We start from the raw sequence: 144,179 nt of genomic DNA on the forward strand, positions 1-144,179 counted from the left end.
GGAAAATGGGGAGAGAGGTTCTTTTTCAAGGTGTTTTCTCCAAGTGGGAGCTCTCATCTTCGCTAGAGAGTTGAAATCCAGCACATTTGGAGGGTACCAAATAAACAAAGCACGCAGTTAAGCAAACTGAGGATTAGCATATCATTTCTATATCTCATTCATAGAATTTACCCTCCTGTGTTTTCCCATCAATTCTTCCATCTTGTTTTTTTTTCTTTGTAGAAAAATGCCCATCAGAGATGAAAAGAGGAAGCAGAAGAAACCTTCTGATTAGCAAGGAAAGGAAACTGGCATGGAGAAATAGCCACCGTCCTGCTGAACTCATTTCTGCTTCTCTTCCAGACCCAGCTCAAAGTGCTGGTGCTGATCACCATGTGTCTCCTCTGTCACTGGGCCTGCCCTCTGGAACAGGATGCCCTGGAGATCTGGGTGGCTTCTGGAGGCTTTTAAAGTTCTGGATGTTCCCACAGACATTTCGACCGGGAGGTTAAACAAGCCCTGTTGTGTGGTTTGGTGTTATTTTAGTGCAGGGTTCCTCAACCTTGGTGACTTGAAGATGCGTGGACTTCAACTCCCAGAATTCCCCAGCCAGCCATGCTGGCTGGGGAATTCTGGGAGTTGAAGTCCACGCATCTTCAAGCTGCCAAGGTTAAGGAACCCTGTTTTAGTGATTGATGTGAATTTCTCAACCTCAGGCATGTGATGTAGGGTCTTCAAAAAAAAAACAAAAGATTTATTTTATGATTTATGAGGGGGGACCGTGGTATACTCCAGTGAGATTGGTGGCTATTTATATTATTGAAATAAATAAAATTATACAGGTAGTCCTCAGGTTACGACCCTAATTGGGACCGGAATGTCTGTCACTAAGCAAAGCGGTTGTTAAGTAAAACATCACTTGACTGCACCACTTAGCAACAGCAATTCCAGCAGTCCAGTTGTAGTTGTTAGGTGAGGACTGCACCAGCATTAGGTGAGGGCTAACTGCCTCCGCTTCAACTCTCTCCATTGCCTCTCTCCCCCATCTCTGCCCCTTTGGCTGCCCCGCACAGCATGGCCGAGATGAAGAGGCCGCTGTATTACACCACCACCTCTCTGCTGCCCCCCACACATTCAGTACCCCCCACTGCCACCCCCAACTGACCTTCATTGTCTTCTTTGCCTCGCCCTTCTCCACTGGGCTTGCCAATGCCGGCCGGCCTCAAGCCCCACCTCTGTCACCGCTTCTGATGCCTCCTCCCTGGTCCCCGGGCTCCTGGGGGCCTGCCCCACTTCAGCAGTCTCAGCCCACTGTTGGCAGGGAGGGCTCTCCACGCTCCGTGCATTCCTGCCCCACCCAAAGAAGTTCTACCACCACCGCCACCCCACACAAAGGAAGGAGCCATATGTAGTGCGCTGCCCCAGGCCCCACCACTTCTCTGGGAAGGGAAAGGGCCAGGACTGCGAGTCCTCCATGCCATGTGCCACAGCCGACCATGGCGATCCTCTCACCAGGCAGCGAGGTAGAGACGTTTCCACAGCAGTCTGAGACTGCCGAAGCATGGCAGACCCACCAGGAGTCTGGCAGCTGGGGAGGCAGCGGTGAGGGGCAGGGGCACCCTCCACAACATGGCCAACAGAGCCCCCGCAGCAGGAGGCTTGAGGTTGGCCAACACTGGTGAGTCCAGCAGAGGGAGTCGAGGCAAAGAAGATGACAAAGGTCAGCTGGGGCGGCAGCGACGGGGGGCGGCTGTGGAGAGGCGGTGGTGGAATACAGTGGCCTCTTCATCTTGGCCGTGCTATGCAGCGCGGCCAAAAGGGCAGAGATGGGGGGGACATAGGCGGGTGTGGGGAGTTGAAGTGGAGGCAGTTCACACAGGGTAGGAGAACATGACCGCGTGATGCTGCAACAGTTGTAAGTGTGGATTGGTTGCCAAGCGCACAAATGTTGATCGTGTGACCCAGGGATACTGCGATGGTCAGAAGTGCAAGGACAGTCATAAGTCCATTTTTTCAGCGCTGTTTTAATTTTGAACAGTCACTGAACGAATGGATGTAACCCAAGGACTACCTGTAACCTGCTGGCTAGGATGGGCAACCTGCAGCTCCAAGTTCCCTTTTGACGGCCTTTTGATCTGATTGCTCATAACCAAAAGTCATTTTCTACCATTTTGAGGTGGGAAACCAGGGAACACTATAGTGTAAGTCCTAAAATAGGTATATTACACTCAAAACACAAAGACAACATCTCAAATTCCCTGCCCAAAATGTGTCTTCTTACCCAGAGGTGTGACAGAGTTCCACCCTCTATGTAGGCTTCATCCTCTCCAAAATGCTCAGTGTTATCCTTGGACATCAAAAGATTGCCTGTTCCTGCTATATAGTGTCAGATCTTCTTACCTGCACTCTCCTCTAAACTCTCTGATCCTCTCCATTGGATCCTCCCACTTTCAAGCTGAGGAGGGTGATGACCAGGTTAGTGACTTTTCATTGGCAATACCTCATCTTTTGATGTCTGCTGAAGATGACTCTTTGATTTTCCCAGGGCTTTTAGATGATTCTGATTCCTTCTGTCTTGCTTCCTCTGGCGCACTATAAAAAGGCTGTCACCTTCCTGTCCCAATGTGTAAGCTTCCTGGTCATCTTGTTGGCCACTGGTTGATGAAGAATACAGGACTGGCTCATCTTTCAACCTGACCTGGCTTTTTTTATCCTGTAAAGACAATGCTACAAATGCTTTATATATAGGTCCCAGGCAAAGACTGGATTTCATCTCTGTCTCCTATCGGAAGGTCTACAAAGCATCAAACAGTGATTTGATACACATACGTCCACATGCTGCTTAAGGAAGAGTAAATCAGAGTGGAACACATGAATAAGTTCTACTTGTATGCATAAAGATAGGCACATCCAGGGTACATGCAAAATTCTCTACATGCATGATGTCCTGGGAGTTGGGAGTGAAAGACTGCCTACCAAGGAAGGTCAAGATGACCTCACTGCGTCCTTCCAACTTGGCCATTCTTAACAGCTAAGGATTTGGGTGAGTGCAGTTCTCATTGTGTCTGCCCAGAGATACAATGGCCTCATAAGTCCTGGTACAGGAGCCATCAAGTCAGCTCTGACCATGTTTCAAAGAAGGCTTTTCTAAGACTCCAAGAAGACCAGGAGGCAGAATGATCGTTTGAACACACATACACACACACATACACACACTTTTCTTGCTACACCCTACATTCATGTATTTTTCCCCCCATCCTCTTTTATCCATTGAAATCAATGGCCCATTAATTGGGATGCTGCCTTGGATGAAAACATTCTTCCATTTGATCATTTCAAAGACTGAATTCATCTTGGGATGTGGTGCTTCGGGGGTTTGGCCCTGGAGCAATGCAAGCAAGGTCAAGAGCTTCTTAACATTTCCTTTCTACAGGGAAAGTGGCAGCAGAAACTCATCAAGCTCTGCATTTTATGTGCCTCATCTGGATGGTCACATGGGAGAGATCAGGGAAAGGGGAGGGGGGGAAAGTGAGGGCTCCCAGAGCTAGATTCAGGGTCAAAGTCTAAAAAACCTCAACTGTCTACTAAGGAGATGGGTTCGTTCACACATGTGGATTCCAAAACCTGGGTTAACCAAACACAATTGCTGTGTTCAGAACATCAGCACCCAAACAGACAGACCATCTTTATGGCTTAATATGATGGCTGGTTCATGCCACATGCTGCCAGCCAGGTCAAGAAACAAATACCACAATCCCGGAACTCTACTTTTTTGTTGTAGGGTATAATAGCAGAATCTTGAAACCCTGCCAGAGTTTCCCTCTGCCCCTTCTTATTCCAAAGAAAATCAAGGTGGGGTTATCTTGAGTCTCTTTCTAATGCATTCTTCCTTCCCAGGGCTAGGTAGAAGTTTACCTCACAGTTCTTTGTTCCTTCTTCAGAGTTAGCTGATACTTAGATGCTAAGACAAGAGCCAGGTTCCTGCATCCCACTGGCCCACAAACTATTTAATCCCGGTTTAACCTAATCTCCTACATTGTGGAAATGCAACCAGAACATGCTAGGTGGGAGCACCAGAGGCCTACGGATAGCCTAAAAGTTCAGAATGAAGGCAACCACAATTTGAGGAGATACCACAATTTAGAGGGAGGACACAGAGCAGGCTTGTTGAAGGTCCCCAATTCCCAGCCAGCAGGGCAGCAGAGAAAAAGATCTAGCATCAGATCCTGGCTTTCCTAACTCAGGTGGCGCTGTTCATTTTTTAAATCATTCTTCATGATTTTGAAATAATTACAGGCACTTGATTTAGGTATTTATTTGATTATCTATTTTAAAATAGCTCATTCTTTTCTACAGCACCACCATGCTTGCCCCTGTGTAGTATACAGAACCACCCAAAGAAAATTCACTCTAAGTTTTTTGGTTTGGTTCGGTTTTAAAGATACTTAAAGAATGAGAACAGAAAAGGAAAAGAATTAGAAAGAAGTAAAGGGAGAACCAAAAAGATTATGTTAAAGATCTACACAATATAAATATTACATAGGAATGTATCAGGTATGAAAAGAAAAGGGAAAAACAATCCACTATTATTCTTACCAATCACATTAGATTGGTACAGGTATAATCATACAATAGTCTAGCACTTGAAGAACTAATGTTAGAGTCAGGGCAGAGACTGGCATAAGAGTCAAAACAATAAATTTGTTTTAAAAAAATGACAAGAGTTTCTAACCACAGTGATACCTTGGGATACGAACGCCTCTGCTTGCGAATTTTTCGGGTTACGACCAGCTCTGGCCCCAAAATTTTACCTCGGTTTGCGAACTCCGCCTCGGGGTACGAGCCATTTTCCGCCCGTGCCACGTGGTCCGCGGCTGTTTTTCAGGCCCTGCCGCGTGGTCCGCGGCCGTTTTCGCGCCGCGCCGCGCTGCACCCGGCCATTTTCGCGCCGCACCACGCCGCGCCCGGCCGCTTTCCGTGTGGTCCGTGGACGCCAGAACGGATTAACGGTAATTACATTGAACCTTATGGGAAATTGCCTCAGGTTGCGACCAAATTCGGGCGGAGGGCGGAACGGATTAACCGGATTTACACTGAACCCTATGGGGAAATTTGCCTCGGGGTGCGACCAAATTCAGAGGGCGGAACGGATTAACCGGATTTACATTGAACCCTATGGGGAAATTTCCTTCGGGTTACGACCAACTCGGGATACGCCCAGAGTCACGGAACAGATTAAGTTCGTATCCCGAGGTACCACTGTAATCTGAAAAAGTCCATCCTTATCTTTATGGCCAGTCAAATAGAATCTACTGTTTTAAACTTCATGGTGAAAGAAACTCAAACTTCAGGTGTGGCAAAAAACTATATGCAGAATTATGTCCCATAAATGGTTTTCAAATTAAGCCAAAATGAATTCCAGACTTATTTTTTCGGATTTGAATTTATTTTTGACATTGTAAGTACTCCCAAAGCTCAATAGGCCAATCCCCTAATTAAGGAATTAAATGCAATTTCTAATGAGAAACCTAGAGTATGTGGACAAGGGTTACTACATAGAAAAGCCAACTCTGCATACTTTGTAGGAATAGACGGCTTGATTGAATATAAGAATTCAGTATGCACTGCATTGATTATAGAAAGGTCTTCAGTCATGTCAAGCTGTGGAATGTCCTTCAGAAAATGGGAAGCCCAGAACATCTCACAGTCCTCATGAGAAACCTACATACAGGACAGGAAGCCTCAGTCCAGAGAGAAGGTAGAATTACAGATTGGCTCCAGGTCAGCAAATTCACCTTCTGCAGTGTGACATCTGCTCAGATTTATCCACTTAGGCTTCTGTTCTCAAGACTGCTCAGTTAAAGTGGTGACAGGTGCACCATTAGAAGACTTGAAGGACCAGGTTAGGGACAGATCATCATGGAAAAAATCTATTTAGGTGGTCACTAAGAATTGACTCTGACTTCATGGCACATAATCAATCAATCAATCAATCAATCAATCAGTCTCAAGATCTGAAGATGCCCAGCTCTTGCAGTCGCTCTTCACAAATCTTATTGTTACTTCCATAATCATCTTTCTCTTCTTCTGAAAGTGTAAATTTTGAACAGCATTCCCCCCACCTCTTCATCTAAGTCATTCATTCAAATTTAAAACCATCCTCTCTTTTCTGTCTGTCTTTTGAAGAATGAACTCTAGGTGTCACCAGTAGCTAACTTTGCATTCTCAAAAAAAGAAATCAGTTTTCTGAAATAGTTCTTTTTTGCCCTAGATCAGATTCCCAGTACTTAGTCTCACAAAGCAAGATATGCAGAGCTGGGCGAAGCTTTAAGATGCAGTGGCTGAGATGGCTTTCTGATGCATCAGACTTTAACTCTGTAAAACTCCACCCAGGATGTTTTCTAATTCAAAGTTTGCATGGGGAGATCCTTCTGGTGCCAGTCTCTTGAACAAACAAGCAAACGAAAGCAATGTTCCAAATCAAATGTTTGGTAAATCACATTTAAGCAGTCTGCTGACCATAATTAGGTAAAACATTTCTAATAGCTTTGGTTTGACTTGTCATCAACCCAAAGCTATTAGGAATGTTTTACCTTCAAAACTTTAGTAGAAGTGTCTATTCTAGGTACTGCACACTTTTTATTTTATTTTATTTTGCTTTACTCCTATCAAAGAAAGCTGTTGAGGCACAAACAATCATTTGTAAAAGACTGGAACTCTGTTTAATGTATTTCAAGCTACTTGTTATGGCATCGCCCTGACGTAGTTTACAAAATGAAAATTCTTAAAATTCCACAACAAAATTACAATTAATTAGAAGCAGCTACTACAAAATATTAATACAGGTAGTCCTCACTTGACAACCACAACTGGGACCGGAATTTAAGTCGCTAAGCGATGCGGTCGTTAAGCAAATTATCATGTGACCACTTCGCTTAGCAACCGCAATCCTGGCAGCCCCAGTTGTTGTCATTAAGGGAATGCCCCAGTAGTTTGGCAAGGCAACTTCATGCCAGCGCCCCATGATCAGCTTCAGTGGGGAAGCTGGCAGGAAGTTGCAAACCCCAGGCGCTGCCAGGTGGGGGAGGGAGTGAGGGGGGGTGTGGGGTCAGGGAGGGTGCACAGGGGCACAGTGTGGGTCAGGTGTGCAAGAGCCTTAGAACCACTTGGATTTTCAGCCCCAGAGTCAAGAAGCTTCTGAAGCCTCTCCCCTCCGGGGCTGAAAATCCTGCTTGGATTTTGGCATGGTGCTTCTTCAGCCAGCCCCCAGCAATGAGAGGGAGTGCTGCAAAGAAGGGAGGGGGAGGCTGTTTTTGGCTCTCTTTTCCCATTCTTCGCAGCATGAAGCCAGCCCCATAGGGCCCAGCAGCCAGGTCGGGCACGCCTCATCAGCAACAGGAGCAAGAAGACAGCTGTGAAGGCCAGTTGGGGCAACAGAATGCAGGACGGCATGGGGCCAAAAGGGCAGAGATGGGGGGAGATAGGCAGGTAGGGGAAATTCAAGCGCCCCTGCGGTCATAAGTGCAGGCGGGCTGCCAAGTGCCTGAATTTTCATCATGTGACCACAGGGGCGCTGCAATGGTCATGATTTCAGGCACAGGTCATAAGTCCACTTCTTCAGCACCGTCGTAATTTCAAACGGTCACTGAAAGAATGGTCACTAAGTGAGGACAACCTGTAAGGCAAAAAATGTATTCAAAAGTGGATGGAAAGGAGGAGAAATAGGAGAACTACTCCATTAAAGAAAAACTCAACATTCATATGTAACATTCAGAGAGGGGAAGCCTGAGTGAAGACATAGATCTTTTATAGTAGTTAGATTGTCTGAGTAGGATGGGACAGATCCGGGTTCAAGTCCTCATGCAGCCACACAGCCTATTACTCTATCTCAAAGGTTGCCGTGAGAATAGAATGGGAGATCTCATGTATGGCTGACTTCTTCCGAAGTCAAAAGTTACAGAAGCAAAACAGGATGAGTAATTTTCTCCTTGGGAGTTCCTTGATTAGGCTGCTGTTTACTGTTTGTTTGTCTGGTGTTAATCAGCCTAATCAAGGAACTACCAAGGAGAAAACCACACCCCCTCCAACACTGGCAGGGCAAGCTACTGTACATAAACAGAGAGCAAACCCCACTCCCTTTTAGCACTGAAGATCTTACCTAGTCAGGTAACAAAATGTCTGCAAGAAAACGGTCAAGCTCAGAGAGCACCAAGGACTCCACAATTCAACCCTAAGCTACATATGTTCTCTTCTATTGATTAAATATTATTTATTTATAAATGTATAATACATTAAAATAATATAAAACATATCCATTTTAAAAAGGGTGGGGGGGAGAGGAGAGGAGAGGAGAGGAGAGGAGAGGAGAGGAGAGGAGAGGAGAGGAGAGGAGAGGAGAGGAGAGGAGAGGAGAGGAAAGGAAAGGAAAGGAAAGGAAAGGAAAGGAAAGGAAAGGAAAGGAAAGGAAAGGAAAGGAAAGGAAAGGAAAGGAAAGGAAAGGAAAGGAAAGGAAAGGAAAGGAAAGGAAAGGAAAGGAAAGGAAAGGAAAGGAAAGGAAAGGAAACCATTCGTTCATTATAGTCACCCAGGGTGAAGAAAGAGGGGTCTCCAACAAGTGCCAAAAGGACATAAGAGGAGGTACCTTGCAGATTTCAGGAGAGAGAATGTTCTGCAGAAAGGTGCCACCATGAACAAGGCCTACCTGCAAGGAACCTCAACCCACAACAGGATCACCTGTAGAGTCAAATGATCATCCCGAGTGATCTGTCCAGCAACCCATTCTGTTGTTTAAGGTTGCTGGACATTCTGTTGTTTAAGGAGCAAAACCGGCCACCTAATTTGGGCACCAGGGTGGGCAAACAAAATGCAACATAGGTGTGTTAAGCTTTGCAGAAACTTGATACACCTCTTTTGAACTTCTTTGGTGCAAGAAAAATGGCAAATTGCATCTTGGTTGAAGGACTGGGGCTGCTGTCAGGCAGGCAAAATGGGGGTGGGTGCACACAGCTTACAAACTAGAGGTTGCTCACCACTGATTTAGTTGACAACTGTTCTGGGCAACTTTTGTCCAATCTCCATCCTTCCCTTTCTTGAGAAGATTGTTGAGAAGATGGTGAGGGGCAGCTTCAGAGAGCCCCGGAGAAGGCAGATACTCTGGATTATCTCCAGTGGGTTTCAGGCCAGGACACAGTACTTGCTGATGACCTCTGGTGGGCTCAGGATGGGGGTGGTGCATCCACACTGGCCCTCCTTGATTTTTCAGTGGCTTTTGATACTATCAATCATGGTATGCTCCTGGGTCAGTTTAGGGGACTGGGAGTGGGAGACACTGTTCTTCAGTGGTTCTCCTCCTTTTTCTAGAGTTGGTTCCAGTTGATATTGACAGGGAGGGAGAAGTTGAGCTTTTGGCCCCTTACTTGTGAGGTGCCTCAGTGCTGGACATTCTCTCCTTTCCTGTTTAACCCCTACATGAAAGCATTGGGTGAGGGCATCTGCTGTCACGGTGCCTGGGGTATATCTCCACCCCAGATCAACCGAATGGTTTCCAGATCATGTCTCAGTGCCTGGAGGCTGTGAAGGTCTCGATGGGAAGGAGCAGGCTGAAACTCAACCCTGACAAGATGGAATAGCTATGGGGTTAGGGTTTGGTTCTCCCAGTATTAGGGATCTGCTATCTTTAGCTCTGGATGGGTTGCATCTCCCCAGATGGAATCAATGAACACTTTGGGGGATCCTCCTGAATTCTCAGATTGGGTTGAGAAACAGAGTGGTAGGTTAAATGCTACCCAGTGAGTTTATACAGAGGAGACGGGACCTGAACTCACGTCTCCCTGTTTCTAGTCCAACATCACCACTACACCACATTGGCTCCTTAATACCTTTTCTCCACCGGATTGTTTCCATTGAATGCTGATGTCCAGCTGTGCCACAGGGCTCCAGAAGAAGGCACTTTTTAAAGAGCAGCTCTTCCTCGTGCTTCTATTTTTCTACCAAGCCTTTTGCAAGGTATCTCAGGCTTATGGAGAGGCCAACTTGTTTATATCTAGCCTCTGCAGCACCTCCAAGAGTGTGCTGCAGTAAACAGACTCTCTCCAGGGAACCATGAACCATCTCAACTGGTGGCAGGCCATGCTCCGGTCCAGGGATGACGTCAGTCCAGCGTCCCAGGGGCTCAGCAGAGGAAGACCCAGCTGCTTGCTAATCTATCTTCCCATCCGGTGCTTTCTTGGGATAACCCACCCGAAGAATTCAGAGGAGGCCTTTAAATAAACCCTGGGTAATCTATACTGTGAGAAGTTTTTTTTTATGAACTCTGCCTGTGCCAGCATGCAGACATTCAATACCATTCAGAGGCTTAAGAAACTCCTCAGAGTCAGAAGTTAATCCAGTTATAGAATGGTGGGATTGGAAGGGATCCCAAGGATCATCTAATCCAACTCTCTGCAGGGTGTGCAGAAAAACCAGTTAAACCATCCTTGAGAAGTGGCTGTCCAGCCTCCTCTTAAAAACCTCCATAGATGGAGAACCCACAATCTCCATAGATAGACTTTCTACCGAGTTATCAATCTCACTTTTGTTTTTCCTTATAATTACATGAAATCTAGGTAGTTGCAATCTCCACCTGTTATTTCTGGTCTCTAGTTTCTGTGGCAATGGAACAGAGCTCCTGAGCATCTTCCCCCAGCACTCTTTTATGTTGATCTTGCTGTTCGTCACCGAAGACAAATTCCTTGTGTATATTTTATACTTGATCATTAAAGTATTTGATGATCTTACATATATACATAATACATATTGTATTATGACCCTGAACCCTGACACCTTATCTCCCCTGAGTCTTCTGTTCTTCAGACTGAACATCCCAAGTTTCTTCAGTCTGTCCTCTCAGGGCAAGTCCTCAGGTCTCTGAGTGATCTTCATTATGGTGCCCAAAATCATGCCCAACACTCCAACTGGGGGGTCACCAGTCAAAGTAGAGGGGAATAAGAACTTCATGTGCCTTTGATATGCTACTTTGTCTAATGCCACCCAGAATTGCTTCAGCCTTTCTAGCAGCTGTTCCCATTATTGGCTCATGTTCAGCTTCTTCTCAAGGATCACATCCAAGTCTCTCTCCATTATAACACTTCCAAGCCACGAATCCTCCATTTTGTATGCCTACCCTATATTATTCTTCCCTAACTGTAATACCTTACATTTCTCCCTCTTGAAGGACATCTTGTTCTTTTCAGTCCAGTCCTCCAGACTCTCCAGATTAGATTGCAATCTTGTTCTGTCTTCCTGCTGATTGGCCAGACCTCCCAATTTTGTTATCTGCCACGATTACTGAATACAGTTCAAAAGCTGCAATCTTAAACTGATATATCAAGAAACAAGGCCTAAAAAACTACAAACATGGTTCTTTCAAGTAAACAAGACTGGTAACACATACAGGATCATCCAGATATGGGAAAGCATTTTTTGCAAAACCCAATAATTGTCCAAGTATTTTAATAACAGGATCTGGGATGCAGAATGAAGCTGCAGAGATTGGCCCTGCCTCTGCTTAAAAATCACTCCCAAAATGTAAGGCGGCTTTGTCAAATCTGGCAGTTAGGAAAGTTCTCCTAGTGTTGACTTCAAATTTGCTTCCGTGCCATTTCCAAACACTGATCAGAGTTCTGCCTTCTGGAGGAAAAGAGATGGGAACAGAACCTACATCAGCCTTCTTCAGTGTGATGCTCTTCAGATGGGCAAAGATTCAGTTCCCAGAATTCCCTAGCACATATGCTCTTTCAGCCCAATGAAGAGCCAAGGCAGGTCCCCGGAGAACTGAAGACCATCTTTCCCTTTACAGAGTCTTCTCTTTCCCAGTCAAGTTTTATTCTCTTCTTTCAGATATTCTGGAAGATGTAGAATCAGATCTCACCCATTTATGGTTCCTGGCCTCTGGATTCATTCCAGCTTATATGCATCCTTCTTTAAAAATGGTGCTTCAGACCTGACATAGAACTCCAGTCTTATTATGACACCCGTTGTTCACATTGTCATCATCCAAAAAAGTCTACACTGTAATAAAAGTTGTCCTCTTAAACACAAGCTCCTTGGTTATTGTGTTCTTACCAGAGCAGACAAACATGGCAGTTCTCTGGAAATGAGGACTGCAGTTCTAACCTGGTTAGCAAAGTAGGGAGGAACTGTTATTAGTGTTACCAGATCTGGCCTGGAAAAATTCAGATGACCACTAGATCAAAGCAAAATGTTCTTTTTGCAGCCACATAGCGCTTATCTGGATTTTTCCAGCCTAAACATCATAACTCTATTATATATTGTTACTGAAAATCCCAAATACAGATTTAACTTTTCTATTGAAATGAAAATTCATCTTTAAATGACTTGGATGGGAGACAACCAAGAAGCCCCACTAGATAGACTCTCTCCAGAGCTCAGCTCAAGACGGTTTTTACCAGGGTCCAGCTAGATGACAGCAGCTAACCAACCTTTGTTGATTTTGAGTAACTAAACAGGGCTGTGGACCAGATTAATGATTGGATGGAAGACCACCAGGACATCTTGGTTGTAAGCTAGACAGAGAAGTTGAAAAACATCCTAGAGAAAAGCAGCACAAACCACCTGAGAGCCAGTTTGGTGTAGGGGTTAAAAGCATTGGGCTAGAAACTTGGAGACATTCGTTCTAGTCCCACCTTAGGCACAAAGCCAGCTAGGTGACTTTGGGCCAGTCCTTCTCTCTCAGCCCTAGAAAGGAGGCAGCAACAGCCAACAACATCCAAGAAATGTTGCCAAGAAAACTGCAGGGACTTTTCCAAGCAGTCGCCAGGAGTGAAGACTGACTGGAAGAGACGTGCACACCCCAACCACATCTATATGGCTGACAGGAAAATTGTAGGAATGTGTCCATGTCATCACCAGGATTCACCCTCAACTGAAGAGTGTTTTCCTTTCTGTAATTTGTTTCAACTGTGTGACCATTTGATCCCTCCAGCCCACGCAGACCGACTGGAGTCCCTCAAGTGTGTGGGGGGGGGAGGGGAACACAGGCCTTTTCTCAAACTTGGTATGCTTTGCAAGAGTAGCTGGGAACACAAACATGGAATAAGACATCTGAGCCCACATACGCTCAAGCGCAGCTCACTCACATTGGGGGCAGGGCCCTCTTGCTCTCATTTATTCTGAAAGTGAGGCTTTTAAGCTGAACTATCGATTTCGGGGCTTAGATCAATAGAAAAGCAGCCAATGAAGGGAAGATAAATGTGTTGGGATCAGCCTCTCTGACAAAATAGCAGATAGGTATCTTGCCTGTGAATGAAAATTAAGAGGCAGACACAGGAGCAGCACAAACTGGCAATCAGGGTTGCCAACTAACTAGGAAAAGTAAGGTTGGTCTGATAAAATGCTTTGATGAGATGCTTTGGATTCAAACATCAGCGGGCAAAGCTTTCCATCTCCTGATACATCTGCACCAAACTTCTGTGATAAGAATAGTTACAGTGACGCATTAAAAATTGGCAATCCTGGTCCAAGATTCAGTCTTACTGGCATGGTATAAAGGCTCTCTAGATTTCTGTTTCAAGCAGCGAATGATATTTTAAATCTTTGCAATGCTGATAATCTTTTTTTAAATGCTTTAACTGTTCCCAGCAAAGTCAGCAGTAATGATGTGTTTTCCAAGCCTCGTAAATGCCTCCTATTTGTTCCCAACTTTATTGCATACAAAACTAGAAAACCCAAAGGCATTAGTTAACAGAAACTGCCATTATTCATTTATTTGCTAGATATATATACTGTCTTTTCTTCAGATGGAAGGGAAGAGGAGGATGACCAGCAGCACTTGGCATGGACTTAATTACAGCTGTGATGGGTGCACCATTGGAAGACCTGAAGGACCAAGTCGGGGTCAGATCATCCTGGAGAAAATCTGTGGATGTGGTCACTAAGAGTCAACATCAACTTGATGGCACATACATCAATCATCAATTTCCTTCAGAAGCTCACAGTGGCATATAGTGTTCCCTCCTCATATTATTCCCCACAACAACTGTCAGGTACATTGGGTTGGGAAAGGGGCCCAGGGATCCCCAGGAAGTTTTTGTGGCTGAAGGGGGATTAGAATCTGGGTCTCCCTGCTCCTAGTCCAATACCTCCACCACGGCCCCATCTTGGCTCCTGGGCTGAGAGAGGGGGACTGTCCTAAAGTCAACCCTTGTGCTTCTATGGCTAAGGGAACACTTGAACCTGGATCTCCCACTACCTTCACCATGAAACCATACTCCTCAGGGATCTTCCATGGCTGAAGGTAGATGTAAATGTGAGTCTCCCTGCTCCTAGTCCAATACCTTCACCACTGGACCATTCTGGCTCTTGGGCTGAGAGCAGGACCAGCCCAAAGGCTCCCAGGAAGCTTCTGTGGTTGAGGAGGAACCAGAACTTGGATCTTTCCACTTCCTAGTCCAGCATTTTCACCAACACATCACTCTGGTTCTTGGGCTAAGAGAGAAGGAACTGGCCAAAAGTCCCCCAGGTAGCTTTGGTGGTTGAACCAGGACCAGAAACTGAGTCTCCCTGCTCGTAGTCCATCACTTTTCCCAGTACATTACAGTGACTCTCTACTTCAGTGCATACAACTCCATGATATAGATGTGATGAGAAGCAGGCCCCACTCCTCTATGGAATGAGCATTAAACAATATTCCCTAGCGAACTTGTCAATCACTGAGTAATCTGGGAATTGATGACCACCCATCTGGGCAGGGTCTAAACTAAGGAAGGCTGCTTAGATTGCAAACCCAAGTGCATAGGCTGACATCATGTAACTCTAGCATAAGATAGTTTGACATGGTATCTAGACTCAGCAGACCAGGGCTTAACTCTGTGTGAATCCAGTCACAGACCAACTTTCTGAGGGAGGCTTTTTACTCAGTGGGGGAATGAACAAGTTTTAAATAAATAAATAATTAAAATGCCTTGGACCTAGAAGCCAAACGCGTGAACTGCCATTGTTTGAGATGATCTGTCAATGCTCAAGCCCAAGGACTTTTGTTGACAGATGCAAGAAGGGGGCAACTAGAGAGGGCTTTTTTAAAAGCACTGCCCCATTAATGGGACCTCCCCTGGATGGGCGCACCTATAGTAAATTCCTGGTTACCCTGAGTGTGTGTCATTACATGCCAGGAACCTCTGAGTTGCGGGGGCGGGGGGGGGGGTGCAGACAACAGAACATTCATTTGCAAGGGCATCTCCAGATTAGAGATTCTAGTTTGCACACAAAGCAGAAACACGGTTGAGATAAAACTGGTCTTTGCTTTTATCTATAAAGGTGCCTTTTGAGGGGCTGTCCCTGTGCCCTGGAACAATCTCGCCCCACTATACGACAGGCCCCAACTCTCCTTTTAGGAAAACTGTTAAGATCTGGTTTCCCCCCCAAGCATTTGGTCCAGTTGAGCTGAGTCCCTTCTGATTGTTTTAATTGTCTGGTCACCATGTTATATATTGTACTTTGCATTTTATATATTGTGTATTTTTTAATGTGATGTGGTTCTTTGGTTTATTGCTTGTTTTTCTGTGGTACGCCGCCCAAAGTCACACTCTTTGAGCTGGGTGGACCTATAAATCCAGCAAATAAATAAATATGCTGGTTGATTTATCATTCGTTTTACAGACCACCCAACTCCATCGCAACTCTGCTCTTGGAACACCCTGACAAAGTGTTCCCCAACTCTCTTGCCAGTTAGTTAGTTAGTTAGTTAGTTAGTTGGAAATATTGTGCATGTCACAGATATTAAAGGTGGTAACAGAGTCCACACCTCTTCCATCTCAATTGAGTGAAGCTATGCTAAGTGGCGTGTGCTCATCTGGTGACTGACATGGGATGAGAAAGGTTACACCTTAGAGCAACAAAAGAGAAAACATGAATTAATGAATGAAACGAAAGAAGAAATATAGCTCTCTCGTATCTGTGAAACTAAGAGAAAAGCAAGGCTGTATTAGAGATGAATGAAAGCAACCTGATCCTATAGTTTATTTATTTATAGTATTTGTAGATCGATCCAATCGGAAGAGTCTTGTCAGTATAGGAAAAGGCCAGAATGCAAACAGGGACTTGAAGGTATAGGTTTAATTATGAATGAAAGTGTCAGCCCTTTGAGGTAGGCTGGGTCAGGAAACAGAAACCATAAGAAATACTGAAACTCTATTGATCTATGTCAGTATTTTTCAACCTTGGCAACTTGAAAATGTGTGGACTTCAACTCCCAGAATTCCCCAGCCAGCATAGCTGGCTGGGGAATTCTGGGAATTGAAGTCCACACATCTTTAAGTCGCCAAGGTTGAAAAACACTGACCTAGGTTATAACAACAGAATTTTGAACGCATTTTCCTTCCCTCCCTTTTATATCAAAGAGAGTCAAGGCAGGACAACCTTGAGCTTCTTTTTCACACTTTCCTTCTTCCCAGATTAAGATCACATTTTGCTAACAACAGCCTCATTTTTTCTTCAAGGCTATCTTTCTAACTCTCTACACAAACGGCTTCAATGTACGTCAGAAAGTATGAACTGATCTCTAGGTTGTTGTGGTGTGTGTGAGAGTAGGAATCTGTAGGTTGGGGACAATTGTATGTTACACCCAGCTTATTTATTTATTTTTCAATTCTATCCTGCCACAATCATAAAGGGACTTGTAACAACCAACACATACTAATAAAAAACACAAAAACATAGAACCGCAAATAGCATCTGGCATCAACCCTCAATGTCCTCTGGAAAAGCTTAATTTCCAGCTGCGTCTAGAAGGTAACTAACATGGGGCCAATCAAACCTTCCACAGGAAGCTGTTACAGGAAAACAATACCTCTCAGCTTCAACCCCGTGATCTTCCAAAAATGGGGACCAACAGCTGCATATCTTGGCATGATCAAATTGGTCAGGCTGACTCCAGGGGAGAGATGTGGTCCTGTAAGCATGACACTGGAAGAACCAGATATGTGTTTTCAGAAAAACGATGCCACATTCTGAATGAATGTGTCCCATGGGGAAATCACAATCACCATCACCATCGTCATCATCACCTTCTTCTTCTACTTCTCCTTAACATGAATAGATTGGGGGGAATGAGTACAGAAAAAGTATTTGGAAACCCAAGAACCAATTTCTGAACATCTGCTTAGAGAAAGGCTTGTTTTAAGAGTGTGGTTTAAATATAAGTCTATTCCTACCATTCTGGAAGACCCACAGAAACATGACCAGCAACAGAAGAAGAATCAGTAGAAGTTCTAACCAAGTTATGCCAGGAAACCTGGAGAACAACACAGTGGCCAACTGATGGGGAGAGGTCAGTCTACGTTCCAATTTCGCATGCTAGCAAAATAATGCTTAGGATCATCCAACACAGATTAAACCCCTGCATGGAAAAAGAGATGCCAGATGTTCAAGCTGGGTTTAGAAAAGGCCAAGGAACATGAGGCATTATTGCTGATGCATGCTGGATAGAGAAAGCCAAAGAATGCCCCAAAAAAAGTCAGCATACGCTTCCTTGATTATAGAAAGGCCTTTGATTGTGTTGATCATGTCAAGCTGTGGAATGTGCTCAGAATGGGAATCCCAAAACATCACATTGTCCTCCTGAGAAACTTATATACAGGTCAGGAAGCCTCAGTCTGGACAGAACATGGTGAAACAGACTGGCTCCAGGTTGGCAAAAGAGTGTGACAAGGCTGCATACTCTCCCCTTATTTATTCAACCTATATGTGGAATATATATGAAAGGAAGCTGGAAGATGAGCATGTTTTAAAGTTCAAGAAAAAAGCATCAATAACCTGTGCGATGCTGATGACATTTTTATAGCTAAACATGCAAAAGATCTGCAAGTCCTAGTAATAAAAGTCAAGGAGCACAGGGAAAAAAATGGGAGTAAAATTAAATATAAAGAAGACCAAACTAATGACCACAAGTAGAACAACCAGCCTTAGAAGTGACAATGAAGATACCGAAGTGGTAGAGAGCTTCTGCCTTTTAGGATCAGCTATCAACAGGAAAGGAACCAGCAGTCAAGAAATACACTGCAGACTAGCACTTGGTAGGACAGGCATGAAGAACTTGGAAAAGATATTCAAATGACGTGATGTGTCTATATCTACAAAGATCAGAACTGTGGAAGCCATGTTATTCCCTGTGGAACTCTAAGGAAGTGAAAGTTGGACTTTAAAGAAGCAGTACAGGAAGAGTATTGACACCTCTGAACTCTGGTGTTGGAGAAGACTCCTGAGAAGACCATGGACAGTCAAGAAAACAAACTAATGGATCATCAAACAAATCAACCCAGAGTTATCACTCGAAGCACAAATGACCAGGCTCAAATTATCATATTCTGGACACATGATACAAAGACCCAGCTCTCAAGAGAAGGCTGTGATGCTGGGAAAGGTGGAAGGAAAGAGGAGGACCAGCAGCAAGGTGGGTGGACTCAGTTACAGTGGTGATGGGTGAACTGTCGGAAGACCAAAAGGACTAGGTTGGGGACAGATCATCCTGGAGAAAATCTATCTATGCAGTCACCAACAGTTGACACTGATTTGATGGCACATAATCAATCAAATAAAGTCCTACTCTTCCAAGCGATGGAAGAAAATTTCAGTCTATGAGCACACTTGATAAGCTCATTTACCATATGAATTGTGAGAATGAGTGAAGGATACAAGTAGTCTTTGGGTTATGATAGCAATTGGACCAGGATTGCCATCACTAAGTGATGTGGTTGTAAAGCATGACATCACATGACCACATTGCTTAATGACAATCCTGGCAGTCCCTGTTGCCATCATAATCCCAAGATGTGTGGGTCGCTAAGTGGGAAGTGGTGGGTGTTCCAGGTAAGGAGCATAGGGGTGCCGAGGGGTGCCACAGGTGGGTGGAGGAGGCCCTAGGAAGCCGGCATAGGCCATATGAGTGCAGAAAAACTGGGGAGACTTATCAGAGCGACTTGCGACCTTCCCTGCTGGCTTCCCCATTGATTTTGCTTGTGAGAAGCTGGCAGGGAAGGTCACAAACAGTGATCACATAACCGTGGGGCACTGCAACCATGGTTAAGTGCGAGCTGGTTGCCAAGCGCCCAGATCACGATCGCGTGACTGTGGGGACGCTGCGACGGCCAGAACTTCGAGGACTGGTCATAAGTACCACTTGTTCAGTGCATCGTATCTTTGAACAGTCACTGAATGAGTGGTCAGTAAGCGAGGACTACCTGTGGATACAAGAGCATGAGAAGTTTTGATCCTGGGCAGATCACACGTTGGCAAAGTCAAAAGTTGATCTTGGGGGGAAAAATTACGTAGAAGGAAAAAGAACGGAAAGAAACATGAGGAAAAGACCAGAACGACGGCAAGAAGGGACTACGGGGAGCGTCTGGTGGCGTAAAAATCAGGATTTTTTTTGGTTACTAAGCCGCTCTTTCGAGAGCTGCGGCAAAGGAGGTCGCCGTTTCTCCTCCCAAAGGGGGGAAAGCAAAACGTCCTCACGCGCCTCCATCTTTCCTTACTTTCGGGGGGACGTCCGGGGCTTGCACGCGAAGGCCGCTTCACCAAGGCCGGGCACGACCCTCACGCGTCGCCCGCGGCAGCCTGCCCCGGCGCCCGGCGAGGACGCCCACGCGGGAGTCGGCCTGCGCCCGCGCCCGCGCCCGGCCCGGCCCGGCCGTCCCTCCCTGCACGCTCGCGGCGGGGAGACGCAGCCGAGGCTCCCGGGCCGGAGGGGAGCGCGAGCGCCCGGCTGGCTGGCTGTCGGAGCCCCCGCGCAGGCCGCCCCACGTGACCACCGGGAGCCCGGCCCGCCGGCGGCGAGGAGGAGGGGGCGTGGCCCGGGTCGCCGCGGCCGCGGCCGCGAGCTCAGGGCGGGGCCAAGTCCGGAGCAGGGCGCAGGGGAGGGCGCGCTCCGATTGGCCGCCTCGCTCGCTCGCTCCGGCGCGCGCCGCGGTGGAGCGCCTGCACGCGCGCGCGCGCTCCTTCCTCTCTTCCCCCCCCCGCCCGGGCTTGCACGCGGGAGGCGCGAGGCTGCGCTGCTCCGGACCAGCAAAGCAGGTAAGGCGGGGGCGAAGGCGGGGGCGGGGGGGTCTCGCCGCAGCAGCCCCCCCCCGAGCGTGGGCGGGCTGGCGAGCCTCGGGAGACGCGCGCGGGGCGCTGGCCTGGGCTGCTGCAAGGCGGGGGCGCCGCTTCCTTGCGAGGCACGTGCAATGCGAAGCCGGGGCGCAGCGGGGAGGAGGCGCAGGAAGGGCGTCGCTGGCGGGGCTCGGGCACGGAGGCCGCACGGGGCCCCCTCGGCCTCGCCCTCCCCTCGCGGGGCCCGGGGCGGCTGCAGAAGGCGCCGGGTCCCCCCCGGCAGGCGTCGAGCGCGCGGCGGCCGAGCTCGGCCGGGCGGCCAAGCCGGATTTGCAGCCTCTGCACCGCGCACGTGGCGCAGAGCTTGCGCCCGAGCCTTGGAAAGAGCCCGGATCCGGAGCCGCGCGGCCGCCGCAGACCGAGCGGGCTCAGCGCGCATCCGCCGCGTTCAGACAAGACGCGACACTGGGACGGACGGAGCCGTGCATCGTGATGGAGTGGACCCCCGAACGCTCCTGCACGCTCCGCTCAGCAGGGCGCGCCACGAAACGACCCAGCACCTTCCCGCCCGGCGTGTTGGCTGAATGCACGCAACTTGGTGCGAACCTTCCCCAAACCAGGAACAATGACCGGGCTGCAGATAAAGCGGTTAAGCACGCTGGCCTTCCTTAATGGGGGTGCAGCGCGTGGTTGGAAAAGAAGTTGCTTGGAGTTTCCTGGTTCTCCAGGCGGCGTTGGGAGGGAGCAGAACATGGAAGGATATATTTATTTAACAGCTCAGGTGTGGCCCAGAACTATGAACAGCGGCTCTGAGTAGCTGCAGTTTTCCTCTAAACCAGTGTTTTTCAACCTTGGCAGCTTTAAGGTGGGTGGACTCCACCTCCCAGAATCCCCCAGCCAGCATCGCAGCGATGCTGGCTGGGGGATTCTGGGAGGTGGAGTCCACCCACCTTAAAGCTGCCAAGGTTGAAAAACACCGCTCTAAACCATCTTTCCCCACACCGTGCAGTGCCACCAGACTGCAAAAGGCTGCAAAGCCTGGCTTGAAATTAAGTTTCCAACTTTCTGCTTGGAGCTCTCCTAAGTCCCGCTCCTTTCGCCTACTTCCCCTGGGGCTGTATTGATAACTTGATTAAGTTTGGTGCCCACTGTTGCGCCACAGACAGCGTGGCACCTTCCTTGACAGTCTGGCCTACGTATGATGCACAGCAAACAGAGCGGCGTCAGTCGTTGCAAAATCGGCCCGTGCTTATTACATACGTTTCCCATCATTGTCTGCGGCCTTTGACAGGCAGGGAATTGAATGTGCCACGTACCTTTTAAAAAAGAAAGAAAAGGAATGAATGAATGAACGCACCGAACATTCTTTGCAAACCTGTACGGAATGAGTAAAACGTACTTGGAGTTTTGCTCTTTGGGGGGTTTTAGTCTTTAAAACGGTTTTAGGACAGCCGCACTGCAGGATCAAAGGTGGAAAATAGCTTTGTCTGCATCTTTTCCTGGGATCGACCATCTGTTCCACACCTGCAGCATTATTCTGGGAAAAGACATGTTTGGCTGAAGGTGGTGCAGACAGGTGGCATGTTTACATCTGTGTACTCCAAAACACCTTTTTATCTTTAAAACTGTGCCGTACTATTTAAAGCCCTTCCAGGGAACTCAGGTGATGGGGCAGATTAAAAGTAATCAGTCAAACCCCTTTTTCTTGCATCTGCTTGACCTCGATAGGTTTTTAGGGATCCATTTTGGGTCTCTGACGTCGGTAGAATAAATTAGCCCCTTGGGTTGCTTTGGGCCTTAATGTTTGCAAAACCTGGTCAGGAAGGTGATCAGGGTGTATAAAATTTTTACAGTAGGTAGCATTTAGCCCTACTCTGAATTAGAGCAGGACATACCTAAGTAAGGAACATGTATTAATCCGCAAGGTTCTTGATCTCACCATATTGAACAGGAAGGTCCATCATGGGCTTCAGCTTGTAGTTGCAGACCGTGAGCAGAAACCTATATGAGCAGGAAACAGGGCCCTGATTTAGCAGGATTCCTAATCATGATAGGTGTTACGTGCAGATCCCATGCCTGCTTTTGGTTGAGGCCACGGTTGGTTTCAGGATGCTTACTTGGGTAAACCTCACAACACACAAGGCCAAATGTGAGCAAACCATATACAGGTAGTCCTTGTTTAGCAACTGCCTCATTTAATGACCATTTGTAGTTATGACTGTGGGGAAAAAAGTAACTTTGCGACCAGTCCTCGCGTTTATGACCTTCACAGGTCTGTGAAGCAAAGGAAAGCTGAAGTAAGATCATAAGCACACTCACGGTTTCACTTAGCAACCACTTTGCTTAACAACTGAGTGGCCGGTCCCAATTGTGGTTGCTAAATGAGGACAACCTGTACTGGCTTAGTTCTGTGTATGAGCTGAACAACATTCAAGCGAATATAAGTCAAAACTCAGGGCAGGCTTCCCATCCTTAATATTGGGAATTGGGGTACATTGGAGGCAGGGTCAGTGCAGACAGATGTTCCTTCTTATTTGGATTAGGAGATCCTACTTAAAGCTAAGACTCAGCTGAGTGGGTGGCTTCTAATGGCTTCATAGCATCGTCCAACCACTGCTGAAGTGATACAAAGACTGTCCTTGTTACTCTTACTTTGGCCCAACAGTTGTGCGTCTCTAGAAGGTGCTACTCCATTGCTAATGGAGAAATGATCTTGGTGTGATGACCTCAAAGGAAGTTTCTTCTAAAATGTGTAATTTGTATTGAAAATGGAATTTGAGATTGTTTTAGGAGACTAAACGCTGCCATTGTGCTTGGAGACGCTCTGAGTTGCATTCCCAACATAATCTGGAAGACATTAAGTATTCAGAAACTGAATTGATTTAATAAGCTTATTTGTGTCTTTGGCTTGATCTTGAGCAGGAGTGGTGAGCTAAAAGAAACTTGGGGCAGTGATCTGGTTCACCTACTGTGGTAAGCTGTGGTTTGTTTAATCACAGTTTACTGAATAAACTTCAGTTGGCACAGACATTACTAAGCTATAAACTGTGGTTCACAAACTGTTAGATCTTAACATGTGTAGCCCCAGCTTAAGTTCAGGCATTTATAGACCATGCTGGTTTATCTTGAAAGAATTCCTCTCTCTGCTCAGCTTGTTTCACATGCTTCTGTTCAGCATAAAATGATGACACAGACCAGCAGTGTTCCCACAAAATAGCTGACCTATTTTTCAAGTTGGCACAGTACACTGAAATATAGACTAAGTAGGTAGGCTAGACTCACATAACATGTTAAGCTGCCCCTAAGGCCGTTATGTACCCTTCCATGGGCTCCTTAAAAGAATGACAAGATAGAAACACAATCAGTGAATAACCCAATGAATGTGACATTTCAGAAGTTGGTCTTACAATGTGTGAGAACAATGGGATGCTTCTTCAGGACATCCACTACTTTCAGTTTGGTAATTATAACGTGCAGTTGTTTTCTCAGTGTTACACAGATGGTTGTTGTTATTTTCAGGACTTCTGTTTCTGTGTAAGGCCCTGGGTACTGAAACTGAGTAACAAGATCTTGAGTCTGTGACAAATAGGGTTCACCTTCTGGAACTTGTGGCTGTCCTCTTTCCCCCAGAAACATTTCTGGATGGCTGCACAACATCCCTGTATTTGCCCTCCTCTTCCTCAGTTGAGGTGGAACTTGCCGGACACAAATGCCTCTCGTGGTATTTGTCAATGGTATCCCTGGATGCTCTGCTGTTCACAGACCACTTGTGGATTGTTCTGGTCCCTGCAGGTGGGTCTTCGGGGAGCACCAGTATCCAGCCACTCAGTGAAGAGGCTTTTCTATTGAGGTTAGGAAAGAACCATGTGGAAGGGAGTAGCCTATTTGTAGGAGACTTCATCCATCTTGGCTGAGCAAATCTCTCTAAAAAGGAGGAAGCTGTTACAAGGAGGGTATGTAGAGTCTCATGGCTGAGCTGACCCAGCAAGGTCCGCTGCGGCCAAAGAGAAGGGACATTGCACAGATGACCTAACCCACATACTTTGCCCACCCTCAATTTGTGCATGCATAAGGTCCTTCTATACACAAAATCCTTTTAAACATATTCTGAGGCCTGGTCTCTAATTACCACATGTGATATGTGGGACACCGGATAATGAGTCTATGGATTACAAGAGCCATCTGTATAAAATATTCATAACTCTTATATTTAGCATTCTTGAGCAAGTATATGTCAAAATTCATTCAGCCAATAAAAATTTAATTACGATGAATCCTTGAGCATCTTTTTTCCCGTTTTTTGATTTTTGCCATCATATGTCAATTGAGCTTTGGGAAGATAAAGGACCAGCTTCTTCCCATATATTCTTCCCACATCAGTATTGTAATGACATCCTTGAGTTGCTACCCCCCAAAAATGAAGTAGTTATAGCTAAATACTATATTTTTCTAGGAGAATAATCCAGTTTTTGGTTACTCAGCATGCATTCCTTTTCTCTGATAGTTGTCCTTTGTATATGGAAGTGCTTGGGAAAATGGAGATTCCCTTCTGTTCCATTCTTGGTTTAGATATTAAGAGTACAGAGTGCATATGCCAGTGTTGTCCAAACTTGGCCACTTTAAGATGAGTGGACTTCAACTCCCAGAATTCCCCAGCCAGCATGTGGCCAAGTTTGGACAACACTGGCATATGACTTGCTTGAATCAGAAGCAGGTGTACATTATAGTGCACAAGAGTTAACAAGAATGCATGCCTTTCTGTTGCATCCTCTTTCACATTCTAGTCACACTTTCTCCAAGACACTTAAGCTAGTGCCAGAATCCAAGATGTTGAAATATAATACTCGTGCAGCACAGTAAGCTGTGACAGTGTGATCGAGGGTGGAACTGACCAAGCTTAACATGCTGTGCAGACAAAGCCATCGGTCTTTGACGTAGTGAAGCATATTGTGTGAATGTAGCCCAGGTCTTCAAGGACATGGACCTTTTCTTGTCCTCCATGATTTGACCCCATGCAAGCAGCAAGGAAATGATGCAAGGACAGCACAGCGACACAAACAAGGACTGGCTGGTTTATCCTGTTCTTTCTCAAGAGGTTCTGGTAGGTAGAGTTTGCTTTAGTCATGATTTGGTGAACTGTCCCTAATGGCTAGGTTGATCACCAGCTGTGTGAGCCCAGTGATTGCTTATGAAGCTAGATCTTGTAGCAGAAGGGGAGCTAGAAGGTGATGGGCAATTTGAGCTCTGACCTGGGAATCCCTTGATCTGGTGTAAATGGACCCATGGCTTTATTCAGTCTTGATGGATCAATTCAGTCTCTCAGTGAAAAAGCATCAGAGGTCAGGAGACCATTTCTCAGCACAGTGATTGCATCATCTGTAGGAGGAAATGCAATGGATTTAGTCTTTACATAAGGATACTTACAACATTGGGTCTAGGGCCATTTCACCCAGCATTTGTTTCCAACTTTCTGCACTGGAAATGCAGCCCAGTGCTCACCTTGGAAGTGTGATCATCTGCCCCCAAAAGGACAAAGAAAATGTGAGATGGTTGAGTGCATCCTGGAAGCCCAGAGAGGGCTCATTAGTTGTTGCTTTGGTAAATGGACGTTGCGCATTGACTACATTCATCTTGGAACATGCCCTCAACATTCCAGAGGTGACACCCAAAAGTTGAAAAACCTTTGCTTTTGCTAAGCAAGGTTCAAAAGGTTAGGAGCCACATGTGAACACTATCTGGGACATCCCTAGTTACATTTTGGCTATTGATGCAGCTTTCAGGTGAACCCAGTGGGGCTGAGCCAGACGTGACAAACTAAAAGAAAAACAGGCTTCTAGAACCAGCTTGGGGAGATGTCCTCACAGGAAGTCTATAAACAAGTAGGTCACCTCTTAGGGCAATGCCGCTATTTCGCAAGACTCTTCAGGTAGGAAGTGTGATTTGTGCATCCAGCTTCTATCTCAAATTACTTAGCTAAAATCTTAATTCCTATCAGCAGGAATTTTGACCACATGATTCATTTCAAGCACAGATCCGGTTGTAGTGTGCTAATTCATAATTATGTTTAGGTGCATACCTCTGAGATCAGGATTCAGATCTATGTTCAGCCACCTGGAGATGGTTACAGTGAAATGAGTCACACAAACAAAAATTAGACTATGCCCCTGAACCCCACCCACAAAAGACCCCATTTTGAATTGTCCTGTAGTTGTTGACACAGCTGAAATTGTACTCAGCTTGGACCTTCTATCAGAAATAGCCTTTACGTACATCCTCCATTACATGATGTGAGAAATTTTGCCCTGCTACCTGCTGAGAAATTCAAGATGGTGTCACCAGCTGGATTCATGCATCATGCTAAGCTATATCTGGTTTGATTTTGGCTCAGTGTGTTATGCGCAAAAAGTCATTGTGACTTGTCAGTTAAGGTTCTAGAAACTGCCAACATGAATCGAGGTCACAAGTTGCCTGCTCCTAGCACAATATGTGAAGCACAGCTGAAAGTTATGGTAGGCATTTTAACTAGTCTTTGGTCAAACAAAGCAGATACTGTGGACGTCAGGAATTTGGTCTTCTACACAACGTTAAGAACTTGTCCCTGCTCTGTTTTCCCCAGCTCAGTGGTGTACAGGGGTGTCTGGAATCATAGATCTATTGCACTGGACCTCAGGAAAGTCTGTTGCAGCCCCCACCCTCTGGAACAGCTTCCCCCCAGAGATAAGGATGGTGCCTTCTCTCCTAGGGTTCCAGAAAGTTTTGAAAACTTGGCTTTGGTCCCAGAGCTGGGGTTAGTGTTTATTATTTCTTCAATAGTCCCTGTTTTGTTTTGTTGATTTTGTTGTCTGTTAAATTATTTTAGTCTGGGCTGTCTGTTTGATTTAATGTTTTTAGCTGTTTTTATGTTTTCCTTAGTTTTGTACGCCGCCCAGAGTCTACGGAAGTTGGGCAGCCAATAAATTGAAATTAATAATAATAATAATACAGTAATGAGAGAATTTGTGCCAGTACTTTCATGGAAAGAAGGCAGGGTGCTTTTCCGGTATCACTCCTGGACATAACAACAGAGACAATTCCACCTCTATCCTCAGTTCCAACCTGGAAAGGAGCCTTGGTTCTCCTTCCTTTTCTGTTGGCAGAGGGTGATGATGGGGCCCTTGTCGCAGTCAGAGGAATTGCTGTGCTTGGAAGAGTTTTGGGTACAGTGTCTTTGTCATAGTTGCATAGTTGCCCTCTTGTCCCTTCTGCCAGCGAGGACAGGAAAGTATATGGTGGGACATCACAGGGAATTAGGGTGGACATGGCTCAGATTCTAGCAGTAGCACTGGTGTCTCTAGTCTCTAGCTCCCTCTCTAGGAGTTGGCAGGTTCAGATGGTTATTCATTCATGGATTTTCCCACTCAGTCTAACCTACTTTCCTAAAGAAGTTGTGGGAATGAATGAGGATTCTGAAGCTTTTCATTTGCAAAGAAAGCTATAAATATAAATAACTAGAGGTGTTTGGGCGATGAGTCTCTTCATAAATGGTCTCTTCTGGATCTAAACCAGCTTTCCTCAACCCTCCAGATGTGCTAGGACCACAACTTCCAGAATACCCTTTGACCGCTGTGACTGGAAATTCTGGAAGTCAACCAAGTTGAAGGAAATAGTGTCAGAGTTCTACTCTGTTATCGTTATATATCTGGAATAGTTTCTTATTCCGCAGAACTCAGTAATCTGAGAACGAAATTCATGATTTCTAGATCATTGAATAGAATGTTTATATGGAATCAATTGCAACAGTTAAGTATGTTAGATACCAATTAGGTAGCATACAGTGCGTACTAAAAATACTTAGAATATTGCCTGAAGATAACCTGTTGCCAAGAAAAACTAAATATCATAATCTGTGTACATTATGAAAATTAAAGAGGATTGCACTTCATTTATAGATGGTTGTTGTGTTAGGGTTTTAGCTGTGAATAGTTTACCTTTCAGGGTTTAGTAAATCCTGAATCATTTATACTGGATGGAGTGTTTATAATTGATGAGTCTCTTTGACTTGTACTGTGCTTTGTTAAAGGATCCTACATGATGTTGATTAAAATATTTATGCCCTGCCTTTCCTCATACAGGACAATATTACAAAATGCAGGACCCCTGAGATTTAATAAGCCTTTTATATTGAACTTTAAGGGAAGACAAGGCAAGCTGTATCGTTTCCAGTTGGTAAAACTTACTTTGTCAGTTTTGCTCAGTTTCACAATTTCCCATGTGCTTCCTTTGTGAACATAAGGGCTAAAAACTGTCTTTAAAAGGGAAAAAAGAGCTGGGAAGAGTCCTGTGGGTTTTGAATTACCATAGTTTACTTTTCTTGGGATCTGGGGTAGAATCATTAACCATACAGCTGAGTTCTGTGCTTGAAGGGAGCTTTGCAAAGCACACACGAAGGGCCACTGTTGAGGCATTGGGTAGCTATGTCCTCTGGCAGGCCCATGGTCGCCGCTGTCTAAGCTTTTTCTGGTTGTCTCCGTGCACAGGTACAGGCAACGCTTGCTTTAGGACTGTTGGCAAGCAGCTGGGCCAAAATACAGCCTGCAGGGGGGCAACTGCATCTCCCTTTCATGGATCGGTAGTTTCCTTGTGCCTTCTTTCTGCATTGAAATTGTTGGGTCTCTCAGGTGGGGGAGAAGAATATCTGACTGGAGACCCAGAATTGTCTGTATGTCAGAAGAAATAGCGGTGGGTTGGGGGGGGTCACTTTGAAATACAAGTCCTGGCACACACACATCCATTTCCAACAAATTCCAGAGCAAAGCCGAGAGAAAGGGCATTCTGTGCTGCTGGTTCTACAGCTGTGATGTCCTTTTCAAGAAGGCCAGTATTGTCTGCTTAAAATCTGGGTTACTCAACAGGGCTTTGGTGGCCTCTGTTGAGTAACTTGCTTGCCACAGAGGGAGCTCAGTTTACCTCTGAAAATTCCAACTTGGAGCTTGTAGAAGAGATAAGGAGGCTGGTCCTTACCTTCTTTGTAGCTTCCAAACCTGGGGGAAGCAAGAAATTGATTTAGCTCTGCACTTACTAAGCGCTTGGGGCTTCTGAGAAGCGTAAAACAAATGCAGACTCCAATTCACCTATCCAAGATTAAGTGAAGGAGAAGGGAACAGAAGAACCAAAGAAAAACTCTGCTGAATTAGATGCTAGGTGCACCTAGGCCATTATTGTGTGGCCAGCTGCATATATTTGAGGTCACAAATCTTACCTGGAAAGGATTCATCCCTTTCGCTGTCATTTCTTAGGTATGTGTATTGATCAGGCTAGTTGATTGTGAATCAAAAGACAGTGAGCAGTTGGGCTATGCAGTTGCTTGAAAGAGGGGCTTCATCATGCAGTGGAATATAAATAAAATCTCTCTTTGATTTTTTAAAGCAGCTGTGTCAGAGTGGCTGTGTTTGCATATGTGTGTGGAGGCAGCGGAGAGCAGCAGGAACAGAGAAAGATGGGGCTGCTTTAAGAAACTGAGAAACGATACTTCTCAAGTACACATTCCCATGGGTTTCACAGCTCCTCTCTAAGGTTTTATAATCCTTAGTAAACAGCCATGAGCATTAGTAGCTCCTGTTAGCTGGATCCTCCAGAAACCTGTTCAGTCTCCTTTGAAAACCATCCAAATTAGTTGCCATTGATACAGCTGCTGGCAGCCAAGTTCTCAGTGTAACTATGCACCGTGTGAAAAAGCACTTCCTTTTGGTTCTACCCGATTCAGTGTCAGAGGTGAACTCAAGTTCTAATATTATAAAAGTGAGAACATTTCTCTCCCATCCTGTGAATTCTGGACAATTTCTCTGCCCTTTTACCCACCTTCTTTTGAAATGAAGAACCCCAATTGTTGTAGTTCCCCTCATGGATATGTTGCTTCAGCCCCTGGTCACTTAGATGTCTTTTCTGCACCTTTTCTAGTAATATAACAATCTTCTTACAGCGTGGTGAACAAAACAGGAATTTGTTCTCCAATCTTGTGGCATCTGAATCTCTCTTCCAAGCTGAGAGAATGCTTGAGTCTCAGTTCACGGACCTTACTCAGACAGGATTCTCAGACTATACTAAGTCACAGTGCGGTTTGTTTCAGCTTAGGGTGATAGGTGATTCGTAGAATTGTGGTTTGTAAGCAGCTTATGGTGATGGGTGAGCTCAGGGAGTTGTGACTTATTAAACCACGATTTAGTGCAATGTAGTATCTGCAAGATTTGGGTGTGTGCAATTCAGCTTTCGCCAAGGATTTTTGAATGCTGAGTTTTGCAGATTAAATTCATTGCATTAATTCTTACAAGAGGTTGGTCTCCACTTTGGCAGACCTGGCTTAAAACAGTGGGGCCAGTTCTCAGCAGCATCACATTTCTAAGATGAATGTGAGCCAGATTTCTCCATCTTGATCTCTTTTGGGTGCCTTTGGAATACAGCTCATAGAATTCCCAACCAGTGCTACTGATGAAAGTGTTGGAAACTAATCTAAACCTATCTGGAGGGCACTAGTTTAAGGAATAGTGATGTAACCAAGTTGGATTGGGATCAAGGAGAACTGTGGGGATGGTGAAACCATCAGACAGCTGCCAGAAAGAGCAGTTACACTTGGAAAGAAAAAGTTATTGAGTGATTGATTATGTGCCATTAAATTAGTGTCAACTCTCAAAGACCACGTAGATAGATTTTTTCCAGGAAAAGTTGGTGATAACACTCAAAATCTTCAGTATTCTCCATATAGAAGGCAGGAATGCCACAGGACTGTACTTAATAGGCTTAAATTAAAGGATGATAAATTCTTTATGGAATGTTAGAAGAAATGTGTTGATGGTCAGAGCAATTCAACAATGGAGCATGATGACCTTGGAGGATAAGTGGTGTATTTTTTGCTGAAGATCTTCAGATTAGGTTGGATAGCTTATAGACCACCTCTTCCCCATCTCTGATTCCATTTAATATGGGAACTGCCCATTGGGTGCCCATATGTATAACACTGGTCATATTTCACTGAGAGCAACTCTGGATTTTAATCTCTGTTTCCATACAAAAGAGTGCTGAATATTAAGGAAAATGTCTCTCAAGGGCTGATTGCCCACATGTTTTGCAGCGCATCGTCTTGGAGCCAGATCACAATACTTGAAGGTATAATGAATAAACTTTTCAAATGACGCACGTCGGACCCTGAGTTGTCATATGAGGAAGACTTGATGTTATGCCCTGATGGCAAAAGACAAGGCAGCTGGCCTTCAGAAGTTTCATTTGATTTTTCTTTTTTTCCCCTTAAACCTACTGCTGAAACTGATCTCCCTGGAAACTGCCAATCCCTAATTTGGAGTTAAGAAGTCTAAACACTGCTTGAAATGTGCACCTGTTGCATTGAAATAGATAGAAACTGTAGCCAAGAGCAGACAAGACTAGCTTCACACGTTGCAGTGATGTTGTTTCTTTAGCATCAAATAAGCATGCTGTGTGAACCTAAGCTTCCAAAAATGTATTTATGGCTTAATGTTACATATGAACCCACAAAGCTGGGGCTTATTCAGCAATCCATAATTAAACAAGCCATGTGTTAAATATAATCTGGGATCCTAATTATGATGTTCCTTTCCTACTTACAAGTATGTTTCAAAGCTTGTTTGCATGAGTTATCCTAGCCTCAGTTTCTCAGTCTTGGATGATGATGATGATGATGATGATGATGATGATGATGATGAAGAAGAAGAAGAAGAAGAAGAAGAAGAAGAAGAAGAAGAAGAAGAAGAAGAAGAAGAAGAAGAAGAAGAAGAAGAAGAAGAAGAATCATCTCCTGATGAGCAAAAACAGATTGAGTTCTGCTTCATTTTGTATATATCACTGTAACTTTAGCCTTTCTGTCTGGTGTCTTACCTGCAAATAGTCACTCTCCACACGATATTTAAAAAAATATCTTAGTTGTTGAAGTTTAGACAATAATGGCAGATGTCCTGAGTAGACACACACCAGCTTTTGCTGTGTTGTTCCGATGAGCAGTTTGTGTTGGGGAGTCTCGCATTTTTGCTATGTACTTTCTTGCAGCATCTCCTTTTCAACGCGGCCTTTTTCAGATTGAATTTCAGCTGTTGGTCTTGGGGGCAAGGAACAAAACAAAGATCTCCACCTCTGCATTACAAAACAGGCCCCATGAAACTCTCCATGCTAGTAAGGGAATATGGTTTACAGCTTGTAGTTTGCTCCCATGTATTTGCACCGGTCTGCATTAAGCACATTGTCAGAATAGCTATCTGACAATGAACGCAGCCCATGACAGTATCAGTGCGAAGACATCATTAGGAGTCAACCGGTGAGCCATTTGGTTCCAAGAAGGAAGCATCTTCCGTTCTAGCCTATCAAGGAACAGGTATAAAGCTGGGCGAGTTTCTTTTGGCGAGGATAGAACCATGTTTGTATGAAGGTAGCAAGCGCACGGCCAGGGTGCTTTCTCCTCTTCTGGGGGTTTGTGCTTGGGGAAGAATGCTTGCAACAGTCTTTGCCCATCCCATCGTTCAGGCTTGTGCTGCATGGAGAGACAGCCCCGCACTGTCAGGGGAACATGAGCAAAGGGTGGAAGTAGCCTGCTGATTCAGTTTGAGACGCCGGGGCTGTGCGGTGTGCTGGATTTCGAAAGGTGTGTTGGATTTCGAAAGGTGTGTTGGCACACAATAAAGCATCTGTCAGCAGCGTGTTCAAGCAGCTGTTTCCATGATAGGCATTGCATTCGCCCTCTGAAGCAAATTGAGTCTGAAGCATTGCACAACCCAATTAGAGAATGCCGTGCATACATAGAAACTCTCTGCAAAATCAAAACAGGGTTTGCTGTTCATGTGCTGCCAGGAATAGTGCTAGTAATAATCTTTATTGTGTTTGCATACATCTCCTGTTTCAGAGTCCTTCTCTTTCGCTCCTGATCGCTCCCTGATGCAAACCTTGGCCAGATAGCCTCTGGATGCGGCCACGGCCACAATTTCATTCCTTGTCTGGAGTCTTCTTTCCAAACCCTGCAGAATCCATTCCAGTATAATTTTCTACCTGTTTATGATGCAGTTAAGGTGCATTTTCTTTTCCAGGAGGGGATCCATACTCCATGCCTCTCAAACCCAAGGTTACTTTCACTAGAAATAATCTGACCAAATTCTTGAAGTTGTTTTCTGAACTGCCTGCAAGCTCTCTTGAAACACCTGAAATTCTTTTTTTGCAGTCTTCTGGTGGGAAGACGGGGAATCTGCTGTTCTCAGAAATGGCATCTGTTCAGATTCATGTGTATTTTATTTCCAGGATGTTTCCTTAAGCCACCTCCTTCAAGTCCAGCTTGGTTTATATGAATATCCTTTTTCAATATCTGACTTCAAGATTGCATGCATTTTAATACTGGATTTCATATCATCTTCTGCTTGTACTTGCCTTCTAGAAACTTTCAGATTCCTGGTTTTTTATGATGCAAAATACTGACATTCATTCCATGATCCCCTGGGTCCAGAATAACATGGTCCTAGATCTCTTTCAAGACACCCTCATGTTTTTGTCAATCCCTACGTTGGTTGGGTCTTTGGGAACCTTGCCAGCTTAAAGTGCTGGTGCTGACCTTCCAGACTGTGCCTACATGAACCCATATTATTTGAGACACTTGATTACAGTTCATGTTCGTGCAGGCTCAGCTCAGTCACGCAACCAAGGTCAATTTTTCCTTGTCTTAAAATTGCCACCTCTTGTTTTAGGACTGTTTCCCATTTAGCTCTTGCTCTCTGAATCAACTCCACCTTGACTCATGGTCTGGCGTTTGTGGTGGTGCTGTAGTGCAGGATGTGTTCAGTGTTGATTTTTGGTTTTGCTTGGTTAGCAGAGCCATATTTGGTCCTTCCTTCCAACTACTGCTATTCCAGACCAGTACAGAATGGGGAAATGGCATAACTGTTCTCCTAGTTATGGGATGCTAAAGCATAGTTCAAACTAAGGTCCTTTGAGATGAAGTAAAAGTCTGTCTCATGCTTCCCAAACATCAGGACAAGCCTGCTAGCTCCTTGTTCAACTTAGACAGCTCACCTCCTACAATTTTTGTGGTTTGTGTGGATATCCTTTGGCACATCCTGCTGTACAGGCCAGTTTCCTACTTTACTGGACAAAATAAAATAAGTCTTTAATACATTTCAAAGGCTTTTCTATCAGAGGTGCGTTCTTTAATACGTGGAAACTTTGAAACTGTAGGTACATTTCTGTACCTTTAATGGCGGCGTCCAAATCTCTTGTCTTTTTCCTAGGGAGGGGGAGAGAAAACGTGCAAATCTGAAAAGCAGCACTGCCAATCTTGTCATGTTGGAATCTGTAGCAGGAGTAGAAAATTGTATCGGTAATAGTGACATTTGAGCCCAATTAATAATGTCCTGCGTTTCCTATCTTCAAAAACATTCTGTTCCTTTTGTGTCTTTTAATGTTCAGTCATAAAAGAGAATAGGTTTTGGTTTGTTCTTTGTAGTCAAGAAGGGGGAAAAATCCTATGAATTACTTGCAGAATTCAGACTGGAACTGCTGGTGCAAGTTCCCTGGGGGTGGGGAAAACCATGAAGAACAAAGCCTCTTTTGTGAGACAGGAGGCAAACTGGCAACTTGCCCTGTGAATCTGAAGATGTTCAGGTCTTCAGACAGTGCCCTCCAGACCTCAGCTCCATCCCCCAAATCCCCGGGCAGGGGATTCCTGCAAGATGGCATGCCAAACATGGATCCTTCCTCTTGCTTCTTATTCTCTGGAGCTTTGCACACATTCTTGTCTGCCCCCTCTTGATTCCTCAAATTTCAGGGTTCATTTTATCTTGAAGAGCCTCCCAAAGAGAAGTGTTTCAACCAGCTGGTTCAGTCTTGGCAGAAATAGCGGAATGAAGGACATGGTACTTTTCAGTGGGGGTCCTGTTGCGTTCCACAAATGCAGTAAATACTCACTATTGGAGATCATTAGTTTTCCTGATGGGAGTCTGACAAACCCAGTAAATAGAAAATTCACCTCCCTGCGGAAAAAAAGCAGTGACTTTTATATCATTGCTCCCCCCTGAGAACTCTTTCAGTAGAAAAAGGAGTATTTTTCTCCAAATCAAGACTCTGGATTTGCTTTTGTTTGTCCTCAGTTTCTTGCTCATTTTCCTTGTGCAATTCCAAATGTCTGCAGAGCCTTACATCAAGTAAAAGGCTGGCCTTCTTGATCTTCGTGGACAGGAGGAACCTGCAGCTGGTCTAGATCGTTCCACCATCTTGCATAACAGAAATGTGCCTCCATAGGAACACACACTCAAAACGTAGCCTTTCACATAAAAAAACACTACAAGTCCTAGCATCTGATACTTTGGGAGGAGCACATGAAACCCCATAGCCTGAAATATTCCACAAAACACAGTACAAGTAGTCCTTGCTTACTGATGGTAGTTGGGACCGGAAACTGTCGCTAAGCGACACTGTCATAAAGTGCGATGTCATGTGACCACACTGACTTACTATGGCAGTTCCAGCAGTTCCAGGAGCCTTCATTAGGCAAATCCCATGCGGTCGCAGCGTCCCAGTCATGTGACCACCATTTGTGGCGACCTGCTGCTCCCCATTGACTTGTTTGTCAGAAGCCAGCAGTGAAGGTCTCAAATGGCGATCGCATGACCATGGGACCCTGCAATGGCCACAACTACATGGACCCGTCATAAGTCCCCCTCATTCAATGCCGTTGTAACTTCTAACAGTCGCCGAACAAGTGGATATTAAGCGATGACTACCTGTAAACTCATCTAAGTTTTCTAGCTGCTGCTTAGAGGTCTTGCATATAAAGCATTTAACTCAGTTTTAGTCAGTTGTGTCATCTTCAGCTCTTCCTGCCCTGCATCACACAGAGAAGGTCATGTTGCTGGGTTCATGGGACAGAGGGTATCGGTGGGAAGTATGAAAGATAAGACACTAACAAAAATAGTTTTGCTTTTCTTCCTCAACAGGGAGAATAAAATACTGAAGCTGATATTTCTGTGATTAGATTGGAATTGGCGGCAAGTGTTGGAAAGGCTTGCTAAATCTCTGGCTGCCTACTAAATTTCAGACTTCTTCACCGAGGAAATCCAGACCTTCCTTCTGGGTCTGAGTGCGTAACCAGCTTCATCTCACCTGTTGATTTTTTCTTCTTCCCCTTGCAATAGTTCCTGTGACCGGTAGGTCGCCTTTTCAAAGTAAACCAAAATAAGGCTTTTGATGAGGATACTCAAGTTAAAAATGGCTTGAAGGGAGTGTATTTGCAAAGGTATACCTGCCAACCTGCTGAGCACAGTATGCTCAGCATTGGTTTGTTGATTAGGACACATTTGGCTGGGTTCACCCAATCCATCAAGTCAAAGCAGACAAGCTACATTATGGCTTAATGAGATTGGGAATTGAGTCACATTTCCTTACCCCATGGATATCTTGGATTTGGAGGGTGATTACTTTTAGAAAGACAATGAAGAAGGTATCAAATTAGCCATGAAGTAAAGAAGGAAGACTTTTCTATTACTTTCACAATATGAGAAACTATGGGTCATCAGTGAAACTGAACAGTTGGAGATACGGGGCAGAGAAGATAAAATCTTTCACACACGTCATAGGTAAATTGTGTATTTTGCTACCACAGATCGTTTGGCCAGTTCCTTGGACAAGCTTTAAAAGGGCATGAGGCTTATTCGTGGGAGATAAGATTGTCAATATTTTGAGATACCTGTTGCTGGGAACATAAAAGAGGATGAGTGTTGCCCATGTATATTCATAGTTAAAGTGGCAATAAAATAAACATATTTCTGTGGATCACATTAACTGTTGTAGCATTTTCAGAAATACTTAGGGTGTTGCTATCCCCTTCAGCCTTGTTAGTTTGAAGGCAGATATTAGCTAAATTCTGTAACTTGGGCCACTTTCTCCTTGCAAATTACAGAATGATTATTTTCATGTTGGAGTCAGGTTTTTATGGATTTGTTAGGAAAGGTTTTGGAGTTAAGGTCTACATTCATTCCCAAAATGTGTTGTTTCCCATATACAGGTAGTCCTTGCTTAACGACCACAATTGGGACCGGAACTGAGGTTGCTAGGCGATGTGATCGTTAAGCAAATCATGTGACCAGACCTGATTTTACAACCTTTTTTGCAGCAATCGTTAAGCGAATCACTGCAGTCATTAAATGAATCACATGCTCATTAAGCTAATCATGTGGTTAAGTGGTTCCCCATTGATTTTGCTTGCCAGAAGCCAGCTGGGAAAGTCACAGATGGTAATCATGTGACCCTGGAATGCTGCAACTGTTATAAGCGCGAGCTAGTTGCCAAGTACCCAGATTGTGATCGCATGACCACGGGGGTGCTGTGACATTCATAACTTTGGGCACCAGTTGTAAGTCACTTCTTAGCATCATCATAACTTCAAACGGTCGCTAAACAGTCATTAAACGAGGATTACCTGTAATTCAGGGGGGCATTATCTCAGAGGGATTCAAGATCATAGGGATAATGAGGTTAATTGTTAAGCACTGGGCAAATGGTGGTGGTGGTGATGGAAGAGCAATGAACTAGATCTGATCTGGTACCCTAGGCTTGGTATGTTCGGTATGCTTAACCTTCGAGATACAACACGCTAATATATTTCTTACTCCATCAACTTTTATAATGGGAGCTTTTAAATGTTAATTAAGAGTTTGGAGTGGAAAGCAAGAACAGGTGAGAAGTGAGAAATATCAGAGACAATTGATAGAATGCCAAAACAGAATACATCAGGAAGAAGGAGCATGAGAAGCTGGAGAAGTACCAGGGCCCGAAGGGGGAACTAGGTGGAAAGTCAAGACCAAAGTGGTCCCAGTGGAGGTAGGAGCACTCGGGGCTGTGACTCCTGAGCTGGGAGAGGGGCTCCCACCGATCCCAGGAACATCAGAGCTCTCTGTCCAGAAGAGTGCAGTGCTAGCAGCAGCTCAGATACTACATAGAACCCTCAAACTCCCAGGCCTCTGGTAGAGGACCCGAGACTGAGGAAGACACGTACCACCCATAGGGGTGAGAAGGGAATTTTTATATATGTGTATTGAGCTTTGCATACTTCAGAGTAAGTGCTTTGGGAGGAAGTTCAAACAGAGGAAGTGCCGTGGCAAGAAAAGCCCCTGCATGGGATGTACCATCAACAGATAGCTGAGGTGGCTGACACTGGGAAATCCTACCAGTGGCTGGAAAGGGCTGGACTAAAAGACAGCACTGAGGCACTGATCATAGCAGCATAAGAACAGGCACTAAGCACCAGATCCACAGAAGCAGGGATCTACCACACTAGACAGGACCCAAGATGCAGGTTGTGCAAAGAGGCCTCAGACAGTCCAACACATAGTGGCTGGGTGTAAGATGCAGGCAGGAACAGCATACACTGAATGGAACAACCAAGTAGCTGGCATTGTGTACAGGAACATCTGCACAGTGCATGGGCTAGACCCTCCCCCCCAAGTCCAGATGGGAGATTCCACAGAAGGTCATGGAGAATAACAGGGCTAGGATTCTGTGGGACATCCAGATCCAGATGGACAGGCAGGTACTGGCCAGTCAAGCAGACATCGTGATAGTAGGCAAGGACCAGAAGACAGCGGTAGTGATAGATGTAGCAGTGCCAAGTGACAACAACATCAGAAAGAAGGAGTATGAGAAGCTGGAGAGGTACCAGGGCCTGAAGGAGGAACTAGAGAGGATGTGGAAAGTCAAGGCCAAACTGGTCCCAGTGGTGGTAGGAGCACTTGGGGCTGTGACCCCTAAGCGGGTAGAGTGGCTCCAACATATCCCAGGAACAACATCAGAGCTCTCTGTCCAGAAGGGTGCAGTGCTAAGAACAGCTAAGATACTGCACAGAACCCTCAAACTCCCAGGCCTCTGGTAGAGGATCCAAGATTGAGGAAGACACAGACCACCCATAGGGGTGAGAAGGGAGGTTTTTTTTATCCTAACCTTATATAGATAAGAGTCAGAGCGCAAAATTAAAATTGTAGCTTCGTGAAATAAATTTATAAACAAACAACTTATATGTAAAAATATATCTGCCCTGCATAATGCACCTTTGAGAGTCAATGCTGAGGTGTACTATTCAGAGCTAATTTATGCACATGTTCTCATTTCGCTTTATAAATGCTCCTTGTAGAGATGTATTTTTGGCTTCCAGAGTAAACAAACCATCTACTGGCTCTCCTTAAAATTTGGCAGTCCAAAGGTTCAGAAGAGGCCAGATCATCGACTCTGCTGACCCTTTCATCAGGAGTTGTCCTGTCACCCCAGAGTTTAAGAAACTTGGCCCCTCTTATTAAATGAGAAAAACCACATTGCAGCAGAGAGCAATATTTTTGGATTCCTGTGTGAAAGCGCCAGGAAAGCCTCACTGCCAATTTTCTTATTCCCAGGAAATCAATTCGCCCCAGAGATGACTTACGTTTTGCCTTTAACTCATCAAGATGTGTTACATCTATTTGATAGCCCTTTGCAGGCTGAGTTGATGGAAATCACCATAAGCTCTCCACCCATTTACACTGGAGAAATGCATAGCCATTTTTATCAATTAACAGTTAACAAGCTGTGCTTGGAACTTATTAGAGTTCATATAAAAACTAGTAAGCATCAGCCCAAATATTCAGTTCTGCATTACAGCATGAACAAATTGCAAGCTAGGAGCAGTTATAAAATTTGCAGATTTTATGTAAATAAGGCATTAAGAAAGGCCATCTCACAACTGTCTACCACATTCTGGGCATGTGGGCTAATAGTGTGGACAGAATAATGAACCGCATCCAGTCTATTGTGTTATGATGAAGGTCTCTTGAGGGATTTAATACGTCATATGCCTGTGAAGTTCTCATCTTCATGAGATCAAAGAAGGCACAGTCCAACCAGTGTTTAAAAAGGTTTAATTTGCATGGATGTCTAAGGGAGCATAGAACAAAGAACTGATTCTGTCCATCTGAAAGTAATGAAATTTCAAGTTGCCTTAGTCATGCCGTAAGTATCCATGATCATTATTTACAGCTTTCTGCAGGGTTGTTCATGCTGATCAGAAGAAGGTACCTGCCTCTTGGGCAGGTTGGGGGAATACATACTCCCTTTGCAGAATTCATAGGCAACTGTATGGGTGGGATACAACCCCAGTCTCTTTTAGAGAAATGTATTCATTCTCTGAGCTGCTGGAAGAACTTCATCTTCCTTTCTGTCAGCTATCCTAAACACAGGAAGATCATTTATCTTATCTTATCTTATCTTATCTTATCTTATCTATCTTGGTGTCTTCAAGTCACTTTTGACTCCTGGCCACTGCCTGGACTAGTCCTTGCGGTGTTTTCTTGGCAGCATTTTCAAAAGTGGTTGGCCCTGGCCTTCTTCCTAGAGCTGAGAGAGAGGGACTGGCCCAAAGTCACCCAGTTGGCTTTGTACCTAAGGCAGGACTAGAACTCCCAGGTCTCCCAGTTTCTAGCCTGGTGCCTTTAATCAATACACGGCACTGGCTCTCTCATTCTCATATGTATGTGTGTGTGTGTGTGTGTGTGTATACACACACACGTATGATGAGAATGAGAGAGCCAGTGTCGTGTATTGATTAAGTGTGTATGTACACACATACAAATGCACAAGGGCACCCCTCCCCCCCCCACATATATATTGCATACTACATATTACATTAGCAGGGAAGCTTGAATTTGGGTCTCTGGGATGGGAGAAGGTTCATATTTTTCCCTACCACCACTGAACCTGAGTAGGATTAGAATAGTGATGGGTCCTGCGATGTCTAATCTGAATTGACCAACTTGCAAGAAGAGGCCATTACAAAGGTTTCTCTACCTGATTCTTCCTGTGTATCCTCCCCTCCGCCACTACTATCCAAGGTATAAGTAGGAACAAAACAGTCCCAGTACAAAAAGGAAATTATAGGAATGAAGAGAGATTTTAAACCCTTCCTTGTACACAGCAGTCCCAGTTTGGATCCTGATTGCGAGTGTGTAAAAACCCAGGAAGCATCTGTAGTTTGTATTTTGGGGGTAACATGTAGTTTGGCCCATAGTGGAGACTTTTTGCCTCGTGCATCCTCAATACTGTGTTAAGAGTCTCCATGGTTGCTGTTGGTTCTCCTAGTGACTTCTAAATCAGTAGGAAGGAATGTGGGGTGGATGGTACAGAGTGTCCCATGGCTGATTCCGTGCATTATTGGAACAAGCAGGAGCTCCGTCCTGGATTTATGACCTTCAGAAAAATCAAAAATAGTCTGTGAACGTGTTCTTCATTCCAAAATGTTTTAGAATCCTCCGCTGCCATCCCCGAGTTTCTAGCAGTGAGACAAAACGTTTTTCTGAAAAGATAATCGCCAGCAAAGAGTGTCAGGTGACTCTGATCCAGGGAGAGGTTTTGGAGAGGCAAAGTAATTCAGCCCAGTTTGGGGGGGGGCATGGGGGGAGTGGAGAAGGGGTTTCTGGCTCCAAGAAGGCTTGTGGTCTGCTTCTCTTCTGCTAATCTAGCCTCTTCCTGCCTGAGTGAATCACTGTGGGGCATTTTGTAAACATGGTCTCAAATGACAGCTTGGCTTCTCTCGCAGGGATGGGCTGCCACAGGGTGACATCTCCTCCAGAACCGTTTTCTGTGTGACTCATTAAACCCATCTTCTGAATGTAAATAGTGAAACCTCGCTTTGTCAACTTGGGAGGGTGTTTTCCCAACACAAAAAAACAGTTCTTTTCTTTACTGATTACCTACAGTATATTTATGTGTGCCCAATTATCCTTGACCGCTACACTGTGATTCACACATTGCACTAAGTTGTTATTGTGACTGAGTGAATGATATGCAGTTAGTTTAGGAACGTCATTGGGCAATAGGTGAATCAGGCAACTGTTGGGTTTTCCCTCCGTTTGAATAAGTACCAAGGTTGGGGGGTCATTTATATCCATTTTTCTTTTTTCTTTTAATCAGCAGTGTAATTTGAAATAAATCTATTGCTTCACTGGTTATAAAATCATATAGTTGGAAGGAGCCTTTCAGAGCATCGAGCCAAACTTCTAATAAGTTGCAGGAATCCAAATTAAAACATCTCCTCACTCCAGTTTGACAAGGAACTACTAACAAGCACCCCTTGAGTATGTTTTTCAGCTGTATATCTCCTTAAATGTCTTTCTATTCAATCCAAATTTAAATAACTCGCTGTTCAGAATATCGAAAGGGGCTTTGCTGAAATCAAGTTATATTACATCTACAGCATTCCCATAATCAGCTAAATCATCTGATCAGCAAACAAGATAAGGTCAGTCTGGCATTCCATGATAACATCTGGTAATTACTATGTAATTTTATAGAAAATCACAAAAAATATATATTTGCATATCATTTTCTAAAAAAAGGATGTGGTCCTTTAACCTAGTCCCTAACCCTGGGATATTGGAATTCTTGCTCATAAAGGTAGTCCTTGCTTAACGACCACTCAATTCATCAAGTGTTCAAAGTTATGATGGCACTGAACCAGTGGTACTTACAACCGGTCCTTGAAGCTCCAGCTGTCCGAGTATCATGTGATTGTGATCTGGGTGCTTGGCAACCAGCTCACACTTACGACCGTTGCAGTGCCCCACGGTCATGTGATCGCCATTTGTGATCTTCCCTGCCAGTTTCCCAAAGTCAATGGGGAAGCCAGCAGGGCAGGTCACAAGATGCTCTTGCAAGTCACTTGTATTCCCGCGGGTCTTTCTCCTGGGGATCTTGTACTCTGTAGTGTGTAACCCTAACCCTCCCCACCCATCAGCAGCCAACCCTGGCCCCGCTGCCCTTGTACTGCAGCCGCCACTTACCTGTCCACTAGCCTGTTTGCAAGCTGCCTGGGATTTATGACTTCCTGCCAGTTTCCCTGTTGGCTTTGCTTGTGGGAAGCCAGGGTGAAGTCACGAGGAGGTCCTCGCTTAACAACCCGCAATCCTCACTTAACGGCAACCGAGTGCCGGATTGCCATCACCTAGCAATGCGGTCACATGACGTCGTGCTTTACAGCCACATCGCCAAGCGATGAAAATTCCGGTCCCAATTAAGCGAGGACTACCTGTACTCAATGTCTCTCTCTTTCACCTTGCAATCCTTCATTGCATCATTTCATTCGGGACAAAGATCCAGTTATTTGAGTTCTTGGCAGCCAGTCATAGGTGACAAGGAGTTTCTTGTCGAAAAGTAAGAGGACTCCCACTCGAGCGAGCGAGAAGGTTAGCTGAGGATAAATCATTCTGCCCATGGAGTGCAGTGAAACCAAGTGGGCTTTGCAAAGGTCCTTTTGACATCCTTGCGGCTCATTAAGGACACTGTTAGGCAGAAACCTTTCTGCAAATATTTCTCTTAAAAAAGCCATTGTGCATTTTGGGTCAGGTTGCACTGGTTGGATGGTCGTTTTAAAGGAAGGTCGCTTTAAAAAGTTTTGTATCGATGATAGACTTGAGGGCAGCAAGATAAAAAAAACCCAAATTTCATTTTGTTTTAAGGTGCTCAGCCATGCTGGCTCTCTACGTGTGGATTTGCTCTGTATTTCTGTTTATGTTAGCCCTGGCACCTTGGTTCAAAACTCATTTTGTCCCAGAAAAATTAGCAGAGCTAAACCTTTGGAAACTTTCAGGAACAAGAAAACCCAGATCTACATTTTCAGTGTGCTTCCTCAGTCGATTAAATTAAAGGGAGCTTCATTAAATAGCAGATACGTGCAAATGCTTGTCTAACTGCCAAGTAACTGCCCAACCAGCAGTTACAATCATCAGGGAGGATCCTTGGTCAAGCTGGCATCTTACATGTAAACTCACATGTAAAATTTAAAGGTTTTTAAAAAGAATATAAAAACTAACACAAACTAATATAAAGGAAGGAGTAGAAAAGAAAATCAAAGAGAAGTGCAAGAAAGGAAAAAGAAAGGAAAGAAAAAGTAAAAGAAAGATTCAAAGAAGTGGCTCCAATTTTCTTTACAGCAGTTATAAGTACAATTATAAGTTTACCTCTTACTCGGTGGTTACATCATATCTGTCTTTCTATAGTCTATTCTGTTTAATCATCAAAACCATAAATCATAAGATACATGTAAACTTTCTTGTTGGAAGGCTACAGAATTTAGATAATGAACAATGTCTTCCTAGAAAGATGATTATTATTTGTAAAATCCGGCAGTGATATATTTCAGGGTAGAATCTTGTCCTGCTCTGATCCTCGTCTGAATCTTATTGTATTCTAAACATAAACACGTACATAAACCATGTGCTCTTTGTAGCTTTAATTCAGTCACATAGTCAGGGACCACCCTGAGATTATGTGTATTTTGTTGAGGTCAGACGGTGAGTCTCTCTGTTCTTCTGCCCCAGCCCAAACCAGTGTGTATTTGTTGTTTAAAAGTCTATAAATGCTCTGAGTTTGAACACCAGCTTGGTGTTCCTTTGTCTTGGCACCCCACAGAAATGTGTTTTAATTCAGCTCTGAGATGAATCCTCATCAAGGCACCAAGGCATGATCCTCATGATCCTCCTGGAGTACCATCTCTGGTTTTCTTCGATGCCTAATCCATATTTTCAAGAACCACCACCATTTTTTAAATTTTATTATTAGATTGTTATCCTTGAGTTTATTTTTAATCAGCTCAAGGCAACATACATACCTAATCTTCCACCCCGTTTTCTCTACAACTACAACCCTGTGTGGTGGGTTGGCCTGAGAGAGAGTGACTAGGCCAGTGTTTCTCAACCTTGGCAACTTTAAGATGGGTGGACTTCAACTCCCAGAATTCTCCAGCCAGCATGGCTGGCTGGGGAATTCTGGGAGTTGAAGTCCACCCATCTTAAAGTTGTCAAGGTTGAGAAACATTGGACTGGACCAAAGTCACCTAGCCAGCTTTCATGCTTAAAGGAGGACTAGAACTCAAACTCTCCTGCCGTAAAAGATCTATTGACTGTCTACTCCTGAAGACAAACTTTATCTCTCCTTTAGTAAAAGTGTCTACTCTTAAAAGTTCTGCACTGAAATCTGCAAACTCTGTTTTCATTCTGGACATGCCTTATCTAGTTGTATCCTTTTATAAGTGATGGAGTTTGAGACCAGTGGTGCCCCCAGAGAGCTCAAGTCAGGTATAATTATCTATTCTGGTACCAGATCATTTTGGCTTAGGGGTTTCTAATAATGAAAAAGTCACCACTTGTTCTCCCCACCATTTCTAGAAAGATCTGCTTAGTTGCAAAGATGGTCTGTTTTGGGATAGCCTATCTATTGTCTGTTGCTGGATAATGGTTCCTCAGATTGAAGGTTTTTTATCTCTCTTGATTTCGTAATCAGAAGCAGAAAGATTGAAGTTTAATTTGTACCCACAGTATTTTTCTAACCAGTCGTGATCAAGCCCAAAGTCACTTAGGTTCCCTTCACTCTGGGGCAAATAACATTAACTTCTTGAGCTCCAAATTCTTTACCTTTTCATCTGTCAACTTTGCTTCTATGGCCCATAATCTTCTCCCACCCTTACGCCTTTTTTGTCAAACAATAGCTAAGGCCAATGTATTGTCGAAGGCTTTCATGGCCGGCATACGATGGCTGGTGTGGGTCTTCCGGGCTGTGTGGCTGTGGTCTTGAAGTTTTGTTTCCTAACGTTTCGCCAGCACCTGTGACCGGCATCTTCAGAGTGCAGGAGCACAGACAGGAGCAGTTCTCTCTGTGCCCAGGAGCTGGCACAGCTCGAACTGAACAGGAGCTGGGCACAGAGAGAACTGCTCCTGTCTGTGCTCCTGCACTCTGAAGATGCCGGTCACAGGTGCTGGCGAAACGTTAGGAAACAATCTTCAAGAACACAATAGCTAAGGCCCCTCCTTTCACTCTTTATTTGGCAGATACTGTTTTTTTCTCTACATTGGACCAGTATACTAGTCCACCTCTCAGGGTGGATGTACTCATCTTTTAATTTTTTCCTTTATGAAGTATGTTACATTTTTGTGAATTTGAATTGTCTGAGGTATTTGCCATCCTTGCTGTGGAAGTGGCTGTTCCCCACTTAGCTGAAGCATATTTCATAAATCTGTGTGCATGCTACATCCCACAAAATCTGTGTGCATGCTACATCCCACGAAAAGGTGCCTTCCCTTGACAAGAGGGTCTGTGCATAGTTATACCTGAGACTTCCATACATCTGTGAAGGAAGGATGCACAAGCAGCAGCAGCGAGCAATGATTTGATTGAGTAAACATTAAGATTCAGTTGGATGGGTGTAGAACTTCAACATTTCTCCTTTCTCTCACAGGTGTGGCTGGTAACTTGTAACTTGGAAAGGTGCCAAGGATGGAAATCATTGAACAGAGATGAAATTATTTTGCCCAGTGTTTGACTATATTGGGCACCGTCTGGAAGTCTGTGCTAATTTAGGTAAGTCATCTAGTGTTCACGGGTATAGGGTGGATTGTCCCAAACATTGGGAAGTCATGCATAATAGCTGCATTATTTTAGACACCAGCCCACTCTTCTCCTGGAAATGTTTTAATTTGTTTTCCATCGCTCCTAGTGTCATTGGTTTGGATTCTGCATGTACTAAGGAACTGGACAGCTGATTTGTGTTTCTTGTTGGAGTTTCTACGATATGAGAATGGAAGGGAGAATTGCATGGAGTGATGAAATGTTTGCCAGTTCACTGCAGAAAGGAGGCCACACCTCAAGGTGAGGCAGGGAGATTTGCTTCCTGAATCCAACTGCTCCCACAACCCACTGCCATGAATTCTTGGGTATTTGGGGTAAGATTCACAGCTCTTAGCCCATGAGCATTTTGGAAGCTTTCCATCTTGAGGAAAGTGGGAACGTGCTAATTGGCAGTTGATGATGATTCGCAAGTTGGCAAACAGATTCCTTTTCTCTGTGTCTGAGTCAAGTAATACATTGAGGACCTTTGTGAGGTGTGGATGGAAATGGCCACAACGTACACAGAACAAGCACTTCTCCATCTCGTCCATCTTTGAGCCAGTAGGAGGGGACTAAGAGTCATCTGTGCTGCATGGACCTATCTTGGTATAGCTTCTTAGAGCTGGTATCTGGAGGGCTGCAAGGTGGCATGGAAATGTCTGGAGAGACGGGGTCATTACTTGTCCCTGTGATGTCTGTTCGTAGCAATGGTTGGTGACCTCTTTGCATTGGCAACTCACATTCTTCAGTTATGTTGGGGTTTGGCTGAGAATTTTGGGAGTTCAGTCTAGCACATGTGAAGGGTGCTTGGTAGAAGGAGGCTGGCCTACCACACACACAAGGTGTTGTGGCTAGGAGTGATAGGTAGTTGCTATAAGCAGCACAGAAGGATGGAGAAGTAAAGGATGGTAGCTGGTTGTCAGGCTTAATTATTTCAGTATGTTCAGCTCAGCCTTCCCAAACACTTGACAGAAATGTTGACATCAACGTTGATGATGCCCTGAATGCCATTGCTGTGCATTCTCAGAGTTGACATCCGCACATTTGGAGAACACTTAGTTGGCTTAGCTACTGAGGAGCGAGTTTGTAGAAGCGTAGTACAATTATCTTTGTACCTCATCCTGGCAAACGGTGTGAAGGTTGTCTTGGAGAAAAAAATGCGATAAAATACATCAGGGGAAGAGGAGGTCCCTACAAATAAATAAACAAACAAGAATGTCCAAATAAATCAATAAATATGAAAAGAAAGGTTGCTACAAATCAGTAAATGAAGAAAAGAAAGTGATGCACCATAAGACACTGTTTCCTTCTTTGATGTTTCTTCAGTATCATGGTCTATAGCATAGACTACTTTTTCATAACTCCCCATATGTGGAATTCTTTGTTCCTCATAAGTTACCAGGATCTTTTTCTTTCTGATTTGTTGATAGGTGAACATTTTTTTAAAAAAATGTGTGGATCCTGCTGTTGGTAGTTATTTATTAATGGTTGAGGTTGTTTTTTTTTCTTACTACTACTGAAATTAAATCCCTTTCAGTAACTCCTTTCCTAGGAAAAGAATATAGAATAATTCCCTTAATGTCCTTTAATGTAAAGGAAATTATCATCTGTTTCTAGGCATGGACTATTACTTTTTTATTAACGGATGGCTACTAGAATCTCCATAACTGTTAGGCAGAAAATCATAAGTTGGTTTTTGGAGAAAAACTTGATTTATTGTTTATTTTTGAATTTATGATTTATTGTCTTGATTTGATTTATGAGTTGGAGTAAGTTCAAGCTAGTAATTTTAGTAGTCTGTTGGATTATTGCCAGAAGGTTCTAAATAGGGTGAATAACACAAGAAGAATGATATTTTAAGTGATTAAACCATTTGGTCAAATGTTTGTAAAGCATTAACTTAATCATTACAACTTTAATCATCAGCCAGCTTGATACTTAACTTTTCCTGAGAAATATAACAGTGGTAAAACAATTAAATTAATTATTGAGTTAAAATTAAAATGTTATAATTAACAGTGCTAATGGTCCTATGAATGGGAATCATTTAATGAATACTTCTTCCCTTGGCTTTTATTCAGGAAGGTTATAGTTACACTTTCCTTTAAGAACTGCAATTCAAATAGGGATGAAGCAAAGGGTAAAGGTTCCTGAAAAAAACAAAAGTTTATTTTTTTTCAAAAGCAGACATACAGATAGTCCTTGGGTTACGACCTTAAATTGGGACTGGAATTTCTGTCGCTAAACAAAGCAGTCATTAAGCCAGATGTCACATGACCACGCTGCTTAACGACGGCAGTTCTGGCAATCCAGGTTGCAGTTGTTGGGTGAGGACCTCATGTTTTTCCTGCCCTGTGCAAACTGCTTCTGCTCTTGGATCCCGGGCCAGCAATAGGAGGAAGAGGATGGCAAAGGTCAGCTGGGGGGGGGGGTAGAGTGTAGGGCAACCAAAAGGGCAGAGATGGGCATTGGGGGGAGTTGAAGCAGAGGCACTTCACGTAGGGCAGGAGAATGTGTCCGTGGGATGCTGCAACTAGTCATAAATGCCAGCCAGTTGCCGAACGCCAAAATTTTGATCACGTGACTATGGGGGCACTGCCACAGCCAGAACTGCAAGGACTGGTTGTAACTACCATTCATTCAAAGCCATCATAATTTCAAATGGTCACTGAATGAATGGTCATAACCTGAGGACTCCCTGTATTAAGGAGACCATTAAGGAGACCATCAGATCATTTGTGCCCCATCAGCTTCATTTAATACTAGATAGTTAACAATATTTGATAGTTCCACCCAGAATTTGAAGATACAGTTGGAAGATAGGAAAACACATCACTACTACATCAGGAGGGATAAAAGGAAAACCCAAAGTTGCTTAAATTAAAAGACAAAAGCAAGATATTCTATGTGTTCCTCCTGAAATCACAGAGTTTGGGAAAAATCCACTTGGAGGTCTCCAGCTGTGAATGGATGGATTTGAAAACTTAAAGCAGGCTCATTGGGAGGGAGGTCCTCTCCAGGGCATCAGGGAAGCAGGAGTGATGTCGGGTAGATGCCATTTTTCAGGTTCGGGGGAAATAGAATGGGGAGCAGGATCATGCAGGAAATGAGAAGGACCACCCTGCTCTTGTTTGGTGATCTGCATTTCAAAGCAAGCTATTAAACCACATCAGAAATGCAAAGGAGCATAAAAGTGGAGGAACCTCTTGGGTTGGGAAAGGCAAGAAAGTCCCATGTGAAATTGGAATCCAGCTGAAGAATAGTAGGGTAGTTAGCAAAATGAGTCCCTCATGCAACCTTCAGTGTTAAATGCTTCCACGTGACCTCCAATGCTAAAGGAAGTCTATTCCTCCCAGTACTTTGGAAGAAAGCTCCAGTGCTACTGGTTCATGGGACGTGTGCTTGATGATTGATGGCACATTTCCAGGCAACTTGATGTTTGATGGCACCCTTCTAGGCAACTTGAGATGTCTGATGGGGAAATCCCTTGGGTAGTGGGACCCTAACCCTAACCCTTCCTGATTTCTTCCCCCAGTTTTGGTTTTGTGGTGTTTACGTGTTCACTTTGTTTGAAGGGAATATTCTTCCAAAGCCCTTTCCATTCATATGTGAGTCTATCTTTCCCCAGTTGGTATCCTTCAGAAGTAGGAGGTTAAGTTCCTGTGATCCCCAGACATGATCACTCTTGACCATGTTAGGAGAAAATAGTTTGGGCTTACCCCTGTAAAGAAAGCCCTTTTTTGAGTCAGTCTCAGCTTCTGATACCTTCACAGACATCTCCATGTCTTGCCAGTGGCAAGAAAACCAAAATAGCTTGCCATTGCCTTCTACTGGGTTTTCCTAGTGTTGTCCCATCCAAGTACTAGCTGGGTATAAACCTGCCTATCTTTTTGAGGTCATCCAAGGCTGGAGAGGTGCCACATAGCTGGGAATTCCCTTTTACAGTAAGCTAAGAATGTGACATAGCGTAGTACAGGTAATCCTCGTTCAACGACACTCATTGGGGCCAGAAACTCCATCATTAAGCGGCGCTGTTGTAAGTCAAAAAACTACATGACTGCACCATGTAGCAACGTAGTTCCAGTTGCCATTGTTAAGCGACCACGCAGGTAGTTAAGCGGGAACCTCACGTGACCACGACTTCTGACTTCCTTCTGGCTTTCCCATTAACTTTGCTTGTGGGAAGCCAGCAGGGAAGGTCACAAATCTCAATCATGTGTCATCAGGGAGGCTGTGACAACCATAAGTACAAGGTCCGGTCGTAACTACCACTCATTCACACTGTTGCAAGTTCGAATGGTCGCTGAATGAGTGGCCATTCAGTGAGGACCACCTGTATTTCTTTCTCTTTGTCTCTTGCGACCTTGAAACTGCAAAGAATAAAAATGGTTAACTCAAAAAGAATTTGAACCCTACCCACCCATTTATTTATTCACTCTATTTATATAATTTGCCCAGCTATGTGCTGTCCTGTGCTCTCCAAAACTGCACAACACAATTTAGAATACAATGCCACAACTTAAAATTGCAGCTTCGAATCATTTTTTTAACCGAAATTCAAAATAGATGAAACCAATTTAGAATCACAGACAAGTAATAAAACACAGATGGGACTTTCAAGCCTTGGTTTCTAAATTGCAAATTTAAGGTAATTTGGGTACTGAAAAGATCATAACAAAGATGAGCATGAACAGTGCACCGAAGCTTTTTGAAAATAGCCTTGCTGTGCAAATACCACTCTCCTGGTGAATACAGAAGGTGAATTATCTATTAATAACCATGCAGGGTAGGGGGCAGGCTGAAGTCACCCTCCCTATCAAAGTACCTCCTAGGTTTTAGCAAAGAGCAGTAACCTAGTTTGTCCCTTCAGTCTTTATCTGGCATTTCACTGCACATAAATGCATGAAAGTCCATTGCATGCTACAATTTGAAGGTACAAAAATATCTGTGTCATACCAAATGCTTTGTTAAGTATCTATAGATTTCCTCCCTTGCTCTCCCCCCACCACAAAAAAAACCTAAACAAGGCAGTACTCCATGCATTGGATTGTGATCCATGGAAGTATAAGTAATAACACGTCGGCTAGGCTTTAAATTTTCACAAGATGCTTTGTTCTTAGAACTAGGAGGAATTGAAGAAACAATGTCTGTTAGCTAGGGAAGGAAAGAGATACTGGAGATACGCTAGTTTTGAAGGTGGAGTGGTGTCGGTGGTCATGCCAGGACCATAAGAACTGAAAATTGCATGGAAGCAGAATCAGCCAACTATCTTTGTAAGATTAGAGAATTAATCAGTTGAAACGGGCTTTATCAATCCTCTACACCAGTGTTGTCCAAACTTGGCCACTTTAAGATGAGTGGACTTGCTGGCTGGGGAATTCGGGGAGTTGAAGTCCACTCATCTTAAAGTGGCCAAGTTTGGACAACACTGATCTATACCAACCGCCTATTCAATGAAGAGATCAATTAAATCATTCCAAAAAAGAGACCAGCAGTAAGGAGGAATCCACCCTACTCCTGGGCATACCTCTGCACTATTTAATGGTTCTTATGATCAAGAACTTTGTCCTGATATTCAGCCTGAATTGCCTTTCTTTTAATTTTAACCAGTCTTGGTTTCAGAGAGGATGACCGGTCTGCTCCCTTGCAAGTGAGAAACATTGTGAAAACTAAAAGCTTTGTAAAATTACTTGGGAGGGCTCTGTACTGAAAGGTGGATTATAACTATCTATCCCAGTTAGAAAGGAGTCCATCCTAGTAGGTAAGTAATGCAGTTGAACCGTGTTTCTCAACCTTGGCCGTTTTAAGAAGTGTGGACTTCCACTCCCAGAATTCCCCAGCTAGCATGCTGGCTGGGGAATTCTGGGAGTGGAAGTCCACACATCTTAAAACAGCCAAGGTTGAGAAACACTGCAGTAGAACATCTGAATTCATAATCTCCTTTCCTAGAAGTATTTAAAAGGGGCCTGGTATGTACATGGATGGCACAGATCACCTGAAAATCAGTTCTGCAAGCGGGCAGTGACAAAACTGCTTCTGAATTCTTACCAAAGAAACAGAATGGCCTTCTCCTTGAAGTCACCAGGAGGTCAAGTTGGACTCAAGAGAGCTTTACATCAAGAGTCACCTATTGGGGATGACTTACCTCATCTTTTCCCAACCAAGGTGTTATCCAGATGCAAATACTTAACAACCAGAATTCCCTGGCCAGGATGGCCATGAAGTCTGAAAGGTGGAAGTCTACATATCTGGAGGATGTTCATGTTTAAGAACACATTACAGGTATTGCCTTGAGCAGAAGTTTAACTAGATTTTCACAAGTTCAAGGACCTCATTACTTGGCTAATAGGTTACTGCAAGCTCTGGTTATTTTATCTTACTTTCATTGAGATTGATAGCTTTCAAGGTATTATTTGTTTTATATTAATTATGGGTGTATGCGCACTCTGGAGCATCCTAGGGCATTCCTTTAAATATGTATGGTTGTGTTTGATTTGTTTTAGTTCTAAATATTGGTTTTACTCGGTTGACAGTTGAGTTGCGAACTAATTTTACAGGGTAGAATTTTGTAATGGTTGTATTTTTCTTTTGAACTGTACCACGCCTTGGTAAAGGTGTGTAATGAAGACATGTTGTTGTTATTAAAGTCCTTCAGTGTCTCCTTTAGATTCTGATTGTGATCCTGTTGCTTCACATTGTCTGGTGTTACTTAAAGCTCTCATTCTCCAACATTCGGAGAACATCAGGATTTCAACCCTGCTTATAAGACTCACCATTTTCCTTAGACTAAAGGAGAGGAGGATACAGCAACCCAAGGCTTCAGTAGTTCTGGTCATCAAGGCAGCTGTTGTGGGAATTGCTGGAATAACAATAGATGTGGGAGTTGGGGTTCATATAGAATGACATTCCCACGTAATAAATGTAACATGAACTCATTTTGCAGTGGACTTTTTTGAGGGTGAGAGAGGGGATGAGTTTGTGATTCATACTTATTGATTGAAAGTATATATACAAACCCATATATATAATATAAAATGCAAGGTCAGCATGGATGTGTGCTCAGCTGAACAACCCCCATTGGAATCAGATCGTTTCACACCTGCAATAAAGATGGGAGGACTACATGAATAGCTGCTGGGTGAACTGAGTTCACTTGGTGAGCTAAACGCTGGAGATCTTGCCTCTTTGAGGTCACAATTGAGCAAGTTCTTATTCCACCGCCTTACATCTGGTGCCAGCTGCAGGTGCAACATTATCATGCCCGTGCTAGCTGTTGGGTTGTACTGGGAGTATAAGAAGTGCCCAGGCTTTCCTCTGATTCCTAGAGGAAACCTCGCTTGCTTGATTCAGACCTTCTAAGTCCTCTACCTTCTGCAGTTATATGGAGTAGGTTTGCAGATATCCCATATTCAGGATAACTGTACCATTGTTTCTTAGGTTCTGTCAAGTCAGTGGTGCAGATGTTATTGTGTTGTTACTTCTATAAGGAAATATCAGTAACATATTTTAAGTAACTTCCCAGGCAGATCAAGAGTCACTTCAGGTCACTTTTCTTTTATCTGATTCAAATCCAGACGCTACCTCCAAGATGGTGAAATTGTTTTCCAAGACTGTGCTTACTAGGAAATAGATGGTATCACTGCTGATATAAAGGTTGGTCCCTAGATTCAAATCCAGTTCTGCTGCTATTTCTTAAATGTTATTGTTTCTTTCATGTATTTTGCTGTTTCTTTTGATATCTCTGGTCTTGGAGTATAATGTCTAACTTTCCAAGTCTTCACTCCCTTCCATCACACATCTCCTTGGAGATTTCAGGTGACGCAGAGAGTTTTGAAAGAGCAAGTCTGTATGAGATAAAAATGGTGTAGTGATTTACAGCTGTGGTGATATAGATGTTTCTACTGCCATGCCCCAGCCTCGTATCTTCCAGATATATTGTGGTTGCAACTCTTTGGCCATGCTGACACATCTGGAGGACACCAACTTCATTGTCTCAAGTTCTGTAAAAACCCAGCAGAGCTGAGCTTCCTTATTCTGTTTTCAAATTAATCAAATTAATCCCTTGGGTGATCTTAACATTCAGAATTCATTTTAACTGCTGTACTGGTGGGAGGCCACCAGTAGAGTGAATGAGAGCTTTCTGGATTTAACTGCTTAACACCAGCTGCTGTTTTGGATGCAAAATATGGGTAATTATTTTCCCAAGATGATTCTGACACATCAAAATAGAGCGCGTTGGTTGAAGTCCATGAACCTGCCTGCCTGGAGCCATGATATATAAGAATGGAAGTGCCAGTTCTGCTGTGACTTTGCAGGAGAATTTAAGTGGAGACCATATGAATTAGGGGAATCATGCCAGATCATAATGAAAGTGAAGGTCTGCTTTTGGGGGGCAGGATATGGGAAATGAGTAATCACAAGCTTTCCTTTCTGGTAGAATGCGTAGTTTTTTGTTAGTAGGTGTGAGAACTACTAGCATCATTGGCAGTTCTGGGCAGAGTTTTATGGCTTTCCCAGAACAACTCAGCAGAAGAAGTTTTGCATTTCAGAACTACTGGTTACAAAGGAAAAGTAATTTAAAATTCATGGTGGTCTATTAGAAAGTACCATGATATAGTCAGTAATAGTTACGGTGCAGGAGGAATGATTCATATGGACTGGGTTATTGATCACCAGTTCTGAGAGGAGAGACACTCACAGATCATGTGAAGAAAGAGGTGCCCTCTAAGTATTCATGCTGGGAATAAGGCCTTTCTCCTCCATCTTCCTCCTGGGTGGTATGAGAAAGGGATCTCTCAGAAGCGTCAGTCGAAAGTTCAACATCTCATTCTGAGCAGATGTTTCCTTTAATTCAGGAGTCATGTGTGAATTTGCTCACATACGTACAACATGTATAGTTCTTAAGCACCTGCTTTTTTTTTTTTTTTTTTTACAAAAGGGGCAGCTGATACATTAGCTAAACCTTTCTCATGTCTCCTGTTAGAGGTAGGCTTGAAGGAACATGGAATGAGATATAAGTATGACTGTTTTTATCTGGTGATACAGTCTTTTTTGGAAAGCTTGGGATTGTGAAGGGAAGAAAGAAGATGGAAGTCCTGGGTGGATGGGAAGGAATTACGGTGGGTGCTATCACTGAGGAAACTCAGAAACTGCTGATCTGAGATGGCTGGATTTCTGCACAGATAATGACAAGTCCACCCCACAGGTTCCTAATTTATAGATGTAATCAGGCATAAATAAAAACGTACGGTCATAGAAAATAAAAGAGCACAACCTTTCACACTCATTGAGTTTTCTCTCTTCTCCCTGTTCATGAATTGACTTTACATGTAATGTTCAGTAGATGTAATATAGGGTAGGTTCCCCCAACATGGTGTCCCCCAACATGGATGTGCTGGTTTGCAATTAGTGGTGTGCAGAATGTTTCAGATTCAAAACATTTTGAGTTGTAAATGTGTTGCTTTAAATTAACGACAACAGGAAATATTTCAGTTCCTCCAGAACTGAACTGTCCGAAGCCTGAAGCAGCCTTGTTCTGAGCTCAAATCAGGGTTATTTCAAGCTTGGAACTCTTCCAGAATGGACCAGTCAGTGCTGGAATACTTCTGGTAGAGTCAGATTGTTTCAAATTCAAAGCGTTTTGCACAGTCCATAATTGCGGCTACCATCGAGTTCTTAATGGCTAGGTGATGGGGGCTGTAGTCCAACACATCTTTGTAAAAAGAGAATATTAAGCAGCCTGTGTTGTTAGCTGTTAGAGCAGGAGCACATAACCCCAAAGGAAGGTCTGTACCAAAGATGGAAACATCCAAATAGCATTCAGTACAGCAGCTTCTCCAAAGGGGGAGTCATCTTTGAAGGTGTATCTGCTCCTCCTTGGCTCTGGCATTTATCTTTCTGTCTGCTGGATAACGGTGGGTGCTCCTGGGTGAAAGCTGTTGGCTTTTACTCATGCTGGGGTAGAGAACTGGCAGCTTTCCTTTTTGTCTTTACTCTTCCATATCCCATCGGGGTGCCACTAAATCATAGGAAACTCCCACGATTACGTCAAGACATTTTCTGGCTTTCTGTAAGCTTGTCGGATTAGCAGCCTGTTGACAATATCTCACCGGTCCATTGGCCGTCATCCCAGCCCTTCTGTTTGGAGCGCATCTCTGGGATTATATGTATGACGTGTGTAAGGATGTTGTAATAGATAAAATACCAGCTTTCCACTGCAAAGATTTGCATTTTAAAAGCCTGTTCAGTCAAAGTTAGTCCAAGAGGAGTTGAAGAATAACCCAGGCCTTTAAAAATGTCTTTCTGCTCCTTAAGACTTTGAATGGATAAGCCACTTTCCACAATCTTTGAAACGAGTTTTCATAGTTCTAATGATGTGACCGGAGCAGTTAAGTGGAATTCTAACATTCCTTCTCTTGGTATTTTATACTTCGTCTTTGAATGCAACCATACTGTAAGTTCCTCCCAGCTTCTTCAATGCTCTGCATCTGCCTCCTAGATTTCACATTTTCTACCTTTAGAAACTTCTACCATTCAGTTGCGTGACTGCCGGGTGGCACATTTGAGGGGCTCATGCTAGATTCATTGGGTAGTTCAAGCCATTTTCTCACCACCTGTAAATGGAGAATATTCCATAGAATGGGGACACAACCCAGCTTCCCATAGGGAACCACCACTTACTGTTTTAAACATTTCTTCTTGTTGCTCCTGCTGCAGTTTTTTTAAGTTTTGTGGCGTTTTTTCCCTTGGTGGAGGCCTGGCTTGTGGTCCAGTGTCACTGGAGGAGGAGCAGGGCCAAATGTGTTGGCCTTTGGAGGGGCCACAGAATGAGCCACAGCGGCGTTAATCCTGCATCTGTTTCGCCTGCATGTTAAAGAAAATGGGGGCATCCAATGTTGACATTATGACTCTGGGTCATTATGACGTTTTCTAGAACGTCATAATGTGGGAAGTAGATTTAGGAGTGGATAAACAAGCTTTTAGGACATGTGGCATCTTCACAACTCCAAAATATAAGTCCAGAGTAAGAGAGAAAGCAGGCAGGCTTGCAATTCAGGGCATAAATCTTGAAGAGTATACAGACATAATGCTTGCTCTGGGCCTGAGTTATTTGCACTTGGACCTGGAGGTGTGGAGGACCCGTAAGTGTGGATGCAGACTTTTTCCCTGACTGTTGCTCTGCACTGCTGAAGATGATAAAAGCTTTTTCACTGTATTGTCTTTTTAAACAATTGTTTTGATTTCTGCTCAAGAGGAAACCTTTAAACTCCCAGGAGAGACCCTGGGCATTTTTGCTTACTTCCTTACTATATAGGCATGTCTCTCTTTCCTGAAGGCTCTGAATGGCTAACAGTCAGAAACATCATTTTGAAAAACCCTCACTAAAAATAAATAACCCCACCGGAAAAAAACATAATAAAAACCTCAACAGGATCATAAAGGATTTGTTTAAAAAGTCCTGTGTGTACCAGTGAATCCCATCATTCAGAGCTTGCCTTCGTCCTGGGCTAGAAGAAAAGCGAGATCTTAGCTGCTCTCCTGGAGTCCAGGGGGGAAAGCGTAGGCTGGATCTGTGTAGGGAGGGGGTTCCAAAGCATGGGGGTGGCAGTCAGAAATACCCATTTCCTAAGTCCCATCACATGGCATTCTTGGATAGACAGAACCTGGAATGAGTTGGATCTGTTTGGGTGGGTAGATAAATAAAGGAGAAGGTGGACCCTCAGATAACCAAGTCTGGAGCAGGTAGGACTTTGTGGTGGCAACCAGCACCTGACTCACACCTGGAAGCCAACTGGCAGCCAGTGCAGCTCCTGAAGCAGTGAAGCCCTCCAAGTGTAATGGGTGATACCTATCCCTACCTGGGCTACTGCATTTTGCACCAGCTGTAGCTTCTGAATGCTCTCCAGAGCAGCCACATGTAGTGCCCATTTAGTAGTAATATGTGTTGGCAGGAACATAAGACTAATTACAGATATATTTCTGGAGTTTGTGTCTTGATAAACATTGAAGGGAAGCATGGTTATAGAGTTTTTATCAATGCCCAAGTAGACAAAGATGTTTGATTAATCTCTGTAAACTTGAAGAATATTGCTTTGGAAACCTGTAAACTTGGCAAGGATGAGTAATCTTGTGGTTCCTTCATTATTTCATGGTAACACATTGCAAACATAGTGAGAAGTGTTCCTGATCCAATTTCATCTTGTCTCAGGCAAAAGAAGACATCCCAAGCAATATATTGCCATTTCAAGGTCATTACGTGTTTGTCCTAGCATATAGAGTTTCACTGTGTTTGATCAAGTACCATGCAGGGGGATGGAGGTATTAAAGCACCTGAATTGATTATTTAAAACCAGGCCATGAAGGTTGGATTATTTCTGCCCCTGTAATTCTGTGGATTATTCAAACTAAATAATTTGCAATATGCCCGGTATGACTTTGAGTACATTTATTTAATACCTCCAGTTTGGATCTGGTCAAAACTGAACAGAACTACTTTTAAAGGGAAGGGGGATGGAAGCTACCAACAGATAGGGTGCATAGAACATGCTAGGTTTAGATACTTCCTTCAGAAATACTTGTTAAGCATCAATTACTCTATAGATCAGAGCTGTTGATATGAAGTTCTTGGTCAACGCTGATTAAAAAAGATGGGATGCCATGACAGTGACTTGTGGAGATATGGATTAGGAAGATGTCACTTTCTTTCTCCTTGTTTTCCAGTCATGTTCATCATTCTTCTCCAGTCTGGCTTGCATTTGATGTGTTGGCGGGCAGTCACAGAAAGTGTGATCCTAATTTATCTGGAGGGCATCAGGTTGAGGAAGGTTGCATAACCTCTGTGGAGTGTCACAGAAGGCAACAACTTTGGTTTTCCTCAAACTACCGTGTCCCTTAGTTGCTACCAGGCAACTTGCAAACAAATCCACAAAAAGGATCTGTGAACATACAAAAATGGCTTGCCTTTAGTGGGCTGTCAAGTTTCAGGTAGAGCTGTCACAAAGCTCTTTAGAGTCACCATTTAAACCTGGGCCTATCAATGTGAAAAAACATTATTAGATTTGCCTGACTGAAGCATCTTAAACATACCTGCAATAAATAAATAAAAATTATTCATTTCTGAACTACAACCCTAACCATGTTTATAGTACAGATAGTTCTCAGTTTAAGAATGAGTTCTGTTCCCAAGGTCTGTCCTTAAGTCGAATTGGTATGTAAGCCATGAGTATCATTATGTCATGAACTCGAACCATTGTATGTTTAACTCGAATCATTGTGTATTTAATTCAAATTTTGCTACAGTAGGCTCCATTCTTAACTATGGGTCGTCCATAAACCGGGCGTTCTTAAATTGGGGACTACCTGTATATATATTTTAAGAGTTTCTTTCTTTCTAGAAGTGGACTGTAATCCATCAAACCTTATGCAAGGATAAATTGGTTCATCTGTAAGATGCCAAATGTTCTTTACAGTGTGTTGCAAAACAAGTAACGTGCCTGCCCTTGAAAATACCCAGTTGTTCTCTTACCAGTGGCTAGGGTTTATTTTCAGACTTATTACTGGGGATGCATGTAGTTTTAAGAGAAAAGCATCAGTAGATGGAATTGGGCAGTGGCTTGCATATTTGCAAGACTCATTCCCTCTAGGACTCCCTCAGTTGCACCTGCTCTCGGAAGAAAGCTCAATCATCCATTTCAGCCCCTCTTGACAATAGCTTGGTCCTGATATCCAATGGAGAAGCGTCCTCTGCACTGAAGTTTCACTCTCCATGTATCTAGGAATGTGCGTGTCCACGTATCTAGGAAGAGAATCACATGCTCTTGCTTCATCAAGTGTTCATGGGAGTGCCTTAATTATTGCTGTAGCTACTGTCTTCATTTTGTTTTAATTACGGGTTCTGTGACTGAATTTGAGCGTGCTACGAATTGAATAAGTTGCACATTGCACCCATACCATTGTGCTAGCAAATTTTTTCATCGTGACAAGGGAGGCTTAGCTTGGGCTAGGATTGCTGGATGGGTAGAATTAATAAATGTGCTTCGTATGCATATGTTTCACACCCTCTCTTTCCCCAGAGGCTCCCTTTTAATGGAGACCAGTGATTGTGGATGGAAGGTAGGGCATGTTTTCTCAGGTGTCCAGAAAGCTAGTCAGAGAAGGCAGGATAGGCTGATAGGTTGACCTGGGAGAAATAACACATTCTATATTCCCTGTTATAGCAAAGATCCCACTTTGCTATCAAGTTGTATCATGAAGAAGTAGTTAACTTCTCTGGACCTATTTAAAGCCTTGGAAACTGTGAGAAGAAGACAGAGAAGGGACCATTTTAAAGGCTTCTGGCAACCAATACTGAGTTGTTATGTTGTTCTGAGGTCTAACAGCTGGAGTCTATGTGAACCAGTAGTATTATTAAGGTTGGATATACCCAGCAATTAAGAAACTGGGGTGCCTCTGAGCAATCAGGAATTTCATTTTCAGCCTCAAGCACATAGTAGTAGTCCTCCTCACACACACCCCTGGTTCCTTGTTTTCTCCATCAACTTTATCGGTTGCAACTTTCTAATTTGGAGGCAAAATATTTTGTTAATACTATTGAACTCTTGGAAGCTGAAAATTGAGTCCGATTTCAGTTATTTCTAGGCATGGTTTTAGGACTGCCTTACTTCAGGACTAGTACACAACCTCCCAGTGAAAGACAGCCTCCTTAGAACCTTGAAAAACCATCTGAAACTTTTAAATATTGACATGGTAGATATAAGGTTGGTTTGCAAGGATGGGATGGGATGGTGAACATTGTTAGTGTAAACTAGATCTAACTATTAGTACACAGAGAACAGTGATCTCAGCTGTTTTAATTCATTTAATTTTAATTGCCTTTAAAATAAATGTAATCCAATTCCATTTTTGTCCCAGTTATGCTTGCCTGTTTATGTGAGCATCTTGTTTACTACTCACACAGATTGTGACCTCTCAACCCCCCAAAAGGTTACTCTGGTTTTAAGTGTTTGGTACAACGTGTAAGTCTGCAATAGATATTGTCCCAAAGTTCAGAGTTGAACTTTCCTCCAAAGTCTTAATTCATGTCTGATTCTTATTTATTTATTTATCTTATTCAGGGTTTTGGAACTGTATGGTATAAAATAGAGAAGAACAAGCCATTATGTGCTCTACATGGGCTGTCCCAATCTCACAGGAAAGGTCCTGACCCCATTCCAGCCTTACTGGAACAGTTCCAGGCTTGAAACTTCCTCTAAAGTCAGAAGAACCCATTTCATATTCAAAACATTTTACCAGCCTTTTGTAGAGAACAAGGAAATGCAGGCAAATGCTGGGACTGATATTTGTAAGGGGGATAAAGATGTATGGATAATGACAGCAGATAAGTATAGTTCTTGATAACATTTACCTACCTTTTTCAAAATTGGGGAATTTGTGCCCTAGTAGATGTTATGAAACCACAGTAGTTTCAGTTAGCACAGCCAGTGGTAATGGATGCTGGAAGTTGTAGATAAGTGATATATGAGTATCACAGATTCCCTTTTCTGATTCATAAGTGTCAAGAGGTTGTTGGTATTCCTACTAAACGAACCCAGACTAGGTGGTGAAAAGAACCAGCAGAACATCATGTGACATTTCCAGAGTTTCTCACTAAGTCCTCTGAGTTGTAGATTGAAGAGTGAACTTTCTCTTGCGCAACTCTGTTTACACGTTTGACCATCAGCTCACAGGCCTGCCAAAGACATGGAAAGTAGTATAGGCATTTCCAAATTCTCTGGGCTGGAAGAAGCTAGTTTCCAGTAGTTTATATAAAACACTGTGTTTAGCCAGCAGTCAAGAGGTCCTTTATTCTTTTCCCCATGGTGGCACTGTGACCCTTTGAGGCAGGTCATACTGATTCTGCTGGAAATTGCAAACGTGTGAGAGGCAACTACAGAAGGGGATTAGCCCATATAACTTGGCCAATACTGAACCTGGCAACTGAGGTGGGCGGAGGAGATGGGCCAGGGATGTTCATGGTTTGCACAAGGGAGCTTGCCTGAAAAACAAGAACTTGGAACAAGGTGGATGTAAACAATTGTTTGGCATGTTGGGATACCACTTCATGTGTAGAGGGAGGGATAACATAAGAAGACAGAAGATGTAGGATCTGAAATGTCATGTCAGAGCTTAATATTGCTGAACTTACAAGGCTAGGTCATTTGTGATACCAAATATCTCACTTGAGTTTTGTGAGTTCCTTGAGTTCCCAAAATGGCTAAAAGTAATCTGTACAAAGGGTGGAATAGGAGTTAGTCCATGGAGTTGAACCCGCTGCTTCGCATCAAATTAAAGCATTCCTGACAGATGGCCATCTAACTTGAAGACTTACAAGAAAGGGGAGTTGTTACCTTCCATGGTCATCAGGCCCGCTACTGAACTGTTGCTGTTGTTCAGAGGTTTTTCCTGAGATTCAGCCACAATGTACTATCTTCTCACTCAAGACTATCTTGCCCTCTAACAAAACAGGTCTTAATCTTCTTCTGTGGGAGTTCTTTTCAGGTACTGTACTTGCCAGTCTGAGCATGAAACTGAGCAAACTCAGGGAGGTAGTGAAGGACAGGAAGGCCTGGCGCAATATGGTTCATGGGGTCACGAAGAGTCGGACACGACTTAACGACTAAACAACAACTTGCCAGTTGGGTGTAGTGGTGAAGGCACTAGGCTAGAAACTAAGAGACCCTGAGTTCTAGTTCTGCCTTAGTCACAAAGCCAGCTGGATGACCTTGGGCCAGTGACATTCTCTCAACCCCGGGAAGCAAACAAAGGCAAACCACTTCCAAAATCTTTCTAAGAAAACTGCAGGGACTTGTCCAGGCAGTTGCTAGGAGTCAAAACTAATTCAAAGGCACCAAAAAAAAAAAACACAAAGTACATTGATACCCCCTCCTCCCCCAGTTGTAATTTCTGAAGTTGAGATGCTGATAAAGCCTGCAAGCATCATATAAATTCACAGCAAGTGCCTTAACCATGAAGGTTGTATCATTCTGAATGGAGTGTAAGCACGGGTGGGGGAATTTTCCAACTGCAGTTTTTATTTTGATAACTTATGTCAAAATGCTACATCTGTTTGGGCCAACAGATCTTTGGTTGAATCTAAAGAGAAGCACCATCTTCCTTAATTCTTGGAATATGTTTATGAGTAGTATTTTGCTCAAGAGTCCAGTTGATGGGTTTTAGACTTCTACTATAAACCTGATATTAACCTAAAGTCTTCCTTGAAGCACACCATAAAGGGAATTTGCAAGCTTAGCCATTTGGATTTTGAGATGGAATACCCATGCACAGACTGAGCTCCCTCCCCTCAACACAGACACTCATACACTCCCCAGCAGACTGATTGAACATCAGCTTTGATCCATATTGTTTTCTTGTGTGCATGACCCTTTGAACTGAATGGAAACATCTCCAAAGCTTGGCCACAGGAGGCTGCTTTTCTGCATTCATGGAGGCATCTCAAAATAAGAGCAGTCTTCTATGCTAAGGTAGAACTTGTGGAGTCTTGTACAGTTGCTTTCTGTAATTATGGCAAGGAGGCTGGACACAACCAGTAAGGTCCATGCTGTGCTCGGGGCTTTTTACTTGTACAAGTTGCTGCTCCATGTTGTTTCTGTTGCTCAATGGCAAATGCATCCTGCATTTAAAGTTCCCATACTTACCTGTTGTGAAGATGAAGATACCTTCAAGTTGAGCTCAACTCCTGGTGTCCACTTTAGCACAACCATGTAAGCTATGTGTCCAGTAGGGGTTGGCAGCATACAGATATACTGTTTGGTCTAGTGGTTAAGGTGCTAGAGTAGAAGCTGGGAGACCATGAATTCTAAACCTGCTTTAGGCATGGAAGCCAGCTGGATAACTTTGGGCCATTCGCTTTCTCTTAGTCTAGGAAGAAGGTACTAGCAAGCCACTTCCAAAAACGTTGCCAAGAGAACGGCAAGGACCTGTCCCTGTAGTCAGCAGGAATTAGGGTTGACTTGGTGGACCATAACAGCAATAATAACAATATGGAAGTGGTTTGCCATTGCCTTCTTCCAAGATGTTTTCCAACTTCCCAGTCTCACCTGCAACTCTGGCTTTCCATAATGGTCTCCCATCCAAAAAGCCTGAACCCATTCAGACTCCAGATGGGTTTAACTTCTGAGTCCTGTTTAACTTCAGAACCAAGACAAGATCAGCCAGGTCCCACCAGCTGAGACCCTTGTCCATGAGATCTGCCTAAATGTTGACTTTCTCCTCAGAGATCTTCCTCCCAAAGCTTCCCTTAAGAGTTCCAAGAAGCAACAGCTAGCAAGTTGGGCATTTTGGTGGTGGCATTCTTATTTTATGGACCATTAGTCTGTGTTGATGGTGCTTTTATTCTAGTCTTCTGTGATTATCCTGGGTGGCTGTGGACTGTTAGAGTTTGGAGGATATGTAATAGCCAAGATTTTGGCTCAGGTGGTCTCAAGGCCATGTTGGCTGGGAACTCTGGGCTACCACAACCCTTCTGGAGACCTCTCGGGCCAGACAAACTAGCATGGACATCTCTCTAGCTAGTGACTGTTCTGTGGTTTCCATCAGCGCCCTCCTCTCTTCTGATTTATTGTGATCTCGAATCTCCTCCATTCAGCAATCTCTGTTCAGTGGAAAACAAACTAGCCAGTTTCTCTGCTTTCCAGCTGCCGCCACCACCCCCCTCCTCCCTCCTTCCACTACACACACTGCTTGTTGCTCGCTTCGGGCCTTGGCTTCCTGCCATGCAAGCTGAAGAGTCCAATGCCTTGCAAAGCTGCCAGTTTAAATAATTATATTACGATTCCCCCTAGAGTTGGTCTCTCTTCTCTCCTCTCTCTCTCTCTCTCTTCCTCCCCCCGCCCCAAACTGGCATTTGAGATTTCTAATTGAAGGCAGACATAGCAGTTTGGGACGGGACAGGGGTGTGCTGCTTCGCCGTCTTTTCCAACCCTGGACGTTCCTCCCCTCTTTGCATCCAGAAGCAGAGCCGTGGGATTCCAGGTGAGTCCGCAAGCCTCTTTCCCCTTGCGCAGAGAGCCTTTCTCTGAAAGCGCATGAATATTTATTTTGCATCGGCCTCCTTCTCCTTGGCTGTGCCTTGCCCTGGGCCTCCCCCTTCTTGGAGTTCCCAAAGATTGCCTGGCCTTGCGCAGAACTTTCAGGGCAGGAGAAGCGAGGTTTGAGGACTTCCAGCTGTTGGCTAAGGAGGGAGGAACGGTGGTAAGAGGGTATCCCCTCGCACATGACGCTGCTGCTTGCGCTTTCTCCCTCCCCTCGCAGCTGGGGTGGGCTGTGGAGAACATTTGGCAAGGGGGGCTCTATCTAGGGAAGCTAAGCTGTTGGGGAAATGAAGGGGAAGACCTTGCATTCCTTAATTCCAGACAGAAACTTGGAGTCTGTGTGTGTCTAGCCAGATTAATCTTAATTCTTACAAGATGGACTAATCAGAAGGATTCTCTGCCTCTAGATTATAGAACACTTCATTCCAAATTGCCCCAGTTTGAAGTGGTTACTCAGATGTTCTTGAATCGTATGTGTGACACATGAGGTTCCGTGTGCGGATCTCAGGCCAAAAAAGTGCAGTCTTCGCTGAGAAGGAGACTAGACAACAAGCAGGTCTTGGCAGATGTGACACAATCACCGTAAAAAGGGCCACTGCTTTGTGAGGTCTGGACTTTTTGCATTTGGCTGAAGGTTGGACTTAATTTACCCGACACAGAGCTAGAGACTGACCCAACTGCTGTCAGTCTTTAAGAAGAGCATGATGGGCTTTCTCCTCCTGGGATGTTCAGCTGTTGAAAATTTTGTTTCTGTTTTAAAAAGAAAATTATCCTGACCTTTGAATGTGTTTTTGTTTCCCACTGTTAGCAAACCACTGTGAAAACCATTAGAGAATTAGAAGCGTTAAAAAGAAAGAAGGGCAAGATGAAAAGGTGAAATGGTAGAAGCCCCCAGATACCACCAGCTCAGCCTTCTCCACCCAGGCACCCTCCAGAGGTCTGGTATTTAGCTCCCAGAATCCCCCAAGCAACAATCATTGCTGTGGAATCTGGGAATTCAAGTCCACACATGGGACTGCGCCCAGATTGGCTGTATAGAGTACATTAGGTAAAATTCAGTGCCAAGAAGCAGTTGTCTCCTTAACTAAGGTCTTCAACCATCAGTGGAAAACTAGGGTGTGGGCTTGGCATTCTCAGAATACCAAGAACATAAGCAGTGCCCTGCTGGATTGGACCCCTGGCCCATCTAGTCCGGCAGTCTGTTCTCTCAGTGGCCAACCAACTGCCCAAGAAAGCCCACGAGTCTCCCAGCAGATGGCCTTCGGAGGCAGTCCCACTGCCATCAAGGCTGGTAGCCCTTGTTCTCCATGACTTCCATGAATTGGTCCACCCCTTTTCTGAAGCCAGCCAAGCTGGTAGCCAGTACCCCATCTCATAGTAGCAAATTCCAACATTTGAATACATGTAGGGTAAAAAAATATTTCCTTTGGTCTATCCTGATTTTTTCAGGATTCAATTTTATTGGGTGACCTCTGGTCCTAGTATTTTGAGAAGGGGAAAACAGCTTCTTCTTGTCTACTCCATGCATCATTTTGTACTCCTCAACCCTGTCTCCTCTCATTCACCTCCTTTCTAGACTAAAAAGCCCCAAATACCTCAACCTTTTCTCCTAGGGAAGCTGCTCCAGCCCCTTGATCATCTTAGAAGAACTAACACACAATATTCCAGATGTGATCGCACCATTGATTGATATAGGGGCATTATAATGTTGGCATCTCTGTTTGCGGTTCTATTTCTTACTATCCCTAACATGCTGTGGGATAAGGTCCCAGTGGTGTGGATGCTGGGGTAAAGCCGCTCCTCCATGGGGTGTCTTTAGACTGCTTAGAAGAGCCGCTACTCTGGCTGGCCGCGTTGACTTAGGGCACCAAGATCTTGCAGGTGGCACAGGAAGGACGGGGGCTGCCCGCATGAGAGGTGAACAGGGATTGAAATGCAGAAACCTTTAGGGCAAGCTGGAAGGGGATGGCAGTCTCTCATAATGGGCTTGGCTTCTGCAGAGGGGGCCATTTCTCCATTAAGCATGCACAATTGCTGGAATTAAATTTACAGTTGCTCCTGGCAACCCTTTTGTAAATCCCTGAAGCTGACGCTTAAGCACACTTTCACATTCACCTCTTCACCCAGGAAAGCATCCTGATTACCAGCGTTACACATTCTTGCATTTATTTATCTTTTTCTCCTCTTCCCCCCCCCTTCTTTTTCTCTGCTAAAGTTATCCCCTTGCCCCTTTTTCTGTTCCTTGAAACATACAGGGATTTCTTCCAAGGATGGAATTTGCTATTAAAGAGGACTTGGAAGAGTTACCAGTTTATTTGTAATTGGGGAGGGGAGGAGGCTGGTAAGGATAAGAGGTTCCCCCTCCCCTTCTTCCTTTTTCTTGCTTGTCCTCACGGGGAGAATTTGATCACTCTAAGCACGTGCAGACCGCCGCCGAGCCCCGCTTCCCGAGCGGAAGTGAGAGGCGAAGGAGAAAGGGGAAGACTGGTATGGAAGAGGACATTTTGAGTGACACGTCCATCCTTTTTATAGCAAACAGCACTTCCTTTTGCTTCCAAATGCAGAAGCATTTAACAGGGGATCTGTTATCCGTCTGCCTCTGCATATTTCCGGCCAGAGCAGCAGATGGCTACAGCTCTCCAGCTCTCTGTGGCTTTTGTTCATTCAGGAAAAATGCTTGCACCCGTGACACCGTGTGGCTTCCGCCCACCCTCCTCATCTCTTCTTTCCGTCTTAGCGAGCCCTCTTCATAGTTTCCACGGCAAGCGTATTTATGCAGATGTTCAGTGCATTGATCCTCCCAGTCTCCTCCCTGTAACCTTTCATCTTTGTATCCTGTTTCTTTCCGCGCCCTTCCGCCCATTGGGAAATGGGTGAACTCTGCTTTCCTGTTGCTCGTCTTATGGTACAAGATGCGTGCGCATGCCCCCGTTGCTCAAAGGAATCAGTTGCGTCTCAAGGAGTCGTAACGAACCATTGAATTTGGAAGTAGAGGGGGAGGCCGGGACCAGTTTTGTGCAACATTCACCATTTTGGGAAACGGGACATGTTCAGAACACCATCGTCTTCCTCCAGAAGATGTACATTTGTTGATTCATTCTGGAAACAGTCAAGTTGTCTTGTTCCAGGAGAAAAAAAGTGGAACATTTTGTGGTAATTTGTTCAGAACCTGATAGAGATCCAGTTGACTGTTGGACTGCACGTTCCTCCATGATCTGAAAAGCTCAACTGTTCATAATAAGACAGGAAAGACTATAATATCCTCTGCCTGAACGAAGCAAAATGTGAATTGGGTTCTCCAGTGAAAATAAGCTAGCTGTTGAGGTTCCTATAATGTTACGCTCTTACTCTTTCAATCAGTCTTGTTAAAATTATCTGTGTATCTTGCTTTGGATTGAGTTGGCTACCAAAACACTAGATACGTTTCTTCTCTGGATAAGGAATTTTGCACATCCCTGTCGGGAGCTAAGCTGGAAATCTCAGCCATAGTGGCTTGATCAAAGTTCTGCTGGCTTGTTCAGTGCATGAAGACTACCAGTCCTTTGCTATTCGGGTAGCTTTTATGTCTTGGAGAATTCACTGTTTTCTTGCCTTGTGCACCTAAAAACTTGGTTGCCATATTCTAGAGCAGGTGTAGTCATCTGATGCTCTTTTACAGAAGCTACTTCCTGTCATGCCTGACCATTGACCATGTAGCATCTGTACTCTTAAAGATCTGTAGGATACTGAGTTGCCAGGTTTTCTCTAGAAGGACAGAGTCCTGGCCAGGCCTTCTGGGCCTCATTATTGTCCTATATTTTAATATGGAAACTCCCCACCCCAACTATTTAACTGCACTGCGGAAAAGAAGTTGGAAGCAGACAAGTTATGTTCCTGGGAAGCCGGACCTCCATGAATGTTCCTGTTGTTACCTGTTGGTAGCTAAGATTCCCAGCAATTCCTGAAAGTTCTCCAAGCTGGTTTGCTGGATCATTTGAGATCCAGTGAACGATGCATTATCCGCCCACAGTGTTGGTCCAACTTTTTGTAGTTGGCTTCATGGGTAAAGTCGCCTTCTGTCAGAGTTGCAAAGCAGTTCCGCATATCTCCAAACAATTATGAAAGCTATCCTAAAATGAACACTGGAAAAATGTAAATTGTTTACATTTACAAGATGCAAATATAAACCATGATTTACCAACCCCCTGTTTAGCAGATTTCTGATGCAGTAGATGACGTTTCCATCCAGACATCCATCTAAAATAATAGGGTTATTGTATCGGAAATAGAAGTTAAATTTACATTTAATTCCATTGCAATTATGTCATTTGGGTCTATTTGAATAATGGCAGCGTTACGCAAATGATGTAAGTTGATGTAAATGAATTATGACTTCACTATACAACTGGCAATAAATTACTGTAAATATATTTTCAGATTTAACGGTCATTTGAGAATAACAAATGCGCCCTTCCCCATTTAGTCTGTTAAATTGAGCGTTTGCTGGGCTCTAAAATAAATCTTTCTCTGTTTACACTTTGCAGTACTTAGTTTTCTGATGCTTAAATGGGGTTTTGAAAAGCTATAAATGTTGGATGGAATGGTCTTAAGACTGGGGTCAGCTGGGAGGGGGTGAGAGAGGTTACCCCTCCCTCGGCAAAGACTATGCTTTATTTAAGGAGCAGGCATGAATCTAGTCCCAATGAAGGTATTGGAAAATCCATATTTGGCAATCTGTAAACACTAAAAAAAAATAAGGATGTGTATTTCTGGCTTCCATAGTTTGTTCTGGTGCTGTAGGCATAAGAAAGGGAAGTGATTCTTTTTTTACCCTCCCTGCAACCCACAAATCAATGTGCACAGATGCCCTCTTAATTCTGTGGTTCTCCACACGCTGCCCACAGGTTCTCCATGGCATATAATAAGGTAATCCAGGGACAGTTCCTGCTTTAGAGGGTGGGAGAGGTGGGCTTTCTTCCCCTCCGCCCCACCACCTCGGCTTCTGTGCAGATTCTGTGTCTTACTGCTTTTTTAAACTCCTGACCTGGTGTTAGATTAGCAATGTGGAGTAGTGGTTTCAGACTCTTGTTCTAGGACTGAGGAGAGCCAGGTTCAAGCCCAGTCTCAGCCACAGAAGCTCCCTGGCTGACTTTGGCCCAGTCCGTTTCTCTCTGCCCATCCCACCTCACAGGGTTCTTGTGGAGATAAAATGGAGGAGCCCTCCCTGCTATAAGCTTGAACTCCTGGGAAGAAGGCAGGGTAGATCTCTAACAAACCAATACATGAATTTATAATTCTAGCTATTAGCTTCTATACCACGCAACAACTCTGGGCAGCTCTGTGAAGTACCCATTTTGGAGATGAGAAATATTGAGGTCCAGTTATTTATTTGATCACATACAAAAAAACCTTAAAACTGGTCCTGTGTAGATTATTTTTGTGTCATTCTTGGATCAGATCAAAAGTGCTATCTTGCTGGTCTTTACTGCCTACTAGAATTGCTCTGTTTCTTTCTGCTCTCTACAAAATCCAATGAAGGTAGAGTGGAAAAATTTCTACCAGCCTTTTTTCCCTGTAAAGATTTTTTTTTAAATCAAGTGGTTGATTTATCTGCAGAAAACTTTCCATTTCACAAGTTCATTTATAATAAATGAATGCCAGTTTCCCTTATTAGGCACACTTGGCAGTTTCAGAGTTTAAGTGATTATCCCTAATAAATGCTTGAAAAGAAAATGTTATGATCAAGGTGTACTTTGGTAGAAGTTTGGATCTTTCCCCATTCAGTCTAAAAGAATTGGCATAGGACATTTTTCCTCTTAATTCTGGAAAACTCACAGTGTAATCAAGATCCCGTAAAGATTATTTGTAGGTTACTCTTAGGCGACGTTCTTTCTGGATTGCTGTAGTTTTCTGAGTGGAATCTTTGTCCAGCATAAACTGTCTTCTCCATTTCTAGCTCACATTTCTCTTTGAATAGATTTAGGGAGGAAATGCTAGAAAAAGGAAGGAGAGATGAAAAAGAAACTCTTTGTCAAAGAAATTATTCTGAAATATAAGTTAGTAGAAAAGACCAAGAATCATTCTTCCTTGATGACCGATAAGAGGGAATATTTCTTCACGTGATGTGTCATCAACTTGTAAAATAAATACCCTCCCACAAGATGTGTTATTGGCCATCAGATGGCTTCAGAAGGGGCCTAGATAACCTCCTGGAGGACAATCTCTTGGTGGCTACTAGTCTTGATGACTGGATACACCACTTCCTACAACAGGAGAAGAGAGTTGTTTTGTTCTCCTGTGGGAGCTTCCCTTGATGCATCTGGTAGACCACCTTGTGAGGCAGAATGCAGTTGAACTCAGCCTGATCCAGCAAGGCTGTTCTCATGTTCTTGTGAGTTGCTTTTTAAGCAGTAGTGTGGATCCTGCCAGATTCACAGTTGAATGATTGACAGCATCTCCAGTTAGAGCAGAGTTTTCTTGGAAAGACAGCTGAGCTCCTTCTCTCACAGATGACTATGGAGGCCAAATGCCATTCAGAGTAGTGAAAGTGAGCTGGAGGGGACAGATAGTCTCGTAAATTTCTGGGCAGTTAGCATTCATGTGAAAGTAGAGTTATGGGGAATTGAATGAGGGTAGCACCATTCCTTTCCTGTTACAGCCATTGTCAACTGATCTTGGATTCTTCGTGGAATTCTTTGCAAAAAAAAATCTTCTCTAGTGAATGACCCATAAAGAGGCTCCTGGTAGCTCCAGGGCCCAAAAGGACTATGTTTATGTTGGTTGGAGGGAGGGAGGGAGGGAGGGAGGGAGGGAGGGAGGGAGGGAGGGAGGGAAGGAGGGATGCAACCAACAACATTTCTTCATATGCCCTTGCCATTCTACAGATGGATTAATGAATTTCTCAGATAGGCTTTTATTGGAGAAAATAAGATCTTGCCAGAGATTTAAAGGATCAAACCACTCATTTTGGTCAGTGCATAGCATATGGCTGACTACATCCCCATTTTCACCATAAAGCAAGGTAGACAGGAATATGTACCTTGGAATTGCTAGGTTTGCTCAGATATTTGGCCAGTTAAAGGTGGCATACATACCTAATACTCCCACCTCCTGTTTTCCCCACAACAACCACCCTATGAGGTGGGTTGGGCTGAGAGAGAGAGAAGACTGGCCCAAAATCACCCATCTGACTTTCATCCTATGGGAGGGCTAAAACTCATGGTCTCCCAGTTTTGTGGTTTCTAGACCAGCATCTTAACCCTACACCAAACTGGCTTCCTCTATTTATATACCTCTCTAGGAAGAAAATGACAAAGACAACCTACAGTGGTATAGAGCGCCCTGGGGCCAATTGGAAGCAACCTCACTGTTTGCTGTCTGGCTGTGGCTTACCACTGTAGCCATTTTGTGACAGCACCCACAGAGCTGTCAAACTCCAGTTGTGCTCACTAGTCTCAATATTTGGCAGGTCTTGCTATAAAATAAGCAAATGGTTACTTTCAAAATGTGCCTCCTTCTGAAGGTTAAAGGGAAAGATGGGCACAATTTGCAAGATAAGACTCTTGTTTTTCCTCTAGGAGATTCTTTCCAACCTGTTCCAGACGTTTTAAAGCGTCGGCCTGCTTTAGGCATCAGTTGGCGGGTACTCATATTGGATGCTCATATCGAGAGCTTCAGTCCCAGTTCATCTTAAGAATGCCAGGGTGGGGAGGACGGTTAGAAAGAAATTATTTGAATTAAATTTGTAGCCCAGTTCTTCTCCAGGATCTCAAGGTGACAGTAAACTCGCAAACCTGTGGGATACACTGGTATAAGTGTTATTGACTGTTCCATAGTCTTCCATTGAACTTCATAGTTGAGTAGAAATTTTTAGTCCCAACATATTTAGCCCCATAAGTCCTTCTATCTAGTTCATAGTAGAAACAAGTTTTGAATCAGGAATGTTCTGAGCAGGAACGCATTGCGCTTTTAGCTACTGACTCTTACAGTGTCCATACACAGAGTCATCTGCACTTGGATGTTGACTCAGGAGGCAGCGAAGCCTGGGAGAACCTTCTCTCTGTTGAATGCTCATCTTCATTCCAAACCAGCTATTCCTGAGTGTGGCAATTGTAGGATGAAAAGGAGACCTACTGATAAGACCCACATTTGCTTCTCTCCCTTTCTCCTGTTTCAGAACTTTGCCACTGATTTGAGGGTTCCACAAAACATGATTGTGGGAAAGTATAATGTCACTGGGTTTGTTTCATGTTGTCTTGGGATCTTAAGGAAAACAAAAAAGAATAAAATCTCTGTGCTTCCTGGAGCTTCAGACAGACCAGATTGAAAAATTAATGTCTCTGCTTGTATAAATTAGAAGGCAGAACATTCTTGGGGTGATGCCAATATCTCACTGGCTTTTCTTCCAGTATTTTAGTGACAGTTCCCGCTGTCAGAGATGCACATGAAGGGGAGGTTGCTTAGAACACCATGATACTGGAAACCCAACAATTGAGGATTTCCATTATTTCAGTCACTTGACTGCCTCCCTGTTGCAGTTCATTTTGTGCTGAATGTGCGCATGTATATGCTTGTGTTGTAAAAACAGGGTGAATTGCTTGCTTGTTCCCACATCGTCCTCAAGTTCTGCACAACTGCAACAAAAACCAATCCCTGCAAAGAATGTGTAAAGTGGTAAGCCTCTACCAGGACTGAACCTGTTCAGTCTTCCAGTAGGAGAATGATGATGGTAGAATGTTCCCTCGTGGAAAGAAAGGTCCTGTGTATTGGAAACAGGATCATTTGGAGAAAGAGAAGCTGAGAATAGCTTTCCCCAGCTTGGACATCCTTAGATGCGTGGGCTACAAATCCCAGAAGTCTCACCAGTGCCCATGGTGGTTGGATAATATCTGGGATTTGGACCATGCCTCTGGAGGCTCAAAGCCTGGCTTGGGATCTTCTTGCTCCCTGACATTTAGTAGTCTGTGTGGGAAGACATTTCTCTGTCATGTTTGAGGAACATTTCCTATTTTCTTCCTCAGCCACATCTACCCCTCTCAAACTATTGGTGATGAAGCACAAGTTGTAGATGGCTGTGTGGTCCTGGAAAGATGCTGCTAGACTTGGGTGGTGATTGAATGCACTAGATTCTGCTAACAAGGTGGCCTTTACCACTTCAAGCTGAAAAGAGGATGCTCCTTAAGATGTTTCATGTGTGTGTGGCAAACAGAAATGGCATGTGTGGAGCAGGCTGAGCTAGAAACTCTTACCATGCTAGGCTTCAGGAACATAACTATGAAGAGTGCTAAGGAAAGATCTCCCACCATCACTGAAGAGGCATGATAATATTAGGAATTTTGGGTTGCACAGTTTTGCAGGGACTCTTTTATACATAAGGTCTAGAAGGTCCTCTAAAAAGGATGTGGCCCTTGGATTGGAAAAGCTCTGCAAGGCAGAGAAGATAGTCTCAAGCTGAGTTTTACATCAGCAGAGTCCACCTCCATTACCCTCATCCTGGATGTCTTTTCCATATCCCATTCTAATCTATACCACTGGTGTTCTCTGAGGCCTCCCATCCAAGAGTTGACCCCACTTAGCCTTCATGAGGGAGGGTTCAGCATGTGTTGATCGGGCTCTAAAGTAGACTTGATTTGATCAAAGACAACACACACAGCTTTCCCAGGAAGAGGAAGTTGCTGGATAGCTCATTCCGGAAACCTTTTTCTCTTGCATTGGAGATACCTGTTGTCTTCCTAGTATGGAGTCCAGACAGACTTGTAATGAGTTGATGGTGCTGCTTACGTTTACAGGGCATATGGACATCTGCAGTAGCCTGTCAGATGATTAATTTCCTGGTGACACTTGGGACTGCACCAAAAACAGGAGGGTAGCACTGAGTGTTTTGATTGACTTCATTTCCCATGCCTTAGCTGTAAAAAAAAAAAAAGAGTGATAATAACAGTGTTGCTTACTCCACGGACCAGGCTTTGTTTCCCAGATAGAAAGCAAACTTTGGACCTGGGCTGTAAACCTCCTGTTGTGAGCCTCCGAAGAACACAACGTTGCCGCAGTCCTGCTGTGATACAACAGGAGGGAAGGATGAGAAAACCCAGCACTTGATGGCTGTGCAAATTAAGCCCTGAGGAGTTAGCAGCTTACTTCATCGCCACGTCTACTCCCTAAAGGACTAATCTACAGGGCTCTAGAGCATTGCTGATTTGAAAGCAGAAAGATGCTTGGGAGCTCACAGAGCAAAGCACCTCTCAGCATCTCCTTAAACCGATCACGTTTGTTCCTGGGAACACATGGCAGTCGCAGAAGACAGCCACGTGATCCGGGCAAAAGACGCAGTAGGCCGTCGTCCTCCATTGCAACCACTCCTCATCTTGCCAGAAAGGGAGGAAGAACGGCCGTGCTGTGCTGAAAAGGAAGGCGTGGGATTCCTCATTTCAGGGCTGAGCTCCGAAAGATGAAAAGCCACTCTTGATCCGTTGTCAGCTCATCTCTGGATGAGTCCTGCCACCGCTTAAATGTTGTTGTGAGAGCAGTTTCATTGCAGCGTCTCTTGCCCAGCGTGGCATCTTCTGTAAAGAGTGGACAGAAGTGCCCCCCTGTGGCTGAATGATGAAGCAGTAGTCCCCGATGTCCGATGAGAGGAAGCTGCTCTGTCTTCGTTAGTAATAGGCCAAAGAGATGTTGTGGGGAAGGCAAAACCTGTGTGGTCTCCCCACAGCCTTCATTACGCAATGCAGTCACCACTTGTGTTTTTCTGGGCATGGCTAGAAATGTCTTCCAAGCTGCCATCTACATGCAAACATGGGGCAGCCCCAGCCGTGGCATGAGCAAGTCTCTTCCTCTCTCTCAGTGCTTTGATCCCGAGGATTTTCATACCAGTACGATCCCTCCTCTCACCTGCATGGAAATTTGTCCAACTCCCCCAGCCAAGATGTTCCACCACAAGGTTGCCTTTCATTTCTCAACTCCACTTGGTTCGCTCTTTGGTGCTGGAGGAAGTGGGAAGAGGCTGGATCAAGGAACGTTTTCCCACTTGGAGGTTGAGGCGTCTTTCCTATTGGCCGCAAAGTAAATACCCTTGGAGTTTTGCTCAATTCCTGGTGACCTCTTCATGTTGTATGCGCTGCTTCAGCTATGTGCCCTCTAATGTTGCCTGCCTGGTGATTGAAGCCTCTTGGCATTGTAGCTGAGCTGGTGTGATATTGGCGTGTTTGTGTATGTTCCATGGTTGCTTAAACTGGAAAAGCAATGGTCCCAAAGGGGACACCTGTGCAATGGGATGGCAGGCATCTGAGGGCATGGGGGAGAGATCCTTCAACTGAGGCTGTGCTGAGTTAAAGTTGAGTTAAAGTGAGATGTGCAACATTCTTCATGGAGGACTGACCTTGCTTAGTTGGTGTCAGTTTTCACTCAAATATTGCTTTCTTCCTGAGAGTCTGTCCAACATCTATGCAGTACACTTAGAGAGTTTGAAATACCAAGAGACCATATCTACAAGAGCTTCAGTAAGTTATATGGCAGCATCTAGCTGAGCTTAGCTGATCTCAGAAAAGCAGACCGTCAGATGAGAAAGACAATATCTGAATGGGTTAAAGATCAAGATTGTTAGAAGTAACAGAAAGGAATATAACATTGGTTTGTTTGATCAAGGTTAAAATGAGACATGTTTTTATAAAGCTTTGGTAAACCTTTACAGATTTTTTGCTGGCACCAGGACTGAAAAGTTGATGATTTACAGTTTTGCATATAGAAGGGGTGAGTTATGGGAAGAAGAAATATTTGTAACTTTATAGGGGGTGATGAGTTATCAGATTTGTTCCTGTTATGATGAAGACTGGAAGTCACTTATTTACGTATTTCTTTTTCTTTACCCCTTTCCTTTCCTTTTTTTATTTTTATTTTTCTTTCTTTGCACTTCTTATTCTTTCCCTTTTTCTTTTTCTGAGTCTAATTTGTATTTGCTTTTACTGTTGTATTTAAAATCTTTAGTAAAAATTGAAATTAAAAAGGGAAAGCAAACAGTTGGACCTGATTAGTACTTAGATGGGAGACCACCAAGAACCCCTTGGCTTATAGACTAGATGGGAGTTGTATGAGAGATCTCCAGCAAGTACCAGGGCTAGAGACTGATTGGGAAGTTTAAAAAATATCTCAGGAGATAACAACAGCAAGCCACCTTGATGTTACTGCCAAGAAATCTTGGTGAATAGGCCCATGAAGACAGAGGGAATGTGCTTGGCTTAAGGTATAGGTTAGCTTTTTAGATGGTTAGTAGTATTTCTTCTGGTCGAGGAGCTGCAAATATATAGCAAAGTGAGCAAGCGTAGGCCAGGGATCAGATGCTGGCTGGCTAGCAATTAACACTCCAGAAGAAAGTATCTCAATTTTGGGGTGGATTTCCAAGAAGACACCAATTCAGTGTGTGGTTACAAATTCCAAGTTTTTTTAAAAAAAGGTTAAGAATGTTTCAACATAGAGTTGTTTTTTACTGTCACCAAAAAAAATATAGAACAATGAGTTTGGGTAACTTACAGTACTGCACATTATCCATCTTAAAGATAGAGATGGCATCAGGATGATCAAAAGACAAGAATGTTTTCTGTAAAAAACAGAAGAGTTATTTATTAGATTTTTATCCTGTCTTTCTTTCAGGAGCTCAAACAAGGTAGATAGTCTTCCTCCTCTTTATTTTTTTCCCCATAGTTGTGAGGTACGATAGGATGAGAGACAGGGACTGGCTAGGAAGCTTCTTTGCTGAAGATGGTCTAGAACCTGACTGTCCACAGTCCTAGTCCAGCACCTTACAGGCCTGCCATGAGATGTAGCAAAAATTCCTTTGCCTTCCTCTTCACAAATTAGGATTTGGATCATCCAACAAACCAAGCACACCGTAGATTTGGATTTAGAAAGAAATCCTATTGTGGACAGTGCCTAGATAGACATCCAAGCTGTTCAGAAATACTAGGAGTTTAAATTTGATGACACCTGGAATGTTGAAGATTGTATCAAAGATTGGGTAGAATGTCAAAGATTGTGAAAGGCTAGTCTAACTTTCCTAGATCAAATCAGTTCAGAGTTCTTACTTGAGGCACAAATGACCAGGTCATACATACTATCATATTTTGGACCCCCAGTTCCCTTGAGAAGTTCATAATCCTGAGATGATTATAAGTTCATAATCCTGGGAAACATGGAAGAACCAGCAGCAAGTGGATGGACTCAGTTACAGCAATGACTGGTGCACTGTTGGCGGACCTGAAGGGCCAGGTTGAGTACAGCTCATCCTGGAGAAGGTCTGTCCTGGTCAGTTTTCTCAACCTTGGTAACTTTAAGATGAGTGGACTTCAATTCCCAGAATTCTCCAGCCAGCTCCCAATTCTGGGAGTTGAAGTCCACTCTTCTTAAAGTTGCCAAGGTTGAGAAACACTGGTCTAGGTGATCACTAAGAGTTGAGCCTAATAGTACATAATCATTTGCCCTACTCAATAGCACATAATATTGCCCTAATCAATAACACATAATAAGTTGACCCTTATAGCGCATAATCAGACTAACCCTACAGAACTGCTTTCTGTTCTTGAGGCTTAGTGTGAATTTTTTGCAGAGGGGAAATAATCTACCTCCAACTGTTCTGTGCTGTGGTTAGTCTCTTGAAAACAAAAAGCAGATGTAGGATAGGTGGCTACTGAGAAAACCGTGTAGCTGGAAAAACAGCCCGAGAACGTTGCACAGGATATGTCTTTCAAAGCAGCCTCAGCTAAGAAGCTGCATCTTGGCTTCTAGACCAAGGAGTCCTGTGTAATGTGATTTAGGGCTATAAATAAACCAAAGACAAGGAGCTTTACATTTCTCTTCTCCCTTCTAAGTAGATCCTAGCCCTTCTCAAGAGGCTAGCTTTCCTCCTGGATATGAAGATTTGCACTTAAACGATCACCAAAATAAAAATAGCATTCTTGCAGCTTGGTCCCCAAAAAGAGACTTTAAAAACCAAGTATCTTGTAGCAAACATATCATGGCATCACCTCCAGAAAATGACCATACAGCTCACGAAGTGACCTGGAATTCATAGAGGTGTACGCAGTAAAGGTCAGGGAGAAGACCTGTTCTCCATCATTCCAGAGTGCAAAACACAAAGAAAACCACCTATTAGTAAGAGCAGTGGAACCAGTGCTTGGTTGATAGGAAGCGTCCCTTTGTTGGATGTGTTTAAACGGAGGCTGATCCATCTCCTCCTCCCGGAATGCTTTGATTTGAATGCCTGCATGAGAGGGGTTTAGATGACCTCAAGGAATCTTCCAACAGTAAGATTCCGTGTTCTTGGAGTAATTATTCATCTTTCAGGGCTTGTAGGCTAAAGCCTTCTTGCTGTAAGCTGCAGCAGCTTAACACATGTTATATTAAAAGGCCAGTTGTGTAAAAGAGAAGGCAGTGTGCCAAAGCATGATCTTTTAGGACCCGTTTGGCCCAGAGTAGGAGAGCGGATGAAGTGATGCTTGCACAGAGAATGTGTGGCGTTAAGCCACAAAATGGTTTATTTAGTTTTGTTCTACTATGTGGTGTGGTTTATAAACTCTGTTTCATAACTTGGGAACTGGATTTGTGCAACACGGTAGATGGAACTGAAACGGGGTGGAGTTGTCCATCTGGTGGGAATCCAGCTGTCGTCTACCTAGGCAATCTTGTTAAAGCATCATAGGGTTGGTTTAGGCATCGTATCATTTCTGAACATAGCAATTTTGTTAACTCAGGATAAGGATATTGTGTGAACCCAGCCAACATGCTGTATGAACAAACCATACAAAGCCAGGCTGGGTTTTTGTAGGACATTATATATGGTTGCCAGAGAGCTATAAAGACATTTAAGAAAAGTCAGTGACCCTCCCCAATGCGGTACGCACATGTACCAACGTGCTACTGGCCCAAGAAATCTAATATGGAGGACTAGTCAGTCCATCAGAAAAAATCAGTTCTCTGATTTTGGAGCTGAAGTTTGCGTAGTTGGCATTATGAGCAAAATGCGCCTAAATGCTTGAAAATGGCAGTTTGTATCCATCTATTTAATATTTCCTCTGCGCTGTGGTGCTCGCTGCAGGCTCCGGTAACAGGAATCCACCGTAGGGGCGAAGCTGGCGCTGAACAGCTGGTGGGCTTTAAAAGAAAAGGTGAATAACCAAGTCAGTGTCCTGGCCAAGGGGCTTTCTTGTGCTTCCTCTTTTCATCGTTCTCCGTCTCTCGGGCATCTCCCCGAATGCAAATCGGCTCAGGCTGGAAAGCCTGCAGAAACCTCCCCTCTCCTGCGTTTATTTACATGTTCTAATTTGAGGCCACGGCCGCTAGCGCTTAGCAGCCTGTGACCCGGCGGAAGGTAAGCATTGCAAAATGAGCTTTGGGGCAGATCACAGCAGCAGCTTAGCTTGACAGTCTCTTTCAGGGGAACTCGAACCAGCAGCATCTGCAGAGCTGGCTGCGAAGGCGCTTGGCCAACCAGGAAGTTGTCTTCTTCGTGCAAAAGGTAAACTGCGGCATAGGAGACTTCTCCGTGGGCCGAGCTGGCCCAGAAGTTTAGCAAGTTAGTTTTCAAGAGGTCTTTTCCTCACCCACCCAATTTATTCATGCACTGTGTATTTCACGTGTGTAGACGAGAGGTTTTTCTCTTACTTGGTGCTTTGTTTCTTGCGTGAATCCTTTGCTCTCTTGAGTTGGTTTCATTCCTCCAGGCCCACGAGGCTATAAGTTTGTGATTAAAATTGGTAATCAAAATTGTTATTTTCTTCTTAACAATGACAGCCAATTGCTAGCAAGTTAACATGGTTAATAAGGTTTGCACAGCTCCCTTATGGATGCCTTTCTCTACAGCTAGTGGGTGATCCAGCTGTTCTAACTTTTCGGTTGGGTAGGAGCCTAAATTCAATGATGGGACGCAGATTTTGAATGCAAGAAGTGTTAGTTTGTTGAACCCATTATGTTGAGGTAGATCTACAAAAGATCTTACCTAAAACCTAGAGAGCCCCATTTGTAAGTAAAGGCAACATAGACCTTGATGGATCTGACTCTGTATAGGGGCAATTACTTCCTCAAATATTTGACTAGAACTAAAACTTTCCTCCATCTTTTGGACTGCCCTGCCTTATGGTCCACGGTGTGGTCCTTCAAGGAAAATTCTGTGTTGTGCCTCACTGTGTCCCAGGTTAGCCAGCTTCTCCCATGGGTTGGCCAAAGCCTTTTTGATTCGGCAGAGTTCTGATCAGCGGATGTCTCTCTCAGCATGGCACTTTTAGGGTGGAAAATAAGAGGAAATTGTTGATGACGATTGCCCGGCACACCCATCTTTCTGTAGGAGGGATATACAAAGCCTGTGTTTGCCTCTGGCTGATCCTTAGGTGTGTTGAAAGCTTCAGTACTTTGCACACACAGGCATATTCTTGCCGGTCCTTCTGTCACGCACGGACAGGCTTTCGGCAGAAAATAGGAACATCTCTCCTGCACTGAAAGGAAGGTAGAGTCCAGAAGGAGGAAGATACCTCTGAGGAAATGGGAAAAGTACCTTGGCACAAAGTGAAGGTGACCTCAGAAGTTTAGTCTATCCACGACACGGTGTTCCTTGGAACCCAGGGAGTTTCAATCCATTCTGCTTATTCAGAAACTGAATGGCATTGTGGTGTTTCAAATCTGTTGTGGGGGAAGCTCCGGACAAATAAAGGTAAGGTGTGGGTTTTCTCCTTCCATGCACGTTCGGCATCTTGTTATTCAATGTCTAGGTCAGCGGCTCTAATCTCATACCTGCTTTGCCAAGTGAAGGCATTGTACCCAAAATAGCACAACCCTTTTAGAGGGCTCTTCTCAGCCCTTAGATATGAGCTTTCTCTCTTGACTCTTTCCTGATCATGAAAGTTGATGCTTAACTCCTAAATAAGCTGCCTTCTTTACCAGTGTGTGGAAATGCATTGGGTGGCAAAGCTTGCCTCAAAAATAACACCCCACAACTGTCCTTAGAACTGTATCTTCATTGTGGTCTTCCTGAGGAAACACAGATTCACCTTGGCATTTTTGAGGTCTTGTCTAAAGATAATGGATGATGGAATATCTTGGTTCGCCATCTGTTTCAGAAACACAAAATTCTGTAGAATGCCCCCACTTTCAACAGTGCTACGGGGCACACTGGGTGGGGAAGTGCATTACATCTCACTTTTGTGCACATATTTCTGGAAACTCAACTACCTAATTTTCTGGAGTTGGGAGTGGAATGGAGAGAGAGATATTTAGCTACTGCATGGCACTGCCTATTTCTCTGTTCCCGTCTTTCACCCAGCTAACCTAAGAAGCCTGTTGACCTTCTCTTTCCCGGAGCAAAGAGCAAGAAGTGGCTCTCAAATAACGGAATTGGAAATGAAAACTAGTATTTGTTAACATTACTAAGAAGGAAGGATGCTGGTCACATTTAGATATGGGCTTCCACAAGGATATCAAAGAACCAAAAGTTCAAAGTAGCATTGATGAACCCTTGAGTTCCTATTAATGATCCTTCTTCCGGGCACTGTTAAGTATATTACAGAGCTTGTGCTCGCTCCCATTTGCCATCCTTCTGCCTTGGGTTCAGAGCAGGTGAGAAGAGACTGATAATGCAGGATTAAGATCATGTGCTCAGGGTTTACCAGCGGCAGTGGAAGTTGCCTTCTACGTCATGAGCAGATTTGTCCACCTGCATTGTAGTCTCTCGTTGCTAGCTAGGCACACACACTGCAAGATACTAAATAATATATATGTGGGTTGAATTTCAACCCTCCAAATGAATCCCAATTACAGGTGTTGGAATTCTCTGTGATAAATTCTGGAAGTTTTAGTTTAGTTCTAACGTTTCTAGAAATTGCCATCAGAATTACACACAGAGGGCACCAAATTGATGAGGGTTGTGTTGAGGATGCTCAGGTTAGGCTGTTCCTGGATTCAGGGATGGCCAACTTAGTTCTGGTGGATTTCAGGAAGACTTGAGTTTTCTTTCATCTCTGATTTTATCAGCCAGTAGTGTTCCTCAAGAACTAGACACAAGAAGAGCTTTGGTAAGTGCTATGTGGCAAGTCCCATCTAGATATTTTGGGTTTACGATTCAGCCATGATCTACATCTCTGCCTCAGTTCCTTCTGCCGTTGATGCTCCCAAAACCCAAAGCTGTGGGACATTTTTGTAGTGTACCTTGTTAACCCAGATTCAGTAGGACCTTGGAAACAGGTACATCCAGATGACCCAACTTACTAGTGAACTTTGGTCCAAGGAGAGACCAGAAAGTTCATGACGTAAGCCATCATCTTGGGATGGTCATCTAATGTTGCTGTTACCACCAGCAGCTTCTCTCTTTTGCAAAGATCTGCGTCATAACTGGTTTAGACAATTCTTTTTTCTCTCTCCCCCTCCCCCTAAGAGAAGGGAGATGACCTTGAGCAGATCAGGTCTTGATGAGCACCAGCCTCTTAGATTGGTGCCCACCAGTGTTGGCTGTGGATTGTGGAAATTGGAGGAGGACACTAGGCTGGGGAAGGCTAGTGTAGTGAGAGATTAATGCGTACACTTCTAGGCCCCAATTAGCAAAGTTTTCTTATCATCTGAAGTTCCCAAGCCATGTTTATTATTCATATCACACTATATTGCAAGGCTGTACAGAATTTTGAGAGATGAATCACCTAAAGCAGAACGTTGCTTACAGATTTGAGATTCAAGTTGAAATTGACCTTTCTCACCCAAAAGGCGGAGGGGAGCTGGAAGGTGTGAATGCAGTTATTTACAGAAAATGCATAAGTATTTGCTTTCTCCATCTACTGGTTTGAAATAGCACAGGAGGCAGAAGTTTCAGGGACACGGTACACATAATTTTACCAGTTGTAGTACACGTGATTTTGCCTGTTTAATTTAAATAGAGGCTGACTTGCCCAAAACGTAGAATATACTATAGAGAAACTGCCTGAATCTGTTTTCTCAAAAGCTGGTTGTGCTTCCATCAAAGCTACGTAAGGAATAACAGCCTTAGCTATGTTCCTGGTTTACCACTACAATTGCATGAATGCCTTTGGCAGAAACGTAATGTCAGATTTGCTGCAAACTAGAAATATGGGGGCACGGTGGCCTTTCCATAATTCTTTGCAGGGCAAGTGCTGGTAATTTTCCAGCACTTAAGTTCAGCATCTGTTACTTTTGAATCTGTGGCGCAGTTGTACATTCTAGCTGAGAAGACGGGTTAGCAAGTAGTGTGAAAAAAGGTGCCTGAGGTCCTAGAGAAGAAAGTGGGCTGATTTTATCTAAAGTAGCTTCTGATGCTCCTCTGCGACCTGGCATGCTGCAGCTTTAATTCACACAGCCAAATTAGAGTACTGAGACCAGCAGACTTTTAAAAAGGTAACCTTACCTCCACTCCTCCTTCTAGGCCCTTGGACCCCTTTGGTTGCACGTTCCTTGAGTTACATTGGTTTTCTCACAGACTGGGTGAGCCTTGATTGGTTAGAGGGAGGTTGCCCCCTTCCCTGTTCTCTATTATGACCTCATGTGCCCCATACTGTGACAGTAGAACTGTCTGGATCAGTTCAAGCTAGTGAGGTCAGCCTTTTGGGTTCCCATCTCCTAGCTAAAAGAGAAAAGTGAGGATAGTCCATTGTTCGCTGTTCCATGCTGCATATCCAGGTGACTAAAGTCTTTCCAAAGATCTTATACTGAGCTGAAGGATTATTCTGGAATAAGCAAAGCAGCCAGAGACAACCAGTGTACCTGGATCATTCTTCCCAAGCCTGATGGTCTCCAGATATTTGGGGAGAGCAGCCACCAGAATGCTGGCCATGACTTCTGGGATTTGTAGGTTTACAGGCTTAACCCATCCAGGGTCAGCAGGTTGGGAAAGATATCCTAGATGCATATAACTCTGTAATTCCACCTTCTGCTAAGTTTTGCAACCTAGAAACCTTGGGTGGAATTCTCAGTCTGATCAAAGTGTCCCCTTTGCTTTTTCAGATTGTCCTGCATGCTGATCGGCTGTGGATTTATGGAGGGGCCTGGGCGCACCTTTGAGCACTGCCACGCGCAACATTCCACCCGTTGAGAGAGGACAGTGCCCTGCCCAAACCTGGCCCAGACCCCTTGGGCTTCACCATTCAGATATCCTGTGGATGGCTATTGAAGTCAAAGGAAAACTTCTGCTGGCAGTTGCCCCATCCTGAGCAGCCCCGGGCTCCCATCACTGCCCCCAAATATTTTACATATCCAGATGGGGTAACGTGACAGCCCAAGAGGAACACCAGCGGTTTCGCTGAATGCAGAGGCCTTTCTAACAAGACGAGAACGAAGAAGGGAAGCTGGGCGACACTGAAGGACGACTACTTAAAATGCACACTACGGATTTTTTTTAAAAGAGAAAAAAGTATTACTCAGCATCAAGCACAGGGTTCTTTTTTCTAATTGGAGGATTTAGAGAATCCAACATTACTCTATTTGCACAACGTTTGTATTGATTGAGGGGAAAGAAAGTCTTGTCGAACTCTCATAACTTTGTTCTCCTTTCGCTTTGCAATTCATTTTTTCTCGGGAGGTGGTTTTGTTTTTTTGACCCAGCCCCTCCAGTCAATCTTGTTTTGTCTCCACCATGGCCCGCATGAACAGGCCTGCACCTGTGGAAGTGTGCTACAAGAATATGAGGTTTCTGATAACCCACAACCCAACCAATGCCACACTGAACACTTTCATTGAGGTAAGCTGTGTTGAGTAACCTCTCACTGCTAGATGTAAATAAGGTCACACAGCTGCTTGAACTTGTCAGGCTTCAAAACAAAGTAGGTTCTAGCCTGGTTAGCATTTTGATGGGAGACCATCAGAAGAATATCACAATGTTGTAGGCTAGTCAATGTTGGGAAGTCAGCATCCTAGAAGAAGATAGTAGCAAATCTTCCTGTATGGTTGCCAAGAAAACACATCCTGTGTAATCAGGAAGAATTAAGCTTGAGAAGGTTAACTATAAGTAACCTCACTTCTAAGACATAACTAGTGTTTCTTTCTGTGGAGATTATCTCAGTATCTAAAATGACCTTGTTGCATATAGATGGGGCTATATCTGTAACTTTTTTGCCATTTATCCCTTCTTTGTACCTTCCTCATCTTGGAAACCATTTCCAGATGGAGTACCTAAGCAGCAAACCAGAGAGAGCTGTCAATATCTTCAAGAAACGTTTTGAAGCCTTCTGACTTGAGAAAGCTTTACGCGGATCCTACTTTAAATTCTAGGGCCGTTTCAAAGCAAGGGTTCTAACTATATCTTGGGAATGGTTGCAGTTTTTTCCCCTGCTGACTGAGCTTGTTCAGACAAGTTTGGGTGTAGCTTGATCACCTGTAAATGAGACCAGGTGGTTGGTGGTTTCTTCTTCTTCTTTTCCAAGTGGATTTAGACCAAATTACGTATTTCTTCATGTGTTTTGACGCCCTTCTTCTGGCTGCTTCTGTTCCCCTTCTCATACTCTCTTGTGTTTTGGCCTGGGCAGAGTGCATAGATATGTACAGTTTTTGCTTTAATACCTGGCTCCTGGCCAGGGTGCTGTTTATAGCTGTACCTTCCCCTTCCTTCCCTCCAATAGGCTCTGTTGTCCGCAGATGTTGCTCTGGTTACACGGGCAACTAGCTGAAATTGTTGCATACCTACGGGGATTAAAAATAAATGCCCTTGTTTACTCTTGGAAGGATCAGCAAAAGATGGTTGCCTTTTGCTGGCTGGAATAAATGTTCACTTGAAGTAGCAGCAAAGGAACCATTTTGTCCCATTATCAATATTCCCATCCACCCACGCTGGATGTTCTGTATCGGCACTTGTCTTAATCTACCGTGTTTACCCTTGTGGGTTTGTCTTAGTGCTGACAAGGGGTTCTTCATCCTGGATCTCTGCTTAGTTACCTGAACAGCTTCCTCGTTTCTAACCTGCAATGATTGTAATCCCCCGGAATCAGTCTTGTCTCAAAGGGCAGCCGTCAGCATCCCAACATCTGTACTTTAACATCCCGCCCCCCAAAATGTAAAAGATGGTCAGGGATTTGAATAGAGGCAGATGCGTCAAGTCATAATGGCACTAAAAGGCTAGTTTTAAGAGGAGGGATTTAGCCAGACCTCCGAAGGGTAAATGCCACATTTAATTCTCCACGTAGCCTTAGCAGATGACTTCTTGTCATTGGAGGAAATCAGTTAAAACGTTACGTGACTTTCAGGGCTGTGAAGATCTTCATAAATAATTTGAAAAAGGTGTAGCACCTGTTTGAAGTGCTTTAAAGCAGCTAGCTGTTTGCCAGCTGCCCTTCTGTACGTAGATGATGCAGCTGAGTGATAAAAAGGTGACCTGCAAATGCCTCTGACTCAAATATTGCTTCTTATAATTTCATATTACCCACTCAGAATTTCTCTCACGTTTTTCTGCCTTGGAGCTCAAGAGTAGTGAGATTCCTAGATGGTACACAGACCTACTTAGCTTCAGCAAAGTAGTCACAGTACTTCCAGTATCAGGGACAACAATGTTCTGACTACTGGTTGGGGGGCTGGTTAGTAGCATTGTTTTAAACTATTTGTGAGCTTCCAAAAATTGGCTGCAAGCATGGAAAACCAATCTTGATAGACACTTGAACTATCCTAACTTCACCCACCTTACACATTTTGGAGACTCAGATATTGACCTAGGGCACGTTCAGCACCTTCAAATCCCCAAGTTTCTTCTGACTATGAGTGCTAAGAATCTGACAGCAACTGCTTTTGGACATTTCAAGATGAGAAGTCCAAGAAAAGTATTGTGTAAGTTCTAAACTAAGCATTAGATGTTTAAAAACAAGATTCTTCTCACCCAGGGAACATGAGAGCATTGGCCATGGTCCCTCCCCTATGATGAAGTTCCCCACCCACATTGCATCCTCACCATGTTTTGGCCATTAAAAAGAATTCAGAGCAGCCCTTAGCTACCAAAAATAGCCCCAAGGTCTGTCTCGTCCAGAGGGACTCCAGTAAATGCAGGGCACCCCCAAGCCTACATTGTCAGGGTGCAAACTGTCAAAGCGAAACTGCACGTTGGTTTTTAATTCTGCCTTTATATATGTATATGAGCCATCAACATCATTGTGTGTAAAGAGTAATTTTCAGTTACTCGAGAAATGTAAAGCCAAGAGAATTGCCATGGCTGCACTCAAATCTCAAATATTTTCCTCTTGTTTCCCCTTTTTCCTGCACAGGACCTGAAGAAATATGGGGCAACCACAGTTGTGAGAGTGTGTGAAATAACATATGACAAGACTCCACTGGAAAAGGATGGCATTAAAGTGATGGTAAGTGTCTGCTTTTCCTCACTTGGTTGAAGCAGCCCAGCAAATCAAGCATCATGAATGAAACAAACTGATTATTATAAGGGAGTTGAAACATCTTTCCTCTGCTTAGAGCGGCTTACGTAAGGCACAAGGTGATGTGTTCTGCTGGAGAATAGAGGCAGGGGACAATTCAGTTTCTTCCCTTCCATGACTTCAGGAGTATTGAGAACATCTTCAGCATGCAGAGAGGAGGGTTTGAGCTGTGTGTTGGACATGAGACATGTTCCCTGTCTCAGTAGAAGAAGGAAGGATATTTGTAAAGGGGTAACTAAGTCAACAAGAATGGGGGAGTAGTCACCTGGCCCACCAGCAAGACATAAAAGTTGTAGAGTAAATTTAAAATTGATGGACGTTATTTCCCTATGGATCATCATAACAAAGGATCAGGGAAAATTTTTGTTTTACGTCTTCATTATGTTTTATGTGGCTAATTGTTTGAGTGCGTTGTGTCCGGACGTTGTAGGTTAATCTGGATCTTCTCTTTAATGACATAAATCTAAATAGAGATGTGCATGCAAATTCTTGTGGGCCTTTTAAAAATGCAAATTAATGGGGAAATGGAGTGAAAGAGACTTATGAGTGATGCATCTGGGGGGGAAAATGATTTGAACTGCAGAGAGAACCAATTGTCTATTCTCTTCCTGGCACAAAATTGAGATTGAAGTTCCGTGGGCTTATTTGACCCACGATTCAGATCTGGAAAACAAGAAAGAACTTGATCTCTATATGCAAACACAGCATATACTCTGAATTGAATCCTCTAAGATAGCCTTCATGCTAATGAGTCATGAGTAAAGTGGAAGCTTGCCAGGACAGACTTGCTCTCTTCTGACCAGGAGACTCTCCCTCTGGAAACAGATGTAAAAGGAATTTCTGGGGAAGCTGGCTGATTTAACATACAACATCCGTTGGGAACCATAAAATAGTCTAAAGAGCTTTGGGAAGTTCTTCCTTGTAAGACCAGCTGCTTATGTTTTACCTTTGGTGGTGATCTCACGAAGAATCTATGAATTGATGCCGATAAAATTCCCACTTCAGCAGCTGGCTTGATGTTGAAAGCCCTCCACAAACAATGAAGACCCCAAAATCTTCATGAAAAAGCAGAGAGCTTGCAAACTCCTGTTCTGCTTTTAATTATAAATCATTAAAAGCAGTGTTGGGCACAGTTTTTGTCCAAGAGGAGATGGGGTGGAGTAGGATGGAAGAAGATTGTGATTCTCACAGCTCAGTTCTCTGCTGAAGAATGTGTACCTGGCCCCAGGTACCTAGTACTACTCTCCAGACAGATCACACCAAGCAGGGGTCGAATCATCTGTCGCTGCCTCTTTTTGGGGGGGGGGGTCATTTTTCCATTCCTAAATTTACTTGTAGCCCTTTGCACACCAGCTTGTCATTTTCAAGCTGCCACAAAGTACACATTTGTGCGCATTTCCCCATCACACTTTTTTCCCCTAATATTTTATTTTTACAGTTTTCCTCTAGCAGACCTTTGGTACATTATTTTCACATGAGACATAGCTGTTCAGAAAAGCCTTTCAGATATGAAAAGGACTTTTAGTGCCCAGCTTTTGTCCCAGAGGTGCAAATTAAGTGAATGCCGGGCATCCTCTTCTGATCATCTCAAGAGGCAACCTGAAAGAAGACTTCTGCAGATCTGGAAAACGTTATTTTGCAGCGGGAGAAGGAAATTCCTAGCCCCCAAAGGCGTCCCAGGTTGCATAACACCAAGCTTTCTTTCCCCTGGGTGGTAGCTCAAAAACTTGTGGGGAGAACATAATAATTGCATTATTTCTGGTCACTTAGATTTTTAGCTCCCTACAGTGAGATCAGCTTTGATTATGGGTTGGGATATTAGTTCCTCCAGTTCTTGGGGATGGCTGGTTTAGATTCAGAGTCCCCACTGCGAAACATCAAGGTCTGAATTCCAGCAGTTAAAATTCTGCCCCCAGAACATCTGTATCGGGCACTCTGTATTTCTTATGCAAACTTGAGCAATTCCTGTTTTTATTTTTTCCAACTCAGAGCAGTGTTGGAAGGAAATTGCGTAAAGGGACTTGAGATTCTGTCTCTCCATCCGCAGGATAACTCTCAAAAAACCAAAGGGACCGAATTTAGTGTGGAAAAGGAAATTGCAAAAAAGAGTCCCCAAAGGGCCAGATTTGGCCAGGGAATGCAGAGAAGAAAAATCCAGAAAGTCTCCCCAGTACTGGCAGTGTTGGACAATGGCTCAGAATGCGATGTCTCCTCCATTCTAATGCTCCCTCCTTCCTGGTCACATGATCTTGATGGCGCATGCACAGCTCAGTTTATGTATCTTAGTGGACATATACATGCAGATACATAGACCCAGCACAAGGAACCATAGCCACAAATGCACACAACCTGGTTAGATCCTCAGGAAGAGACGTGCATTCACAAGCAAAACATATGCACACAACCTGATTAGTCCTGGGGGGGGATGGAGATGTGCACACAACAATAATAATAGTACAGGTAGTCGTTGCTTAGCGACCACAATTGGGACCAGCAACTCAGTCATTAAGCGAAGCAGTTGCTAAGTGAAGCCACAACTGTGCTTATGATCTGACTTCAGCTTTCCTTTGCTTTCCAGACCTGCGAAGGTCATAAATGTGAGGATTGGTTGCAAGGTCCCTTTTTCATCACCATCGAAACTCTGAACAGTCATTAAACAAGGCATTCACTAAATGAGGACTACCTGTAATAATAATTTATTAAACTGATATGCCACCTGACTCCCAATGACTCTGGGCAGTTTACAAATTGTTAAAAACATTTGAAAACAAAGAACAATAGAAAAACACAACAAACACAGCAGATGCAGCATGAAGGAAGAGCAGAAGCGCCCATGCAGAGATGCTACGTTGCTTCACTGCACAGAAGGAAATAGAAATTCCTTTTACGGCCACCACTGCTGGTAAAGAGGTCAGAAAGAATTCCAGAAGCTTGGCCCTGCTTTGTTTGAAAATGCTGTAACTTACCTCCTCCAGTGTCATTCTAGCTTAGGCCTTGGAGAAAGGGCTGGAAACTTCACTGGGAACAGTAGCCTCTCTAGAAATCTTATTCACCCAAACTGGGGCTTCTGAAATGTAACTCCTTCATCGGAGTATGTGCCTCTTTTGTGAAGGTGAAGGAGACAGTCGTGCCTCAAGAAATCCAACTTTGCTTTGTAGACCAGAGGCTCACAAAGACACACCAGATTGCTGATGATGGGCATGTAACTGGTACCAGTTAATGCTCATAGTACTTGGGTTAGCTCAAACTAATGGCGATTTGATTTTTTCAAGATATATTTATTGATGATGGGACATCCTATTTATTGATGATGGGACATCCTATTTATTGATGATGGGACATCCTATCATAGGATGTCCCATCATCAATAAATATATCTTGAAAAAATGCCAATGTCGCTCCAACTTGAGTACCAACAACAGCCTTACCAGAATTTTTTAAAAAAACGCCGGCCAGCCTGTAAGAAACTCCTTTAAAATGTGCATGCCAACTCCTGAGAAAGAGTCTATGTTTGGCTTCTATGCACCTTGGCAGAAAATGCCACTGGCTTTTCTTGAAGGCATTCTTTTTCCTGGCGGAGTGCTTGTTTATTTTGCCTATGGGAATTAATGCCCTGCTAAAGTTAATATTGATCTGTAATTCAAGAAAAGTTACCACAAAGCTCCAGCGAACAATGAGCAGGAGGGTCTTGTTTGCATCAAAATGCGATGGCAGAAGCGTCCGAGGACTAATTTGGTGTCCCTGAGTGCTCCATGGAGCAGGATGATCGTACAAAAGGCACAAGAGCTTTCTGAGCCCAAGGGAAGGAGCTAAAGCAGGGCAAGATTTATCTAAACCCGTGTTTCTCGACCTCAACCACTTTGAGATGTGTGGACTTCAGTTCCTAGAATTCCCCAGCCAGCCCAACAATTTTAAGATGTGTGGACTTCAGCATGGCTGGCGAATTCTGGGAGTTGAAGTCCACACATCTTAAAGTTGTTGGGCTGGCTGGGGAATTCTGGGAACTGAAGTCCACACATCTCAAGGTTGCTGAAGTTGAGGAACACTGATCTAAACAGAAGGTGTAAGGTCAGTCTGTTGCTATATTGCTTCATTGGGCCTTTTTGGAAAAACCCCTTTATCTTCTCCCCTCAAGAAACATTTCCTTATTCAAGTAACAGCACAGGAAAAGAAAAATTCCATCCAGGTTACAAACAGTTGGTTAGCCTATCTACAGCACTGTTTCTCAATGGTTCCACCATTGTAGGCCACTAACTTAACATTTGGAAAATGCCGGAACCACCCAATGAACCCAACACGTGCTCCCTCCGTTTTTGATTTTAGGAGTGCAGGAGTTCCTCTTCTGTGATGCTTCATTTGTGTATGCCTTTCCATTTTTAAAGGCCTTTTTAAACATTGCACCCAGAAATGCCCAAAATTAATTATTTACTTACCACTTGCAATGGTGGTGGTGGTGGTGGTCGTCGTCGTCCTTGGGAAGGACTCGATAGGTGGATAAAAATGCCAAATCCAGTCTAAACATCTGGCTGACTGTGTGACCAACAATAATAATAGCACAACCACAACAACTCTTTGTGTGAGTTTGTTTGTTTATTAAATTTGTATGCTGCCCATCTCTCCCAGAGGGTGACTCTTGATAGTTAAGAAATGAATTGATAGTTAAGAAATGGGAGTACTAGGTTGCTTGGGAAACTGAATCTCTCCTTCTAAGTATTCATCTTTGCATTTCCAGTTTGCACTAGGAACAGTGGCTCGTGCATGGTCATAGTTTCTCTTAGCCCAGCACATAAAGATCCAGAGTCAGTAAATGCTCGCAAGGCCTGCCCATTCTTTTCTGAAGTCAGCACTCCCGTGACCGCTTGTTTATCCTTTGCATGCTTCTGTAAATTAGTTTTCAGCCACTGGTCCATTTTTGCAAGCTAGCCGACTAGCTGGCAAGCAGAGGTGAGGCTTGAGCTATGAGGGGGCTGAGGCTGCAGCAGGCTACTTGGTGGACCTCGGGTTATGGACCATTTTGAAGATTGCTGGTTTGTATGTACTTGCATTCCTTAGGCCTTCGTTTTAAGTGGAGAAATGGCTTGCAACATCTTGATGACAGACTTTCTCCTTGTCAATGCTTTGAGGGTTTTGTGGACTTTCTTTTTTCTCTCCAAAACATTCATGTGTTAAAATCGCTTTCAGAATTAATCCTAGAATTTCTGATAAGAACCCACACACTGGAGTTTTAAGATGGTCGGGTTCAAAATCTTGTTTCTGGACATGCTTCTGGAAGGAGTTGAAGTTAAGGATGGATCCATTGTCCAGAAATAAACAAAAGCTCTACAGCCAAACTGTAGAAACTTCATTCTTGCTCCCTTCACCGCATCCACTAAGCCCCCAAAACACACTCACTTTAGATAATGCACATGTTCTGACTACGTTGGTTGTGATGGGGGAGTCCAAAAATCACTGTAGTTAAATGCTTTGGGGTAGTCACCACCTGTGATGGGCTACCATTGCAATGCCGTTAGGGATGGTGAGAGTTGGAGTCCGACTTGGAAGAAGGACACCAAATTGGGGGAAGCTGACTGAAGCCAACTGCTCTATTTGTGTGGGACCTTCATGCTACCTCATTCTGCCCGTTATCCTTTGCATGAATGGCAGCCAGTTCTCAGGTATGAAGGTCCATCTCCTTCAGAGGCAAGCCCACAATTTCAGTTTCGGCTTCAGTTGGGCGTGTTGTCTAGTTTGAGGGTTGTAAGGCAAAGGAGGACTCGGGCAGCCCTGTCCGTTTTCACAGCTTGTTGCTTCCTGCTTGCAGCCAAGTGCCAACCTGAGCACAGGTGTGTGATGGAATCAAAGAACGCCTCGGCTTCAGGTGTTTTAAACTTACCTTCTGGGCCTTCCGTTTAAAAAACAGAAAAAAGAAATGCACATTTCGCTTGAAAGGCACAAGCTGCTTCATGTATCCTGCTCTGCTGTCGCCCCTGCTGTTGATCTGGAACAGTGCCAGGCCTCCTTTCACGTGCTTCTCTCCTTGCATCTGTAATCTTGCATCTGCTTTCTGAAATGCCCATCCAGGACTCTCTTCCTGGGTACAGAGATACCTGTCCTGGTCACGTGAATATGGCATTTCCAGGATATCCCATGGAGCTCTAAAGTCACCAGAGTTCAGCATAATATCAGGGCAATGTCCCACATGAATCAAGTTCAGGAGGGCAGCTGGGGAGGGGTGGGGGTTCCCACACTCTCCCCACACCCCTGAATGTCAGGGCAGCTGCCTAGATGACACAAGCTCTGATTCCCCTTCTCCTTATTTCCTTACAGGATCCATCACGTTCTCCTTCCCCTTCAAGAAGCTGTGATTCTTTCCTTTTCTCCTCCTCTCAAGCAAGCAAACCAAAACACTTGCATTATTTCAATCACAGCAGAGATGTTTTTCCTTATTGGAAAATGTTCACCTTCACATTTTGTGGTTGCAAGCCTGAGCTAGCATAGATGGCCTTTCCCTAGAGATGCTGGGAGGGGAAACGCTGTGTGTGTTCCACCTTTGCCTTACTCCACTCCGTCTAGATAGTTCATTGAGGTTTGTCTGTTCAGTGCCTGCCTGACAGCCAGCCAGCTTCCAGATCTTTGTTCCTGGAAGACAGTTGGAGAAGACCTTCTCTTTGCAAGATGCATCTTGGTACATGTAGTGCTCAGTTAACGACCGCTGGTTCAGCAACCATTCAAATTTGTGATGGCACTGAATGAGTGGTACTTATGACCATCCTCAAAGTTCTGGCCATCACGCTGCCCCTGCAGTCCCATGATTGCAGTCCAGGCACTTGGCAACCAGCTCATCTTACGAAGGTTGCAGCATCCCATGGTCACATCATCGCCATTTGCAACCTTATCTGCTGGATTCCCATAAGCAAAATTAATGGGGAAGCTGGCAGGGAAGGTTGCAAGTTGTTCCTGCTGCTTTTTCTCCCAAGGAGCCCTGCTAGGAGTACACGATCCTAGAGATCATGTACTCCATGGTGCACACTTGTGCCACAGCCACCCCCCAGCCTGTGTTGACTCACACGGTGCCACAGCAATGCCTACTCCCCCCCGCCTCACTCTGTAGTACTCACCCACCCTCTGACCTGCTCACAAGCTGCCCAGGACTTGCAACTTCAGCCAGCTTCCCCATTGACTTTGCTTGTGGGAAGCCAGCAAGAAGTTGTAGTCACATGAGGTCCTCACTTAATGACCCACGATTTTCGCTTAGTGATGGCAATGACAGCCGGGATTGCTGTCGCTAAGTGATACGGTCACATGATGTGCTTTGCAACCATATTGCTTGGTGATGGAAATTCCAGTCCCAATTACCATCATTAAGCAAGGACTACCTTTATCTCCTGGGGGAAATTGTTCTGTCTGCATTTCCCATCTCCTATACCACAGTTCCTCAACCTTGGCAACTCTAAGACAGGTGGACTTCAACTGCCAGAATTCCCCAGCTGGCTGGGGAAATCTGGAAGTTGAAGTCCACCCGGCTTAAAGTTGCCAAGGTTGAGGAACCCTGTCCTATACTAAACATAACCAGCAAGCTTGTGAACTTTGATTTTGTCTAGCTGTCTCTAAACTGTAACAGCACATCATCCAGATTGGGGAAACCAAGAGCTCCTTCTGTAACCTCTTGGGGTCCACATTGCAAGATTGCCTCCAAGTGTAACAAGCCTTCCCATTGTCTTTCTGTCCAAGCATGTCTGGGACTGTGGGCTTTGCTCTTCCACAAGGCAGCCGTGTTCGTTCAAGGATGAATGTCCAGTTACGACACAGAAGGTTTTGAGGGCTCCGGTGGGAAAACCAGTGCAAGTTGAAATTCTTTCTGAGCTGTGAAACTTTGGCAGGGAAGCATCCTCCACTCTGGTGCTCCCCCTTCCCAGTAAGATGGACTTATCATCTTGAACCAGATAATTTTTGGCCTGTGAGATGGACAGTCTTTAAACACTTTTTAAGGGAAGCTAAGAAGTGTTGCAGTAGATGAGGTGGTGGTTGCCATTTCATCACCAATGATAAAGCTGTGATTTCTGGGGAAGAGGCAGTTAAAGAAGTATTGAACATGGCAGTTTGAAAAGGCTTCAGCATTGTTGTGATGTTTCTTGGTTTGTTTCAGAGTCTCTAAGGATTTGGGAGGTAGATCCCTGGCCTAGAATCATTAATAAGAGTGGAGTCCTTGGAGTTCTCTGAGCTTGGTTGTTTTCTTGCAGACGTTTCATTACACGTCTAGGTAACATCTTCAGTGCTAGAAGGGAGTAGGGTTTACTCTCTGTTTATATCCTTAGATGTCATCCAGTCCAGTGCAGGATCACCTAGAGCATCCCTGACAGATGACCATTCAGGCTCTGTCTGAAGACCTCTAGTGAAGGAGAACGCACCACGTCTTGTGCCAGCTTGTTCCATTGGCTGATAGCTCATGCTGTCAAGAAGAGCCTCTTGATCTCTAGCTTGATGTCTTTTTCTTTGTAGTTTTAACCCAGTAGTTCTGATCCTGCCCTCTGGGGCAAAGGAGAATTAAATCTACTCCCTTTTCTGTGTGAGAACCCTTCAGATATTTGAAGAGGGCTATCTTATCTCCTCTCAGTCTTTTTTTTTTTTTTAGTTAAAACATACCCATGTTCTTTAACCATTCCTCGTAGGACTTGGTTTCCAGACCCCTCTCTGTCTTAGTAGCCTTCCGATGGGTTCTTGTCCTTGTGATGCCCAGAGTTGGTCAGAGTGCTCCAAGTGGAACCTGACCAGGGCAGAATTTTTTATTTGTTTGTTTGTTTATATCAAATTTGTCACCGCCCATCTCATGAAACGACTCTGGGCGGTTTACAGCAAGATAAAATTCACTAAAATGCAACGTAAAAACTAAAAATAAACAGATTCCAAGAAGATGGACAGTTGGCGAGTAATTCCAGGGAGCATCATCAGGGGCTAACCACCCCCAGGGACGGGTAGATTCCATATCGCCCCATGCACACTGGTAGAGCCAGGTCTTTAAACCTTTTCGGAAAGCCGGGAGGGTAGGGGCCCACCACACCTCTGGGGGGAGAATATTCCAAAGGGCCAGGGCAGCAGCAGAGAAGGCTCTCCTCCTGGACCCCACCAGCCAACATTCCTTCACTGACAGGATCCTCAACATGCCTTCTCTGCCTGACTGGGTGGGACGGGTTGATGTAATGGGGGTGAGACGGTCCCTCAGGTAACCCAGTCCCATGCCATCTAGGGTTTTAAAGGTGATAACCAACACCTTGAATTGGACCCGGAAGCAAACTGGCAACCAGTGCAGCTCCCACAGCAAAGGTGTTATATGTGCCATCCTAGGGGCACCTAATACAGCTGGCTGCATTTTGAACCAGCTGTAGCTTCCAGATACTCTTCAAGGGTAGCCCCATGTAAAGTGCATTGCAATAGTCTAATCAAGAGATGACCCAAATAGAGTAGAATCATTGCTTTTCATGATTTAGTCTGTGCTAGCATGTTCCAAACCGAGACGATGGAAAATCAATAAGATGCCCTTTATTTTTATCTCTAGCTGCTGAGCTAAGTTATTTGTTCTGAACTGAATCCCAAGCTTTCTTGGAAGGTCCTTGTGATTGATTAAGTGCACTGCAGGGATGCCAACTATGCTCTGTGTGTATGTGTATGCACGTGCAAATGAGACGGTGTGGAAAAAGAAGTGAGACTGGTTTACTTGATATCTGTGATATTTTAGTGCAACCTTCCTTAACTAGTTGGGTCAGCAATTCTGGCGCCTTCGGATCCTGGAAATTGTGGATATCAGGCTGGAAGAGAGCGCCTGTCTACGTGGTGGTAGATTCAGGACAAGAGTGAGAGACTTGCTTCTTGACACCACACAAATCTTGGCCTGTGTTGTTGGGAGGTAAAAGATCCTCAGGTTAACAAATTCACAGAGGAATGGGTTGTTGGTGGCTGTTTCAGTAAGACTTCTTCAGAAGCTGCCAAGCACTTGAATCTGACATACCCAGAAAACAGGATGGGAAGAAACCATCACCTTTGCTGTTTCAAATTTCCCAGAATCTTTGATTGGAAACAGTATGCTAGCTCTCCTAACTAGGCTTTTACCAGTAGTGACATCTTTTTTCATCTTAGATCATGCAGAAATTGAGTCCTATTAATTAACTAGCTAACTAAGTTATATCGCTGCCCATCTCACAATATTCTGGCCTGTATGTCCCACAAAGGAAATCCTGCATTAGAAACTATGCAACCACTGGTTTGTTTTGTATTTAATCATTCACATCCTAGACTGAGAGCCAGGATTTGTATGAAGGCAGGTGAACCTTAGCAGATCTGGAAAAGCTAATCGGGGTTGGATTTTGCTGGGACACCACCAGGAAGTCCCAAGGCTGAAAGCTAGTCTGGGAAGTCAGATTCCCCTGGAAGAAGGCAGTGACAAACTACTTCTATATTCCCCAAAAAGCTGTACAGGTAGTCCTCACTTAATGACCATTCGTTCAACGACTGTTCAAAGTTATGGCAGTGCTGAACAAATGGGTGCCCCATGGTCACGTGATCAAAATTCAGGGCTTAGCCCACCCACACGACCACAGGGGCACTTCAGCTCCCCCCCCCACCTATCTGTCCCCCCACCTCTGCCCTTTTGGCCATCCTGCACTCTGCCAGCCCTGCCGCCCCCAGCTGACTGCACCATCTCCTTCCAAAGCCTCATGAGAAAGCCACACGCGATTTGGACAAGGCTGCATGCGGCCTCGGGAAGATATGCCTGGTGCAGCCAGCAGCTGCCTCACAAAGGGCCAGGCACGCCTCATCAGCGGCAGGAGAAGGAAGATGGCGAAGGTCACCTGGGGGCAGCAGGGCTGGCAGGGCAGGCAGAGCCCGGGGGGACCAAAAGGGCAGAATTGGGGGAGATAGGCAGGTGGGGGGTTGTACTGGAGGCAGTCCCTTACTTTGCCGAGGCTCGAGGCTGGGAGGGACCAGCTGGAAGTGGCTTGGGTCAGGATGGGTCCTTGCCTAACAACTGGTGGGATTCTGTTAACGATGGCAATGGGGACTGCCAGCATTACTGTCACTAAGTGACATGGTCATGTGACATTGCACCTTACGACCACATCACTTGGTGACAGAAATTCCAGTCCCAGTTGCCGTCATAACTCAAGGACTACCTGTATTATATATCCATGAGGACTCTGGCTGGACTCAAAGGGATTATTACCTTTAAGTGAGCACTTGAAGGAAAACGCTAGAGAGCTCCATCCTTTTCTTCCCCCGCCCCCCAGCCTGGAAGCTTCCAGGCAGCCAGAAAGCCTTTCCTCCAGGGCTGTGCTTCAGTTCAGAGCGATGATTCAAAGTCAGTCTAATTGAATCATATTAGAAAGTTGGATCACCCTGGAAACTGACTGAATTGGTATTGATCCTTCCACCTTTCTTTGCCTGCACACTTGGGATGGATGACATTTGCAGGGCCCTGCTCCTTCCTGGCCAAGCACCAGCAAGTTAGAAAAAAACCAAGCCGATCAGGTGGTATATTTTTTATCAGATTGGGGAAATAGTTCTGTTCCTGTTAGTTGAAACAGGTTCACCCGCTCTCTGGTGTTCCCCTCCTCTTCCTCCTAGGACTGGCCATTTGATGACGGAGCTCCACCGCCCAACAAAATTGTGGATGACTGGCTCAACCTGCTGAAGACCAAATTCTGTGAAGACCCCGGCTGCTGTGTCGCTGTCCATTGCGTAGCTGGCCTGGGACGGTGAGTGCCAGCCTGCCAGGCACCGAGACGGTCCAAACAACTGTGATGCTGCTGTTGATGTTTTTCTTTGCACAAAACATCTCAGAAGAAGGTAGTGGCAAATCACTCCTCTGTGGCCAGGATAATTCCATGGACATTGTCCAGAATCAAGTTCAGGGGGAATATCCTTACTAGTATATGATGTATTTATGTTTTAAAATGTAAAAGTGACAGCAAAAAGGGCGGTAGCTTGGTAGAGAACTACTTTTCATGTTGAAAGTTGTAGACTGGCATGAAGTCTCGACCAGTGCTTTTCAAACTTGGCAACCTTAAGATGCGTGGACTTCAGAATTATTCTAGGAGTTGAAGGCCACACATCTTAAAGTTGCCAAGTTTGAAAAACACTGGTCTAGATGTTCAGTCTTGTCCACAGCAGAAACCTACACAGGCTTTGCCCACCAGAATTTTTTTCCTCCAGCCTTGGCCTCCTGAATTCTTCTTCAGCCCATTTCGCTTCTTTCAAATTGGAGAAGGGAAATAATATCCCTTCACGGGCCTGATCTCACTCCTGTCTTTTCCTTTCTAGGGCTCCGGTTCTTGTTGCGCTGGCCCTGATTGAGAGCGGGATGAAATACGAAGATGCCATTCAGTTCATTAGACAGTAAGTGCTCCTCAGTAAACTTCTGTGTGGCCTGCTGTTTGAGATGAACGACCACAGGTAGGCAGCCAGTCTGCCTGGAGCAGCTGCTTGGGACATCCCCAATACACAGTTGACAGGAATCTTTCCCACCCGAGCTGTACCACCTCAGACTATAGATGGAGAGGTGCTTAAAAGTCCCCCCCCCCATCCTTAACAAATTGTAATAAATAAATCTTATGCCGGAAACTGCTTAGAACTCAGTTCTCTGTGCAGAACTCCTTCTAATCTGGAAGGAGGGTAGACGTTCATTCTTGCATGCAGTCCAAATTCTGTTTGAAGTGTACGAGAAATTTGGCATCGCAGTGAACTGTTCGTAGACCCATATGTAATGCAAAGAATTTGGATTTTGATTTCTTAAGAGAGCCATTCACCTCCATAACACACATTGCTGTTTGAAGCAGCAAAAAGAAACATTGCTAGTCAGGCCAGAAATGTTGGGCAGACATCCCATAGTTTTTTGGATAATCATAATTTATTAAACCGATATGCCACCCAACTCTCAGGGACTCTGGGCAGCTCACAACAATCAAAGTTGTTGTTCAGTCGTTAAGTCCAATAAAATGACTAAAAGATGGGAAGTGCGATGAAGCCAGGGGTCTCCCTCGCCAAAGGCCTGGGATGCTAGGGTATGCACTCTGGGTATTTTCTTCCAACTTTTTGGACTGATTTGATGGACTTCCCAGGCCAGATTTCCAGTTTGCAAGCTTCTTAGTTTCCCCTGACCTCAACGATCCTTTCTCCAGTTGAAGTACTGCACGTCATCTTGTGTTGGTCCCATCACCATCCTTGCCCGTGGCACACCAAGAATAGGGCGCACCACATTCTGTGCAGGCAAGTCTCAAAGGTTGCAAATGTTCTTGTATAGAGAAAAAACTACATCCCACGTCAGGAGGAGCATACAGGAGAGGAAGCTCCCTCCCTGTCCTGCTCATTTTCTGCATGCAGCAGTAAAGGATATTTAAAGGGTGCAGTCCTGATAGAGGTCAACCAGTGCAATGTGCCCAAGAAACTAAGCCCCAAGTTAACCCTGTGCACTTGTGAGTTATGACATCTCTGGATTCTTGCTGTAGTGCACCTTAATCCTGTGTTACAAGATAACCTGCCCTGATGAGTACTGAAACTTGGCGTCATCAGGTCACCTGAGGTTAAGGAAGGGCTCAAAACTTGCAGGATAGAATTGTTGACAGTTACAGTCATCTTTGTCTGCACATGGGAAGTGTTGGAACTGTGTGTATCCTTCCTGATGTTGTTGGGCTTCTTTGCCAGTTGCAGCCCTTCCTTGCTTTCAACCCCTCCTTTGATTTCCTCACATTTTCTGCTCAGACCTTTAGAACTTATGCACCCTGGTCCTTGGGAGTCAACTGTTTTTCCGGGTACTCTGCACAGCAAATCTGCAAAGCTAAGCACAATCAGACCTGGTGAATATGGAGGCGGGTGGCCACCAGAAAATCCTTGGGCGGCAGATTAGATGGGGAACTTGACCAAAAAAGACCCAAAAGAAGACATGGGCAAATCACTTTCATCCTCTGGCCAAGAAAGCTGCATGGATGTGTCCATGAAGTTGCTGGAACTCATGCTTGATTCAGAGATAGTTTTACATTAGAAGATGATGCGAATGGTGTCCCCTTCCATAATCCTTCCTCTGCTCTGCATGTGAGAAGAACAGGGAGCAGCCCAAAACCCCTTGCTAATCTCATGCTCTAGCCCTTTGCTGGCTTTTGAAATAATTTCATGATAAGAATATCAACGGGGCTGAACTACGTGCAACCAGCTGGGAAAGGAGATTGGCTCAAACTGTACCTTCCTGCTGAACATTGCAAATTCATACCTTTTCTGCCTGGGTTCCTAGGATCATTCGAAATACCTCATAGGCAGGATGGACATGTAATCTGTCCTTCCTGGAATGCCAGTATCAAGTGTGTCTCGGCCTCTCTTGCACCTGCACATCTGTCCTTTTGTCTTCCTAGTTTGCTAGAGAGCTGGGGTTGCCCCATTGGTAAGGGTGGGAATTTGGGGGGCTGGCACATCCTGTCTGAGAATAGTGGCAGCGGTCAGCCCCGTACATCTTGAAGGTCTGTGGCGTGTCTGGCTTTGGAGCCAATGGTCCTAGCTTGGCAGTTGCCTGGATCTAAATAGAAGCTGCTTTGGAGTCCTTGGGAGAAAGGCAGGATGCAGAGATGGAAAGTTGTTGGGTTTCTCCAGCACTGACCAACTTAGACCAGGCACTGGTTCCAGAGATTCCTCCAAAAAGATCAGGAACAAGGAGTGCTCTTTCCAGGAAGCAGTTGGTGTGCTCCTCCTGCTGGATGCCTTCCTTTGGGATTCAAACCCGTCCCCAAATCCTTTGTGATGAGCAGAACTTCCTTTATAGGTCTTCCCCACATGGAAAGATGCTGCTCGCTTTCAAGCATTTTAATGCGTGTGTAACATGTTTTTCTCCTCTCTTCTTTGCAGGAAGCGCCGAGGAGCCATCAACAGCAAGCAGCTGACTTACCTGGAGAAATACCGACCCAAGCAGCGTCTGCGTTTCAAGGATCCCCAGAACCACAAGAATAAATGCTGCATTATGTAACCTCAGTGATGTCCCCTTGCTGCAACACACCCAAGGGGAAGACAAAACCATGCCACACACAAATGCACAGGGCTTGACTTCTGAAGTTGCAAAGGACTTTTTGCCACAACTTTTCCTTTGAGTTTCCCCAAGGAAGAGGAGAGCTGAGTGTCCCCTTGTTGGTTTCAAAGGCTCGAAATGACAGCATTTTTTCCCTTCTTTCCCCAAATATTTGTCTTGTCAAAAGCTCTTTGTAATGACATCAACCTGCAATGCAATAACTCTTCAGTGTCCTCTTTCTCTAGAAAACTGATCAATGAATGAACTAACTAAAGTAGATACAGTAGGGTTGGGAGGCCTGTAGTTAAGCCCACTTATTTCTGGGCAGAGAGAAATCTAGATACACAGAGAAGCAAAGTTGGTTGGGCTACAAAGGGCGCTGTGCTGTGCTTGGTTGGTTTTCATGCTTGAAGAGGTAGCTGTGGCATTCTTTCTTGCAAGAGTTGTGAGGATTCAGCCAATCCATTGAACAGATGAGAAGTCACCCGTTCTGTTTAAGTAAATCCAGTGGTGTGCTTTACACATCATGATCCCCCTCCCCTCCAGCTGTGTGCCGTTTCTCCATGCACATCACACTGCACTTGGCTCTAGCCCATGAAGTCATAAAATTCCCACTGATTCCATAAGTGTGCTATCTTTGGGTGTCTTGGGGACGAATGTGGTTGATGTTGAAGTTGGGGGCAGGGTTGGAGGAGGTGGTCTCTTGAAGTGAGAACTGAAGGGTTCAAGAAGGTATGGAATAAGGTTTGGGAACTGGAAACAGGAATAGGATGAGGGAGTGATTGGGTGTGCGGAATGGCACTTGATTTGGAAATCTCATTTGACGGGATTCCTGCCATCATTTGGCCACAGTAGGTTCAGACAGGTTGAATGGCTCCGTGCATTTTGAGGAAGAAGGAACAGAGCACTTTGACTTCATGGAACTAGAGGTAACTCCGTTTTTACTAGTTTCTCAAATGTGTGTGTAGTACATTTTTGTACATACTTCCTCACCACTCCTGCTCTGCATTTACCCACTTCAGGCCTGGTTACTTGTGAGACAGATTACAGCCTCTCACTTGTAGTTCTTTGACTTGGGTCTGTCCTCTTATCACAGTGAGCAGTCATATACGTCCAATAGCCAGCAACTATGTTTTATCCATGGAAACGTATATGCCTGCAGGGGGTTGGGGGCATCTCCTGGTCCCACAGACAGACCAAGACTTGTTTCTGCTAAGCCAGAGGATCTCCTGAGTCAGCACAGTTTGTCAGCTGCAGTTGAATTCATGAAGTAGTTGAGACTTCTTATCTGTCCTTCTGTTTATATCTATTTTTATTGCTGTCTGGTTTTTATGCAAACTGATAAGCATCTTGAGAGTTGTGGGTAGAAGGGCAGGAAATGAAATTTAGAAATGGAAAATAAGAAATGTTTCATCAAACCCTGAAATAAATCCATCCAGTAAAAATTCAAAGAGGGCGGGGAAGCTGGTGGTCTTCTTTCCTTGGAGAGCTGGCTCCTGTCTGCATATTTCAGGTGTGTGGCTGGAAGAATGTTATGGGAGAAAATTCCCTGCACTTCTGAGTCCTGTCCTGGGTGTTACAGTCTGAGGCTAGAGAATGGCAGCCCTTCCTGTAGGCCAGCTCAAGAAACAGACTCCACAAGATTCATTGGAACTCCACTGTATGGATGAGGGCCATAGTAACAGAACTTCAGATGCCTAACTACGTTTTCTCTTCCCTCCCTCTCATAGAAAAGAGAGTTAAGGCAGAGCCAGTTTAAGTTCCTTTCTGACATTGTCTTCCTGTCCCAGGCTTAAATCCTGGTTTGCTAGCTGCTATAACGTTCCTCCAAGATCATCTCTGGGGTCCTCTATGGAGAAAGAGACAAAAGGAACCAGGAGGTTGGAAATGGAGGCCTGAAATTGATAAGTAAGGTGTCACCCTCAGCTTTGGTTATTTAGGGATGATCAGATTGTCCTAGAAAGATTTATGAGCTTAGATTCTGGATGAAGGGTGCTCGTTTGGTTTGTGTTGTTATCCCTGGGGAAGAGGACCAGTGAATAAGTGATAAGAGTTTGTCCACCTGCCTTGACCCCTACAGAGTTCTTGTGACTTTGAAGACAAGGATTCAGCAATTGGAGGGAGAAGAAGAGCTTGGCTCATAGTTTTATGTAGCTCTTTGTAGGTTGCAAGAGAGAACCAGAAGCTCCAAAACCATTGTCATCTCTTTTGTTTTCTCTCAAAGCACTTCTGTGTGTACTGCTGCATAAATTCTTGACTAAAATTTCAAGATGCTAGCTTGGCTTTGGGATCTGTGGCTTGGCTTGTGAGGAGGAACATCCTATCCTGAAGTTTCCATCGTTGCCCTATTCTTTTTAAACATGCTGCAATGGTCCATGGAGGATCTTTCCAAATCATTGCAAAGCAGTGACCTTAAAAGAGTTGGGTTGATTGAAGCCCACTGTAGACAAATCTTGCGTTGGGGGTGGGCTGAATTAACACAAGTCCATCCACTTGTTCATAAGGGGCTGGTTTGTCCATCTAGTTAGATACAGGCTATTGTGAATGTTGACTGTGAATCATAATTTTGGATGGAAAAAATCAGAAGGATTCTGGTAGCACTTTTTCCAAATTTTAAAAAATATATATTAAAGGGTATAAGCTTTAGTAAGCTACAGCTCACTTCATCAGATGCATAATTTTGGATCGTGGTTTTTCCCATTCTTGTTCAGTAAGATACAGTAATAAGGCATAGCCATCAGACCTATCGGGAATGGAGGTTCGAACTTTCTGCATCGAAGGCACATCCTTTTTTTACTGAGCTCTACATGGTCTGCCTTAAGTGGTGCTCCAGAGAGGAACTCCTCCAGACTTCTTTGTAGAAGAGATGGCTTCCTTGCATCTCACTTTGGAAAGGATTCTTGGCAAGGGAGCGGCCTCTTTTCCTTTCTCCAAATTATTGTAGATTGTTCCAACATAGCATTGTATTCAGGAGCAGGAAGAACCGTTCCTTCCAGCCTAGCAAATCTGTTCATAGAGAGGCCCACTGATATCATTAAACCCAGCCCTATTTGACGCAGGAATCCAAACTGAAGCATCCCAGACAGATGATTGTCCATCTTCCACCTGAGCACATCCAACAAAAGGGAGGCCACCACCTCTCTGGGACATTAGTTCCACTGTTTTTACTGATGAGACATTTTTCTTCACCTTCAACCAGAATGTGAACAAGTTAACCCTACTGTTTTTATTTAGAGTTTTTAGCAGCTGTTAAAATCTCCAAGAGTAGCCATTCATCTTTCATATGCCTCAAACTGTGGCCTCAGCTGCATTATGAATGCACCAATTGCCAATGTATGGAGGTGGAAGAAAACCTTCAAGTTACTTCTCCCCACCTGGGTCTTCCATTCTCAAACTTGGTACCTTGACCTGATTCTGTTGCCTGTTGATCAAAGGGAGGGGGGAAGTATCTGAGAACTAGTTGTTTGAAGACCATGGTTTCATGTGAGGAAGCAAACAGTGGTCTGGATAACCACCATTTTGTCTCTCCAGAGCCATTCTCCATCCAATCTTCCCTGATCAGGAAGCCAGGATTTCTAAGCCTGTGCAGTTGCTGTGATTTACTTCCGTTAGACTTGAACCCAGGCAATGCTTCAGCCTGAGCATGTGTGAAACAAGCAGTTCCTTGGGTGCAACTTGTTTCCTTTGCAGTATAGGCAGAGTGTCCTTTGACCGTGTTCCTACCAGAGATGGCTTGTTTTTGGCTGAACCTGGCAATTTCCTTATGTAGCTGTGGTGCAGCACTGATGTTTGCAAGCATGTTTATCCATTGTACACCAGGCCCTTCCTGCATAAGGGGGGGATCAGAGTCCTGGGTTCTGGCAGTTAAAAATTTGCTAAGTGATGTATCTAAAAGAAAATGTTTCAAAATTGAGTTTGCTTTGCCTGATCCTAGCATGTATATTGTAGCACCACTTTTAGCTCCTGCCAAGATGCAGCTCTCTTGCTAAGTTTTGCAACCTCGTCAAGCATTGTCCAAACGCTTCCTTCACGATCATAAGATCTAGAAACTCTTTCCCCCTTTTCAAAAAGGAAACTTAAGAGACTGTCCCGTGTCTTGCAGTCTGCTCCTCATTCTGAGCATGGAGCTAAAACTCGAGTGAGAGCCATCATCAGCAAAACGTTTTCTTCCTGCGAGGTTTTGGGGTGTCTCTTTCGATCCACTGGTGCTGTTTCTGGCATGGGTGATCCGGTTGATCCTGGCAGGTCCATGTTGGAAAACTGTTTCCTGGATGCCCCACAAGGTCAGTTTCTATGTCACAAGGTGGCTGTGCCTGGTGAAATAGCTTTTGCTGGTTAAAAAGTTGTACAATCTCAAGGGCTGAAGAGTGCAAACTATCCTCACCTCAGACAGGCAGCGTTGGGTCACTCAAGTCCCTTTTGGAGGCAGGATGCTTAGAAAGAGCCTGTTCCAAAGGGGAATAGCCCATTCCAAGGTTGGCCTGTTTCAGGATGAAATATTTTGCGCACCCCTGGCCATGGCCATTTTGTGTATTACGTTGCACTGTGGGCATCTAACAAAATGGAGGCAGGTACACAGTAACATCTCTGCCATTTTGCAGAAGCACTGATCTGCGCATGAAACAATTTTGTGAAGAGCAAAGCAGCTAATAACGGATAAATGCTTTTTTCACAGAAGTGTTGAAATTTGGGGAAAGACATTGGGCACGCTGAAATCGACGAAATCTGAGAGGCGCAAAATACAGAAATTCCAATTGTTGCCATGGAATTGTAGAGTGGTGGGTGTCCTCCTCTTTTTAAAGTAAAAGTTTCAATTCTCTTTATAATACCTGGAAACAAACCTTGACATGTCTTGGCAACTTAAGCTTAGGAATTTAGTTTTTCTGGTTCTTTTGTTCTGTTTGTGAGTTGAATGTAAATATACAGTCATCTCTGTGATGTTTTCAGTTCGAGGATCTGTTTTTCTGGGTGGACAGCTTCATCATGGGTGGGATAGATCCAGAAGGTCCCTGCAGAAGACAAATTGGCTTCTTGAATTGGCTTGCCAAGAGTTCTCCTGAAAGTAAAAGAATCAGGGAGGGGGAAAAAACACCCAACATTGAATAGGGTGGGTCTCAACTAAGTTACAATTGAGAAAGCAATCAGGTGTGATCGTATTTTGCTTCTGAACTAGAGCTGTGGCTGAATTTGATCATGAATTGAGCAGGATCAAATATGAAAGGTTTGAATTATTTCAGGCTGTCTCCTGGAAGTTTGCACACGTGAAAACTGCTTTGAGGAGACAGTGTGTTGGGAGGAGAGAGACCTTTTCCGATTCACTGCTGAGAGTTCTTTCTCCTCTTTTCCCATCCTGTAGATCAGGGTTTCTCAACCTTGGCGACTTTCAGGAGAGTGGAATTCAACATGGCTGGCTGGGGAATTCTGAGAGTTGAAGTCCACCCATCTGAAAGTTGCCAAGGTTGAGAAACCCTGCTGTAGCTGGTGGAATATTTAAGCCTTCCCAAGATGAGATGATACGGTCTAGGACAGCGTTAACTGGCCTTAGGAGCAGTTGAGACTCCAAAACAATTTTTTAGAAGATTGTAGTCCACCAGGCTTTAATCATATTGACAGCTTCACTCCCAGGGAGTGAGTTTGGCTAGTGGAGGGAATCTTTCAGACGTGCATTCCCTGGTGTGCCTCCCTCCACCGAGCCCATTACCTCATGGCATAGGAGCGCGTGATATATGAACAAGCGCATGGACCATTCATGCACAGCCACAGAATGAAAGATGCTCATTTTGGCTTGCTCGGTTGATTCCATCTGTTGGGAGTGGAAGAGAGAGGAGGTAGAACAGGCAAGAAAAGCGACTTCTAACTTCATAGATGAAGAATGTCTTTTCAAAGGCACAACTCCAAAATTTTATAAAATATATATATTTTTTAATGTTGATGGGTGTTCTTCCTGTGATCCCGTACCTTTGGAAAAACATTCTTTAGGTCTTGAAAACCAAAAGTAAACATTCAGAGCACATAAAATGTTTTCAGAGATTATTTCAGAGGACCGGCTTAGTCCCTTACAGACATACCAGCATTTTTAATAGCCTTATAGTGTGGAAACCTTGAATATAAAATAAAAGCTTGTGTGTAACCTTAGCTGGAAGAAGAATGTAGAGAAATGAACAAAAATACTACAATGCCTCTGTGTTTTGGGGGGGGGGGTTGTCTTCTCAATGGTTGCAGAGCAAGGCCCATAATATTCCTGCACCGTTGTCAAGCCTTTGTACATGGTATTGAAATCAAAACTGGGAAATTGAAACTCCCAAAATCTACTCTTGATACTGTTTCAATACAGCTTCTAATATGTCCAGAATGTGAAGTTTGCACATAGGAAAGACAAAATGAGAATTATGAGTGATATATGTTGATGTTCCTGCTACTTTAGATGGCAGAAATTCAGTGAAAACTATATAGTAAGGAAATGTTTTCCTTTCGATACTCCATCATACACACAGTATCTGATGCAGAACCTGAGGGTCTTCCAGATGCATGGACTTCAATTTCCAGAATTCTTGCAAATGGCTTTTCTGACTGAGAAATTTGGGAATTGAAGTCCACCCATCTGGAGGACCTTCAGGGTGGAGAAAGCTGACTCAAGTCTTTGACATTCATCCTGGCCCCTTAACATCTCAGAAGAACATTCAGTTCTTGTCATTCTTCTCCATGCAACATTCCCAAAGTCCGTTAACCATGCTGCTTAAAGATGAGAGCCAATTCCAGTGGCGTCTCAAGTGGGTCTTAAAAGGGATGGTGGGGAAAATGACAGGTGTGTGGCTCAAAAGAGTCTTACAGCAGGGTTTTCTGTCCCCTACACCTAGTTCACACTTAGCCATTGGTAGAAGCTCCTTTCCATTGGCTTCCCTACCTCTTTTGGTTGAAAGTCAGGAATGGTTCAGATGTGGCCGTTATGTGAGAGAGAAATGCCAGTGCGGGAAGGCCCTGGGCAGTTGGTGCCCATCTGCTTCTTGACATGAGGCCTTTGTGTGATTGCTGGTCTCCTAAAAGGTGATGATTTAATGAAGTGTTCAGAGTGTCCATAAGTAATCCAGCAGTCAAAACCTGGCAGTAATCCGAAAAAAATAAAAATTAATAACTATATATGTGCAGGAGATGATAATGGTTATTATTATTACTATTATTATAAATGATAAAATTGCAGTGACATTTATTTCCATGACTGCTCTGTTAATGCTGGGACAACCTGTAGATTGTGATCCCTCTTGTTGCTGTAACTTTTCAGATTGATCCACCCAGGTTCAATTTTCAGTATGTTTCTCCATCTTGAAAAGGCCTCCTCCCCAAATTAGATTTCCTTCTGACTTCTTGAGCCACACACACTTTTGACGCAACTCCTTGGGTCTCAGTAGTTCACAAATGAGGAATCGATGCTGAGACCCCTTAACTTTGTTTTTCTCTCCTCTGAGCCCTGCTAAATTATTATGATGACTTCCGGTGCTTTTTTATCAGGTCAACATTTACGTTGGGGTATGCCAATGAGATCTAGAACCTTGACACTTTATAATCACGACCCCCCCCCAAATAAATAAATAAAATGTACCTGTTTTTGCTCAAGTCCTGTGTAAAACTATGTCTTTTTTAGTAATCACTTTTTTTGGAGTGGTGAGAGGTTTCTTGAGAAGTGTCATAAGGTGATTTTTGCCTCCAGCCACAACAAGAAGGGAAAACTAAAATAAAAGGCTTCACTGTTTTGTATGAGACTCTGTCTGGCAATGGATTTTTCTCTTTCCCTGCTAACGTCTATCACTGGATAGGAGCCACGATAATTGTTTAATTCATTTATCAAATGTTTACCCACTCAGACTAGGTTGTGTCTATCATATGCCCTGCTAATGGAGCCAGATTTAATTGATTTAATCAATTTTAATTTAATCAACTTAAATGGACCATCAATTTAATTACGCAAAGCCTGCTTATAGTCTTCAGTGCCTTTTGGAATTAGCTGTGGGGCCACCATGGAGAAGGTCTGCTTTCTGGTCCGTGTAACCTTCACCTCTTGCCGGGGTGGGACCTCAAGCAGGTCAGGCAGAATCATTTTGGGCAAGGGGTTCCCTAACTTAATGCAGCACTGTACTATGTAGGGTTTTATAGGCAATGAACAGCGCAGTGGCCACCAGAACAGCAGTCACGGTTCCTCTGCTCTAGTTGGTTTTCCCGGCAAATAGTAACTTCTGCATGTCTTCAAAGCAGCCCCAGATAGAGTGGGCTAGAGCAATCTAGCCTTGTGGAAAGGGCAGGAGTGCCAGGCTTTAGCTGGCCAGCAGAAGTGCCAACTGGGCAAGATTGCAAGAATCCAAGAACCTCCCAGAATTCATTTAAATTGAAGGAAGGATAGAAAACATTTGCCCACTGCATCGTTTGAAGAACAACAATAGTCAAAGCCCTTTTTTGCATCTCTCACACACCCTGCGTAATGGACTGCTCAGCCTGTTCTGTGGGTGGCTGGTTTCCATCCATCTCTTGACAACAGCTAAAAGCAATGCCAGATTATTCTCTGACTGCGTGAGAACCTCACCATGAGTCACTGGTATCGAGGCTTCCAGGTGCAGGTAGGGCCATAGCTGACACAGCAGCAAGTTGAGCAGTTTTCCCCCAGTGGTGGCTTCCATTTCCTGTCCAGGCAGGAACCAAGCTTCCACCCCCTTTCAATGGGACCATGGCCTCATCAAGAACTAACAGTGGAACCCATTTTTCTTGTAAACCCAGATATTTAGGGATGGACAGAACCTGTGTCTTGCTAGGATTCAGCTTGGTTTACCCCATCCAGTCCCTTGCCGTCTCCATACACCAGATCAAGTTCTCCACAGCATCTCTGGCCCAGCCTGGATGGCGATCTATACTTGAGTATCAGAGCTGATGACCATATCCCTAAAACAACATGACCTCTTCTAGCAGTTTCATACAGATGTTAATAGGTGGGAAAGGACTAAATCCTAGGGCAGTGTTGTCCAAACTTGGCCACTTTAAGATGAGTGGACGTCAACTCCCAGAATTCCCCAGCTAGCCATGCTGGCTGGGGAATTCTGGGAGTTGACGTCCACTCATCTTAAAGTGGCCAAGTTTGGACAACACTGTCCTAGGCATCCCATATTGGACCAAGTGTGACCACCTTCACTCCTCCCCCACAACTAGGTACTAATGTAAAACAGTTCCTCCAACCTGAGTGGTCCAGAAGATGCCACAGTTGATAAGGGGATTGCTGCCAAAAACACTAATAGGACATTCCCCTCCAAGTCCCAACAACAGTCAACTGCCAGAATGACCAGTGCTGTTTCTGTTCCAAGACCAGGCCCAAATCCTAATGAAATGGATCTAGATAATCTTTCCATCCAACAATGCAGCCTTCTCTCAGAGGCTGAACAAACTGGACCCAAGCTTGAAGAACAAAGCTGTTCTGCTTCCAATGATGGGCCAGTCCAACTCCCCAAATGGAGCAGGAAGGGAATAGCCTCCCACAGAAGAAAAACAAACATGGCCTTTTCCCCATATCCATCTCTCCATCTCTTTGTACCCAAAGCTTAGCCCGTTAGCTTTATCCATCTCCAACATTTTGAACTGAAGTTGGTCCATTGAACATCCTGGCGAGACAGGTGGCACTCATTCTGTCAGGTCCTTGGACGGTAGTTATTGCTGCTGAGTGCATCGCTTATACTTATTTTATTTCTATTTCAAATGGGTCGCCACCCGTGAGCATAAGACAGCACAGAACATGAAATCAAGGTTGGTGCTGTGGCTATATTGCATGGCTGAATCACACCTGAACTAGGGTCTAGCTTGCCAGATGCCCTGTGACTAAAATGGTGAGAGGAAGTGAGAAAGAGGGCTGGTTACATGGTGGTGCACAGCACGGCAAAAGCATCCTGCCGCGGAGAGGCACGCGGCTGAAATGACAGCCAAGATTAAGGCGCTGCTTTTAATGTAAATGTTATGAGTAATTTCAAGACGGGCGTGGGTGGCTTACAAGAGCATCAGGAAAGTGATGGGGCATTTACACAGTTCCAGCTCACCTGGGAAGTTCTGTTACTACCGCCCCAAAACATGGTATAATTAAGTTGGGTGATTTCGCTAACTGAATCTAGATGTTGGGTGAGATCCAGGCTTTTAAAAAAATATTTTTAATTGATTTTTTGGAAATCCCAAAGGAAAATGAAGCCAGTCCTTTTTCCTTTCATTAGATTTTTATCCTCTTAATTTTCAACCGGCTAGTGGAGTACATACCTAATGCCCCCTCTCCTATTTTCCCCACAACAGCAACCCTGTCAGGTGGGTTGGGCTGAGAGGGACCCAGCCGGCTTTCAGGAAAAGGAGGCTTAAAACTCACAGTCTCCTGGTTTCTAGCCCAGCACCTTCGCCACGACACCAAACAGCATCTCTGATGAATACAATTTACACAATACAATGCAAGAGCTGTGAATACAATTCAAACAAAAGGTAACAACTTAAATAACAGTAACATGCGTATTAAAACAAAATATTGGATTATTTCGTTTTGCTACAATCTAGTTACAATGACCATGCGCGCGTGCATACCTTTGTGTGTGTTGCACATTGCTACAACTGTAAAATTGTAACCAATTAAATTTTGGCAACACAAGATGGCTTTGCCTTTCCAACCAGTTCAGAAGCTGAAAGCCGACATCATTTTTTGACTCAGCCTTTAATCCCTGATACACTCCCGTCCTTCCAAGACATTGTGGGAGAAGAGCCGCTGTAAGTCTAGGTTGGCCAAAAAATCAGGAATCTCATAGCACCTTTTCTGACGAACGAAGTTTATTAAAAGGCAGAAGCTTTCATGAACAGAAAGGGTGCTACCAGATTCCTGATCGTAGTGCCCTTCCACGAATACATAATCTTTTTAACAACTGTCCAAACGTAATACATCCAGAGCCCTTTACAAAAAGAGCAATTCCAGATTTCTAGGACATAATTTCACAGCACACTGACTTCTTTCAACTTAGATTTCTCCCAAAATCCACCACAGCAATAATATCCAACCAACAAAGAACTTATCCAAGAATATGACAAATGGACCTTTAATTTTATTGCATCTCCAACATAAGAAAGATGGTAACTAAAAAGAAATGTTTTGTTTAATTGACTTTGTTTCTAGATCATAAGAAACATATTTAAGGTTTCTTAAGACCGGAAACTATTAACACAGAAAACTCCAGTTCTCTCTATTTCTTATACTCTGGGTGTGCATGTGTGCGCACACGGACATGTGCGTATCCCACATTTTTGTCAAGATTTTAATTTGCCGTAATAATGAATTGTTCGTTCACCATCTTCTCTAGAGTTTTAAAAACCACAGGGTTTTCATTTTTTTAAAAAATACAATTCGATTGAAGAAATGATTAACAAGATAAAAACAATACAAATAGTAGAAAAGAGACAAAACAAGGAAGAATAGTGAATTGGGAAGAAAGAAAATTGAAAAAGAAATAGAAAAGAAAAATGTATGGGTTAAACCCAGGCTGACTCGTCTTTGAAATAGGCCCATCCCGTTGTAATATCTGTAGCCTCCTTAGGGATGGCAGGGTTGAGGAGCATCTGAGGTCATCCTGGTGCTTCTGAACTCCCACTTCCCACTGGCCAGCTTAGTCAATGGTGTGGGTTGCTGAGAGTTGTAATCCAACCACAGGTTCTGCTTCCTCCCTATCTTAGGAATCTGATTGATTCAGTTTTATTCTTCCTGGGCAGTGATGGAACAGCTGTTGTCTCCCGACACCAGCTTCAACAGATCTCTGGTGGATGTAGTTTCTTTGCCGTTGGCAGACCTTGATTTCCCAGGTGATAAGGCGCACCTCCAGTGAGAGGTGGAATATGGATGAGCATTGTTCACATCTGAAGGTGTGCTGCGGCTTGTCATGCCCATGAGTTGTTGGGTTGTTTCATCGAACACTTTATCCCTGCACAAACATACTTTGCATTTTGATTGTTATGTTACCTGAGGAATACTGTTACTTTTCACACTAGTAGGGTCCTATCATTTTAGACCAACGTTTCCCAACCTTAGCAACTTTAAGACGCTGGCTGGGGAATTCTGGGAGTTGAAGTCCACGCGTCTTAAAGTTGCTAAGGTGAGAAGCACTGTTTTAGACAGTACCAGCATGTACAATAAACAACATTGTGAGCATGTACAATAAACATAAGAGCTATTTCTAAGGCATAAAAATGAATGTATGAATTAGACCTCCACATTATATCATCATCCTATTCCCTTTTAGAGTAAGCAAGATCATCATCATCATTGTCATCATCATCATCCTATTCCCTTTCATTTATCATGAAGCCTACACTTTCACTTCCTTACATGTCTTCATCACCTCCACAAAAACGAACAACCTTGTCTATCTATTTCATCTTTCCCCTTTCTCTTAGCTTCCTGGGCACACGATGTATCTTTTTCATTCATTTCAATCATTAATTCATATTCCTTACCATTCACTCCTCTTACCATCCAACTTACAATCTTCTCTACGGTTACCACTAGATGGGCCCACAAATATTGATCTCTGCCATTCTTCATGGCTTTGCTCAAGGAAGGCTTTCACATAAAGCTTTTTGAGTGAGATAAAGAAAGTATAAATAAAGTTACGAACCTTAATTGCACCCATACCACATACAGCATTCCCTCTTAATAGTAAGGACACTCTTTCCCATAGCTTCAGCCAAAGCTCCAAGCTTGCTCATACTATTCTATGCAAATTGAGATCTCTTAACAGGGGACAGTTTTGCAAGCCAACCTACTATTGTATGTACCCCACCACCTTGGAGGTATATGCAGAGTACCAACATACACGTGGTTTATTACTACTAATAGTGAAATCATCCTTACATGCCCACATACACCATGACAAGATAAGACAGATTCCACACTAGGAGTCATGCTTTAATTTCCTCTCTTTTCACAACTGCCTCTTTTCTTGGCATCACTCACATCTTGATTCTATCAAGTTATGGATTCTAGGTAACGCGCCCACTGAATTTCATTCCTCCAAACTGTTTAACTTTGGATGAATCACTTCATGTTTTCCATGATGTTAGGTGTATCAGAAAGGCTGGGTGATACTGTTGCAGGGGTTTCTGCTAAGAGGAAGCCCCCAACCAAAGACAAAGGTCCTAATTGTTATGGGGGGGTTGAGGCCCGTAGAAAAGGAAAATTTGTAATATCTACATGGGGATAGCTGGCTGTTGGCCATGGGGTTTGACTTAACAGTCATGTCCTAAGCAATGGAAGAAATTTACAATGCTGGATCAAGTAAAATCAAGTCTCACCCAAGCTGAGTTAGACTTCTGGAGATTGTGTGGAAATGTCCACCCAGTTTTCTTAGCAACAAGATGGAAGTGCTTTGTCCTTATCTCCTTCCAAGATATCTTCTCAACGTTCTAGTCTAGCCTACAGTCCTGGGATTTCCTAGTGAACAGTATCCAAGTACTAACATCAACCAAGGTCTTCTAGGTGCTGCCACCTACTGTTGGATATAGGATTACAAGACTATAACTCCCAGAATGTACTTCAAACATAATTGGAGGTCACCAGATTCAATATAAACAGTTTAGAGAGTGTGTAATGCACATGTCTCAATTACAGTGGTGATGGCGTACTGTTGGAAGACCTGAAGGGCCAGGCTGGACAGGATCATCCTGGAGAAGATCCCTCTATGGGGTCGCTAAGAGTCACCACCAACTTGGTATGTAATCAAAACACTTATGTAGCTGTTAACCTCTTCCACACACTTACACACAAAAATGATCCAAAAATCACAGTATTAGATGGAATCTCCTGTGTTAGTGAACCCCAGTAGACAGTTAAAGAAAGAGAAAGAGCACTGAAAGGCATTTAATACCTTGCTTGTTGTTTCTGTGGCCACAATCAGTCTCCTTGGTCCATGCTACGTTGAATTTGTCAACCAAAACATACTTCCACAATGCAGGCTGATAACACCACCTCCAGGACAGTCAATATCACCCCAGATTACCATTGTCTTTGGATTGAATGGGTTGCAATTCTCTACTTTCATGTTATAAGATTTTCTACTGGGTGAGGGAAGGGAGTGCAGCCTGTAAGAATCTTCAGAAAAGAATGGTAGCTCCAGAGGCTGGTGTTTTCCCACATGCCAATTTCCTAATTTATTAAATTTTTTAAACTTAAAAGCTTAAAAAAAAGTTGAATGGGCACCAACTGCGGTTTTCAATGGTCACTGTGTTCATAGCCTCTCATTGCAGTATCATTTCCTAATAAAAAGATAGGAGAAAAGCATGTACCAGTCACTTAGTGAGGAACACCCCATGTAAGCCTCCAAGCTAAAACTAGCTCATGTTGTATATCAATAGGTGCCAACCAAAAACCTTTAAAGGGGCAGCTCTTTCCACATTGATGCTGTGGGTGACCATAGTTGGATCTACAAGGTGGGTAATACAAGGCAGATGTTACCATCTCCCCAATCAAACAGCCTAAATGACCTTGTAGAATGGGAGGGCAATTACCACAGAAAGTGTTAGAAAACCACTGGCTGACTAAAGATGTGTTTTGGACAGAACCAAGAGGCAAAACGTCTAGACCTTCTAAAATGGCTGACTCATAGAAGACCTTCAGGGCCAGGATGGGGACAGATCAACCTAGAGAAGGTCTTTCTATGTGGTCGCTAACAGTTGACACTGACTTGATGGTACATTATCAATCAATAACGAGGAATGGATGGTTATGGGACTAACCAAAAGGGAAGCCATTCTGGACGAAACCCTAAATTTTGCCTAGGATCTAGTGTAGGATCTAGTGAGGAAGGGTGGCCTTACACAGACATCAAACAAATTATTTTCTACCATCACTGGAGAGCAGTTGTTCACTTTGTCAGTCCTTCTCTCTGAGATTCTTGCAGAAGACAGAGCCTAAAACCATTTGCATGTGAATCATAGGTGTCTCCCTGCTTGTAACACTGATAAAGTGATCCAGGAGCCTTTCTTAGGACTGAGTTTTGATGACCTTTTCCCAGGTGTTCCTGGGCACTGGGTCTTGGGCCATCTGCATCCAAAGTGTACGTTCTTCCATGCAACCCATTGCTTCAAAGTGGGAGAGACAGCTTTCATAAGGATATAGAGCCATGCTTCTAATTGAGGAGAGATGTTCATTTTTAACCTTGGGTTGTTCCATAATAACTGCCAAAATAAACAGGTTCTTGGAGATGCAATCTGCCCACTCAATCCATATTCCAAAGATGCTTTTTTATTTGGAGCCCAGAAGGCTCAACTTTTACAAGCCCCTTACTGTTTGTATTATCTGTGGACCATCAGCTCTCTTCCCATCTGTTAAGGAAGGCAGAGAGACAATACCAGGTTTCCTTCCGCTCCCAATTTTTTTTCCCATGACCACTTGGACTGAGAAATTTACATCTGCCTAAGCCATCAAAGAGTGGAAGCATGAAGTCAAATGAAGGCTAAACCTCAGCTGGAATGTGGTGTGCTGCTGGAGATATCACAAGGAGTAGAAATGGAAAAAACAAACCAACTCTGTCAACAGGTTCAAGAGGACTTCCCTTTCTTTGCACCTGGAAATCCTAGCTTGAGCTTTGAGCTGATTTGCCCATTCTCACTTTATTCCAGAGAGGGGTTCATCAGTATTTTCACAGTCATTGTGCTGTGTTTGAGACAGAAGGTTATTCAGAATTCCATAGGCTACTTTTCCTTAAAAGAAAATGTTGAAGGTCCTTCTTCCCTTCAAAGGTGCAGCTAGCCTGCAGAAGTCCCACACATTAAACTTCTGGATAGATGTAGGAAGTCATGGAGGCCAGACCCAGAGTCTGACCAGGATTAAACGTTTAAGGTCAGCCAAGATTGGTTAGGTGCCCCACTAGTTGGGGTGGATGGGAGATCAAGAAATCCTAGGGTGGTGAAGGCAAACCACTTTTTTTCCCCAGTGGCCAAAACATTTTCGTATGATTGGCCAGAAAGCTGCATGTGTCATCCCCAAGAGTCAACTTCATTTTAAAGGCATCTTCACATCTTTAATAAAAGGAGAGTTTTACTGGCCTTTCCTGTTGTAAAGGGGGAGGCACAGATGGGCAAGTCTACAAAATTCAGGGGCAGCTAGCACTGTCCCCAACCCTATAATAATTTTTATACTGATCCCAGCCTGAAATAGCCTCCCCCAATATGATGCTCCAGTACCAGCTACTCCAGTGCCAGTTACTCAACTTTGAATCCTCAAATGTCCTCCTTGTTTAAGATGAGTTTTTCAAGGTCATGGCTGTCCCACCTAAAGGCTCCTGAATGTCCCGTCACTACTTTGCTAAGTGAATATTCCAGATAGGGTTGGATACACATGACATGCTAACCTAACTGAACTATGGCTGATTGACCTTGCATGTTATAATGAGCCATCAACTAACCCTGTTGGCTGAGTTGGCAGAACACATTGGCCAATCTGTTTTTCTCTGCTGTGTTGTCATTGTAGGCAACAAGTCTATGGTACCCCAAATCAGGAGGAGTCTGGAAGGGAAGACAAGTTGGTTATGCCGATGCAAGTCACATGTGAGACAGACTATGAGTCCCATACATGTAACCTGGGTCTGCATAACGAACCTGCCTTCTCCTCCCTTCATTCCAATTTAAATCCTACATCGGTCTAGCCACTCAATGCATCTGAGCAAGTGAGCTATAGGTCACGAAAACTTCTACCTTGGAAAAAAATGGGATAGTTGGAAAAAGTGTGGCTAGATTTCTGCTGATTTCTGCCAGGCGGTTGAGGGATGCCATCTCCTGGCTGTGCTTTACTGTTACACGCAAGCCTCCTGGCTGAAATCTGAGAACCAGGAAGGGAGGAAGCAGACATTGGTGACTTGGCGTCTTCCAGATTCTTCTGATTCTTTGCAACCCAAGGAGAAAGGTTGCAAAGTCTCCGTCAAAGCCCAGAGCCCCATCCTTCAATCAGCAGGATAAACTGAGGATAAACAGAAAAAGCAACAGAAGAGAAACCAGTTGAGGATGAAGAGAGAAACTGGAAAAGATTGACTGAATAGGGAAATGGGCCAAATTGAACTAGCAGCTACAGAGGGAAAAAAAAATCCCTAAATATCCCAAATGCATCTCTGGGGAGGGAAGAGGGAGCAGTCACTCAGAATGGGGCCAACTCCTCCACTGTCATTCCCTCCCTCTTCCCTCTTGGGAGGCAACTCAGAGCAGAACATCTGTGCCTGCCCTGTGCTCCTGAGGGCACATGGGCCCAGAAACACAATGAGGGGGGAGCAGAAACACCTCCACGCAGATGCCATAAGTCACTTCAGTAAATGGAAGACAATACCAGTAACGCCTCCAGTGGCCACTGGTGGGAAAGGGGCTGAAAAGAAGGGCAGAAGCTATTCTCTGCAGCTTTGCTCTGCCTTGTTTGAAGTGCAGCTTCCACAAATGTTTGCTGTTCATCATGAGGATTGGGGTGATGGGAGTTGTAGTTCAGAGAAACCAGAGGAGGCTGGGTTGGGTGTCTCTGGTAGGTTGGCCTCTGTTGCAACTGGGCTTTGGATGAAGAAGAAACAGCCCAAAAGCATCTGCAGGGAGGGTCCAAAAGGTCACGATGGCAGCCAGAGCAGTCAAACACTACATGACTCGATATGTGCTGGACAGTGGCTTCTCCCTTCGAAAAAGTTATTTTACTGTGTAGGGTTACTGTTTATTATTTTTCTGTTGCTATCCAAATGCACTGTTGATCTTGCTGTTCGTCACCAAAGACAAATTCCTTGAATATATTTTATACTTGGCCATTAAAGTATTCTGTTCTGTTCTGTTCTGTTCTGTTCTGTTCTGTTCTGTTCTGTTCTGTTCTGTTCTGGACCCTCCCTGCAGACACCCAGATTGGTTTTCTGTCTCTCCAGAAAGACTATGCCAAGAAGGGTACGCCATCCTTCCAAGACTATCTCATTCTGGATGCAGACACAATCCCTTATGTTGCCTAAAGCTGAGCTGTACAGTCTTATCATAAAAAAAATAATAAATCCCTTCTCACCCCTATGGGTGGTCTGCATCTTCCTCAATCTCGGGTCCTCTTCCAGAGGCCTGGGAGTTTGAGGGTTCTGCGCAGGATCTGCGCTGCTCCTAGCATTGCACTCTTCTGGACAGAGAGCTCTGACGTTGTACCTGGGATCTCTTGGAGCCCCTCTCCAGCTTAGGAGTCACAGCCCCGAGCGCTCCTACCACCACTGGGACCACTTTGGCCTTTACTTTCCACGTCCTCTCTAGTTCTTCCTTCAGGGTACTTCTCAGCTTCTCATACTCCTTGTTCCTGATGCTGCTGTTACATGGCACTGCTACATCTATCACCATCATTGTCTTCTGGTCTTTGTCTACTATCATGATGTCTGGTTGACAGGCCAGTACCTGCCTGTCCATCTGGATCTGGATGTCCCACAGGATCTTAGCCCTGTTATTCTCCATGACCTTCTGTGGAATCTCCCATCTGGACTTGGGAGGGCCTAGCCCATACTCTGTGCAGACGTTCCTGTGCACAATGCCAGCTACTTGGTTGTTCCGTTCAGTGTATGCTGTTCCTGCCTGCATCTTACACCCAGCCACTATGTGTTGGACTGTCTGAGGCCTCTTTGCACAACCTGCATCTTGGGTCCTGTCTAGTGTGGTAGATCCCTGCTTCTGTGGATCTGGTGCTTAGTGCCTGTTCTTGTGCTGCTATGATCAGTGCCTCAGTGCTGTCTTTTAGTCCAGCCCTTTCCAGCCACTGGTGGGATTTCCCAGTGTCAGCCACCTCAGTTATCTGTCAATGGTACATCCCATACAGGGGCTTGTCTTGCCATGGCACTTCCTCCACTTGACCTTCCTCCTGTGTCTGCTGCTGCCTCAGGCATTCTCTCAGCAGCTCATCTTTGGTACCATCTTAGTGATGCACTCCTAGATGCTCTGGGTTTCATCCAGGACAGTGATTTGACACTCACCAGACCTCATCTGCCCTCTTTCCAGCTGGTGCAGAGTCTCTAGGTGTTGGACTTCGGGTGGAAACCTCCGTACATTGTGAGGAGCTTCTGGGTCTTCACATCAGCAGCCTCCATGTCCTCCTTTGGCCAGCTCACTATAACAGCAGGGTATCTGAAGATTGGCAGGGCGTATGTGTTGATGGCATGGATCTTGTTCTTCCCATTGAGCTGGCTCTTCAGGACCTGTCTTATCCTTTGGTGGTACTTGGATGTTGCTGTCTTCCTTGCCTCCTCCTCATGGTTCCCATGTGACTGTGGGACACCAAGGTATTTATAGCTGGTCTCTATGTCTGCTATGTGGCCCACTGGTAGTTCCACCCCATCAATCTTAACTACCTTCCGTCTCTTTACTATCATCCGGCCACACTTCTCCAGTCCAAATGACATCTCAATGTCCTCACTGTAGATCCATGTTAGGTGGATCAGCGAGTTGATGTCTTGTTCACTCTTAGCATACAGCTTGATGTCATCCATGTATATTCTAAATTTGAATGCCCTAAACTGCCCAGATGCATCAGAGCCTGTCTCACCTTCTTGGCAACATTTGCCTTTCATCTGAGCAATTCAGAGGCAATGTTTGATTACTTCTCAGGATTCTTAGAATTGTTAAAGGCAGCCTGTGTTAGTTCAGTGGCGCCTTTCTTCACAACTACTTTCCTAACACACCCAAATGTGCAACTGTTGTAAACTCCACCACCTCTCCACCCCCTCGAAAAATGCCAGATTCCATGCTGGGAATTGTCAAGAAAGGCATTAAAACTAAAACTGTATATTACCACGGCTTTCCATAACTTTTTATATGAATGAGTGGTGGCACGGTATACCATAAAACAATTCACAACCTTTCTCCAAAAGGATGCTGTAGAGTTAGAAATGATGCAGAAATGGGGGGAAAATATCCAAAGGCTGGAGCAATCCCCCTCTAAGAAAAGGTTGCAAAATTCAGAATTATTCAGAAAAGAAGAGATGATCAAGATGCGTACATTCCCCGTGGTGTGGAGAAGGTGATTCAGGAAGAGCTTTTCTCCCTCTGACATCATCAGTGAAGTAGGATGGGGAGGGAATCTGGGCAAATAAAAGGAGATATTTCATCACATGGGGCATTGTTACTCTATAGAACTCCTTGCCACAGGAGGGAATGATGGAGGACAAAGCTGCCAGTGATCATGGTTGTATATTAAATCGCGTATTAGAGGTGATATGACTCAAGTTATGCTGCTGTATCTTGCTCGACACTTCCAAGAAATATCTTGGGAACTGAATGCTGAAAATCCTAAACTAAGCAGACCTTTGGTCTAATCCAGCAAAGTTCTTCATACAAGAAGAATTTTTAGGCTGTGATAGACAAACCATACTGCTATGATAGGCTGCACACTCCCCACATGTCTGACCTGGTTATCAAATTAATCCACTTTCTGGATTTTCACAACACGAAAATTCCATTCAGCTAAGCACCCACAGCCTAAATCTACCAAATCCATATTCTTCTGGTTTTGCTAACCCACACAAATAATCACCAAGATTCACATGCTGGGCAAACACAGTTGCTGTCTTCATCTGCCCTGTTTCAGAGGGCTGTGTGAATACAGCTGATTTGTTGTTTAGATGTCATCTCACACTTGAAAGTAACACTTCACTCCCACAGCTAACAGCTTTCTTTCTTCTTTCAGGCCCTTTTTTTAGCAAATGAAGATGATGAGAGAAGTCTAGTAATCTGGGTTCAGACATGTTCAACTTTAAGTTAACAGAAGACAGTCAATGGTTCACATCTCAGGCTCTCTCCAAATGCCTAAGCCAGTGTTGTCCAAACTTGGCCACTTTAAGATGAGTGGACTTCAACTCCCAGAATTCCCCAGCCAGCATGGCTGGCTGGGGAATTCTGGGAGTTGAAGTCCACTCAAAGTGGCCAAGTTTGGACAACACTGGCCTAAACCATATCATGGCTTAATGAGATAGTTCCACAAGTTGTTAAGAAGGTGGGTGGGTTTCCACAATATCCTGACCCTCAATCTACCCAGTGCCTTCATGGCCTAGTCTAGGTAGTTGTGTGAACCTGACCTTTGTGTGAAAAAGCAGCAGAGATTGCTAATCACTGTTCTTGAGACTCAGAAAAGTGTTTCAGCCCCCAGAAGAGAGCTTGTTCTCTTCTTGAACTGCCATTCCTTAAAGAGTCTCAGCTGTCATTCACCTCAAACCTGTGTTAAGATGGCTGCCATCAGCACATGAGGACAGTGACAGCATCTCACTTTTCTTCAGGTGCTGCTCCAGGAGAATCATTAGCTGGCATGTGGTTTCCTCGCCCATACCTCCATTAACCGATAGTTATTTCTCTGACACAGGACTCTCCTGAGCACTTAACCATGACCTTCATAACGACATTTACACCACATATTTAACCTGATTACTGAATTAACCAGCTTTCTGAGCTTGTGTAAAACACTGAATCATATCCTAGCCAAAGGAGGTGGGTTCACCCAATGCATTAAGTCACAAAGAAACTAACCAAGATTAAACCCAACTGAACTTAGTTCAAAACCAGCTCTGAGACCTTTTACCAGCCTAGTTTGAGAACTCTGCCACCTTCTTGGTGGGTTCAGTCTTGTTTTGGGTCAGATTTGTATTTTTTGCTAGTCTCACCACCAGTATAGGCCACCTCCTGCTTCTTGAAGGGGCAGGAATGACCGATGTCCCTCTCCATGGACTCACAGCCCATCGCAAATGCACCCCCATCTTAAGCCATCTTAAGCCCTTCCAAGTGGATGGTCTGCAGCACTTCCTTCTGAACCTGTGATAGCCCCAGCTCCATCCTGGGTTTTATGGTACCTGGAGTGTTCTCTGGCTGGCTACATAGGATGTTCTTTTTATGGTTCTCTGTTTTTTAGGCTAAGCTGCCCATTGCATGACCTCCAAATCTAAATAACAACACTAATAATAACAATTGTTAAAACACCTGGCACTCCTCCCTGTCCTCTAGCAACTGGTTAGTGCCCTGCACGGCTATTTTGTCCTGAGCTGCTGGGCTCCTATGTTCTCTGATGGTCAGTGGATGTTGATGACGATGACGATGACGATGACGATGACGATGACGATGACGATGATGATGATGTCCCATTAAGTCAAGGAACTTTCCTCTCTCCATGTTTTCCCACTTCTCTAGAAGCTCCTGCCTCTATTCCACCCTTACATCTCCCCAGTGGATGCCCTTCTGCCTTCTGCCCCATCTGGGTAGGGCATACCCCCTTGATTTCCCACCCCCTGCCCACAGTACCATCGAGCTTCCTTTCCTTTTTGTTTTTCCAAATCTTGGAGTTCCAACAAAGGTACTTTGGAATAAAGCTGCAAAGTTTCAGGGAACACAACTTTGCTTCTAGGAAGCTGAACCCTCTGTTCTTCCTTGCTATAAAGTTTCTTTGGAACCTGTTCCCTTTCCTTTGATCATTGGAGCACTGAATGGTACCACAATGGGGAAAAGAAAAAAAGTAAGAGTGTGCATTAGTGTCAAAGGAAATAATGGGGAGAGGGGTGTGTGTGTGAAGGCATCTCTGTGTGCAAACATCTGGGAAAGCAAAGGAGAGGCACAGGGATTAATGAGGAAGGAACTATCTCAGAAAGAAGGAGGCAGAGCATGGTAGACCAGTCCACCGAAAATCCAGCCAGTGAAGCTTGACCTTCTTTCATGGATGGGAAGGTCAAGAAGCAGGAGAAGAACCAGCCATAGTCCACACTGAGCACCAGCCCAGCCCAGCCCAGCCTCCAATCCAGACTGAAATTTCTGAAGTTGGCTTATGAAACATCCAGGAGCAGCCTGGAAGACCAGCCACTAAGTCTGCACTGCAGAACTGCTCTAAATACATTTTTCACCCATCTGATAAATAATAAGGCTGTGCTGCATTTATCTGTTGTCAGTTAAATTACACCAAAGGGATTTGGTTTCACTGCCTAGAGTCTGCTGGTAAAGAGTAGCATTTTCCCATTTAGCCGGGGAGTAAATTCTGCTTCGGGTGGCTTTCGCATTTTGTTCCATGCTGGAGGACCATCTATAGAAGGAGCTATACCAGGTGAAGCCAACAGAGGGCACCAGTTGCATTCGCAAACTTTGCTAGGCGTAGTAAAAGGTGGATCTTCCAAAAATGGTGAACTGCTGGAGAGAATGTCATAAATAAGGAACTGCCTGCACACGCACACACAGACACACGCGCACATCTTCCTCTTGTTCCTGAGAATCAGTTCCCAGGTTTTGCTTGTTCTTCAAGGACAGTTATCCTCAATTCATTTTGGCACAGCTGGATGGGACCATAGTTTACTCAACTGCCCCAATTTTCTGGGTTCACAGGACACAGAGAACCCTAAAATCGCTGCACAGGCTGAATGTACATAATGGACTAGAGTAAAATATGGTAGGATAGTTGGGCAAACATGTTGCAGGAACATAGCCATTAACAGGGTCTCTGAATATTATTTTTGAGGTAAAGGCGGCTGTCATGAGCACAGGGCTGAAGCACTGGAAGAGGAGGTTAGCCCTCTTGTAAATATAATCTCCATATGTGTGTGACTGACAGAATCTTAAGAGTCATGGCTTAAATTAGGAAACTGGACTGGGAATGGATCAACCAACCTCCACCTTCCAGAACTACCATGAGCTGATTTTCCTTCCTCTGTCTGCTTTCCACCTAACCCTGCTTCCAATGACGGTTTGTCTCTTGGATCTAATTCAAGTAGACTCTTAGCTGCTACAAAATAAAGATCAGTTATTTTGAGTTGTCTAATCACACCTCCACAAAAAGTTCAACTTTTATTTGGAAACCTGAACTTCAAGCACAGTCATTCCAAACTATCAGGAAGTTACTCCATGAACTTTAGCAACATGTGACTCATTGTCTCTTTGAACCTGCTTGCCAGGTGGTTTGGAAAGGAAGATCCAAAAGGAGGATCTAAAAGTGGCAAAAGTTTTACAATGGTTAGACTAGAAGGAAAGGCAGGCAAAGGGGGAGCGTGATGGACGAGCTTGAGAAGGGAAGCCTCCAAAGGGATGCAAGAGCATTCGCTGACTATCTGGAGGGATGTCACCCCTAAGATATCCAAGGGCAATTCCACACTGCATCCCAGCTGTTTCTTAAGCCAACCTCAGAAATGTCAGTCCTGACTGTAGTGAGTTGGCAATGGGGCTGGGCGGGTGCTCAGTGTGGACTGTGGCTGGTTCTTCTCCTGCTTCTTGACCATCCCATCCATGAAGGGAAGTCAAATCTCACTGGATGGATCTTGGGTGGACTGGTCTACCAAGCCCTGCTTTCTCCTTTCTGAGATTGTTCCTTTTTCACTAATCCTTGTGCCTTTCCTTTGCTTTCCCAGATGTCTGCACACATAATGATTTTGCTCACACTCACTTCCCCCATTATCTCCTTTGACACTACTGCATATCCTTACTTCTTTTTTTTCCTTTTTCTCCTTACGGAAAAATCAAATCAGTAGAAAGCGGGTTGTTCCTCTGTGCCTCTGAAGAGCCATGGAAAGTTTGGAGCAAGGAAAAACTTCAGCTCCCTAGAAACAAAACAGCAAGATTTCTGTGTTGCAATATAAAGATGTTAGTAAGATAAAAGATAAGATTAGATATAAGAAATTAGATAAGAGACAAGAGATTCAGGCTTTGAATAGCTGGAATTTTTATTTCCAAAGATGGTGAACCCACTAACACATGCTTGTTTTGCTTTTTCCAGCGAGCCCTGGGAGAGTCCTCAGGGGATGGGGGGATGATAATAATAATAATTATTATTGTTGTTGTTATTATTATTATTATTATTCACATATTCAGCTCATGCGAGAAGATCACATGAACTGACTATAAACAATGACATAACAGAGTCACCAAAATGATTCTGTTGGAAGAAAAAGTTATCTTACCAAGTCCGTTTCTGAGCTGGGAGTAAAGACACTGACGAATTGCATGAAGTTAGGAGATTTATTCTTCACCCAAGTGCAGAAGCAATGACAGCAAGCAGTTAGGTGGGCGGCCGCACTGGACCCCCGCCATACAGCATATTATATACCTTTCGTTACATTCAGACCTACATTAAGATGTCATGACCCTCTGATCCAATCAAAGCCAGTTACCTTGATCCATACTCCTCCCTTTACCCAGGACCCCTTTCTCTGGTCTTGATTAAGATTCTCCCTTCTTGTATGTAAACTAATTTCTATCACCTTGATTGTTTACAGCCATATGTAAAGCATCCTTTATCACTCTGCTTGTTCACCGGGCGCTGTCCTGATCTACATCCCTAAGAAACAAGGTCAGGACCGCTTATCTCTCTTTGTGAAGGGTCATCTGAACAGGAAAGAACTATCAAGTCAAGATAGTTTATCTGCTCACATGAAGTGTCTTCTTTCCAGTCAGGAAGAAACAAACCATGAGAGCAATTATCATATCCTTGAGATATTGAGAAGTGTTGAAGGTCACACCCTTAAGAATGCAACCTTTTGATAATTTTAATAAGGTCAATTACTGTGAGGTCAACCATACATACAGGAAAGGGAATATTGGCATATTGCTGGGCCTGCTTTTACTTCATGTTACACAAGCAGGTAAAGGCAAGTGTTTAAAACATCTAAATGTCCAAATATCCAAAATGTCTACAAAATCTCTAAAATGTCTCTCTCTCTATATATATATATATATAAAATGCCTATATGTCCCAACCTTCTAACAATTCACTGGAACATCTGTAAAAAATATCATTTGCCAGTAATGAAAAATTGGTGGGAGTATATAGCTGAAAAAGTAGTCGAAAATGAGCAGGCTAAAATATTGCAGGATTTCCGAATACAAACTGATAAACTCTTGGCGCATGACGCACCAGATTTAACTGTGGTTGAAAAGAAGTAAGTGTGGCTAATTGATGTGGCCATACCAGGGGATAGCAGAATAGAAGACAAAGAACTGGAGAAGATCAAAAAGTATCCAGATATGAAAATCAAAGTTGAAAGATTATGGCATAAACTGGCAGTGGTGATCCCAGTGGTTATGGGTGCCACACCCAAAAGCCTTGGACGGCACTTAGAAAATCTGCGCATTGACAAAATTTCCATCTGTCCATTACAAAAGGCCACCCTGCTTGGATCTGCAGATATAGTACGCTGATACATTACAACATCCTAGTTCTCGGGAAGAACTCGATGCGAACAAAAGCCAATCCCAGCTAAAGAACTGGCAGCTGTGATTTCACATTGTTGTGAAATAATAATAAGAATAAATAAGAATAAGAATAATTTATATACCCCCAACTCCCAGCCACTCAGGCAGGATAGAAAAATAGCTCCAATAGAAGCCACATACTTCTTCCCCTTCTTGTTTTCTGAATATCTTGGCTATTGTGAGAGTTTGTGGGAAGGATGGGGGAAAATGGAGCAGAGTAGACGGACATAAACCATCAAGGGATGGAAGGCACGTCTGTTGGCAGCTTAGCTCATAAACAGCAAGTCGGCCTCGTAGTAAGAAACCTCGAAAGACGCATTTCAAATCATTCAACAAGACTCCACCTTAATTAACTCAGTCTAAAGGAGGCTGGGGAATTCTTCCTGCGGTTTCCAAGATTTTGAGTTTTCCCCAGACCAGCCTTAAAACCTGTGCAGTTCTTGCTTCCTTGATCTTGCCCAGCTGAATGGAGCTTGGCAACTATTGACAAATTCTTGGAATCCGAAAAACGACATCCAAGTTTCCGGTGACCTGAGGGGGGAAAAAATCACCTCTATAGATTCCAATTCTCTGAGTGTTTATTTTTGGCATGGCCAACTTGGCTTCTCCTCCTTTGGGGGGACTTGAGAAATATGATAACCATCCTACCCCAAGAACCAATGCAATAAACAGAAAACATTAGAGAGCCTGGATAGGATTAGTGTGGGCTCATTGTCACATCCCACCCACTTTGACTGACTTTTCTTACAATTCAAATACATTGATCTGCCTTTACATAAACTTCTGAAACTCAGAAAACCAGCACTGGTTTTATAAAACTTTCCTTGGCCCATAAAAGTATTTGCTCTATGAATTTGTGCTTTGGTGTTGTGTGTGTGTGTGTTTTAATTTATTATTTCTCTTGACAGCACTTGGCTGAATTGATTTGAGCGTGGAAGCTAAGCCGGGCAAGACAGTTCTTGGATGGCAGACCAGCCTCATGTAGGCTAGACTGGGAATCAGAAGAATATCTTGTAAGGTGACAATGGCAAACTGTTACCATATTGTTGCCCAAAACCCCCCCAAAAAGATGAGTCCTGTAGCCATCAGAAGATGATGGCTGACTCAAGGGTTCTTATCCCTGTAACTCAGTGTTTCTCAACCTTGGGAGCTTTAAGATGTGTGGACTTCAACTCCCAGAATTCCCCAGCCAGCTTTGCTGGCTGGGCAATTCTGAGAGTTGAAGTCCGCACATCTTAAAGTTCCCAAGGTTGAGAAACACTGCATAACTACGACTTTCCATTCAAATAAATATAATCTTATTTCTGCAAGCAGGGCAAACTTCCTTACACCTGGCTGTAGCCTTTAAAAGAGGCATAATCTCTTCCAAAAATCAAAATTGTTGCATCACAGAGCTGGTATCATAATTTCAGCTTTTCTTTCTGGAATGGAAAGGTTTGCTCTTTCCGTTTTCCTCAAGCTCTTTCCACTGTGGCCAGCTTCAAAGTTAGCAAGGTTTTGCAAAGGGGCAGGTTTTTCCAGACTTCAGAGGTCAAAGGCGCCTCTTTCATATTTTTTCTGAACATTATTGGTCAAAAATTAGATTACTCACAGGAATGCAGGAGGGGGAAGGGAGAGGTCATTTTTTTCGTAATGCATCTTATGTGCTGAGTTCCCTTGCGTTCCTTTTTTGAGAATATATTCGGAAAAAGAAAACAATGCAACACTGTGGATCTTTTCTGCTTTTTGATATTTTTCTGCTTTTTGATATTTCAAGACTTCAAAAGAATTTGGCTTCCAAAATGCCCACAGTTCTCACAGCCCTTATTATAGGCTAAATGAGATGTGAAGTAAAGACCCGTGTTGCAGAGTTTCTTTAAATGTTTTGCAAAAAAGGTAGAGCTGTGATCAGATGGTGGAAGGGGGGATCATCATCATTATCACCATCATCATCATCATCACCATCATCATCACCATCACCATCATCCATGCTAAATTCCCAGTAAAATAGTAAAAGGCGCCTTGGGTCCAATCCCAAAACATCTTGAAGACCATCTGGAGTTTGACCATCGCCATTGACAAAATCACCATCAGTCCATTGCAAAAGGCAGCTTGACTTGGAACAGCTCACATCCTGCGACAATACCTTTAACACCATCAAACAACAACATCTGCCTATCCCAGGACCTTGGGAAGGGCTCGATAGGTGGACAAAAATGCCAAATCCAGTCTAAACATCTGGTTGACCAACCACAATAATAATAATTGACAAAATCACCATCAGTCCATTGCAAAAGGCAGCTTGACTTGGAACAGCTCGCATCCTGTGATGATAATGTTAACCCCATCACACAACAACATCTGCCTATCTCAGGTCCTTTGGAAGGACTCAATAGGTGGACAAAAATGCCAAATCTAGTCTAAACATCTGGCTGACTGTGCGACCAACCATAATCCATGCCAAATTCCCAGTGAAATTCTATTCTCCCTGGAAAAGGGGCAACTGTTGCTCAGGCAACAAACTTAGGGGAAAGTGTTTAAAAAATAATAATTTGCATCAGACCCTCTGCAGCTCATAATTGCAAAGCAAGCAAGCAGAGATGGAGTTGATATCTGTGATAATCCCAACCCAGTTTTTAGAATAGTTTCCCCAGCTTGGCCCCTTTTTGACTTCCACTTCCAGTTCCACTTTTTTTTTTTTTTTGGTCTATCTCTCCAGAAATCTCTTCTCAGCTGAAGCTTCTCAAATGCTTGTCTTTGGGAACAAGAAGTCTCTTAACCCAGTTAGCCACTAAGCTGTCAAATCTCCTTATTAGAGGTTCTGAAAGCACACAGTGATGGAAAGGGTATCCAAAGCTACATTTGGGAATACTAACTTTCCCATGATCCCTTGCACCCCAAGAGTACTGGCAAGGCCTCAGGACATCTTTAGCTTTTTCATCATTCACCAGGGAGGCAGTAATAGGCGTGGCCAGGTTGCTGCAGCCAATCAATGTTCAAGAACTGGTCTGTGTTGCCAGACTTCAGCAATGAGTTCTGTCATAGAGAGGCTTGATGCTTCAGCTGCTCTTTCTCTCCAGCTCTTTTTCTTGGAGGACTAAGTAGGCAAATAGGTTGAATGACTGGACTTGCATTTGCAAGAAGGCAGAGTAGAAGCATGTCCATGGTGCAAATAAATGAAATGAAATGAAATTTAGGTATTCCCAAGCCACAACTAATTGGGTGGAATTGGTGCGATCCTGTCCATTTGAGATTAACTTGGTCTCCCTCTTATGTCTCATTAGACCGGCTCAGATTCTTCTGGCTTTCCATAAAACAGTTCTGTCCTGTTGGCTTCATCACATCTTGGGCTTCTGACCAGCTGTATTTGTTTCCTCCTGGAAACATGTTCCTGTATGTTGGGGTTGTTTGTCAGTGACTGGGTAATTTATTTCTGCATTATTTCATGCAGTTTTCATCCTATGACTTTTTGTAGGTCTGGAAGCCACTCACTCTCCATTTATGTCTAGAGTGGCATAGATGCAGGGTACATAAATAAACTGGCCTTTTGTTGGAGTTCTGATAACCCACTTAACTCTGTGTTGACTCAGGTGGGTTGAGGGAAGAGAAGTAATCCCTGTTTGGTGTAATGGTAAAGGGGCTGGACTGGAAACCAGGAGAATGTGAGTGCTAGTCCTTCCTTGAGGCACAGAAGCTGCTGACATTGGACCAGTTCCTCTGTCTCAGTTCAACGCACCTCACTGGGTTGTTGTGGTGGGGAAAATATGGGATGGGATCATTATGTATGTCATCTTGAGTTGACCCAAAATAAAGGTAGAATATAAATATCATCATCATCATCATTATCGTTGTCTTCATCATTATCCCAAGGCAGTGGGACTTCTCAGCAGTTACTCCATCATGTTTGTAGCACCTACTGCTAACTGGAGTCCATCATGCCTCATCATCACAGTCTTTTATCAAAGCTTTAAAGAGCCTCACCACATCACACCACATCACCAGCATTTGCCCTCCCTCAACCCCTCACAAAGCAGCTGGAAAGCAGCCTGCCCTTGTCTGCACTTCTGCCAACCTTGAAACGGAGACAACCCCAGGTTCCAGTCTAAGATCTCCATCTTTTCCTCCAGCGAACCAACAGGAGAATGCAGAGTGTCATCCAATCTGTGCTGTTCCCCAGCCAGAGCTTCTACCAGTCATGCCATAACATTCTCCAAGGGCCACTCTACAGGAAACAACATTTCAAAAGTGTAAGCAATGTCCCTCCTACACACACAAACACATTTTTCAATATACACCTTTGTATCATTGGGTGGTTTGCATAATAAATGGAGAGATTCCTGTGATGAGAAGTGATACAAAGCTAGCCCTCCCAAGACTTCTCACCCACCTGGTTGCCTTTCCTTGGTTGCATTGAGAAGTTCCTGTGAAATGGCAGCATGACCCCAATTTTGCAACCATAAGCTTTTCTTTATGGCTGTGAACGTAGGGTTGTTGGCCTTAGGGGTTTCGGGTCAAAAGATGCCAAGGAAATTACAATTAATAAAAGTTTATTAATAAAACCCGAATGCTTACAGCATTGGAGAGATCCTACCCCAATCAGCCATGGTGAGCTTGGGCAGTGACAAGGAAGGAATTCCATGAATTAACTCATAAAGGGGTTGCTTTTGTTGGGCAAGTTTTAAAGCCCTTCAACCTCTCTGTCTCTCCCTCCAATCCCCACCCCCAGAGTTGCAAGAGAAGTTCTCATATTAGTGAGGATAGCTCCATTGTTAAATGTCTAGCAAGTACTGGGTACCTAGCTAAAACAAAAGTGGGAAATAATTATCTAACTGGGATTAGAGCAGGACCGTTGTTATCCTGCAGCTTGGGAGAGTAAATAGGAAGAGCTAGCTTGTCTAAGCAGCATCTCTTCCAGGTGTTAATTAAAAAGTGTGGGTCAGTCACAGTTTGCATGTTGCTACACCAGCTAAACTGGGGAAGGAGGTGCGGGAAGGTATTTTCTAAATGAAGCACCCAGGAAGTGGACACTAAACCTCTATGCAAGGAGAGAGGGAAAGCTAGCTTGGGACCAGGAGCCAGGAGGTCAGAGTTCTCACCAATGGAGAAAGTGGACCATGCATGAGGCCTGCAAAGCTTCAAAGGAAAATAGTGCTTTTGCTGTAGTTTCCAATTAAGTGGAGCAAAGTCAGAAATCAATCAGCTCAGCTATCCAAAAAAGGCAACATCATGAGATCAATCAGGTCTGGAGTCAATTCTGAAGTGGAACAAAGCACTCGTGTGGAAGTGCCCAAAGAGACATCGTTTCTGCAGCTTTTGTATAATGGAAATCTAGCAAAGTCAGGCTGGAGAATGCTTGGGGATTGATGAAACCATGGCTGACATTCATGGAGTGGGGAAAACCAGGGCAAACAGGGGATGGAATTGAGGGGATGGATGGTTGACCGGCTGGAACCTGATGTGAAAAATTATTCCCTGTCCCCACTCATTCCCTTGATTTGAGTTTTATTATGACTTGGACACTTTTCACTCCAAATTAACAGCCAATGTTTCATCTCAGAGATGCCCTCAGTTAATACTCTCTCTCCAGCTTTTTATCACTGGTCACTGCAGCATTCCACGGTTTCTCCTGACTGAAAATTCCAGCATTTGCTCTTGTTGGTGGAACCCCTTGACCAGCTCACTGGCCTTTCAGAGCAGACATGCTACGCCATTTCTCAGAGGGAGGGGTTCAGTTCTCTCTTCCGCAGGCCAAGCAAAGGCCTTTTCACTTGGCAGCCCAAGTAGCCAGCTGGATCTCTGCAGCAGCCTGGTGATTCTGAACAGAGATGTCAAGGCAACGGTTATCCTAAATCTTAGTTATGACTTCTCTCCCCCAACCCTCTTGTGACTCCATCAAATCACATAGGGTCAGTCGTGCCCCTTCGTGAAGGGCTACAGCTTGAGAACTGATTGCACAAGGCTTCCTAGAAGTAGAACAGGAGGTTCTAAAGCTTGTCCTTGTGTCACCCAATAAAAATAACAAGCTTCTCTATTCTTCTTCCCACACTTCGAACTCTCCATGCATTCCTTCTTGGAACTGTTCACAACCTGTTTTATCCACGCAGTCACTTCAAAACCTTGAATAACCTAATAGATTGTCCCAAGCATGGATGAGAGGCAGGGGGACCTTCTGAAATCATCACATGTGAGCATTTTTTTAAAAAAATGTTGCCCTAGGGTGAAAAAAGTGAGGGACTAAGAGAAATATTAAAATGGTATAGAAATGATCATCAGCGAATCTAATGTTGGGAGCAGTACATTCAAGATTTGATCTTCTGTACTGCAAGGTCGAATGAGGAACTCAAACAATTTCTACACAGTTGCCTAGAATGTGAAATCCTTTTCACTTAGAAAGCATCTGATTTACTAGTTCTAAGACAGTGTTTCTCAACGTTGGCAACTTGAAGATGTGTGGACTTCAACTCCCAGAATTCCCCAGCCAACTCCAGCATGGAGTTGAAGTCCACACATCTTCAAGTTGCCAAGATTGAAAAACACTGCTCAGAGTTTAGCATTAACAAATGGTGTCTTAATGAACATTTAAGAAGAAGCAACAGCCTGGCATGTGTAGAGAAGCTCAGATTTCTTGAAAAATGCCTTGCTTTGTTTACTTCAAGCTCAAGTCCATCTCCACGGCCAGTTGGGGGGAAAAAGTGAAGGTAATGCCAAAAGGCATCCAGAACAATCTCTGTTCAAAAACAGAGGGAAAGAATTCAGATGTCTTTTGCTGAAAGCAAAGACTTAGAAAGAACGTCCTAACTTTCCAGTGTCCATTTCAAAGTGCAAGAGAAGAAAGGGCTTGAGAAGGATTTCACCCTGGGGGTTGACTGACAGAATAAAACCTAGTACGCAGTATGGACTTGCTAGCAGAACATCAACCACTTCCCAATTCCTTCTCTTCCCCCAATGGAGCAAGAGAAAAAAATGCCATAGTATGTTTTCCTTCCACACTTCCCAATACCACCCTCTACTGTTGGGATGTGGGAGAGCATCACACCATGTGATGGTGCCACAGGATGTACTTCTCCTACAAACAATGTGGCCAAGGGGTGAGGACAGAGAAGTGATCAGGAATTTGGCTCCTGGTTTCACTACTCTAGACTTCTCCCCACTTGCACTTAACCTTGGCACAAACATGGTCTGGCAACATTTTTTTTCTGTCGGGTGTGTTAATATATTGATTATATTGGTATATTGATATGGCTGCCCGTCTAACCAGTGGAATTCTGGATGGTAGACAAAAAACCAGAATATATTATCCCAATCAATTAAAGGGGAGAAAAAAGCAGGTTGAGGCCCCTATAAAAACAAAATCTCATTGCTAACATCTCATGTGCACCGGTGCCAGGGCTCCATTAACTTCCTGGTCCCAGTGCCTGGGGGAAACCTAGGTCTTCACAACTTTCCAGAAGACCAACAGGGGCAGGACACTCTGAATCTCCAGAGGGAGGTTATTCCATAGGGCAGGGGCTATGACAGAGAAGACATGCTTCTTAGGACCCACCAAATGGCACAGTATCACTGAGTCATGCCCATTCTGCCAGATCTGGTGGGACAAGCAGAAGGCAACAGAGACAGGCAGTCCTGCAAGCAACCTGGATCCCGTGGCACCTTGAGTTGCACCTGGAAGTCTACTGGAAGCCAGTGCAGCTCAAGTAGCAGTGATATTCCTTGGGCGTACCCTGGTTCCTTGGGCATACTCTGGTACTGCACAAGACACTGCATTCTGGAAAGCTGTTGCCTCCAAATGCTCTTCAAGGCCATGCGGAATGCATTGCAATAGTCCAAATGGAAGGTGACTAAAGTGTGAATGCCCCTTCATGGATCACTGCCTTGTCGTGGCGAAGGGGCTTGCGTAACTCAGCGAAGCCATGAGCTATACCGTGCAGGGCCACCCAAGACGGACAGGTCATGACAGAGAGTTCTGACAAAATGTGGTCCACTGGAGAAGGAAATGGCAACCCACTCCAGTATCCTTGCCAAGAAAACCCCATGGACAATGTTAAAAGGCTAAAAGATATGACGCCGGAAGATGAGCCCCTCAGGTCGGAAGGTGTCCAATATGCTACTGGGGAAGAGCGGAGGGCATTTCCAAGTAGCTCCAGAAAGAGTGAAGCGGCTGGGCCAAAGCCGAAAGGACGTTCAGCTGTGGATGTATCTGGAAGCGAAAAGAAGGTCCGATGCTGTAAAGAACAATATTGTGTAGGTACCTGGAATGTAAGATCTATGAACCAAGGCAAGCTGGATGTGGTCAAACATGAGATGACAAGATTGAACGTCGACATCTTGGGAATCAGCGAACTGAAATGGACGGGAATGGGTTAATTTAATTCGGGTGACCATTATATCTACTACTGTGGCCAAGAAACCCTTAGAAGAAATGGAGTTGCACTCATAGTGAATAAGAGAGTGGGAAAGGCAGTAATGGGGTACAACCTCAAAAACGACAGAATGATCTCAGTGCGTATCCAAGGCAAACCATTCAATATCACAGTCATCCAAGTCTATGCCCCAACCACTGATGCTGAAGAAGCTGAAGTTGATCGCTTCTATGAAGACCTACAACACCTTCTAGAACTAGCACCAAAAAAAGATGTCCTTTTCATCATAGGGGATTGGAATGCTAAAGTAGGAAGTCAAGGAGTAATCGGAATAACAGGCAAATTTGGCCTTGGAGTACAAAATGAAGCAGGGCAAAGGCTAATAGAGTTCTGTCAAGAGAACAAGCTAGTCATAGCAAACACTCTTTTCCAACAACACAAGAGACGACTCTACACATGGACATCACCAGATGGTCAATACCGAAACCAGATTGATTATATACTTTGCAGCCAAAGATGGAGAAGCTCTATACAGACAGCAAAAACAAGACCAGGAGCTGACTGTGGCTCAGATCATGAGCTTCTTACTGCAAAATTTAGGCTTAAATTGAAGAATGTAGGGAAAACCACTAGACCACTCAGGTATGACTTAGATCATATTCCTTGTGAGTACACAGTGAAGGTGATGAATAGATTTAGAGGATTAGATTTGGTAGACAGAGTGCCTGAAGTGTGAGATTTGCCCCGTTCGACAGAGAAACTCTCGTGACACGTGTGGTTCACAAAGAAGGTTTACTCATGCGTAACGTAGTAGTCACAAGCAAAGCCAGGACTGGCTTGGTACAATTGCATCACTTGTTATATTCCCCCCTTCCCGCGCTTTTTCCCGCCTCGTGATCGCGTTGCGGCTGTGGGCAATTAGGCCCCCCAATGTCCCCCCTGATCGTTCATGATGGCAGGGTCGGTCAGAGTCCATTGTCCTTGATTGCCAGTCCCCCTCCGGCTGGGTTGGCCCCTCCCTGCTACGTGCAGACCCGCGGGTTCTGTGCTGCGTTGCGATCTTGTTTCGCTGCCCTGCGGCCCCGTTCCTTGCTTGCTCGCGCCGTTATCAGTTCGTAATTAAAAGCTTCCGCAGGCTAATAGAGTTCTGTCAAGAGAACAAGCTAGTCATAGCAAACACTCTTTTCCAACAACACAAGAGACGACTCTACACATGGACATCACCAGATGGTCAATACCGAAACCAGATTGATTATATACTTTGCAGCCAAAGATGGAGAAGCTCTATACAGACAGCAAAAACAAGACCAGGAGCTGACTGTGGCTCAGATCATGAGCTTCTTACTGCAAAATTTAGGCTTAAATTGAAGAATGTAGGGAAAACCACTAGACCACTCAGGTATGACTTAGATCATATTCCTTGTGAGTACACAGTGAAGGTGATGAATAGATTTAGAGGATTAGATTTGGTAGACAGAGTGCCTGAAGAACTATGGACGGAGGTCCGTAACATTGTACAGGAGGCAGCAACTAAAACCATCCCAAAGAAAAAGAAATGCAAGAAAGCAAAATGGCTGTCTGATGAGGCTTTACAAATAGCTGTGGAAAGAAGGAATGCGAAAAGCAAGGGTGAAAGGGAAAGATATAAGCAACTGAATGCAGATTTCCAGAGAATAGCAAGGAGAGATAAGAAGGCCTTCTTAAATGAACAATGCAAAGAAATCGAGGAAAACAATAGAATGGGGAAGACTAGAGATCTCTACAAGATAATTGGAGATATGAAAGGAACGTTTAGTGCAAAGATGGGCATGATAAAGGACAAAAAAGGCAGGGACCTAACAGAAGCAGAAGAGATTAAGAAGAGGTGGCAAGAATACACAGAAGAACTATACAAGAAAGATCTTAATGTCCCTGATGTCCACGCTGGTGTGATCACTGACCTTGAGCCAGACATCCTAGAGAGTGAAGTCAAGTGGGCCTTAGGAAGCATTGCTAACAACAAAGCTAGTGGAGATGACAGTATTCCAGCTGAGTTATTTAAAATACTAAAAGATGATGGTGTTAAAGTGCTGCACTCAATATGCCAGCAAGTTTGGAAAACGCAACAGTGGCCACGGGATTGGAAAAGGTCAGTTTACGTTCCAATTCCAAAGAAGGGCAACGCCAAAGAATGCTCAAACTATCGCACAATTGCACTCATTTCACATGCTAGCAAGGTTATGCTCAAAATCCTACAAGCTAGGCTTCAGCAATACATGAACCGAGAACTACTGGATGTACAAGCTGGGTTTCGAAGAGGCAGAGGAACTAGAGATCAAATCGCCAACATTCGCTGGATCATGGAGAAAGCACGAGAGTTCCAGAAAAATATCTACTTCTGCTTCATTGACTATGCAAAAGCCTTTGATTGTGTGGATCACAACAAACTGTGGCAAATTCTTAAAAAGATGGGAATACCAGACCACCTTACCTGTCTCCTGAGAAATCTGTATGCGGGCCAAGAAGCAACAGTTAGAACCGGTCATGGAACAACCGATTGGTTCAAAATAGGGAAAGGTGTACGACAAGGCTGTATACTGTCACCCTGCTTATTTAACCTATATGCAGAGTACATCATGAGAAATGCCAGGCTGGAAGAATCACAAGCCGGAATTAAGATTGCAGGGAGAATCATCAACAACCTCAGATATGCGGACGATACCACCCTAATGGCAGAAAGTGAAGAAGAACTAAAGGGCCTCTTGATGAGGGTGAAGGAGGAGAGTGCAAAAGCTGGCTTGAAACTCAACATTAAAAAAACTAAGATCATGGCATCTGGACCCATCAATTCCTGGCAAATAGAAGGGGTAGAAATGGAAGCAGTAACAGACTTCATTTATTTGGGCTCCAAGATCACCGCAGACGGAGACTGCAGCCATGAAATTAAAAGACGCTTGCTCCTTGGGAGGAAATCTATGGCAAGCCTAGATAGCATATTAAAAAGCAGAGACGTCACCTTGCCGACAAAGATCCGCATAGTCAAAGCTATGGTTTTTCCAGTAGTAATGTATGGCTGTGAGAGCTGGACCATAAAGAAGGCCGAGCGCCGAAGAATTGATGCCTTTGAACTGTGGTGCTGGAGAAGACTCTTAGGAGTCCCTTGGACTGCTAGGAGGTCAAACTGGTCAGTCTTAAAGGAAATCAACCCTGATTGCTCATTGGAAGGATCGATAATGAAGCTCAAGCTCAGATATTTTGGCCACCTAATGCGAAGAGAGATCTCTTTGGAGAAGACCCTGATGCTGGGAAAGATTGAAGGCAAAAGGAGAAGAGGACGGCAGAGGATGAGATGGTTAGATAGCATCACTGAAGCAATGAGCATGAAACTGAGCAAACTCAGGGAGGCAGTGAAGGACAGGAAGGCCTGGCGCAATATGGTTCATGGGGTCACGAAGAGTCGGACACGACTTAACGACTAAACAACAACAAAAGTGTGAATGACCATGAGCAGCATCTCTTGATCTAGGAATAGATGCAACTGGTGTACAAGACAGATTTGTGCAAAGGCCCTCCTAACCACAGCTGCCACCTGCTCCTCTTCATATTCCCATGACATTGCCTTCATCTTGTGGCCAACAGAGTAAGAGACAATCTTAAATTATCTTCAGCTGCACTGGTATCAAAGTAGTGTTTCCCCTCTTATTCCATTACTATCCAAGGGCATCCTCAAGGTGTGTCAGATCTGTTATGCTTTGTCACCTGTTTGCTTGGAGGGAAGTCAGGGGACTGGCCATGACAGGGAGCAGAGGCCAGGTACAGCTCATAACTGGGGACAGCTAGTTTTGTGCTTGGAGAGATTTCTGCCAGCTCAACGATAGAGGGAAAGCAACAGCTCAGCACTGGGGAAATCCTTTCATCTCATTCCATCATTAAGCAGAAACAAACGAGGCATTCTAAAAAGGCCCACATGCTGCTCCATCATTCACTCAGCTATTTGCAAAAGGCAATCCATTTTCTTATTCCTCTGAGCTTTTAAACTGCAGCTGAACTTGGACTGTAAGGAAATGTTCATAACAGCAAGAGAGGATTTACACCTCTTTGTATTTATGCCAACCGTCACAATTCATGTCTAGCTGTTCTGTTTTGTGTCTCGTGTTGCTTATTAAACACACACACACACACACAAACCATTTGTTGTCATCACGTTTGGACAGGCCCTGCAAACGGATGTTTAGCTTCTGGCAAGTGTCCGTACGCCCACCCCTCTTTCTCCTGTCAGTGTAGACAGCTAGTTAAAAATTATTGTTTAAAAACTCCATCTGTTCCCTCTAAGGAGGTCGTAGCCTTGGAAAGTATGGGGTGGTTGGAGCCCAGAAAGGTAAAAGAAATAAAAGGTGATGTGAACGACAGCTAATTGTGGAATTGCATAGACATCTAAGAAGTTGATAAAGCATCGATACCACTGATCTAGCACCCAGACAGTCATGTGAGGATCCGGGGACCTTCTAGGGTTTTAAGTTCTAGGAGAAGATAGTCTAGATTGTTTAACTAGAAATGTAAGATGCAGAAAGATTAGGTTTTGCTTGGCACAGAGCATATTCTCCACGGTGCATTATGAGTCTTTGAGCATCCTGTTCCCAGCGGTGGTCTCATCATGAGGTCAGGATTTCCACAGATCCATTTGTCCTGTATGGATTTGTAGGATTTTAAACAGCAACAGATAAAGGTCGAAGGGGTTTTGAATGGGAAATTGCTAAGTAACATTCCAGACACTGCAAAATAAGTAGCTAGTTGTGGTTTGAGTAGGGTTAGATGAGAAACCATTTGCAGGCTAAACAATAAATAGCTAACCCTTATCTTTAAATAAGGGAGTTTGTCTAGCATTTGGTAACTCAGGGCAGGGTTTTGAAGGGGAAACATCTGGGTGTTATAAGAGGAAGATAATTATTGAGCCCTAGCAAAAATAGCATATGTACAAAAATGGTCTAGTATGCAGCATTATAAGATAAAGTCCTTTGAGTTGAGTTCAATTTCTGAGGTAGTTTTCCTAGCAGTAGAATAGAAATGGTTTGCCACTCCCTTGCCCCAGGCAGTTTTTTCCAACTTCCCAATCTAGCCAAACATCCTGGTATTTCCTAGTGGTCTCCTATCCTAACCAGGTCTAACCCAGTTAAGCTCTTTTCCAGATAACCTAAGGTAGGCCAGATGCTGTAATAAAAGTTTTTGTTACCCTTAAAAGAAAATCAGTACAAAGGAGGGAGCATGGATCAGAAACATTGTCTAGCTCTAACAGTTCTTCATTCCTTTTTCACAACCTCAAAGTTAATCTGTATACTACTAAAACTCTCATTGTGTTTATCTGTTCCCTCAAGTTAGCCCAAACGGTGCATTATACTGCAACAATTTTTGAATCCAGGTACCTAAAATCTGCTAACTTAAAGAATGCATGAAAAATCTGGGACCCATGACTCCTGCGGAATTGAAATTTCCACGAAGTTCAGACCAGCTTTATTTGCAAAGTTGTGGCTGTTGCAGCGTCCCCATGGTCATGTGATCGTGATTTCCGATGCTCCCTGCCAGCTTCTCACAAGCAAAGTCAATGGGGAAGCCAGCAGGAAGTCGTAAGTCACTCCCACTCCCACTGCTTGCTTTTTTGCCCACCCGTGGTCCTTCTGTTTAA

The 144,179-nt window shown here is 44.1% G+C and overlaps 1 protein-coding gene across 3 annotated transcripts; it reads left to right on the forward strand.

The window, feature by feature from the left end:
* The first annotated feature begins 19,886 nt into the window (after positions 1-19,886).
* PTP4A3 (protein tyrosine phosphatase 4A3) lies at positions 19,887-111,715 on the forward strand. 3 transcript variants are annotated; one of them, XM_088148903.1, is made up of 7 exons: positions 19,887-20,043; positions 46,343-46,464; positions 85,542-86,274; positions 88,778-88,870; positions 100,538-100,668; positions 101,234-101,308; positions 103,802-111,715. In XM_088148903.1, exons 3-7 carry the CDS (start codon positions 86,170-86,172, stop codon positions 103,917-103,919), a joined length of 522 nt encoding a protein of 173 aa, XP_088005029.1. In that variant the 5' UTR covers positions 19,887-20,043; positions 46,343-46,464; positions 85,542-86,169; the 3' UTR covers positions 103,920-111,715. The 3 variants fall into 3 exon arrangements, with proteins under 3 accessions (XP_088005029.1, XP_007432764.1, XP_015744325.1); XM_007432702.3 differs by lacking the exons at positions 19,887-20,043; positions 46,343-46,464 and adding an exon at positions 80,908-81,063; XM_015888839.3 differs by lacking the exons at positions 19,887-20,043; positions 46,343-46,464 and adding an exon at positions 81,956-82,251.
* The last annotated feature ends 32,464 nt before the right edge of the window (positions 111,716-144,179 follow it).

The sequence above is a fragment of the Python bivittatus genome, unplaced genomic scaffold (assembly GCF_059951505.1).
Source record: "Python bivittatus isolate LINGU-HERP-01145 unplaced genomic scaffold, Pbiv_v1 ctg000590_np1212, whole genome shotgun sequence".
Taxonomy (NCBI): Eukaryota; Metazoa; Chordata; class Lepidosauria; order Squamata; family Pythonidae; genus Python; species Python bivittatus.

What these genes read in the sequence shown, in the direction of transcription:
- PTP4A3 (XM_088148903.1), top strand. Translation starts at nt 86,170, where the DNA reads ATGGCCCGCATGAACAGGCCTGCACCTGTGGAAGTGTGCTACAAGAAT. An exon ending in AGGATGGCATTAAAGTGATG is followed by an intron (nt 88,871 to 100,537) that starts GTAAGTGTCTGC and finishes TCTTCCTCCTAG; the next exon opens with GACTGGCCATTTGATGACGG. An exon ending in GCCATTCAGTTCATTAGACA is followed by an intron (nt 101,309 to 103,801) that starts GTAAGTGCTCCT and finishes TCTTCTTTGCAG; the next exon opens with GAAGCGCCGAGGAGCCATCA.